We start from the raw sequence: 144,179 nt of genomic DNA, 5'->3' as shown, positions 1-144,179 counted from the left end.
GGCCCCGGGGAAGACCCAAAACACACGCTGGCGGGACTATGCCTCCTAGCTGGCATGGAAACTCCTCGGGATTCCCCTGGAAGAGCTAGAAGAAGTGGCCGAGGAGAGGGAAGTCTGGGCATCTCTGCTCAAGCTGCTACCCCGCGACCCGACCAGGGATAAACGGAAGAGGATGGATGGGTGGATTTGTATTCCTTTATATTCCCATATAAAATTAAATGTATTTTTAAAAACAGTAATGTGTTTAAAGATACAATTTAAAACCAGTATAGCAAGATATGGAACGCTTGTTCAAAATGAATTTGCCTTGCTATAGCACACTACAGCCATATACCATGCTAACTTCAACCCTCACATACAAACACATGCACCCACACATAGGGAAATAAAAAAGTAAAATAAAATAAATATTCTAGGTTTTTGAAACAATAGTATACAAACATATGTAGTTTAAAAGGCAAAAATAAAACATAAATGGTGTAAAGTGTAAACATGTTGGTTTCCACCAGAGAGTGCTATTTAAATAATCACAACTAGCTCTTGATGAAATTCAACATAATTCAGACAGAATAAATTCTTGAACAGGTTTATGGCAGATGATATTTAATGTACAGTAAGCAGTACCTGAAGTGGAACAAGTGCTAGTATCCTATGCTTCATGATAGTGCAAAGTTCATTTTGAAAAAGAAGTTTCAAGCAGCACAGTAGACTACAAGTCTTTGATCAACCTCAGAGTATCAAGCTGACATTCAAAGATTTGGGGTGGGTGGATTTGTATACATAGGGTACAAGCTGGTATGCTCAAAAACACTGCCGGTACACAACTGCTAATAATTGAGAAGTGTTGGTAATCAGTACTGTTTCATACCAGCCCACTTCAGGCCCTGAAAGAAAGTATGTTAAATGTAAAGAAATTCAGAAAGGAAATAAATATGCTAAATCTGAAAACACAGTGGTGGCTTGGATCTTGAACGTACATTATATGAGAAAACTATCTACATCAGACATAGTACAGAAAAAAATTAAAAGGCTAATAAGACGTTAGGTTATGTTGCAAGATCTGTTAAGCACAAGTTAAGTTAGGTTTCACTTAAAGTATATAATGCACTATAGAAGTTTTTTTTCTGGAGTGCTGTGAAGAGTTTTAATCTCCTTAAAGTGAGTGAGTGAGATATGAGCAACGAGGAGAACATTGAACCTTTCCAGCTTAAGCAAACACAGACTACAGAACTAGCAAATAGAACTTTAAATTATAACATAGAATTAGTATGGTGGATACTGGCTATATATTTGAAAAGAACTTCAACAACATAATGTGGACACAGATGAAAATTCATTAAGGGTAAATTTTGTAAAAATGTCAAGATTTAATTTTTTTTCAAGCATAGAATTACATATGCATAAATATCAGACAGAGTACTAAAGAGTAGTACTTCAGGAACCTTCAAAACAGGATAGGTAAGCTGAGTAAATGAAATGTACTAATCAAAATTGTTCTAATGTACTAAACTGTTACATTCTTCTTCATTTACTGATTTCATTATCAATTTCAGTATTGTTAAGAGACTCAAAGTGCAGTGGCTTTCAGGCTTGTGTAACTGTTCTTTTTATTGTCTTTCTGTTTTTGATTTGCCATCTTGCAAAGTTACCTTTTTCTGGAAAGTCTGAGCTGTGTTTTTCAAACCTATCTGTTAGCTAAAGCAAACAATATGTAAGTTAATAAATGAGAAGAAGTACTTGCACAGTTTCCTAGGTTTCTTTATTTTATATATTTCGGCCTATCTGTTTATCTTTTGACACTTTCCAGAGCAGAAGCACTCACCAGTTTTTGCTGCACTCCAGATTGTGCTGTGAAGATCTCTATACTGATGATCAAATAGATTATTTTTAGATTGTGCCAGAAAAAGAACTGAATATATGAAAATGTTTATGAAGAAAAATGCCCCTGTTTTGTGCCTCAATAATGTAGAGGACACAGACTAAAATAAATTAGAAATGCTTAAAACCCTTCAAAGTGCAATCAACCAAAGGTAGAATTAAATCAATGGAAATTCACAAAAAGTACATTTTGAATCTTGCACAATTTCTAGGTTTAAAGACAGAAGAAATAAAAACATGGCTCAAGTACCCTTTAAACAGAAGCCACACATGGCCAATTCCAAACTTGAAACCATAATCAAGATTATACCTATAACAAGATCAAACCTAGAACCTAGACAAATTTAAAATACAGTGGTACCTCGGTATACGTCCTTAATCCGTTCCAGACCCTTTGACTTATACCAAACAGGACGTATACCAAACAACTTTTTCCCATAAGAAATTAAGGGACAATTATTAATTCGTTCCCATGAAAAAAAATTCTAGCAGTATTGTTATTGGCATATTATACATTGATGGGGTTGTATACTGTAAAATAATTTAAACACTGCTTAATTCTAAAATACATCAATACAAAAGCAATTAGATGAAATAAATGAAAATTTAACCTTAATTTACTTTTTAATAACGTCTTTGTTTTTCACAATCATAGATACCATCATTGTCAGCATACGGTATGCAGCAGCCATGTCCCAGATACCCATGCCACCTTAATACTTTTCAACAATCAATTCAAATTTATGTGAAAAAATGCAAAATCATGTGAAAATTCACATACAGTTATAGCGCGGGGTTGTTCACTGAATGTTAGCAACTGGCGTACTGACGCTTGTGGGCAGTTGTGGCTTTGTCTCGAGAGAGGTAAACAAGGGTGGCACGTGAGTCGTAATCCAAACAAAGGTCGTATAACAAGCAAAATGTTTCGTGTCCAAACAGGATGTATACCAAGTTGGACTTATTCCAAAGTGGATGTATACCAAGGTACCACTGTAATACCCTTGAACAATATTTCGGAGAAGAAATCATCATTAATACATTTTTGGAGTATGCTTTGACACATTGTTAATTAATATTCCTATATGGTATATTTGTTACCATTTTCCCAGTGAAATTATTGTGTTGCCATTTTGTATATTTATGTTGTGTGTGTAATGCCATATTGTGTGTTTGTTTTGCTCAAGAGATGCCATTTGTGTTTTTGTATTTCATGGTTGCCACTATTCCATGTTTGGTCACTCTACTGTTGTATAGTCTATAAGCCTGTGATGCACATGCCACATGATCCATCACATCATGGAAGCCATGAAATATAATATGCTGCTCATATAAATTTGAATGTTTTTGATTTACTTAAGGGAAAGAGACCCTCATGCAAACTAGTACTAAAGCAAATAATCAAAATAGTAAGATATAATTTAAAGTTATCAACTTATACTTGCATCATCATTTTTTTTTATATTTTCCTGTGTTTTAATACTAGCTTACAATTCTCCAGTTTTATCCTCAAAGAAATACTGATTTAAATGTTTCAAAGCTAAATGTGTCTGGTAAGACACTCAGTTTTTGTTATTCAACACCATTGCCAAATAAAAGTTACTTTGATGACAAGCTAAAAAGACTAAGAATATCTGAGACATAAAGAAGGAAAAGCTGTGCAATAGCAAATTTAATGCTAGACCACTACAGGGTCCAGTTTTTAACTAATAACTTCCAGATGATTATGGACTAGTTAATTATTTTACCTGACAGGCACAGCAAATCTCTAGCTCTCCCACTAAGTCCAGCTCATACAGAAATTACAAAACTTCTGCATGGTGTCTAATGCATTTGCTTGCTGTAAAGCCCACTAAGTCCTCTTGTCCAAGAATCATTTACATTTACACTTATTTGCTTGGCAGACACTTTTATCCAAAGCTGCTTACAAGAAATATCAACTTATTTGAGTAAATTTTCATTCTGGGTGACTATTTTTGAAAAAACATACATTATATGGACAAAATCATCGAGGCACACCTCTTAATTACTGAATTCAGGAGTTTCAATCAGACCCGTTGCCACAGGTGTTTAAAATCAAGTGGCTAGCCATGCAGTCTCCACTTATAAACATTTGTGAAACAAAATGGTTTATTCTGAAGAGCTTGGTGACTTCAAGCTCTTAACTTAATAGGATGCCACCTTTGCAATAAGACGGTTTGTGAAACTTCATCCATGCTGTATATTCCTCAGTCAACTGTAAGCGATATTATTGTAAAATGAAAGCATTTAGGAACAACAGCAATTCAGCAACAAAACAGAAGACCATGTAAAGTCACAGAGCGGGGTCAATGACTGATTTATAAAAGTCGCCAACGCTCTGCTGATTCCATAACTGAAGAGTTCCAAATTTCCACTGGCATTAATATAAGTACAAAAACTATATGGTGGGAACTTCATGCAATTTGTTTCCTTTGCTGAGCAGCTGCATGCAAGGCTCATGTCATCAAGTCCAGTGCCAAGTGTCAGATGAAGGGGTGGAAACATGTACTATGGAGTAACGAATCACGCTTCTCTGTCTGGCAGATAGATAGGTGAGTCTGGGTTTGGTGGAGGTTTCCTGCTTGACTGCTTTGTGCCAACTGTGAAGTAAGGTGGAGGAGGAATAATGGTGTAGGGCTGTTTTCAGGGTTTAGACTAGGCCCTTTACTTCCAATGAAGGAGAATCTTAATACTTCAGCATACCAAGACATTTTGGACAAGGTTATACTTTCAACTTCGTGGAAACAGATTGGGGAAGGTTCTTTTTCTATTCCAGAATAACTGTGCCCTAGGGCACAAAGCAAGGTCCATAAAGACATGGTTGGATCAGTTTGGTGTGGAAGAACTTGACTGCTCCACAGAGAACCCTGACCTCAACCTTCAGGATGAACTGGAATAAAGACTGCAAACAGGCCTTCTTGTCCAATATTAGTGTTTGACCTCATAAATGCTCTTCAGAATGAATGGGTACAACTTTCGACACAAATACTCCAAAATCTTGAGGAAAGCCTTCCAAGAAGAGTGGAAGCTGTTATAGCTGCAAAGGGGAGGCCAAATCCATATTAAAGTCTATGTATTTGAATGCAATGTCATTAAAGTCCCTGTAGATGTAATAGTCAGGCGTTCCAATAAATTTATCCATATAATGAATCTGGACACATCCGTGACTACTTCCCTACAGGGTCAGAAAGGTATATTACATGTAGTATTACCTCGAAGTGAGGGACCCCCTTCGAACCCCTGGATGCCATATAGTTCTGAGTCTCAGTTTTCATGTTTATATTTAAACGGGCAGTCAAACCTCAGTAAGCTTGCCTACTATAGCAGGTATAGCAGGGTCCGTATGCAACATAATATCCTTTCTGTCATGTGTCAAACTGTGAGAATAGCCCCATTCTCATTCTGCTTTTAGAAATACTCAACTCCAGCATTTCCATGACATCCCCATATTGGTGATGGCCCTTGTGCCACTGAATTTTAATTTTAATTCTTATTTATTTTGTCTTTTTTCTCTTTCTTCATCATGTAAAGCACTTTGAGCTACATTATTTGTATTAAAATGTGCTATATAAGTAAATGTTGTTGTTGTTGTTGAAGGCTCTCTCAGTGAATCTTACGGTCCAGTGTGTCCAGCACTGCCTGTAATCCAGTTCCCAAATGTATCCTGTTCTGTAATATTTTCAGAAGAGACATCAGACTGGTAAGACAGGTGAAAACCCAGTATTAGAAATGAAGAAATAGAACTACACTGACAGTAAAACAGTTCTTGCACGTGCCAGTATAAGAATGTAGGGGTCTTTAAAAGGAGGTGGCCTTATATGCACAGTGAATTCATTGGAAAGGCTAATTGGGGTGGGGTGGGGGACAGTGGGTGATATTCAACACTGAAGACAGATACTACATCAGTAGAAAATTGATGCTACTGGGAAGATAAACCTCTTCTTAATCATCAATTTTTAAAATTAGGAAAAAGAAAGCTGGCAAAGCAAAACAAACCAACAAAATCTCCTTACCAACCGGTGATACAGATTCATACATTTGAGAGTCTGAAGCCATGTTATTCATTAAAATTAAACTGTGAACATAGGCAAGGAACTCTACTCTTTAATCATTAAGAAGTAGCACACAGTCTACTACAAGGAGTTTTTGCTTTGTGTCCTATTTAAAAAAGAGAGATAGTCCTGAAATGTTCTTGATAGGAGGGATTCAATGTCTACTCATTATAGATCCCTGATTCAGGTAAAGAGCTGGAAGCAAAGGTGCAGCTGTGTGAGGATAGGATTATGATACTGAGAGTAAAGAGGTAAGAATGAGAAATAAGTTATTTGTTTAGAAAATGTTAAGTAAAGTTTATTATCCCAAAAGGATATTTGATTGAACCAAGGAAATTACAACATGCAACTTTAAAATAACCAGGAAACATCTGACAGTTACCAATACATACAGTCATTAAAAGTGAGAATCAAGGCCCACATATACATTTGCTTTGGGATTAAATATGTTGTTCTTCAGTTTTGATGATTTATTTATTGATTGATTGATTGATTTATTACCCAGCATAAAAAATAATAACCAAAAGGGTAAGTGAAACAGAAACATATAAGAGCTGAAGAAATTCATAACAAAAAGGCACACAGATAGTCAACTAAGTTCCCAGTCAACATCTCACACTGGGTTAAAGGCCAGGGAGTAAAATTATGTTTTTAAATAAGATTTAAAGACAGCAAGTGAAGGAGCCTGCCTAATGTGCAATGGGAAATCATTCCAGAGATTTGGAGCTGCAACTGAAAAAGTCCAATCCCCTCTAAGTTTGCATCGGGTCTTAGAAACAAGTAAAAGTATCTGGTCTGCTGACCTGAGAGAGTGAGACGGTACATGTGGGTGCAGTAGTTCTGACAGATAAAATGGGGATCGATCATTAAAGGATTCAGAAACAAATACAAGAATCTTAAAGTGGATTTGAAAATGAAAAGTGAAGGGAAGCCAAAATTGGGGTAATGTTCTCTTGCTTACTTGTATCAGTTAAAAATTGAGCAGCAGCATTTTGCACCAGCTGTAAGTGAGCAATGGATGCCTGGCTAATTCCAAAAAGAAGCGCATTGCAGTAATCCAGATAAGAAGGTATAAAAGCACGCATCACTGTTTCAAGGCTGGGTTTAGACAAAACAGGCTTGATTTTTGACAGCCGCCTCAACTGGAAAAAACAAGATTTTATCACTGCATTCACATGGCTATCAAGTTTTAAATCAGAATCCATTTTCACACCTAAATTTGTGATCATGGATTTCTCATATTGAGCCACAGTGGAAAGGTCGATGCAAAGGGTCCCGCTGATGCCATTCAGACTAAACAACATGACGTCTGTCTTGTTCTCATCAAATCAAAATTTAGAAAATTTAATGCCATCCAACTCCTGATGTCAATAAAGCAATCAAGGAGGGGCTGGACAGGGCATGGACCAAGGCGCGTCAAAGAGAAAGAAACCTGACAGTCGTCTGCATAAAGATGAAAGGAAATACCATGTTTCCAGAAAATAGTGCTGAGGAGAACAGAAGAGGTCCCAGGTTGGAACCCTTGGGTACCCCCAGGGGAGGGCAGCAGAGATGGAGGTAACATACTGACACAAAAACTTCTATCCAAGTGATAGGAACTAAACCATTGGAGAGCTGAACCTCTGTTGCCCATCCACTGCTCCAGCCAGGAGATGAGGATCTCATGATCTATAGTGTCAAAGGCAGCTGTTAAATCCAGAAGCTTGACTAGTACACAGTCACCAGAGTCCACTGTTAAAAGAATATCATTAAAAACTCTTAACAGTGTGGACTCATTGTGTGTGCATGTCCATCCTGAACTTTCCAGAATAGACATAGGGGTTGAATATCATCACACTTATAAAAATATTAAAATGAGGATGTCCTGTTGTTGGTGCTTTTTTTTAATCATACATGTACATTTCTGATTCTTTGTGCTAAGTTAATAAACAGCTGAAGGGATAGGCTTCAGAGCTCAGACTTTGTTATGCGCAAACTCATCCAGTGTCCTTGAGGATAGCCTGACAGAAGCCGAGAGCTTGAAAAGTGGCCATTTCTGTAATGATGGGCATCAAAAATATATTTGTGAGTATCAATCAATTTAAGAAAAAGTGACTGAGGAATCTGCATGTTGTGAATGTCATCATGTTTTGCAAGATGTAACATGTGATGCAAGAATACAATAGGGATCTCTTGGTGTGAGACTTAGTGACATCAGGAGGGAATGGCTTCAAAAGTTTAAACCTCTGATATATTACGCCAACCCCCTAATTATTTAATCTATTGTCATGGACACTAAGCATGGGCTGGTGTCCTGACAGGGGTGGTCCAAGGTTTATAACCCTAATGGGAGGCCAGTATAATGGAGGGACAGTGGGAGGTAACATGTATGAACTATTTGTTTGCCCAACAAAAGAAGTGGCAGCCTCCATGGGCTATGATACCTAAATGAATACCCACCTAGCATGCTGGTTATTTGCAGTCTTGTGGGACAGCACTGTTGGAGTCTGTGGATGCCACCAAAGAGAGCAGCAGGGAATGCTACCCCTATTTCAAGGGATTTCCATTTGACCCAGAAGTGCTGCTGTCAAATAATGTTCTACAATTATAAGGACACCAACATAAAAGAAGATGTCTCACGTGTCTTGGTGAGTCAGCATTTGGGAGGCATATGATGAAGCTCAAAGGAGGAGTGGAAGAAAGGAGAAGGAACTGTAAATTAGGTGTGGCTGTGGTACGTTAGCTGTGCTTGACTGTTCTTTAAGGAACTGTGCTAAATAAAAAGGAATGTATCTGAAACCCATGACTGTGATGGGTGTGATTGTGCCTAGGATTTGGAGTTTGGTGGTGCTCCATACTGGCTACATTGTTTTGTATATTTATTTTTTGCACTATACCTATACTCCACACACACATATATACTGTATATATATATATATATATATATATATATATGTGAACTTTGCCCGGACACAGACAGGCGGACGTGTTGTTCTCAAACCACCACACATTTATTTACAATATTTACAAGAATAATTATGGTCACAAAGACCCCAGTTCATAGGTCACACAGACCCAGTCACGTGCACAAACCCCCCAAACACAGTCCTGGCCTCACAATGCCTTGTCTTCGGGCCGCCTCCACAGCTCCTCTTGCCTCGTCCTCCTTCCACCCGACTCTAGCCTCGAATGAATGGAGACGGGCCCCTTTATAGAGGACCCGGATGAGCCCCAGGTGTTCCCGGCAATCTTCTTCTGGCCACGCCCCAGTGTGGCGGAAGTGCCGGCTGTCCTCCCGGCTGCTCTCCGGGCGCCGTCATAAATCTTCCCCAGCACTTCCTGGTGTGGCGGAAGTGCTGGGGTAACTGGTCCCCAAGGCAATGGGGTGCCTCCTGGCGGTGACCACGGGCCCCTACAGGGAAAGGCTTCCATGCCCTTGACCCATGGCCCCAAAGCAACCCAGAAGGCAAACCCCACGTGATCCAGGCAGGGCTCTGACCCTCTTCCGGTCCCTCCTGGCGTCCCGGCCGGGTCATGGCCCCTGGCATCCCTGACAGTGCCCCACAGCCAGCGAAGACCACTCGTGGGTAAGAGCGACCCGTCCCGTGAGGGCAGCAGAGCCCCGAAACGGGTCCCACTCGAGGATAGCCGGGGTCCGCCCCCGCACTCCTTGCAGGGACAGTGGCGGAGACACAATCTGAGCACCAACCCATGGTGCATCCCTGCGCCTCGCACAGGTTGTGCTCCCCCCTTTTACCGGCACCCCGGGGCCTCCTCGGTCGGCACCCCCTCCGGGACCTCCACGCCCCTTTGTTCCGAGCCACTGGGTGCCCGTAGGCTCCTCCAGCTGTGGCGCACCTGCGCACCGGCAGAGATCATTCTGCAGACGGCCCGACATCAGAGGGCTGTTCTGCCGCGAAGGTTCCTTCAGCTCGCGGGGTCCGTCCCTACAAAAGAGAATACAGGGGCAGAACCGCTGCCAAAGCACCCAGCTCGTGCCACGCACGGGCAGCATTCCCCCCTCCAACTGGCACCCCGGCACTTGCCTGATCGGCACCCTCTCCGCGGCTTCCGTGTCCCTCTCGATAGTGGAACCGTCGGCACCGCCTGCTCTCTCACCGCCGGCCTCAGGGATTCCCTCTGCTCCCTCAGAGGGCGGCCAGCCGTACGCGTGCACCCAGCAACGCGTCTCACCGTATTGGAGGAGGCGGCACCCAGCCGCTTAATCCTCCCTTCACTTTCGGACGCCTTGACGATATGCGACTCCGTATTAACCAACACGAGCCCCTTTCCCGTCTGCGTCCGCAACATATCGGAGGAATCGGCACCCAGCCTCTTATTCCTCCGTTCACTCTGGGACGCCATGACGGTTTGAGACTCCTTATGGAAAAGAAGGCGCCTCTTTCCCGTCTGCGTCCCTATAGTGTGGCGCAAGACCGCAGCCGACTCGGGGCAGAGGGCGCTAGGACCCGGGGCACTTAGCAGCCCGTTTCCAGTCAGCGTCCTCTCGGACTCCCCCCTCGCCGCGCATACAGCCCGTGGCGCCGCACCTCCTGTCGGAGGGCTGCTTACTCAGAACTGATCGTTATCATCACAGCCTTTTTCAACAGACCCTCCCGCATGCTGTACGGAGTCGGCTGTACTCACCGTCTCTGCCGTACCTCTCCGGCTGGAGATTCCAGCATTGTGCCGTCCCGTTGTTGATCGAAACGTTTTCAGCGCCGCTTCCTCTCCAGTTCCAGCACCTCAGCCCGGAGGGCACGTAGCATCTGTAATACACGCTGCTCCATGGGCTGAAGGGACGCCTCCAGCTCCGCCAGAGCAGCCGGCAAAGACAGGAAGTTAACCGACGCGGAGCCTACCTGTCTGTCAGCCTCCAACGCCGGCCACTTCCTGTGGGCCTCCTCCTCCGGCCCAATCGGGTCTTCCCCCTGCCCGTGATGGACATTCCTTGGTCCCGCCTCTCTGCAGTCATCGGCGGGCACACAAGACACACCGTCCAATCGCGTGCCTGTCAGGGAGAGGGACTTCTGGTCCGCGGCCATCTTGACTCCCCTTCTGCGGTGTCGACGTGCCTGCCGGCAGCCTTGCTGTTGCCAGCACCTCTCGAGCTGCAGCGTCTCCTCCTCCGCAGTCCTCGCGGCTGCCGCTGTGCTGCTGGAGCCCGCAGACCAGCATGCGCCTGCCACTGACGTGGATCCGGGAAGTCCCTGTCTGCAATAAAGAAAACACGCCCGGCCCCCATGGGCCGGCTGCCGCTAGGCAGGGAACTCACCTCCCCGGACTCGTCAAACCGAGGACACCTCCTCGGCGTGGCCTTTCTTGACGCCATGCCTTCCCGGCGCCTCCAGCAACGGCGCGCTCGTTGTTAGACCGCTGCACTCGTTGTAGGCACGCCGCCCTCCCGCATCAGGGAATAACGGCCCTCCTGCGGACCCCTGGCGGTCCGTGGGGTTCCTTTACCCAGCGGGGTTGTGTGCACGCAGCACCCGTGGTACGTGGGTGGGGTCCCCTGCTGCACCGGCTGTCCACAACAAATTTGTGATATACAGGTCCCCGCCTTGAAACAGGCGGAGCATCCTGCCGACTACGCCAGATGTGAACTTTGCCCGGACACAGACAGGCGGACATGTTGTTCTCAAACCACCACACGTTTATTTACAATATTTACAAGAATAATTATGGTCACAAAGACCCCAGTTCATAGGTCACACAGACCCAGTCACGTGCACAAACCCCCCAAACACAGTCCTGGCCTCACAATGCCTTGTCTTCGGGCCGCCTCCACAGCTCCTCTTGCCTCGTCCTCCTTCCACCCGACTCTAGCCTCGAATGAATGGAGACGGCCCCTTTTATAGAGGACCCGGATGAGCCCCAGGTGTTCCCGGCAATCTTCTTCTGGCCACGCCCCAGTGTGGCGGAAGTGCCGGCTGTCCTCCCGGCTGCTCTCCGGGCGCCGTCATAAATCTTCCCCCCAGCACTTCCTGGTGTGGCGGAAGTGCTGGGGTAACAGGTCCCCAAGGCACTGGGGTGCCTCCTGGCGGTGACCACGGGCCCCTACAGGGAAAGGCTTCCATGCCCTTGACCCGTGGCCCCCAAAGCAACCCGGAAGGCAAACCCCACGTGATCCAGGCAGGGCTCTGACCCTCTTCCGGTCCCTCCTGGCGTCCCGGCCGGGTCATGGCCCCTGGCATCCCTGACAATATATATATATATATACACTGCTCAAAAGAATTAAAGGAACACTTTTTAATCAGAGTATAGCATAAAGTCAATGAAACTTATGGGATATTAATCTGGTCAGTTAAGTAGCAGAGGGAGTTGTTAATCAGTTTCAGCTGCTGTGGTGTTAATGAAATTAACAACAGATGCACTAGAGGGGCAACAATGAGATGACCCCCAAAACAGGAATGGTTTAACAGGTGGAGGCCACTGACATTTTTCCCTCCTCATCTTTTCTGACTGTTTCTTCACTAGTTTTGCATTTGGCTACAGTCAGTGTCACTACTGGTAGCATGAGGCGATACCTGGACCCTACAGAGGTTGCACAGGTAGTCCAACTTCTCCAGGATGGCACATCAATACGTGTCATTGCCAGAAGATTTGCTGTGTCTCCCTGCACAGTCTCAAGGGCATGGAGGAGATTCTAGAAGACAAGCAGTTACTCTAGGAGAGCTGGAGAGGGCCATAGAAGGTCCATAACCCATCAGCAAGACCAGTATCTGCTCCTTTGGGCAAGGAGGAACAGGATGAGCACTGCCAGAGCCCTACAAAATGACCTCCAGCAGGCCACTGGTGTGAATGTCTCTGACCAAACAATCAGAAACAGACTTCATGAGGGTTGCCTGAGGGCCCAAATGTCTACTGCGCCCTGTGCTCACTGCATAGCACCGGGGAGCTCAATTGGCATTTGCCATAGAATACCAGAATTGGCAGGCCCACCACTGGCGTCCTGTGCTTTTCACAGATAAGAGCAGGTTCACCCTGAGTATATGTGAAAGACGTGAAAGGGTCAGGAGAAGCCGTGGAGAATATTATGCTGCCTGTAACATCGTTTAGCATGACTGGTTTGGTGGTGGGTCAGTGATGATCTTGGAGGCATATCCATGGAGCGACTCACAGACCTCTACCGGCTAGACAACGGCCTCTTGACTGCCATTAGGTATCAGGATGAAATCCTTGGACCCATTGTCAGACCCTACGCTGGTGCAGTAGGTCCTGATTTCCTCCTAATGCACGACAATGCCCGGCCTCATGTGGCAAGAGTATGCAGGCAGTACCTGGAGGATGAAGGAATTGAAACAATTGAATGGCCTTCACGATCCCCTGACTTAAACCCAATAGAACATCTGTGGGACATTATGTTTCGGTCCATTAGGCGCCGCCAGGTTGCTCCTCAGACTGTACAACAGCTCAGGGATGCCCTCATACAGATCTGGGAGGAAATGCCACAAGACACCATCCGTCATCTCATTAGGAGCATGCCCGACGTTGTCAAGCATGCATACAAGCTCGTGGGGCCACACAAGATACTGAAAAGCATTTTGAGTAGCAGAAATTAAGTTTTTGAAAAATGGACTAGCCTGCCACATCTTCATTTCACTCTGATTTTAGGGTGTCTACACTATTGAGCCCTCTGTAGGCAGAAAACTTTTATTTCCATTAAAAGACTTGGCATCCTTTTGTTCCTAAGACATTGCCCTGTCGTTATTTGTATAGATATCCAACTTCATATTGAGATCTGATGTATCTAATGTGTTTCTTTAAAGTGTTCCTTTAATTTTTGTGAGCAGTGTATATATATATATATATATATATATATATATATATATATATATATATATATTTTTTTTACTGTATATATGTTTATATATATATACTATATATATTTTTCCCCTCATAAATATGTATGTATATATATATATATATATATATATATATATATATATATATATATATATCAGTATCTATCTATCTATCTATCTATCTATCTATCTATCTATCTATCTATCTGTCTATCTGTCTAATAGGTAACAGTGCTTGGACCACCAAAAAAATCCAAAAGGTTGTAATTTAAATTGCCCACACTTTGAATATTGGAGAACTTAACCTGTCAGTAATTCTGTTTAGATAAATATCTGGAAAGAAGTGAAAAATGTCATATAATATATTTGCTTGAGTAATTTTCCTTTGGCTGATCTATTTTTATTGAGAGCAGCACTTTTTAAAATAATAACAGTGGTTATGAAAAATACAGGTATACAAATCTTTTATTTATAGTGATAAAGTGAAGGGGGGGTTTTTGAATGGAGCCTACATATGCTTATGTCACTGTGTCTTACTCCATGCACAATAGTACACTGCTGTATGATTGGCAAGTACACTCTTGATTTTCAGTTTAAATTTCAGATCCTCTGGCCTCTCTGCTGTGAAATTCTTATATCCGTTGTTTTCTACTGAGCCTGTACTAATTGAGTAGAGAAGCAGCTCCAGCATTCCTGAAGCATCCTGTCTGTACCAGTAAAGATTGGGGTTGCTAGTGCCTTCCAATGCACAGTCAAACTCAACTGGTTGTCCTGGAAACTTCGCTATGAAAAGTGGATTTTGAAAGATTTTTGGAGATGCTGAACCTGAAACTGAAGACACAGAAACAATATAAATTAGGTTTGTGAGGCGGATGGCTTTCGTGATATGTTCTAATAATATGAACATCAATTAAAATGAAAATAAAAAAGAAACACTCAGATGCAGTAAAACTCCCTCAAGCAATTAATATACAGATACATTTAATAATTTCGGAGTTCAAAATGAAAACTCGTATATATCAAAGTGGCATGCTTCTGAACCTGTTAAACATTTGCAATACTATGTTATACCGTAACATTTTCTAAGCTCGCTTAAACCTGAGCAATGTCGTGGGGAGCTGGAGCCCATCACAAAAAGCATAAGCCACAAGACAGGAACAATCCCCTCGACAGGACTCCAGACCCTTGCATGGGAACATATGCAATATGATTAACAATTAATCAGATTTTGCAAATGTTATGTTTTTCATGGAACAAAATAATAGACCGGACTTTTGACTCGGGGCTGAACGCAGACAGCGCAGTATCGGTAGTGCTCAGGTTTTTGACAGGCTGTCGCGCGTGTCTCAATCGCAGTGAAGACTGGCGGCACAAAAGTAAACTCCGCTCGCGTTCTGCGGTAGGCTTTCTGTTTTAAGGACGAAAGTCTGGGCGTCATCCCTCGTATAACTGAAACGAATGTCTGAAACGTCTGCGACGGAACCAGGCGCAGCCGAATAAACCATCAAGTGCAGGTTTCTACTGGTACGCTGCTCATACCAGTATATGGTAGGGCTAGCTGAACCCTGCGCCTTGCAGCTCACCCGAACTGGTGTGCCCCTATGCTGGATAACGAAGAGTGGCGACTGATTTACTGTTAAAAGTGCCCCATCTGTAAAATAAATAAAAAGGCTAATTAATATAACATTGTAAAATATTAAAATCAAATACTGAAATTCTATTGCTATCCTATTGGGAGCAAAGCAAGAAAAATCCGCAGACGGGACGCCAATCAAATTATATGGGTACTTGAAAAAAGCAATACGTACATCCAAATGTGACCAAACATTTGAGACAGCTGAAATAATCCCCGAGAGGATATAATGGAGAATTAAGAATTTAATACATATTAAAAAAAAAAACAAATAATGAATACGAACATAAGCAAATTGCTCCCAAAAACGATCAGATCGTTGAGCAAGGTGGAAAATATATATTACATAATTTAAAAAGACGATACCGGTTCAAATTCATAACAGTAATTAATAAACATATTTTTAAAAAAGTAAGAGGTTTATTAGCCTCTGTTTTGATGAAGTATAACTTACATCTAATGACCGTCCAAACACAGAGCAATAAAAGTAACATCTTTGCAACACTAATGAAGGCTTAGCGCAAAAAAATTCATAAAACTTTCATCGGGAAACACGTCATCAAAGACAAGCTAAGGCAGAGACCGTTGAACGCTTCCTGTTGTACAAGGAAATTTGTACAAAGAAATCATAACACTGGAAAGGACTACAACCTTAAAATAAATGAGAAATTTAATTTGAAATATCAAATTTTAAATGACTAGTAATTATTTTCTTTAATACCAAAGAATAAGTCCATCAGATTTTTACACTGAAAAAAGTATAACCTCAACTTAAAATAATTAAGGTAACGATTCAGACTTAATATTTTCAATCTGAACCAATATAATTCTTTTTATCTTATTGAACCCAAAATTTTAAGTTATTGAGAGTGATTAGGTGCAATTCGCTTATTTTATACTAAAGTAAATCTATTTTAAGTTATTATAATTTAAAATGTTTTATTGGTCTAACCTGTTTTTATGCTATTAGAAATATTATGAACATAATACATTCCAATGCTGTATTTTTTACATTTATTTAAAAAGCTAGTGCAAATACACAAGCATTTTGCAGTGTAAATCTTAAATATACAACAAAAAATGATTAAAGGTTTCTACAGCTTTCTTGAAAGTATGTTTTATTACGAGTTCTTATACTTAAAATTTACAGCTGAGAAACAGGGTTGCTTACCAGAAATCATGTGTTATAAAAGTCTGTTGCTGAAAATGAACAGACCTGTCCAATCCACTCGGGAAAGTGTTCTTCTTTTCTGGCAATTGGAAAGCCAGCACACTGGAAAGTTCAACCAGAAGAATATACAAACGGCCCCTCCCACACAGCACATGAACAACCTAAAATAGTAGGTTAACTGAAATAGGATTTTTATGTTTATTCCCTCCACCATAACTTACTTTGGTACAAACACAATTTTTTTACTTTGATTGAGATCTGAAACCAAATATTTCAAGCCACAACACTAAATGTGTAATCCTAATTTGCTTGAAAGAGAAAATTTACATTAAATAAACAACATCAATTTTATACTTTTTTTCAGTGTAGATCCACTGACAACTTGCAACACCAAGGAACATTACAGGGAAAGCAACACTACACTAACAAACAATGAAGTGCAGAGAACTTTTGGTGGGCAGTGGCTTACAAAGCAGAGAAAGGACAAATTTAAATTTTGGGTACTCATTACTTGCTATCTTTACTTCAGTGCTTTAATTGAGCTGAGCAACCATCTTCTCCCAACCATCCAAGAACATTTTGGTGGTGAACAATGCCATTCCCAGCATGATGGAGCACAGTGCGATAAGGCAAAAGTGATAACTAAGTGCCTAGGAGAACAAAGCATTGAAATTTTGGGTCTGTGGCTAGGAAACTCCCCAGACCATAATCCCATTGAGAACTTGTGGTAAATCTTCAAGAAGTGGGTGGACAAACAAAAACCAATAAATTCTGACAAACTCCAAGAATTGATAATGCAACAGTGAGCTGCTATCAGTAAGGATTTGGCAAAGAATTTGATTGACAGCATGCCAGGGTGAATTGCAGAGGTCTTGAAAAAGAAGAACCAACACTGCAGATATTGACTCTTTGCATAAACTTACTGTAATTATCAATAAATGACTTTGAAACTTATGAAATGCTTGTGATTATACTTCAGTATGCCATAGAAACATGTGACAAATATATCTAAAAACATTGAAGAAGCAAACTTAGTGAAAACCAATATGTGTGTCATTCTCAAAACTTTTGTCCACGACTGCGGAAGAAATAAAACTTGATTCAGTAATCTCAAGGGCCCAGGCAGAAGCACTCTACTTGTTAGGTGAGTGGAATGAACATCACTAGACACATGGATGTCCAGACAGTGTCATGGGTCACTAAACCCATCCATTAATTTTCTAAGCCAGTTTTATCCAAAATTATTTTTTCAGGATGTTGAGCCTATCCCAGCAAAAACAAGTGCAAGTCAGGAACAGATCTTTTGTACTTGATGACACTTATATGTCATTATGAAAGAACTCTCACATCTATCATATCATATGTCAGCCATAACACCATGTCTTGGAACAGTAAAAGGAAACAAGAATCCTGGACAAAATATAATTTAGATTCAGAAGGTATTCAGACCCCTTGACTTTTTTCAAAATTTTGTTATAACTTATCAAAATTAATTTTTCACACTTCAAGCAACATTTAATACTCCAGAATGCAGAAGCAAAAACAGACTTTTAGAAATGTTTGGACATTTATTCAAAATTACAAAAATGAGAGCAGATTGTACTTCTAAAGACACTCTGGAAATGTTCTATCAGCCCATAGTAGCCAGTGTGTTATTCTAAGCTGCAGTCTCCTGGGGAAGTAACTTGAGCTCAAATGAATCACAATGCCTGAACAAACTTATCAGGAAAGCCTGCTCTATCACAGGGCGAACCCAGGACACACTGAAACCTATTATGGAAAAGAGGATGGTGGAAAAATAGATGCCATCATTAAAAATCCCCTCCATCCCCTCTAGGAAGCGACTGTCTCAGACCAGTTTTAGCTAAAGGCTCATTACACCATGCTGTGCTAAGAAGCACTTCTAGGGGTCTTTTCTGCCCAGTGCTATCAAGTAATTCAATTCTTCCTCTCAAATTACTTGTTAAGTTCATTTTGAAATTTCTGCACAATATACATTAATTGATTGATTGATTCATTCATTCATTTATAGCCTTTATTATTTGTCCTGTGAGGTGGTATCATTGTTTTGATGATTCTGTTGCTATATGCACCTGAATTCCCCCATGGGATTAATAAAGTTTATCTAATCTAATCAAATCTAATCTAAAAATAAAACACTGAGATATTCTTTTGACATAACTATTCAGACTCTTTAAATGACACTTGCAATTTGATCATTTGCATCCCATTCTATTGATCCTCATTGAAATATCTATATGCTTTGTTTTTGTCTCACCTGTGGTCAATTCAATTGATTGCACATGATTAAGAATCGCACACACCTGTCAGTAGAAGGTGCTATAGTTGACAATAAACTGGAATGAACTGTATTTACTTAACCAGTCTTGAAGACAGTATAGTGGACAAACCAAGTCAATGGAGGAGTATTCCAAACAGGATGGGTGCAGTTCCCTGCCTGTGATCAGAGACTGGGATAATGGATGGACAAACAGAGATTGTTTCCCATGATGAAATATTCCACCACTGTATTAGATGGCAGTACCTCTCTGATATGGCTCTAGTTTGGATACCCACAAGGTTGTATGGGGGTCATAGTTGAGGGGGGCATTCCTGTTGTTACCACAGGGTTCTGTTAGGTGAACATTTCCCTGCTTAAAGGAGGTTTGACCTGCTACAGAAGTGCTCATGGGTAAAATGTTGTGACACTGGAGGCAGTCATTGGTTCAGGTTAAAAGGAACCCTGTTGGAATCATGAGAGAAAAAGTACAATGCTCACCTTGGGGAGAGTGGAGTAGAAAGATTAACACATAATAGAGGAATGGAATTGCTTGGTGCTGGCTTAAAGGATGAAGCCTGTAAGAATTTATTTTGGTCAATCATTTGAACCCATGACTGTGACTTGTGTTGCTGTGTGTGGGGTTTGATGGGAGGGTCTGCTATGCTCTGTAGTTGCTACTATATAAAAAATAATAATAATAATAATTTATTGAGATAAGGTAGCATAAAGCTAACAAAAAGTGAACTAGATAAATGTCAATAAAAGTTAAGTAGACATAATAAAATATGCATCTACATTTCAAAAAATGTTTGGGGGCCGCGATTAAAACTGTTATAAAAGCTCAGGTAGCAAATACTTAAAGGTTGAGAAACACTGCCCTAGGAGTCATGTACATTTGACTGGCAAGTGGTTCTGGTTCATCTCTGACTCCATAAGAGGGATGCAACTGTCTCCTTCAAGGGAAAAGTGTGCAGACTTGTGGCCATAGTGCATTTGCAGCCTTGAAGCTGCCAAGTATGTATGTAAGCTCTTAACTACTTTATGTGGAATGTAGCCTCCTTAAACTCTTGACAGCACTATTGAGTCCCATCTGCAGAGTGATCCATGCCAATTCCAGGACCTAAGGAAACCCTTGAAGTGCCTTCCCTAAAACAGGCATCCCAGACAATACTATGTATGCATATTTGACACTGTTTGTAAAAATAGGTTTTATTTAAGACACAGAAGTAGAAGTACAGAGTTTCCAAAAAAAAAAAAAAAAATCAAAGTATAAAACACACCTTAAATATTTATGATTTGGTCACTTCATTTAAAAAGGGTCACATTAATGAAGCTGACATCGGAACTACTCTTTTTCAGCCACTTGAGTTAGTGTAATCTTATTTCTGCAATCATTTGAAACATGACCGGTTCCAAGGGGTCAGTTAGCTGCCTACTCCCAAATAAAAAATATATCATGACACGTCCTACAATTGCCCAACCTGCTGGGTACTGATACTTGTTGAGTTTTTGGGACTTTATTACACCACGGCCGCTTTAGACACACACTCAGGAGTTTTGCAGCTGAGTGTAAAGAAGCGAGGATGGGGATCCACACATCCAAATCCGTCATTTTTCCTTATGCAAAAAAAAAAAGGTGTAGTGCCCTCACTTGTCGATCTACTTTCTTATCTTATGACCACGAGCTGTGTGTATAGTGATCGAAAAAAAAAAAGATCGCGCATAAAAGCAGCGGAACTGATTTTCCTTTGCAAGCTGTTGAAACATGTTGAGAGCCGCCGGTCATCCGCATCGAAAGGAGCCAGTTAAGCTGGTTCGGACATTTTATACGAAGTAGTGTGCCGAGAAGATCTAGGTCAAGCAGGAGAGATCGTTTCTTTGGTCTGGCTTGGAAACGGCTCGGTATCCCACTGAAAGAGTTGGAAGTGGTGAGAGTAAATGTTTGGGTGTCATTGCTTAGTTATCCTTACTAGCCGAGTCACGGATAGTTGCAAAGCGGCACCGCAATTGATCGGTAATGGCGGCTCTGATTCGAATTTTTAGACACTTCCTGCCTTTATTTGTTGTAGCCTCATTCTCAGGAGGAGGATGGCTTTCAAGTGGACGGAACAGCGCAGTGACTCTCCTCCTGAGAATAAGGCTACAACAAATAGAGGCAGAAAGCGTCTAAACATCCGAATCAGAGCCTCCAGTACCCTCCAGTATCTTCTGGAGGATCGGGCTATAAAAACTGCAGGGAGATTGACTGTTCGTTCGAACTACTCAGTTACCCAAAACTGAAGGAACAAAATGAGTTTAATTTAAGTTTTTTTTTTTAATAATTTTAACGTTTTAAATACATTTTTATAAAAGATGAAGATTTGATTGCCATTGAAGCGTTGCTATTTGTGCCTGTCTTTGAATTTCAGATTTTGAGCTGAAAAAGGTGATAATAGGGTGGCGAAAATGTTTATTACAGGGGTCGTAGTGCCCCTAATCTCACTAGGTGGCGTAGTCGGTATTTCCTTATTGGTGACTAAGTAAACCGCATCCCGAACAGTCGCGTTACTTGTGTATGTCGTGTCATTTTTATTTTGCCTTTCAGAAGGTCTTGCGACCATGCCACGATGAACAGATAGAGGGCATGGTAAGGAGAATGACTGGTTTGTGAAAATATTGCAGTTTAGCACTAGGCATAAGTGAAGGGACACTTTATTTAATTTATATGATTTATTTAATTTATATGGCGTACCAACGTTTTCGATGGTTGTTACCTGCTTCCAAAACTGTTATACCCAGGCTGAAAGTTTTCTTTTTTTTATCCTTCAGATGTACCCTTAATCAGCCCATTTCTTTGACATGCAATACCTCCTTCCTGTAGGAGCATACCTGAGGGGGAAACATATCTAAAAAAAAAAAAAAATCTTTAACCATTTCATGTTTCCCAATATCGAGATAAAATGCTGCTTTTTTCCTTTTGCAGATTATGGCACAGTATTTCATTAACTTGATCTATGAATGTTGGCCGTTGAATTAGTTTTGAGGAGAAATTGCCACCTCTTGTTCAAAGTGTGAATTGTATTATTTGAATGGGTTTTTGTGCTAACGCTTTGGCTTTTTAAAGCACCGTGATAACTGGAAGCGCAGAAATGTGAAAGAGTCGTTCTTTTGTACATTTATGATGCCTAAGAGGAAACTCTTTCGCTCCGTCCTGTTTCCAGAAAATCTGTCATCGCCAAGCTCTTTTTCAGTTTTAATATTCTCCATCATTGAAAAGAGTATCAGTTGCATCCCTTGCCCGCCACGTTGTCTGTACCAGTACATTTGCTGATCAGCACCGTCTTGTTCACACATCATTTCTGCATTTTCTCCAGGAGTTAGTATAAGGTGCTCTTTTTGCTTCAGTTTCGTGCTGAAGGCTGCATCTAAAGTTAACATATATACAAATATGAGGTTTAGGTACTTTTTCGAAAAAGGCAAATACACAAAGTGACTACGCCTGCTAAAGATATTTTATAAGTAAAAGCAGTCGTTTTTTTCAGAAATGACTGTAAGCGTGTTTTCGTTTACTATATATAAATTAATCTCATGTTTGTGCCCATGGAGAACATAAAAGGACGAACTATAAATGACTCACGAGTGAGGCAATAAAGTGTAACCAGGATTCTAATCATGATGTCGTTTCAGAGGGACTCTGACAGACTGACTGGAGGTTGCACCCCGTCTTATAAAAAATAAATGCTGAGTTGTGACGTCACCACAACGTCTCGCGGTTCGGTATAATGAAGCCTTTAGAAGTCTACAGTTTTGTCCTAAGCGTATAAGTAGCGTTTGTACAAAACGACACATTCTTCCTACAGTCATTTTTTTCCCCTTTAAAATGTAAAATTTTATACTTAGAGCAATTTCGTATTGTTAATAGGGAGTTCAAAATATCATGAAATGTACTGCATTTTTAGCACTTGGCTACCACTCTGGTAAGCCATGCTTTTTATAACCAACCTTAACATGTAAAATACATTATTCTGTTAGTCTGTACAGTTTAAAACTTTCTTTCTTGAAGAAATTATAAACCTAATGCACATTTCATATCTGTTTTTATTTTTCATGACTTCAACTCCATGCAGCCGTTGCACTAGACAAAGGGCAGGATCCGCACCTGAATGAGGGGCCAGTACATCACAAGACAACCAAACCATGCTTATGCACATGATGCCCATTTAAGTTCAATCTTTAAGCTGCCAAGTATGTCCTTGTAGTGAAAGCTCATTTACTGCAACTTCATATGGCATTGAGATAGGAATTTGCCAAAATTAAGTTTACCAGGGTTGTGGGATCAGATCCTTGGCAAGTCAGTGTTTATGTGGAGTGTATATTGGTTTTGATGAAAATAAATTCCAGTTGCATTTATTACTGTAAGCTTAAAAGTTTAAAAATGCAAGATTGTGCAGCAAGATTTCATTTCACCAGAATTTAGGCATGTGCCTTCCTACAATGTTTTGTAGTGCAGAAAGAAGATTTTAATCTTATGGAACAAATATTAATCTTAATCACTTTGCTGTGGATAAATGGAGGAAGAGTATTTACGGACTTAATATTTATTTTAAAAATGTGTGTTTTCTAAGTACTTTGGTTGCATAGTTTTACTTTTTTGAAAAGAAGCTCAGCTACATTTTCTCTGACATCTGCTCATACATGCATTATTTAATGTTTTAAATTCAGTTTATGGTCTTAAAGTGGAGTCTGCCCCTTTCACAGCAGGCCCAAGGCATGTAAACGACATATTATTCTGAGATGTATTCACTAAAGACACTAATTATTGAAACAAACATCTACTGGAAGTTGTTTACAATAGAACATCTCAACATGAATTTGTTTGAGTATCCTTTGGACAAAGAATTTTATACCTTTGTTAACTGTATGGTGCAATGGGTGATGATTAGATCAGGTAAAGGATTAATATGTAACAAATAAGGCAATAAGTATAAAATATTTTTCATTTGTTCATTGAAGACAGTTGGGTGAATGTGTTTCACCAAAAAATGAAATAGCACCCAAGAGTCAGAGAAGAAAATAAAAATGTATTTAGACTTATTGGTGGCGATCCCCAGAGTCATAACGATAAACTTTATGTGGAAATAGAACTTTATATTCCTCAGTTTCAAGTTTACTTCAATGTACACATGGTACATTCAGTACCAAGACCTGCAGTCTTCCATGGATTAGGGACAATAGTACACAGTGACCACAACGCCATACATTGATTGCAGTATCAGATAATGATAAATAATTATGCATTTTATGCACTTACTATACTTTAATTTATCTAAGTTGTACTTCTAAAATTTGCAATGGTTTTCTTTAAATGGGAAAAAAAATGTCTGTGAGAGTATGCCTGTTATTTTTTCCGATTTCTATCTCTCTTGACATCTACCTAAAACTGATGTCTACTCATGCAGGACAAAGTGGGCATTGCCCATTCTGCTATGTTTTAGAGGAACATGAGACCTATTTAAAAAGCACATTTAACAAGTATGCAGGCATCTAGCTGTACCTTTCTCCCAACTTCCATTCCAAACTAAGGGACTAAACTTAAGCTTGTACCAGGATCTTCCTTACTTTATCTGATAACAAAGGTTTAAATCAAAATGAAAATCAACATGAGAATGGAAAATCTGTTTCTTTTTTGCACAATTTTTCTGCTAAGCAAAGTTGTGGGCCAGTTGGCTGAAAAAGCTGAGAAATTTCTGTCACTCCAAGAAGGGAACTTTAGAATCTAAACTCTGTGCCAGAAAGGAGAATACTCTCTCCTATGTAATTGCAGAAAATACAGGAGAGGGCCTACCAGAAGAAAGCAAGCTGAGAAAGCAGCAGCACAGAACACCACAGACAAAGGATCATGAAGCAAAGAAAAACATTGCTATCCATTGCAAGATGAATCCTCCACTTGAACTTGGAGGAGCAACAAAGCAACAACTCTACACAACATCAGACATCACCTTTAAAGAACTGGTATCAGAAAACTATTCATCTGTGTCAAAAAAAGTAGAACTCCAAATAGCGAATAAAGAGCCAGCATCCATATGTTACTCTACACAGTATATTTGTCTGACTAGAGTGTCTTAAGATATATACACACTTACTATATTTCTATAATCCTTGTGCTTGTCAATAAATTATTTATTCTGTTTCTTAAATTGAGTGTGCTTCAGTTACCATGATATAAGTCTAAAGGCAGGGCACCTGCCTCCTCCAACAAAGAAAGGTGTGGTAAATAAAGTAGAAGCCTTCCCAAATTATTTGATTAATTACTGGTATTGCTGTGGTCAATGCTGATAATTAAACAAGTTAAAGAGCACATACTGATACAGTGCATTGCCGCACCCACCATATGACAAACCAACTCAGGATCCAGATTAGGACCCGAGTGCAGCCATGCAACGAGTGACATCTCAGCACCACACTAGTTCAGATGGAGTGGAACATATAGAAATAAAATTATTAGAATATAACCGGTTTTATTTGGAAATTAATACCTTTCCAGCATGGAAATATTAATGAACCAACCAATTTCTAACCCGCTGAATCCAAACACAGGGTCACGGGGGTCTGCTGGAGCCAATCCCAGCCAATACAGGGCACAAGACAGGAACCAATCCTGGGCAGGGTGCCAACCCACCTCAGATATTAATGAACACTGTTTTAAAATAAAAGCTTAATATCAGACTAAAAACTGTCTATGAACTATATAACTGAAATATATATTACAATAACTAATAAATCTTCAAATTCACATTTATTCCAATTCAAGATTCAAGATTCTTTATTTGTCACATGCATAGTTATACAGGACAACACGCAGTGAAATGCATCCTGATCAAAAACTATCATAAACTGTACAAATTTAGAAAAATATCAGTTAGATTAACAAAAAGTCATAGATTGAAAGATAACAATATACTAGAACACAATAAATAAGTAAAATTATGTGAATAAAGTAGAATTAAGTGTTAAGGTGCAATAGTGCTGTGATTATTGTGCCATTACCAAAGTTAGACAGGAGCCTAGTTAAATGACAGACCAATTCCAAAACAAGGTACGGGTAGATGGCATAGTACAACTTACAGTCCAGTCTAAGTATGTGGAGGGTCATGGATGAAATGGCGTGTTCTGATTTAACAGTCTTATGGCTTGAGGATAGAAACTCTTTCTGAATCTCTCTGTCCTGGCCAGGATGCTACAGAACCTTTTGCCTGATTTTAACAGATGAAACAGGCTATTGCTGGGATGAGAGGAGTCATTGATAATCCTGAGAGCTCTGGTCCTGCATCTTCTGGTGTAAATGTCCTGCATAGATGATAGAGCTGACCTGTAGCAGCGTTCTACTACACAGATCACTCTCTGTAGGGCTTGACAGTCCTGAACTCAGCAGTTTACAAACCAGGATGTAATGTTCTGTGTCAGGATACTTTCCACAGCGCCAGAGTAAAAAGACTTTAGAATCCCTGAAAAGACCCCAAACTTCTTAAGCCGTCTGAGATGGTAGAGTCTCCGCTTTGCCCTTTTGGTCTGATCTTGGATGTGTTCAGACCATGTCAGGTCCTCAGAGATGTGAACCACCAGGTATTTAAAACTGTTCACCCTTTCCACTTGAGTCCCGTTAATGATGAGGGGCTTATAGTCCTGCTGCTATCTCCTGCTGAAGTCCAGCAGCTCCTTGGTTTTGCTGATGTTGAGCTGGAGGCAGTTTTCCTGACACAGGTTTGCAACTTCATCCATGTAGGCCATCTCATCATTGTTCATGCAGCCCAGTACCACCGTGTCATCTGCAAACTTCATGATAGCATTGGAGGAATTCATGGCCGTGCAGTCATGGGTGTTAAGGGAGTACAGCACGGGGCTAAGAACACACCGTTGAGGAGCTCCTGTGTTGATGGTGATGGTGTTGGAAACACAGTTAGCAACCCTCATTGCCTGTATTCTGCCAGTGAGGAAGTCCAGCACCCACGTACACAAGCGGTTGTTGAGTCCAAAGTCCTTCAGTTTCACAAACAGCCTACAGAGTATTATTGTATTGAATGCTGAACTACAGTCAATGAACAACAATCTTCATAGTTTCCCTGTTTCTTGTTTGTTGTTCATTGACTATATAGTTTAGCATTCAATACAATATTACCAAAAAAATAAATGCAAACATGTACCTGTCTGTATGAGTATAGCTATTGATCGATATGAGTGGCTATTAAGTATCCTCAATACAGCTGTCCCTGAATTGAATGGTGTGAGTGCTAATGGTGTTTTAATGCTAATTTCCACCCAAAAAGTGAGTTTACCTAATTTGCATATCTTACATTGAGAGTCATATAGAAAGAATGTCAGTCCAGCATGGAGTACACTGACACTTGACCAGTATAAATATGCTAATCAGCATAACTTGGGATGTAGAGAAACGAGAGGAAAAAAAGAAAGAAACCAGACGCAGGGGTCATATAAACTATACACAGACAGTTACCAGGTCTGGTTCTGAGTCTGGCCGAACAGGCTGGTGGTGAAACAGTGGGCAACAATTCTTTTTACCTATACCATTATTAAATGGTTAATGTGTTGAGGAGACACAAAAGGATGTTTAGTTAAAATTATGAATGCACAATACAAACTTGTCACATATACAAAATTTAGAAAGCTAACGAGTAATTTTCTGGAATGCCATCTTGTATTATGAGACGTATCCAGAAGAGGTCAGTAGAACTCTGAAAAAGCAAAATAAGATATAAATTAAAATGGCAAATGTGTCTGCAGTATTTACAAGCAAAAGGACTTTTTTTTCTAATGTCTAGATGATTCAGTTGTTTTAATTACCAAAACGAATACAGTTTTAAGGGGCACCAAATAGCAACCGTTTGTCTTCATTTTTTCGGTTGCTGGACTCGATTATTTTTCTTACTCTTCTTTGAATTTATTTATCTTTTCAATCCAACAAAATCTTACAAGAAGGCCTCGTGTGTATATGGAATATCAATAAATATTACAAGAGACATTTTAAAAATGAACATTGACAATCACATAAATAAAAATGTTTTTTTTTATGTTTGTGATTGGCCTTTTTTCTATAAATACCTTGAATATATTCTCAAATTTACATATTTAAGCAATACATTGTAATTAAACTAAAGGCAACTTTTGTTTCCTTAACACGTTGTTCCAAAGAACCAGCAATCATTGCGACAGCAACCTGCACAAGCCCAGGGTCAGACCTGGACTGGATGCTTACTTATCATATGGAACATTTAACAATGCCAGGCCACTGTTGTCTTTAAAATATGAGAAAAGGGTGAATCTCGGTATAAAATACAGGTATATCTACGGATCTTAACAAAACGACTATATCGAAAACATGTCAATTACCAGAAACCGAATTCAAATTTGAGCAGCTTACAATAACTTGGTGGTGAGCTGTATACTTTTCGCGTTTCATTTCCGTTGGATTACGTCATCTTGAATTTACACTTTTTAAACGCCTGAAAAAAAAAACAAAAAAAAAAACAGTATCTACATTTTTATATTGTCACGGAAATACTAACAGTGTTCTTCACGCTTTTCAACCAGTGCTTGAGATGTATTCCCTGAATTCTCTTTATCTCTTGAGTTCTACTTTGTGGATTTTGCTTTGTGAGAAATGTTAAAATTAAATTATTATTTTGTATTTAGAACTGTGAATATTTTGAAAGTGACCAAATTTTATTTCTTTATATTTTATAGATCACGCAAAATGTGTTATTGTTAAACAAAACCCCTCTTTTATAACTACGAAAGTCGGCGACACTGTAGCGCTGTATTGTGAGCATGATGGTGGAGCAAGCTACCCATATATGTACTGGTATCAACAACAAGATGGACTAACAACTTTAAAGCTAAATGGATATCTTGTAGTTACTAAAGAAGTTTATGAATACAATCCTGACGGAAGATTCAAGTTGACTGGAGATGGGAGCAAACAAGGACGTCTGACGATTTCAAAGCTGACAGCCGAAGACAGCGCGATGTATTATTGTGCAGCAAGTACACACAGCGGCGAAGTGCGTCAATCGCATGCCTAGAACCTTAAGAATAAATAAATACTAAATAAATAAACAAATAAATAAATAAAGGTCACGCTGTACAATGTGTGTGTATACATGTATGTTCTACTTCGTAGAAGTAAGCACCTACCCAGGGACCTGTATTTCAACGGTTTAAAATTAAGATAGCAAGTAGAAAATTAATATTAGGGACTCTAATTATACACGTACTTCTTTAACATTAAGGTGAACTTCGTATTACGTATTTGCTACACCCTTTAAAATAAACAAATAAATAAATAAACCCAGAACCATATGTAACATTTTAGGATTCCTATATTTCTCACTTTGAAACTTTTTGGAAAGAAATGAAAAACAGTTACAGTTTTAAACATAGACCACTCTTCAGAACAGTGCCTTTTTTGGCTCCCAGAACATACACCCTCATGAACAGTCAAGAAAGAAACTTTATTTATTTAGATCTGTAACAGTTCATTCAGTAAACGGCCTGTAATAGATATGCATTTGTACAATACCGATGGGTCCGGATTTTAATAGACTACTAAAAATACTATTCTTATTAATAATTTAAGGTTTTAGGGGTTGTATGATTCCTCGTGGAAGTTTTACTTGACAAAGCACCATTTCATTCTGGGAAGCGTTCTTTACGGACCGCAAAGTTTTTGTACGGACCGCTGCCAGTCAGCAGGTGAAAGAAGATGAAATATGCGGTGAATCTGACCATTCAGTTCAGAGTTAATGGGGTGGGCGTGATTGGGGTTGGTATTTCAGCAGAGATAACATGCTAAAATCATATTGCAGTTACAGTAGAATAATACTAAATAAATGTGATCGTATAATCTCTAATAGTATGTCAGTATAGCACTTAAATATTTACTTAAAGACAAAAAAAAAAAAATAAAATACTATGGCCTGAGATTAATAAAATTAAGTTTATACTAAGACGTAATTCTCACCCATGGTTTTCCTTTTAAATCAAGAGGAATGCGTAGCTGCAAGTCGTTAAGTGTAAGAGGGAGAGACATTAATTGCCGGCGCGCTGCCCTTAATTTGCAAATAGACGGTTAGCTGAGGGAAAACACAAAACAACAGTAATACTAGCTAGGCCTACGTATTAGTTAAATTTGTTATTTATCTTGTTACGCTGCTGTAGTGTAGTACGCAGTGTCTTGATCTGCAGCTAGCACAGTACTATCTCACACTGCAAGTTAACCAAGGATGTAAGAAAATAATTGCTTTTTAACTAGGAAAAATGAACCGTTCTAAAGTGTATTTTTTTTTTGCATACTACTTGTTTGTTTGTTTGTTTGTTTGTTTAAATATACATAAATGCTTAATATAATAAAAATATCTGTGGATTATAAAATTGAAATATATCTTAGGCTGCAGGTTTTTAAGTTCAAGTTTATTGTCATGTAATGTCAGAAAAAAAGAAATACCAATATGCACTGTATGGCAGTTGAGTAACTTTATAACGATATATATATATATATATATATATATATATATATATATATATATATATATATCCCTGAGAGGCAGCAGTGCTAATGGTAATTTAATGCTAAACTTCAAGAAAAATGAAAGAGCTAAAGTGAGCTTACTCAGTTCAAATATGGTGTAGAGTATGTATGTAGGAAGAATGCCAGTTCATCATGTGGTACTGATATCTTACCATTTTCTAAACTTTAATCAGCAAAAACAAGAGAAGTACAGAAGATATACATTAAAAACCCGAGAAACTGAATGAAACAGACCATGCAGAGAATACTACCAGACACTAAACAGACCAAATGGTAAATGGGAGAAAGAGTTCTCTCTGAAGAAAATCTTTAGCTCGATACTTACAAAACCTCCTATTTTTACATAGACTGTAATCATCAGAGGAGACTGTGTGCAAAGGGTACAGACCTATAAATACCTTGGAGTGCAGCTGGATGATCAATTGGACTGGACTGCCAATACTGATGCTCTGTGTAAGAAAGGTCAGAGCCGACTATACTTTCTTAGAAGGTTGGCGTCCTTCAACATCTGTAATAAGATGCTGCAGATGTTCTACCAGACGGTTGTTGCGAGTGCCCTCTTCTACGCGGTGGTGTGCTGGGGAGGCATCATACAGAAGAAGGACGTCTCACGCCTGTACAAACTTGTTAGGAAGGCAGGCTCTATTATAGGAATAAAGTTGGACAGATTAAAATCTGTGGCAGAGCGACGGGCATTAAGTAAACTCCTGTCAATCATGAAGAATCCACTGCATCCAATGAACAGTGTCATCTCCAGGCAGAGGAGTAGCTTCAGCGACAGACTGCTGTCCCCATCCTGCTCCACTGACAGACTGAGGAGATCGTTCCTATCCCACACTATGCGACACTTCAATTCCACCCAGGGGAGTAAATGCTAACATTACTCAAAGTTATTGTCTGCTTTTACATGCATTTTTATTACTCTTTAATTTAATATTGTTTTTTTGTTTTTTTTTAATCAGTATACTGCTGCTGGATTATGTAAATTTCCCCTTGGGATTAATAAAGTATCTATCTATCTATCTATCTATCTATCTATCTATCTATCTATCTATCTATCTATCTATCTATCTATCTATGATATAGTACCTTTCATATCTATCTATCTATCTATCTATCTATCTATCTATCTATCTATCTATCTATCTATCTATCTATCTATCTATCTATCATATACCTTCATATCTATCTATCTATCTATCTATCTATCTATCTATCTATCTATCTAGCAACCAAAAACTGTATTCAAGTCTGCTTGCAGAGGCTTGATTGGAAGCTGTAGTGCTCATTACATTTCATTTCTGTTCCAGTTCCTTGAGATGTATTCAGTGAATTCTCTTTATCTCCTCATTTCTACCTTATGGAATTTGATTTGTGAGAATTATTATTATTATTAAAGTTGTTGTTGCTGTTATTATTATTATTATTATGAATTGTGAATACTGTGCACATGACAGGATTTTATTTATTCATATTTTATAGATCTCACACATTGTGTCAATGTTAAACAAAATCTCTCTTCTTTAATTATGAAAGTTGGTGACACTGTAACACTGCTTTGTGAACACGATGGTGGAGCTATGTTGGTATCAGCAACCAGCTGGAGTAACAGCTTTAAAGCTAACTGCATATTTCAGGTACACTCGTGAAAATTATGAACACAACCCTGAAGGAAAATTCATCTTGTCTGGTCCTGGAAGCAAACAAGGAATGCTGAGAGTTTCAAGCCTGACAGTCGAAGACAGCACGATGTATTATTGTGTAGCAAGTTACTACACTGAAGCAAAGCTCATCAGTCATCGACTGAAAACCGTCAAACAGGAATAAACCTGTCCATAGTTCCCAAACAGGGACTGAAGACATGCTACTGCACTGTTGTTTTATACAAAGGCTAAGGAGTGCATTCAGAAAGTATCTGAACCATTTAACTTTTTTCACATACTATTATGTTGCAGCCTTATGCTGACATAGTTTAAATTAAGTTTTTCTCTCAGGAAACAACAGTCAATATCACATAATGACACAATGAAAACAGGATATTCGAAAAAATTGCAAATTTATTAATAAAACAGGAATACCATATTGACACAAGTATTCAGAATCCTTGGCTATGATTCTTGAATTGTGGCTTATGTACATCCCATGCTATTGATTATCATTTTGATGCTTCTGCTCCTTCTCTGGAGTCTACCTGTAGTAAATTCCAATTATTAGACATGATGAGAAAAGACACACCTGTCTATATTATAGGTTCCACAGGTGAAAATGTATATCAGAGCAAAAACCAAGCTATGAGTTCAGGGTTTTGTTGAGGCAAGAATCTGAAATAATTTTTTCTGCACTGGAGGATCCCAAGTGCACGGTGAACACCATAATTCTAAAATGGAAGAAGTTTCATACAACCATATCTGTTCACAGAGTTGGCCATCTGGCAAAACTGAGCAATCATGGAATAAGGAAAGGGAGGTTATCAAGAATATGGTAGTCACTCTGTTGAGCTCCAGAGAACCTGAAGATGGAAGAAAAATCTAGAAGGATAACCATCACCATAACATTCCACCGATCTGGACTTTATAGCACATTGGACAGACAGAAGTCTCCGCAGAATATACAATACCTTAATTAAATCACACTTGGAGTTTGCAAAAAGGCAATTGAAGGTGACAAGAAAAGAGTTATCTTTTCTGATGAAACCATTATTGAACTGTTTGGCTTCAGTACGAGGCTTCATGTCTGCAGGAAAACAGGAAGGCACTGTTCATCACCTGTCCAATGCCATTTCAATGGATGCTGTGGACTGGAAGACTATAGGGTTGACGGGAAACTGATGAGAGCAAAATACAGAAATATCCATATTGAAAACCTGCTCTAGAGCACTCTGGACCTCAGACAGGACTTAAGGTTCGCTTTCCAACAGATTAATGACCCTAAGAACAAACACAGGAGTGGTTTAGAGACAGCTGTGTGAACATCCATGAGTGGCTCAGCCTGAGGCTGGACTTGAACTCAATCTAACATCTCTGGAGAAAACTACCGACAGTTGTCTACCAAAAGTCTCCATCTAATCTGACAGAGCTTGAGAGAGTCTGCAGAGAAGAATGACAGAAAATTTCCAAATGTGTGAAGCTTGTCAAGTTAAACCCAAGAAGACTCTTGGCTATATTCTCTGTCAAAGAGGTTCCAACTACTTTGTAAAGAATCTGAATGCTTTTGTCAACTTGATAATTCAGTTCATTTTTAAATAATTTGCAGTAGTAGGGTGTTCTACTGCATGTGTTAGGCATTATGGATGCAATGAGAAGACAAGTAAGATGACACCTTTCATTGGCAAACTGAACAGATTACAATTTGCAAGCTTTGCAGATTACTAACTACTAGAAGCCTGAGTTGCCCCGAAATCTTGCATATTGCAATCTGTTCAGATAGCCAATAAGTGGTGTAATTTTACTTGGCTTTTAATAAATGTGCAAAAGTTTCTAAAATCCTGTTTTCACCTTGTCATTCATGAGTACTGAGTACTGATTGATGAGAGGGAATAATAATGTAAATGATTTTAGCACAAGACTGAAATGTTAAAAAAAAATAAAGGAACACTTTTTAATCAGAGATTAGCATCAAGTCAATGAAACGTCTGGGCTATTGATCTGGTCAGTAAAGTAGCAGAGGGGGTTGTTAATCAGTTTCAGGTGCTTTGGTGTTAATGAAATTAACAACAGGTACACTAGAGGGGCAACAATGAGATGACCCCCAAAACAGGAAAGGTTAAAAAGGTGGAGGCCACTGATATTTTTCCTTATTCATCTTTTCGATCCATTAATTGTTCAACCCGCTATAACCTAACTACTGGGTCACGGGGGTCTGCTGGAGTCAATCCGAGTCAACACAGGACGCAAGGCAGGAAACAAACCCGAGCAGGGCGCTAGCCCACCTCAGGGCACACACACACCCACACACCAAGCACACACTAAGGACAATTTAGAATCGCTAATGCACCTAACCTGCATGTCTTTGGACTGTATGAGGAAACCGGAGTACCAAGAGGAAACCCATGCAGACACGGGGAGAACATGCAAACTCCACGCAGGGAGGATCTGGGAAGCGAACCCGGGTCTCCGAACAGCAAGGCAGCAGCGCTACCCACTGTGCCACACTTCTTCAACTTCTCTGAATGTTTATTTCACTCGTTTTGCATTTGGCTACGGTCAGTGTCACTACTGGTAGCATGAGGCGATACCTGGACCCTACAGAGGTTGCACAGGTAGTCCAACTTCTCCAGGATGGCACATCAATATATGCCATTGCCAGAAGGTTTGCTGTGTCTCCTGGCAGTCTCGAGGGCATGGAGGAGATTCCAAGAGATAGGCAGCTACTCTAGGAGAGCTAGACAGGGCCGTAGAATTTCCTTAACCCATCAGCAGGAGTGGTATATGCTCCTTTGGGCAAGTAGAAATAGGATGAGCACTGCCAGAGCCCTACAAAATGACCTTCAGCAGGCCACTGGTGTGAATGTCTCTGAACAAACAATCAGAAACAGACTTCATGAGGGTGGCATGAGGGCCAGATGTCCTCTAGTGGACCTTGTGCTCACTGCCCAGCACTGTGGAGCTCGATCGGCAATTGCCATAGAATTCCAGAATTATCAGGTCCACCACTGGCACCCTGTGCTTTTCACAGATGAGAGTAGGTTCACCATGAGCACATGTGACAGACGTGAAAGGGTCTGGAGAAGCCATGGAGAACATTATGCTGCCTTTAACATTGCTCAGCATAACTGGTTTGGTGGTGGTTCAGTGATGGACTGGGGAGGCATATCAATGGAGGGATGCACAGACTTCTATAAGCTAGACAACGGCACCTTTACTGCCATTAGGTATCAGGATGAAATCCTTGGACCCATTGTCAGACCCAATGCTGATGCAGTGGGTCCTGGGTTCCTCCTGGTGTACGATAATGCCCAGCCTCATGTGGCAAAGGTATGTAAGCAGTTCCTGGAGGATGAAGGAATTGATACCATTGACTGGCCCTCATACTTGCCTGACCTAAATCCAATAGAACACCTCTGGGACATTATGTTTTAGACCATCTGATGCCACCAGGTTGTACCTAAGACTGTCCAGGAGCTGGACTGGTCCAGATCTGGAAGGAGATCCCCCAGGACACCATCTGTCATCTCATTAGGAGCATGCCCAACATGCAAACTATTGTGTACGATTTTGAGTTGCTGCAATGAAACTTCGGTAAAATGGATGAGCCTGCCAGCCACATCATTTTTTCACTTTGATTTTCAGGGTGTCTTTGAATTCAGCCCTCTACAGGTTGATAATTTTCATATCCATCAAACAATGTGGCATCCTTACATTTCTAATACCTTATCCAGTCCACATCAGTATAGATTCCAGCATGGTTTTTTTCCCATTGAGATCTGATGTGTTTTCAAACTGTTCCTTTAATTTTTTTGAGCAGTTTATATATAATATACAGTATATTTTATTCCTTTTCAATTGATAGCAATTCATAGCAATTAGTTTCTCTTTTGAGACCTGGTTATTATTATTATTATTATTATTATTATTATTATTATTATTATTCTTCCTCTGTAAATCACCATTTTATTGTTTTGAAGAGGTGTGAGTGCCCCTGTGACCACTTGAAGCTATGTTTCAGAAGCTTCTGGTAGGGTCTTCCAAGGTAAATTGGTCCAAAGTGAGGCGTGTGAATGATTCAAAGCTCCTAATAATGCAAACTCATACATTTAAAAAGAGTACCATGCCTAGTATGGGGTTACCAGGACCTCCTTCTGAAGCCAGACCTGGGAGACATGCCTGCAGGCAAGCGCAAGGTGACCAAGCGTATCATGGGGCTCAGTAGGGTGCAGCCCAAAAATGTACCATGGAACTGCTCTCCTGTGGACCCACCACTTGCAGAAGGAATTGGGGCAAAGTGCAATGTGATCTTAGCATGGGTCAAAGGCAAAAGCCTTGGCAGACTAGAACTCTCTTGGGTCACATCTCTTTGAGGAAGGAGCCTGAGTTGGTGGGTGAGGTGGAGAAATACCACATAGATATAGATAGGCTCATGTCCACCCACTCACTTTGTTCTGGAACCTTCCCATCTGAAGATGGCTTGACTCTCTTTTTACTCTGGAGTTGCCTGGGGGAAAGGCGTTGGGCAGGAGTGAGTGAGGAGTACCTGCCTAGTTAATGTAGTGCTGGTGATTATACCAGAGAATGAGAGGGCTGCCTCTGTGTGGCTGAGGGTCACGGAGGGGTGGACTTTGACTTCCATAGTGTGCCTATACACCAAAAGTCAGTAAAAAAATGAAGGAGAGGGATACAAAAAATACAATTAGCAAAAAATGAATGAACTATGCAGTTATGGTATAAATAGTGATCGGCGTAAAAAGGTCATTCATTGCAGGCAGGTAGTGTAGTGGAGACGTTAAGGTTTGGACTCCAAACCCCAAGGGTGTAAAATCAAAGTATGAATATGAAAAGTTGAAGTATAAAAATATAAAGTTATTTCTAAATAATGTTAGGGTCTTAATACACATCGCTTAAAACTTCAAATCTTGGAGATCAGATCTCTCTACTGATGCTGTGTGACTATAAGCAAGCCACTTTCATTTTTTTGCTAATTGTATTTCTCTATCCCTCTCCCTCACTTTTTTTTACTGGCCGTTAGGTTTCATTTACTAAATCCCTGCGTTTGGTCCACGGTGTTTTCTTTTTGAGGTTGTGGTACACAGGTACGAGACACCAATTTATTCTTCCGACAATAGCCACAGCATATAGAAAAATAAATAAATAAATTCAGATAAAAAGGAATTATTTAGTTTGATTTAAATGTGGCATTTAGTCACATTCACACTCAACTGAATGGATGAAACCCACTGGACAGCATAACTGTCATGAGCGTTTACTGAAGTGACCACCTAAATATGTGATATTTTGTTATACTGTACTTTATTCTCGTGGAATGGAAACTCTAATTATAAGACAATTTGTCAGGTATTATGATGTATTATTGCCTGTCAGCTCCAAAGAATTTGTTTCAAAGCATAGCTTTTGAATAGAAATTAATTAAATAGTTTACGAAAGCTTTTCCTTCAGTTCATCCACCCGTCAATCCATGTATCTTTTCCTCTGAATCCCAATTAGCAAAAGCAACTGAAGGAAAAAAACGCAGCAACCTAGTTTTAGTGAGGCACAATTTACTCAGGGAGCTGATTCAATTCACCCACACTAATCATCACCACAAGCGCCGATTTCATCTTCATATTAAGTTAACATGTAACAACAATCCGAGCTTTTTTTCACACAGTTTCGGTGACGTGCACGTGAGAGGAAGTGCGATGTGTCTACGTTTTTTGTCCTCATATACACTGAAACAGAAACAATAAAAAGGACAATATTGAGCACCAGCTTCTGTGTGCTTGAAGTTCAGAGTGACCTGAAATGCGTTTACTTATTCTCCTCCTTGTGTCCTTGTGGAATATGTGTTGTGAGGATTATTATTATTATTATTACTGCTGTTAATTATATTTGCGATATTTATTTCACTTGCAATGTTCAATATTTATTTATTTACTTATTTATTTATTATAGATCCTGCAGAATGTATCGAAGTTAAGCAAAACCCACTACATTTAATTACGACAACTGGGGATACAGTTTCACTTTCCTGTGCACACGATGGTGGCGCTAGCTATCCTTATATGTTTTGGTATCAACAACAAGTTGGAGTGCCAGGTTTAAAACTAATCGCATATCTCAGCTACGCTAATCCTTACTATGAAGAAGTCCCAAAAGATAAATTTAACTTAACTGGAGACGGAACGAAGGAGGGACACCTCGCGATTGCAAGCATGGCAGCTTCAGACAGCGCAACTTATTACTGTGCAGTTAGATACCACACTGCGGCGAAAAGTGCTTGTCGTCTGTAAAAAACCTTCATGCAGACGAAAACAAACAGTGGAAATGCGTCTTCAAAACTATTAACGTATATCAGCGATGGTAGCTTTAATTATATAAGTGCATTATAAAAATTCGAATTTCTTAAGATTTCACACCGGACAAAGAGCGGGAGGTAATAACTGTAACAAGTTTCCATACTAAAGCGAAATTTGTCAGTCATCAGACAATTCAGAAACGTAATTGTTTGCTAAAATATAAACCTATAATTTATTGTGTTTGTGTGAAACGTGAGGCCATGAAGGGAAATAGTGCATGCTACTGCAAATAAACAAAGGCAGTTGTTTGCCAGTAATACAGTATAATAAGAGAAGCTGGTATTTATGTATTTATTTATGTTTTTATTTATAATGCTAATCGCGATTACAAGTCATTGAAACATTCCAATATATGGTATCGATCCACTGTACTAATTCCCTTCTTAATTTTTAAAACTTCAGTCACCTCTTAATCTTCTTTTGCTTAAACTGAAGAGGCTAAGTTCTTTAAATCTATCCTCATAATTCATCCCCTGGAGCCCTGGAATCAGCCTAGTTGCTCTTCTGTGGACCTTTTCTAGCGCTGCTATGTCCTTTTGTTGCCTAGGGACCAAAACTTCACCTAGTACTCCAGAAGAGGCCTCACCAATGTTTTGTAAAGCTTGACCTCCTGTGACTTGTACTCCACACAACTTGCTATAACCTAACATTCTGTTTGCCTTCTTAATGGCTTCTGAACACTGTCAGGAAGTCAATAACTTAGAGTCCACTACAACTCCTAAATCCTTCTTAAGGTGTACTCTCGATTTTCAGACCGCCCATTATGTATTGAGACCTAAAATGTTTTCTTCCTATGTGTAATACTTTACATTTACTGACATTAAATTTCATCTGCCACAAATCTGCCCAAGTATGTATGCTATCCTTCTGTAATGATATAATAGATTTCAAATTATCTCCTAATCCACCTATATTGGTATCATCAGCAAACTTAACCAGCTTGTTACTTATATTCCTATCTAAATCATTTATATATATTGAAAATAGCAACGGCCCTAGCACTGACTCCTGTGGAACACCACTCTTAACATCGGCCAGTTCTGATGAGGTTCCTCACACCATCACCCTCTGCTTCCTGTGTCTGAGCCAATTCTGCACCCATCTAAAAACATCACCCTGAACTCCCACTTCTTTTAGTTTGATGCCCAGCCTCTCATGTGGTACCTTATGAAATGCTTTCTGAAAGTCCAGATAAATAATATCATATGATCCACTTTGATAATATCCATTTGTTGCCTCCTTATAGAATTCCAGCCTGTTAGTAACACACAACCTCCCTCTTCTGAACCAATGCTGACTGTTCCTAATAATTCCTGTTCTTGCCAGATATTGCTCAATCTTATCCTTAATAATTCCTTCTATTAATTTTCCTGTAATGCATATTAAGCTTAATGGCCTATAGTTGCTTGGATCTGCTCAGTCACCCTTTTTATAAAATGAGATGATATTTGCCATTTTCCAGTTTTTCAAAATCTCTCCAATGCACAGTGACTTTCTAAAAATATGTGTCAAGGGTTTACTCACTAGCCTCCTTAAGAACTTGAGGCTAAATATTATCTAGTCCTGGTGATTTATTTGATATCATCTTATTTAATCTGAGCAGCACTTCTCCCTCTACAATTTCCAAATCCCTCAGTATCTCCCTAGTAAACTCATTTACCTCTGGGAGGTAATCCACTTCCTCACTTGTGAAGACATCAGAAAAATGCAAGTTTAGGGCATCCGCTATTTCACTATATCTTTTAATTCCCCTTTACTATTTCTGATGCACTTCATCCTCACTTTCACTGTTCTTTTATTACTAAAATATTGAAAGAATCTCTGAGGGTCTTCTTTAGCCTTACCTACTATATTCTTCGCCAGCTGTCTTTCAGTCTCCCCGATATCCTGCTTACTTTGCAGTCATTAGTCTTACATGTATGCCTTTAAAAGCTGTTTTTTTCCTTTGCAGCTTCTTTTTAAAATCTTTATTAATTCACTGTGGAATTGCTTAAAACTTTCTATTAGTTCCAAATTTAGGTATGTATCTGTCCTGCATTACATGTAAAACATTTTTAAACCTGTTCCATGCTCCTTGACTGTCTCCACATTTAAAAGCTTTTCCCAGTCTATCCTACTTAGACTTTGTCGCATCTGCTCAAAATTTGCCCTAGCAAAGTTCAACTTAATAATTTTAGTCTTTGCATCTGTACTCTTACAAAATATGAGAAATGTGTTACATTATGGTCACTTGAGTAAGAAAGAACACCATACTGCATGGATTTTTAAGATGTAGTGTTGAAAATGACAAAGAAATCAGAAATAATAAAGATGAATGGCATGTTAATGAATGGCTTTATTGGCAACAGAATAAAACTTTAAATACACCAAAGAAAGAAAGAAAGAAAGAAAGAAAGAAAGAAAGAAAGAAAGAAAGAAAGAAAGAAAGAAAGAAAGAAAGAAAGAAAATTCATAATACAAATAAGAAAAGAGTTAACGAATAAATTAGAATTGGATAACCAAGGTGTCATCTGCTTGGAATACTCTCTCTCTCTCTCTCTCTCTCTCTCTCTCTCTATATATATATATATATATATATATATATATATATATGGAACCATATATATCATAAATTATAATTTAGATTAAAAAGGGACAAGACCACAAAGACATTCAAATATAACGAAGACATCTGTATTTTGTTCTAAAATACACGTATATACAGACTCTGAAGCCTTTCTGATCAAGCGGAACTGCATCGTATTCTTATCTATATACAGCAAAAGTATAAATACACAAATAAAAAAAAGATTATAGATTTACTTGGACATTTTCTGTAGTGCGGCAATGTAGCATGGGAACGGGACTTACAAACCAAGATTAATATTTAGCCTTATTGATTTACCTTTTAATACTGACAAGTCGAAAATATATTGTTAATGTATGTTTGTGTGAGTGTTTGTTGTCTCTTTAAAATCGTAATGTCTGTTGAAAAAAAAAAGTGGAGGTGGAGCATAGGGGGTAGGGGTAGGAGGTGTCAGCAAACATCTTCAAAGTTTAAAATGCAATACGTGCTTGATATCTTATCTGGATAGAATACAGGACATAATTCAAACATTAATTGATGTTACTTTCACTGATTGTTTTGTGTCTTCATGGGAAAAAATGATTATTTCTTTGATTTTACTCTTCTTTTCATTCTTACTCAGTAAGTGTCATATTTAAATAAAAAGAAATCCAAAATTCAAATAGTATAAGTTTTAATTCTTCTAATGCTTATTGCTAATTTTATATTTATAGTAGGTAGAAAGATAAATGCTGAGATACACTTTGACTGAAAACGCTCACTTTTTCAGTTCCAGGAGACGGCATTACAGTTTTACAGACACCACCATTAATCTTTGCTAAAATGGGAGGCACTGCAGTGATAAGATGTGAACACAATGATAATACCTACTTACACATGTACTTCTACCGACAACTCCCAAATGAAGGAATCCGATTAATCGTATACTCTTTTCAGAGTAAAGAACCAGAATATGAAGATGGATTTAGCAAAGAGAAATATGAAGTCATACGGCAAGTAGCAACTAACGGAACTCTGAAGATTAACAGCCTGGAACCATCAGACAGCGCAATGTACTTTTGTGCAGCTAGCGAACACAGTGACACAATCAGACCACGCCTCAGACAAAAAACACCCAGCACACATGATTTAAGTGGGAGGGGAGTGCCAGTTTACACTGGTTGTGTCTGTTGTATTACTGGCACTGGTAGGCAGAGATTAAGGAGAGAAGGCGTTAAAGGAAGGAGCTGGTTTTAAACAATGGCTGCAACAATGGTGATCGCAGGGCCAGAATTAAACGCCACAGTTGCAGTAATTCATATTAACATTTAATACCTTTGCCAGTTATACCAGGGGGCCCAGTAGGGTGCAGCCCAAAAATGTACCATGGAACTGCTCTCCTGTGGACCCACCACTTGCAGAAGGAATAGGGGCAAAGTGCAATGTGATCTTAGCAGAGGTCAAAGGCAAAAGCCTTGGCAGACTAGAACTCTCTTGGGTCACATCTCTTTGAGGAAGGAGCCTGAGTTGGTGGGTGAGGTGGAGAAATACCCCATAGATATAGATAGGCTCATGTGCACCCACTCACTTTGTTCTGGAACCTTCCCATTTGAAGATGGCTTGACTATCTTTTTACTCTGGAGTTGCCTGGGGGAAAGGCGTTGGGTAGGATAGAGTGAGGAGTACCTGCCTGGTTAATGTAATGCTAGTGATTATACCAGAGAATGAGAGGGCTGCCTCTGTGTGGCTGAGGATCACAGAGGGGTGGACTTTGACTTCCATAGTGTGCCTATACACCAAAAGTCAGTAAAAAAATGAAGGAGAAGGATACAGAAATACAAGTAGCAAAAAATGAATGAACTATGCAGTTATGGTATAAATAGTGATCGGCGTAAAAGGGTCATTCATTGCAGGCAGGTAGTGTAGTGGAGACGTTAAGGTTTGGACTCCAAACCCCAAGGGTGTAAAATCAAAGTATGAATATGAAAAGTTGTGGTCTAAAAATATAAAGTTATTTCTAAATAATGTTAGGGTCTTAATACACATCGTTTTAAACTTCAAACCTTGGAGATCAGATCTCTCTACTGATGCTGTGTGACTATAAGCAAGCCACTTTCATTTTTTTGCTAATTGTATTTCTGTATCCCTCTCCCTCACTTTTTTTTATTGGCCGTTAGGTTTCATTTCCTAAATCCCTGCGTTTGGTCCACGGTGTTTTCTTTTTGAAGGTGTGGTACACAGGTACGAGACACCAATTTATTCTTCCGACAATAGCCACAGCATATAGAAAAATAAATAAACACATTCAGATAAAAAGGAATTATTTAGTTTGATTTAAATGTGGCATTTAGTCACATTCACACTCAACTGAATGGATAAAACCCACTGGACAGCATAACTGTCATGAGCGTTTACTGAAGTGACCACCTAAATATGTGATATTTTGTTATACTGTACTTTATTCTCGTGGAATGGAAACTCTAATTATAAGACAATTTGTCAGGTATTATGATGTATTATTGCCTGTCAGCTCCAAAGAACTTGTTTCAAAGCATAGCATTTGAATAGAAATTAATTAAATAGTTTACGAAAGCTTTTCCTTCAGTTCATCCACCCGTCAATCCATGTATCTTTTCCTCTGAATCCCAATAAGCAAAAGCAACTGAAGGAAAAAAACGCAGCAACCTAGTTTTAGTGAGGCACAATTTACTCAGGGAGCTGATTCAATTCACCCACACTAATCATCACCACAAGCGCCGATTTCATCTTCATATTAAGTTAACATGTAACAACAATCCGAGCTTTTTTTCACACAGTTTCGGTGACGTGCACGTGAGAGGAAGTGCGATGTGTCTACGTTTTTTGTCCTCATATACACTGAAACAGAAACAATAAAAAGGACAATATTGAGCACCAGCTTCTGTGTGCTTGAAGTTCAGAGTGACCTGAAATGCGTTTACTTATTCTCCTCCTTGTGCCCTTGTGGAATATGTGTTGTGAGGATTATTATTATTACTGCTGTTAATTATATTTGCGATATTTATTTCACTTGCAATGTTCAATATTTATTTATTTATTTATTTATTTACTTATTTATTTATTATAGATCCTGCAGAATGTATCGAAGTTAAGCAAAACCCACTACATTTAATTACGACAACTGGGGATACAGTTTCACTTTCCTGTGCACACGATGGTGGCGCTAGCTATCCTTATATGTTTTGGTATCAACAACAAGTTGGAGTGCCAGGTTTAAAACTAATCGCATATCTCAGCTACGCTAATCCTGACTATGAAGAAGTCCCAAAAGATAAATTTAACTTAACTGGAGACGGAACGAAGGAGGGACACCTCGCGATTGCAAGCATGGCAGCTTCAGACAGCGCAACTTATTACTGTGCAGTTAGATACCACACTGCGGCGAAAAGTGCTTGTCGTCTGTAAAAAACCTTCATGCAGACGAAAACAAACAGTGGAAATGTCGGCTTCAAAACTATTAACGTATATCAGCGATAGTAGCTTTAATTATATAAGTGCATTATAAAAATTCGAATTTCTTAAGATTTCACACCGGACAAAGAGCGGGAGGTAATAACTGTAACAAGTTTCCATACTAAAGCGAAATTTGTCAGTCATCAGACAATTCAGAAACGTAATTGTTTGCTAAAATATAAACCTATGATTTATTGTGTTTGTGTGAAACGTGAGGTGAAGGGAAATAGTGCATGCTACTGCAAATAAACAAAGGCAGTTGTTTTGCCAGTAATACAGTATAATAAGAGAAGCTGGTATTTATGTATTTATTTTTATGTTTTTATTTATAATGCTAATCGCGATTACAAGTCATTGAAACATTCCAATATATGGTATCGATCCACAGTACTAATTCCCTTCTTAATTTTTAAAACTTCAGTCACCTCTTAATCTTCTTTTGCTTAAACTGAAGAGGCTAAGTTTTTTAAACATATCCTCATAATTCATCCCCTGGAGCCCTGGAATCAGCCTAGTTGCTCTTCTGTGGACCTTTTCTAGCGCTGCTATGTCCTTTTGTTGCCTAGGGACCAAAACTGCACCCAGTACTCCAGAAGAGGCCTCACCAATGTTTTGTAAAGCTTGACCTCCTGTGACTTGTACTCCACACAACTTGCTATAACCTAGCATTCTGTTTGCCTTCTTAATGGCTTCTGAACACTGTCAGGAAGTCAATAACTTAGAGTCCACTACAACTCCTAAATCCTTCTTAAGGTGTACTCTCGATTTTCAGACCGCCCATTGTGTATTGAGACCTAAAATGTTTTCTTCCTATGTGTAATACTTTACATTTACTGACATTAAATTTCATCTGCCACAAATCTGCCCAAGTATGTATGCTATCTAACTCCTTCTGTAATGATATAATAGATTTCAAATTATCTCCTAATCCACCTATATTGGTATCATCAGCAAACTTAACCAGCTTGTTACTTATATTCCTATCTAAATCATTTATATATATTGAAAATAGCAACGGCCCTAGCACTGACTCCTGTGGAACACCACTCTTAACATCGGCCAGTTCTGATGAGGTTCCTCGCACCATCACCCTCTACTTCCTGTGTCTGAGCCAATTCTGCACCCATCTAAAAACATCACCCTGAACTCCCACTTCTTTTAGTTTGATGCCCAGCCTCTCATGTGGTACCTTATGAAATGCTTTCTGAAAGTCCAGATAAATAACATCATATGATCCACTTTGATAATATCCATTTGTTGCCTCCTTATAGAATTCCAGCCTGTTAGTAACACACAACCTCCCTCTTCTGAACCCATGCTGACTGTTCCTAATAATTCCTGTTCTTGCCAGATATTGCTCAATCTTATCCTTAATAATTCCTTCTATTAATTTTCCTGTAATGCATATTAAGCTTAATGGCCTATAGTTGCTTGGATCTGCTCAGTCACCCTTTTTATAAAATGAGATGATATTTGCCATTTTCCAGTTTTTCAAAATCTCTCCAATGCACAGTGACTTTCTAAAAATATGTGTCAAGGGTTTACTCACTAGCCTCCTTAAGAACTTGAGGCTAAATATTATCTAGTCCTGGTGATTTATTTGATATCATCTTATTTAATCTGAGCAGCACTTCTCCCTCTACAATTTCCAAATCCCTCAGTATCTCCCTAGTAAACTCATTTACCTCTGGGAGGTAATCCACTTCCTCACTTGTGAAGACATCAGAAAAATGCAAGTTTAGGGCATCCGCTATTTCACTATATCTTTTAATTCCCCTTTACTATTTCTGATGCACTTCATCCTCACTTTCACTGTTCTTTTATTACTAAAATATTGAAAGAATCTCTGAGGGTCTTCTTTAGCCTTACCTACTATATTCTTCGCCAGCTGTCTTTCAGTCTCCCCGATATCCTCCTTAATGGTTGCTCTTATGTTCTCATATGCTCTACGATCCACTTTGCAGTCATTAGTCTTACATGTATGCCTTTATAAGCTGTTTTTTTCCTTTGCAGCTTCTTTTTTAAATCTTTATTAATTCACTGTGGAATTGCTTAAAACTTTCTATTAGTTCCAAATTTAGGTATGTATCTGTCCTGCATTACATGTAAAACATTTTTAAACCTGTTCCATGCTCCTTGACTGTCTCCACATTTAAAAGCTTATCCCAGTCTATCCTACTTAGACTTTGTCGCATCTGCTCAAAATTTGCCCTAGCAAAGTTCAACTTAATAATTTTAGTCTTTGCATCTGTACTCTTACAAAATACTGAGAATTGTGTTACATTATGGTCACCTGAGTAAGAAAGAACACCATACTGCATGGATTTTTAAGATGTAGTGTTGAAAATGACAAAGAAATCAGAAATAATAAAGATGAATGGCATGTTAATGAATGGCTTTATTGGCAACAGAATAAAACTTTAAATACTCCAAAGAAAGACAGAAAGAAAGAAAGAAAGAAAGAAAGAAAGAAAGAAAGAAAATTCATAATACAAATAAGAAAAGAGTTAACGAATAAATTAGAATTGAATGACCAAAGTGTCATCTGCTTGGAATACAATATATATATATATATATATATATATATATATATATATTATATATATATATATATATATATATATATATATATATATATATATATATATATATATATATATATATGGAAGCATATATATCATAAACTATGATTTAGATTAAAAAGGGACAAGACCACAAAGACATTCAAATATAACGAAGACATCTGTATTTTGTTCTAAAATACACGTATATACAGACTCTGAAGCCTTTCTGATCAAGCGGAACTGCTTCGTATTCTTATCTATATACAGCAAAAGTATAAATACACAAATAAAAAAAAAGATTATAGATTTACTTGGACATTTTCTGTAGTGCGGCAACGTAGCATGGGAACGGGACTTACAAACCAAGATTAATATTTAGCCTTATTGATTTACCTTTTAATACTGACAAGTCGAAAATATATTGTTGATGTATGTTTGTGTGAGTGTTTGATGTCTTTTTAAAATCGGAATATCTGTTGAAAAAAAAAAAAAGTGGAGGTGGAGCATAGGGGATAGGGGTTGGAGGTGTCAGCAAACATCTTCAAAGTTTAAAATGCAATACGTGCTTGATATCTTATCTGGATAGAATACAGGACATAATTCAAAATTTAATTGATGTTACTTTCACTGATTGTTTTGTGTCTATATGGGAAAAAATGATTATTTCTTTGATTTTACTCTTCTTTTCATTCTTACTCAGTAAGTATCATATTTAAATAAAAAGAAATCCAAAATTCAAATAGTATAAGTTTTAATTCTTCTAATGCTTATTGCTAATTTTATATTTATAGTAGGTAGAAAGATAAATGCTGAGATACACTTTGACTGAAAACGCTCACTTTTTCAGTTCCAGGAGACGGCATTACAGTTTTACAGACACCACCATTAATCTTTGCTAAAATGGGAGGCACTGCAGTGATAAGATGTGAACACAATGATAATACCTACTTACACATGTACTTCTACCGACAACTCCCAAATGAAGGAATCCGATTAATCGTATACTCTTTTCAGAGTAAAGAACCAGAATATGAAGATGGATTTAGCAAAGAGAAATATGAAGTCATACGGCAAGTAGCAACTAATGGAACTCTGAAGATTAACAGCCTGGAACCATCAGACAGCGCAATGTACTTTTGTGCAGCTAGCGAACACAGTGACACAATCAGACCACGCCTCAGACAAAAAACACCCAGCACACATGATTTAAGTGGGAGGGGAGTGCCAGTTTACACTGGTTGTGTCTGTTGTATTACTGGCACTGGTAGGCAGAGATTAAGGAGAGAAGGCGTTAAAGGAAGGAGCTGGTTTTAAACAATGGCTGCAACAGTGGTGATCGCGGGGCCAGAATTAAACGGCACAGTTGCAGTAATTCATATTAACATTTAATACCTTTGCTGTTTACATTCTTCAAGTTTAAGAAAATGTTTCAAATAAAGGCAGACGAATGAATCTCACTCTATACAGTATACAAAATATGTACAGTACTCTTTGTATAATTTGTCAGTTACTGTATCACACATCTATAACCTATGTTTGTCGACTGGCCGACCAACCACAGGTGTTACCTGGTAATCAGATTCCTTTTGTATTTGGCAGATATTGTATCATGGAAGCGAAGGTCTGTGATACGGATTGCATATTTGTAGCTGGAAATCCACATGGAGAACACGAATCACGTACCTTAAAATAGTTTTTATTCCTAAGCTTTCGACACTTACTAGGAATCATCATCAAAGGAAAATGATTAGACTTACAGAAATCCAAGGCAAAATATAGCAACTAAGAAAGGAAGGGTATGCCAATGGTAATGGATGGGGTTGAGATTTGTGGAAGTAAAACAACTCCCCCGAGGAAGACAGGACAAGTTCAATCAATTAGATTTTTATTCAGTTACAGATGAGTACGTGGATTCTACGTTGCAAGGCAGAAGAGCAGTTACATTTTGGTCTATTGGCTTTTTATAATTTCTTCTGCTTCCCCCTTCTCCTTATTTCTTAAAAATAAACAAAATATCGTTTACTTAAGCATTTTGTTTTAGTACGCTAATGGGACATCTGTTCTTATTTTTTCACTGAGCAGGTAGACGCTAAAGAAGGAAAGGTCGTTATTATTCCTGTGTCTAATAGATGCGTTCCTAAGAAATTGGAAATTGTCTTTGGTCAGCTTACTGCACCCTGTCTTATGACAGACGCCTGTGTGAATAAACTGCCGTTATAGCAAAACGGCTTTGTCAGCTATTAACCCTTAGTAGCTTGCAAACATTTAATTTTTCTTTCACAGATTAACAAGGTGTGGTTTGGAGGTTGTCCAAATTTCTGTTAATGGCGTTTAGTATTAGCATTGAATTTTAGTCCCATTTAAAAATGTGTCCTGTCAAACTTGTACTGTATATGTGTAAATCAGAGAAAGTGAGTTCTTTCCTCTAACTGCATTGCAATGTTCCTGATATATGTGTGGTGAGAGTTTTTGATGTTTGTCCCATGTATACAGCTGGGCATCAAGGCTGTCTTAATGCATGGACACACTGGGCAGTTGCTCAGGCCCCATGCTGTATGGTTTACCAATTGAGTATCATTTAGATGTTGAAATTTTGGGGTTTTTCAAGGCTCATGTTATATTGTTCAAATATTTGTGTTGATTAATCTTTGCTGTACAGCAGGATTTTTTAAAAGTTTAAACACTGATTTTGTTGGAAGTACCAATACAATAAATATATGCTTAATTTGATTGACCATTTACACTTTAATTCCTGTGAGTAGTTGTGTAGGTGGTAGCCCCAGTGCACTGCTTTGCCCAGATGCCTATAATGCTTTTAAGATATATACACAGAGGAGGGCAAATGTATACACACTTCAAAAAAAAGACAAACCTGTATTAAAGTCATGATATTAAATTTATACAAATATCAAGGGATGAATTTATGTCACTTTTGACTTCTACATTTACAGCAGGTGCTTAAAATGGTTGCCATGAGTGTCCAGACACTTCTGATTATGGCAAACAACTATTTGAACAATGCTGGCCGACGTGTCCAGTGAAACTGATATGCATGCCATTTTGATTTCTTCAAGAACTGCAGCCAGTGTAGCTGGTTTCATTCATGCAAGTAATGACATCGTCTGAGATAACATCTCAATAAACATTATTCCCTTAATTCAATTCAACTTCAGAAAAGCCTAGAGATAACAACTGTTAAATTGTGTATTCAATTTTTTGGTCTGCTCTGCCTTATTCCAAAATGGATTAAATTAATTTTTTTACTCAGAATTCTACACACAACACCCCATAATGACAACATGAAAAAAGTTTACTTGAGATTTTTGCAAATTTGTTAAAAATAAAAAAATTGAGAAAGCACATGTAAGTATTCACAGTCTCTGCCATGAAGCTCAAAATTGAGCTCAGGTGCATCCTGTTTCCCCTGATCATCCTTGAGATGTTTCTGCAGCTTCATTGCAGTCCACCTGTGGTAAATTCAGTTGATTGGACATGATTTGGAAAGGCACACACCTGTCTATAGAAGGTCCCACAGTTGACAGTTCATGTCAGAGCACAAACCAAGCATGAAGTCAAAGGAATTGTCTGTAGACCTCCGAGAAAGGATTGTCTCGAGGCACAAATCTGGGAAAGGTTACAGAAAAATTTCTGCTGCTTTGAAGGACCCAATGAGTACAGTGGCCTCCATCATCCGTAAATGGAAGAAGTTCGAAACCACCAGGACTCTTCCTACAGCTGGCCAGCCATCTAAACTGAGCGATCGGGGGAGAAGGGCCTTAGTCAGAGAGATAAGCAAGAACCCGAAGGTCACTCTGTCAGAGCTCCAGAGGTCCTCTGTGGAGAGAGGAGAACTTTCCAGAAGGACAACCATCTCTGCAGCAATCCACCAATCAGGCCTGTATGGTAGAGTGGCCAGACGGAAGCCACTCCTTAGTAAAAGGCACATGGCAGCCGCCTGGAGTTTGCCAAAAGGCACCTGAAGGACTCTCAGACCATGAGAAACAAAATTCTCTGGTCTGATGAGACAAAGATTGAACTCTTTGGTGTGAACGCCAGGTGTCACGTTTGGAGGAAACCAGGCACTGCTCATCACCAGGCCAATACCATCCCTACAGTGAAGCATGGTGGTGGCAGCATCATGCTGTGGGGATGTTTTTCAGGATAAAAGGAAAGATGACTGCAGCAATGTACAGAGACATCCTGGATGAAAACCTGCTCCAAAGCACTCATGACCGCAGACTGGGGCGACGGTTCACATTTCATCAGGACAATGACCCTAAGCACACAGCCAAGATATTGTGACGTGTCTTGCCATTGCATGGGCTATAGGGAAGGGAAGGGAAGCAGTGTTGGGGTGGAGTCTTGGGGGAACCCTGTTTGTAAGGGCTTGGGGCACCTCCCTAGAGAGAGATGAGTGACAGGGATCCGGGTTAATTAATGGGGCGTGATAAAAAGGGGTGGTGTGGCCGGAAGGGGGAGTTGCAGAGACTGGAGAAAGTGAGGAGAACAGCATAAGGTGTAAAGAAGGGAAGTAACTGTTTTTAAGGACAAAGGTGATTAGTCTTTGTTATTTTGGAGGTGTCCCCGTGACCCAGACAACGGCGGTTGTAGGGCACCGTTTATATCGCGCATATTGAATAAAAAGCCAGTCGGCATTTGGAAGACTTCCCCGGACAAGCGGCTCCTGAGTGTGTTTATTCGACGGGACGTCACATTGGTGATCAGAAGTGGGATTTGGTTATTAGACAAACGGAGTCGCGACAGTGTGGAAATGAAACGAAGCAGCAGTCAAAGTCCGGGTGAGAGTGTATTTAAAGAAGCGTTCACGCCGCATATAAGTTCGCCTAGGCAGTTAGCACTCATGGAGGAGGGCAGGTTTTCAGCCCGCATGAAGCAAGAGGGCGACTTAGAGCCTCCTTCGGAACAGTTTGCATTTATGAGGCTGAATGCTGTTGAGCCTGCAGAGCGACCCCATTTTATGGAAGACGCTCAATTTAATGCGAGGCCGGACGGAGCGATAGAAACGAAAGAATTGCAGCGCTTCCCGAGTGTGTTGGCGTGGACCGAATTCAAACAGCGCTTCCTTTATTTAGCAAATACGTACGGATGGACGGAGGATTATGGAGCAGGGCAGTTATTGGCACACGTAGATGGAGAGGCAATAAACGTGTTGGCTGAAGGATTGCGCGAAGGGCGCCGTGGCTACACAGAACTGTTACGCTGCATGGACAACACGTGGCTGAGGGCGGCTAGGGAGGCGGTGCATGTGAGTGATGAAATAAAGACACAACGGATGGGTGGGACTGTATTAAAGATTGGCAGATTTGATGGAACTGGGTCTTGGGAAGCATACAACACCCGTTTTCGCATGATTGCCAGGGCAAATGGCTGGAGTTTGGAGGACCAAGCTGTGCAGCTGGCTGCAGCATTGGATGGTGATGCATTGGTGGTTCTGACGGATGTGCCAGAAGATGAGCTGTTAAATGCCCATGCTTTGGAAATTGCATTGGAGCGACGGTTTGGCCATATAGAAGCTGTGACTACAATAAGACAACAGCTGGAGCAGAGGGTTCGCAGGACAACTGAGGCCCTGGGGGCATTTGCAGCAGATGTACAGTCTCTGGTGCGGCGGGTTATCCCCATTTTGACAGATCCGTGCAGGCAGAGTTGGCTAAGGAGGCATTTCTGCGGGTTTGGAGCCCACCATATCTCCGACAGCAGGTCCGTTTTGCTAAGCCTGAGACCTTGGAACAAGCTTTGTCCGCAGCCCAGGAGGCAGAACAAATACTTAAAGAGGGTTACAGCCAAGTACCTCTTCCATCAGCAGAGTCGACCAAGGTGAGGAGACCAGAAGCTATCCACCAAACTAAGGCCATAGATGTAGAACAAAGTATGAGGCAGTGGCTCCAGTGACTACCGTGCAGAAGTTCAGGAATCCTTCACGCCTAATCGCCCACCCGCTGCTGGTACTGTGGACAACATGGACACTTGCAACGTGACTGCCCCAGTAGGGCTAAACAAGAGGACTCCCAAGTAAGCATTGTACCGGGAAACGAAATGGGACCAGTGTAGGAGGGACAACGCTGGCCCCAAGAACAGTCCCTGTTGGTCAGCTGGGTGAGGGAGATTACTGTCACCTTTCAGTTTTGATTGGCCATGTATGCAAGGCACTGGTGGATACAGGGTCAACTGCATCTATTATCCATCCTGACATGTTGGATGTGGCGGTCCTATGTGCAGCCAATTCTACTAAGTTGATGACAGCTACAGGTGAGATGACCCCCATGTTAGGCAGAGCACAAGTAGACATTTGTATTGCTGAGAAGCAGTGGGTGCAGGATGTCTGGGTGGCTAATATCAACAACTCCTGTATCTTGGGACTTGATTTCTTACAAGCAGTTGGAGCGAATAGATCTTCAGATGGGGACTCTGTATCTTCAAGGCATTGGGACACTCCCCTTGTTAGGGCACCAGCAAGGCAGAAGGGAACCACCAGTGGTGGCTCCCAAGAAGAACATGTGCCTATTTTTACTAACATCACTCAACCCGTACCAGTAATGAAGGTTGTCAGCACTGTTTGGAATGCCAACAGGAAAGGGTTAACACACAAGCAACAGCGCCAGCTCTGGCAGTTATTACATGACTTTAGGGACCGTTTTGCTACCTCTGCAGATGATGTTGGCCAGACTTCTCTTGTGCAGCATGACATCAATACTGGGAGTGCTTTCCTATCAAACAGCGCCCGCCGTATGCCACTAGCTAAACAGACAGCAGCTGAGAACATTCTGCAGGAAATGAGACAGGCCGGGATTATCGAACCCTCTGAGTCTCCCTGGGTCTCTCCTGTGGTCCTTGTTCCCAAGAAGGATGGCAAGTGGCGATTTTGTGTTGATTATCGGCGGGTAAATGCTGTAACCATCAAGGACTCCTATCCGTTGCCTCGCATTGATGAGTCCCTGGATTTGGTGGCAGGATCAGCCTGGTTTTCATCACTAGACCTGCGCAGTGGCTACTGGCAGGTGCCGCTAACACCTGAAGCTCGACCTAAGACTGCATTCTCTACAGGAAAGGGACTCTGGCAGTTCCGAGTTATGCCTTTTGGTCTTTGCAATGCTCCAGCTACCTTTGAACGGTTAATGGATAAAGTATTGGCAGGTATGTCTGGTACTCAATGCCTTGTCTACTTGGATGATTTACTGGTTCATGGCAAGACATTCCAGGAGGCTCTGGAGTCCTTGAGGGAGGTTCTGCAGAAGCTTCGTGTGGCCAACCTTAAACTTCATCCTGATAAGTGCCACCTTCTCCGGAGAGAAGTGTCATTTCTGGGTCACCGTGTGAGTCAAAGAGGTGTCACCACAGAGAAAGATAAGGTGTCTGTTGTGCAAGAGTGGCCAGAGCCACAGGATCGAAGGCAGATTCGTGAATTTCTTGGACTGGCCTCTTACTATAGGCGATTTGTACCTGAATTTGCCACTATTGCTGCACCCTTGCATCGTTTATTGAGCCCAGATGAAGCATTCCAGTGGGGAGGACCAACAAGCCGCCTTTTGTAAATTGAAAGAAGCCCTTTGCGGTGCACCGATCTTGGCTCCACCCAATATTGACCTGCCATTTCTCCTTGACACCGATGCCAGTGATGTGGGCTTAGGGGCTGTGCTGTCACAGCGGCACCCAGAGGGAGCGAGTGTGGTGGCTTACTATAGCCGTGCTCTCAGAAAAGCTGAGAGGAATTATTGTGTAACTCGGAGGGAGCTCCTCGCCCTGGTAGAATCTGTTCGTCACTTCAAGCACTACCTGTGTGGTCTCTCTTTTGTGGTCCGCACTGATCATGCTGCTCTCCAGTGGTTACTGTCTTTTCGAGAACCTGAGGGTCAGATTGCTCGTTGGTTGGAGGAGCTTCAGACTTACCACTTTCAAGTAGAGCATCGACCTGGTGAGAAACACAAAAATGCAGATGCTCTGTCTCGACGACCCTGCGCAGATCAGGGATGTGCCTATTGTGAGAAAAGGGAGCGTCAAGATCAAAGCTGTGAGGATCCTGATAAGGTTCAGTGCCAAGCTCTTTCAGTGCCAGGTTGTACCCAAGAATGGCGAGTTAGTCAGGAATGTGACCCTGAGGTCAAGAAGGTTCTCCACTGGAAAGAGGAACAGCATCGTCCCTGCTGGGAGGAAGTGGCACTGGAATCACCTGCAGTTAAGGGTCTTTGGTCCCAGTGGGACAGCTTGGTTGTGGACGAGGGGGTATTGAAGCGACAATGGAAGGACCCTGCAACTGGAGAAGGGAGGTGGCAGATCGTTGTACCACAACAGCTGCGTGAAGAGATCCTGAAGAACATGCATGGAACGCTTGGAGTTGGTCATTTTGGAGTCACCAAGACCTTAAGGCGGGTGAGGCAGGCGTTTATTGGGGACAGTGCAGGCGCGATGTAGAGGACTACTGCCGCAAGTGTGATTTATGCACAGCCAGGAAAGGACCCCAAGGAAGGTCTACTGCCCCACTACAACAGTATCAGGTAGGGGCTCCAATGGAACGGGTGGCAATTGACATTCTTGGGCCATTTCCCTGCTCAGCTATGGGGAATCGGTTTGTTTTAGTCGCAGTGGACTATTTTACCAAGTGGCCCGAGGCCTATGCACTACCTAATCAAGAAGCTGAGACTGTTGCTGAAGCTCTCATTACAGGATTCTTTAGTCGGTTTGGGATGCCTGTCGAACTGCATTCAGACCAAGGGAGAAACTTTGAAAGCCAGGTCTTTCAAAAAGTATGTGAGAGACTTGGCATCCAGAAAACCCGAACCACCCCCCTACACCCCCAGAGTGATGGGCTAGCCGAGCGGTTTATCCAGACTCTGACCACACAGCTGGCTCTTACCACCTCTAAAGATCAAAAGGACTGGGACCAACAGCTGGCTCTGGTTCTGATGGCCTGCCGATCTGCTGTGCAGGAATCCTCTGGATGCACCCCTGCTTTATTAATGCTAGGACGAGAGCTGCGAACACCGTCTGCACTTGTATATGGTGTTCCCCCTGACACCCCAGCTGAACCTCCAGGCCCTGACTATGCTCGCAGGTTGCAGGATCGATTGGAGGTGGCACATAACTTTGCAAGGTGCCGGATAAGAGTAGCAGCAGAAAAACAGAAGCGCCACTATGACATTCGGGTTCGGGGGCAGCCTTTTCAAGCAGGTGATCAAGTTTGGGTGTATGGCCCAAAAAGACAGAAGGGACGCTCTCCAAAGCTGGATAGTCCTTGGGTGGGACCCTGTCAAGTATTGGAACGGGTGGGGGAGGTTGTTTACTGGGTCCAGTTACCACCTCCGGGCAGGAGAGTGTTTTGCATCAGGACCGTCTGGCCAGTTACAGAGGTTGTGCTCCTTCACAACCTGCACCCATGACTGCCACAACACCTTCTACAAATCCTGGCTCGGATGTTACACCACTTGCCCGGCCTGACTCCACTAACAGACGCCCACGCCGGCGAAGACAGCTGCCAAGACATCTGCATGATTATGTGCTTCCTCGGGGACGAGGAGCTGAGGAGGGGGCAGTGTGACGTGTCTTGCCATTGCATGGGCTATAGGGAAGGGAAGGGAAGCAGTGTTGGGGTGGAGTCTTGGGGGAACCCTGTTTGTAAGGGCTTGGGGCACCTCCCTAGAGAGAGATGAGTGACAGGATCCGGGTCAATTAATGGGGCGTGATAAAAAGGGGTGGTGTGGCCGGAAGGGGGAGTTGCAGAGACTGGAGAAAGTGAGGAGAACAGCATAAGGTGTAAAGAAGGGAAGTAACTGTTTTTAAGGACAAAGGTGATTAGTCTTTGTTATTTTGGAGGTGTCCCCGTGACCCAGACAACGGGCGGTTGTAGGGCACCGTTTATATCGGCATATTGAATAAAAAGCCAGTCGGCATTTGGAAGACTTCCCCGGACAAGCGGCTCCTGAGTGTGTTTATTCGACGGGACGTCACAATATCAAAGGAGTGGCTTCAGGACAACTCTGTGAATGTCTTTGAGTGGCCCAGCCAGAGCCCAGACTTGAATCTGATTGAACATCTCTGGAGAGATCTTAAAATGGCTGTACACTGACGCTTCCCATCCAACCTGATGGAGCTTGAGAGGTGCTGTAAAGAGGAATGGGTGAAACTGGCCAAGGAGGTGTGCCAAGCTTGTGGCATCATATTCAAAAAGACTTAAGGCTGTAATTGCTGCCAAAGGTGCATCGACAAAGTATTGAGCAAAGGCTGTGAATACTTATGTACATGTGATTTCTCAGTTTTTTTATTTTTAATAAATTTGCAAAAACCTCAAGTAAACTTTTTTCATGTTGTCATTATGGGGCGTTGTGTGTAGAATTCTGAGGAAAAAATGAATTTAATCCATTTTGGAATAATGCTGTAACATAAAATGTGGAAAAAGTGATGCGCTGTGAATACTTTCTGGATACACTGTATATGTATTATATATATATATACTGTATATATATATATATATATATATATATATATATATATATATATATATATATATAGTGACAGACAGGGGGCACTATTGCTCCCTTGAACCCTTGTCCACGACTCCAAACACCAGGTAAAAGTCCAAGATTTGACTTTATTATAATGCCACAGTGCACAAAGCACCCTCTACTCCACTATACTCATAAAACAACAATAATCAATCACAAATACAATCCTCCAGCTCCCAGATGCATTGCCACCCTTCCACCCAGCTCAGCTCCCCGTCTGGGAGCTCCCACAGTTATTTTAAATACCCTGACCCGGAAGTGTTCCAATCCCCAGTCCATGTGACTCTCAATCACTTCCGGGTCAGGTACAAGTCTTTTCTTTTCTCCCCAGAAGCAAGTCACTCTTCCTCTGACTCACTTCCGGGTTATAGGGCACAAAGAAGTCTTCGATTCTACCTCTCAACTCCCTCTTGTGGCGCCTTTGTTTTCCAGCAGGGTCTTGTATAAAAACTACATGTCCCATGACTCCCTGCTGGTCTTCGGGGCACCTCCATACTGCAGGGAGGGCTCCATCTAGCGGGATGACAAGCCGGCCACATCTCACAATATATATATATATATATATATATATATATATATATATATATATATATATATATATATATATATATATATTGTCATGCACGCTCGAGTAGAAGACCGCGGATGGATTTGAACGCACCTGGGAACACATTTGCCGGCAGGGAATGACGGGGTACTAACTTTCTCCCTCTGCTTCCTCATAGGAAAAAGGACCCTCCGCCACCATAAGCCGGGTTTTGACCGCAGTACAGTACTTCCGCCCTTCCTCCGCCATCTTGTCCTGACGTCATCAATCCCATCCTCCCTCATGGTCCTTCCCAGCATCCCTCCACTTCCGGCTCCTCCCTAATAAAATGGCCGACGCCATGATACGGCGTCGCGCATATGAACAGTTTGTTTATGTTTTGACCTTTCTTTTGAATATATATTGTGGATTGTAGACAATATACGGGGCCAGAAAATCCCAAACCTTTTTGTTGTCTTCTCCTCGGTCTTTTACAATATATATATATATAGAGCTGTTTATTACAAAAGGTACATTCCTCTATATAAAAGGTTTCACTGGCACTCATTATAACACCAATTACAAACTACCATGTCCAAACTTATTTCTGCATTTACAGTAATTGAAAGTAGTAAAAGGAATAGTGGAATACAGTAAATCAGCACACATAAAAATCACAGTCAGCATTACCCAATTCAAGGGGAACTTTTTATTAATTAACCACCTAAAAGTTACTTTAAACTTTATAATTTAGAAACCAGATAATTGAAATTTAATAAAATAGGTCAAACTAGAGTGACCTTTGTACCTGCTGGGTTTTTGTTAGCACTAGTTTCATAATCACTGAGTCAAATAACTGCTAGCTGTTTAATTAGCTTGTCTTTTATTTAATTTATTATGCATTTTGAAAAGTTGTAAGATTTATATGCATAGCAAACATCAGGCCATATAGCACTTAGACTTTTAGTCATTTTCCTATTGGTTAACATTTTCTTTTTTCTTAATTGTATCTTAATAATGACAAATAAAATAAGTCACTCTTAAAAGTGATGGTTCTTTAATGGCACTATTTATATTTATTTATTTTTAATGTTTCTTTATAATGTTGTGTGGTTCTCCATAGTTCCATTGCTTGATGAAGCAGATTTAATCTGGGACAGTTGGTTCATTGTGCTTTGAAGAAATTCCTAATATGTAGAAAAAAGAAATGAAACATTTAATGCATGGTAGACTAGCTAGAAAGCTTGAACTTAACCTGTGTTATTGTCGGCAGTAAGAGTCATTTTAAAATCAGGCACCATTGGTATTTCACAAATCTACTACCATTTATTTATTTGTATTTATTGCATAGAGCCTGTTACAGACCTAAATAATAAATGTTCTTTGTGGAATCTTCATGCGGTTGGGTCTTTTGGGGATCCAAAACTGGTTAACCTGTGGCATCACTCTAAAGAACTGCTATGGCACTTTAACATACAACATTGTTATTATTATAAGAACATCAACACAAGGTCATATATTTATAATAGATATAGTATACATTTGCAGTTTAAGCACATACAGGTAAAATTACATTCTCAGCATTACATTGGCCAAAGATGGGAACTGAACATGAATTGAACCCGCTGCTAAAATGTGAACAATTTCCCTGTTTTCGTTTCATTTTTACGTCTCACTCAAAGAAAGAAAAGGGTAAATTCAGGATCAGTGAAAGTCAGAATCTTTCCAGTTAGCAAAGGACGCAAGGTGAGAAATAGCCCCAGAGAGGGTGTCATAACACTCAGGGCTAACCCATGTACACGCCCCACCTCAAATGAGACCTGAATAAAATTACCAATTAAAGCCAGGATGTTTCTGGGTATACCAGAAAAAAATCAGAATACCTTATAGGGGAACCATTTGATACATACAGAAAGTACATGAGGTCGCTGGAAAGGGGTGTATGGTGCTTCCGATATCTATGTTAAAGGACGAAGGTCCAAGTCTTTAGAGTCCTGGCGCTTCCTGCCCTGCTAGATGGTTGTGAGACATGGACGCTATCCAGTGACCTGAGAAGAAGACTGGACTCTTTGGTACTGTGTCTCTCCGGAAAATCCTTGGGTACCGCTGGTTTGATGTTGTGTCAAATGAGAGGATGCTCATGGAGTCCTGAATGAGGCACATTACCTGCATTGTGAGGGAACATCAATTACGGCACTATGGCCGTGTAGCACGTTTCCCCGAGGATGATACAGCTCATAGGATCCTCATTGTTGATGACCCGAGTGGCTGGACCAGGCCAAGGGGTCGCCAATATAACACCCGGCTGCGGCAGATAGAGGGTCATTTCCGGAGGATGGGACTGGATCGCGTGTCTGCCTGGGGGGTTGCCAACCGGGATCCCAAGCTGTTTCGTCGATTGGTGGGTGCGGCAACGCACTGTACCAGTGCATGCTTCCCAACTTGACTTGACTTAAAAGTACATAAATACCCCACAGGCAACAACTTGGCACATAATTTGCACAGAAATCATTCATGGGGAAGAGAGACAGAAGTGTTGCCCACTATAGCATCCACAGTGCTAGTTTGCATCTGTGTATTTGAGTGAGCTATACAGTGCTGCTAACAAAACTCTGAAACTGTAAGAGGTCTTCAAAAACAGCTATGATTTCTTTTCCTTCTTCCTTCCAGGCACAACGTCTCACACAATGTCCATATTTTATCTTTGTGTATTCTTTTTTTTCTAGTTCCCAAAGGTCTCCCTTGTTTACTGGTAACATGTATTTATTTGTTTGATTGTTTGTTCTTCTAATTTTTATTAACTACTTTTAAAAGATACAGTAGTTCACCCCTTATGTTACACAATTCCAAAATGACACTCCAAAAATAAAGAGATAGTAGAAAGAATCATATGTAAACGCCCTGCAAAGAGGTTCAGTAAATTAATAGATCCATGAAGAGAGGGAGAGGAAGTATCAAGTGAGGGTAGTTTTTACATTTTAGATTTATTACATTAAGTATTTTCAAAATAAAATTACAGTATTACCTTTTGGTTGAACTCATGAAATTTATTTCCTATTTTAAACCTCCATCAAATGTACTGTGTAGCTCACCATGTTTCAGTATGTTTGAGAAACACAGACATTTTCTTAAATGATAAATTGCATGAATATTTCCTATTGCTTAGTTGTTGTGTTTTTTCATTATTCATTTCATAATTTTTGGCTGTGTGACATCATGAGGAGCTGTTTCCTGAGCGTGTGCACCAGAGTGATCACATTGACACAGCATTAAACATTTCATAAAGCAGTCACTGTCAGCCAGATGATTTTGCAGGAGAGATGTTAACTTTACTCTTCTTCTGTTTGTTTTTAATCAGTAAGTTGTTTTATTTAAATAAATGTGAACATAGTAGATATTTCCCTGGTTGGTTCTGCAAAGTCTGAATGATTTTGGGCAAAATTCAAGTGTAAAATGAATATCAAAATGACAATCTTTTTTTTTTTTGCAGCTGGGGGAGATGGAATTACAGTGAAACAGACCCCACAACGTACCTTCAGCAGAATAGGGAACTCTGAAGTGATAAAATGTGTGCACGATGATGCAGCATACTATCAAATGTACTTCTACCGACAGCTCCCAGATGAAGGAATCCGGTTAATCGTGTACTCAGCTCAGGGCAGCGAACCACAGCATGAACCTGGATTCAGCAAGGAGAAATATGAAATCATTCATAATGTAGCAACTAATGGAACTCTGACAATCAAGAGCCTGGAAGCATCAGACAGTGCAATGTATTTTTGCGCAGCAAGTAAACACAATGACACAATTAAACTTTGCTGTCAGCCAAAAAGCTTGCAATCTTAAACAATATCTGCTTAAAGGATACATATCTTCAGAAGTCAAAAGGGGGCACCATAATCCAACAAATATCTCGCTGGTTTATTTCTACAATAGTTAAATTTGATGAGCTAGTATGCATAAACCTATATACATTTCCAATTATATCTATTTAAATAAATTCTGCATAAAATCCTCACACTCATATTAAAAATTAAATTCTGTTTATGTTCAGAAAATAAAATGAAGACATTTAATATCAGGCTTTTTTCATCATTAAGAAGATCTTGTGGCCGTAGAAAATAAATGTATTTTTTGTAATAAAAATAATTTATAATAAAAAATATATTGGTATATTTATAAGTTTTTAAATGGTGTTGTGTCTGTACTCAGTCCACATCATTGTAAAAGGTAATTTGACATCACTTCAATATCAGCTGATTCTGATGCTAGATCATTAAAATGAGGTGCTTCTATCAGATTTCTGTGAAGTTTTCTTGGTTGTATGTTTTCTGTATATTTGGAAGGCATAGTGACATACTAGATTGCATTGCTTCCCCGTACAGTAGATACACCTTCTTGTAATCTGACCTTGTGCCGTGTCAAAGGCAGCATGAAGTTTTTTTTGTTCTTCCCGTGTGTGATTTATTTCCACTCTTCTCCTTTCACATCCTTAAATCAGTGCATACTAACATGAAATGGCAAAGTGCAATTTTGTGCAATAATGGACACTGTGATGGACTGGTGGTTGGTCAAGCTTTGTTTTCTGCCTCGGACCTAGTTCTCCCAGGGTAGGTTTTATGCCCCCCTCTTGGCACTGAATTAAATTAAATGAGTTTTAGATTTTGTATAAGAATTTGCTCTGTGTTTTTATAAATAGCCTGATGAATCTAGAAGTGAAAGGTGTCACATAACTGGCTAAGTTGTCACCAAGACTTAAAAGAACCTAGAAAAGTAAGCAATGGGCTGAGTGTCTAAAAAGTGTAAGACATTTGAGTAGAAATGTTCAATGTTCATCTAAAACATTCAAAAAACTGCTGAAAAACATTATTTTAACATGGCCTTCTCATAACCTCACTGTGATTTAATCCTGATACTCTGTATATCCAATCATTATACTGTAATAACTATTCATGGTGGCTCTAAAATCTGTACTAACCCCTACTCTCTCTTCTGTTTCTTTTTCCGGTGTCTTTTTAAAGCACCGTGATGTTCCAACAGTGGTGGATTAAAAGCCAGAAGTCTGCATGACCATCATCATCAAGTGCGTCCGTGAGAACCCTAAACACAAAGAGGACAATTTCATTTTCATTTATATTAGGTAGAATGCACAGAGGGGACTGGGTGGTCTCATGGCCTGAAACCCCTGCAGATTTTTTTTTTTTTTTTTTTTGTCCTCCCTGGCCATTAGACCTTACTCTTTTTCTATGTTAACTAATGTTGTCTTATTTTAATTTCTTATTTTGTCTTTCATTTTTCTTCATTATGTAAAGCACTTTGAGCTACTTTTTTGTATGAAAATGTGCTATATAAATAAATGTTGTTGTTGGAGGGGAAACAGCAAGACAACCCCCAAAAAGGGAATGGTGACATTAGAAGAGAGATGATCTAGCATATGCCTGGGGCACCTGATATCACATCCCGATAAAGACATAAAGAAAGAGAATCAGTGAAAGTGGCAAAATATCTGTAGGGTACACAGCTCTGGATGCAACATAAGGCATGATGCTGTCTCTTTGACTTGGGCTGTTACCTTGCAAAAGTGCTACTAAAATATAATGCATGATATATATTACATACTGTATATAGGGGCACCATGTTAGTTGCAGTTCTAATAGGAAATCGAACTTGGAATAAATTTAAGAGTGTGCCCATAAGTAAATCTTGAAAGGTGTTTAATGCCAATTCATGGCCAAAGTCAGTTTTCAAATGAGCTGGTGGTTAATATTCAGCTGGTGATCTGAAGAGAGGTCAGGATCAGAAATAAAAAGAAAGAACAAGTAGAAAGAGAATGGCAGGAGGTGGTAAAGGGAGTACTTGAACAGTAAAATTCCCAGTATTTAATTACCATTTATTGTGTTAACATAACCTCTAAAAATGCATTAATGGATAGAGATGACCCAAATATAAACTTTTTCTGTGAGGGTGTTATTCTTAAAAGGAAAATGTTTGATTCAATGTAGGCAGGACCAAAGAGCAGCAGGGATTCCTTTAACTTGATTCTTTGTCTTTGATATTTTCTCATTCCGTAATTTTAAATTAATTTATGAATAAATTCATTATGTTTCCGTAGTATGTGCAACTTGGAATCATTATGACTTACAAAAACACACTGTTGCTATCATTCTCTGATGACTAAATACCAGAGGAGACTAGTCTTCGTCTCAGGTCACTGGATAGCGTCCATGTCTCACAACCATACAGCAAGAAAGCACCAGGACTCTAAAGATTTGGACCTTCATACTTTTCAATAAATATCAGGAGCACCACACACCTCTTTAAAGCGACCACATAACTTTCCCAATCCATCTAATGACTTCATAGGAAAGTCACCAGAGACATGAATGTCACTACCAAGGTAAGTAAACCTTTCAACAAGGTCAACACTATCTCTGCTCAGCCCAAGAGGTCATTAAAGGCCTGGATCTTGTTTTTAATTAGGACACTCGCAAGCCCAGACACTTCAGAGCCTCGATCAGAACCTCCATTGACTCAATGAAGATCACAGCATCGTCAGCAAAGTCAAGATCAATGAATCTTTTGTCACCAACAGAAGCCTCACAGCCACTGGACCCCACGACCCTGACCAACACCCAGTCCATGCAAGCATTAAGCAGAGCAGGAGCAAAAACAGACTCCTGACGAACCATTGAATCAACTTGGAAAAAACACAGATGTGCCTCCACTCTGCACAACACTCACAGTACCAGTATACAGGCCGGCCATTATATACAGCTACCTTGAGGGTATCCTGCAAAGTTTCAGTATGTCCCACAGGGCAGCTTGTTTATTTAAGTCGAGCGGTTTATGAAAATCAACAAAGCCTTCAAAGAAACTCTGCCAATATTCATGTTTGCTCTCCAAGAGAACCCTTAGTGCCAAGATGCCATCGATGGTGTGGTCTTAGGAGTAAAACCAGACTACTCGCAGGATCCTCATTTTTGGGGACCCGAGTGGCTGGGCCAGGCCACAGGGACACCCATGTAACACTCGGCTGCAACAGATAGAGGGGCATTTCTGGAGAGTGGGACTGGACTGTGTGTCTGTCTTGGGGTGGCTGCCAAACCAGGATCCCGAGCTGTTTCATCATGTGGTGGGTGCAGCAACAGGCTGTACCAGTGCATGCTCCCCAGCCTGACCTGACCTGTTATTATGTATATGGCTTGCACCATATAGATACTGATAGAGTGTGAGTGACCTTGTCATAATGTGTTTTGTGCATCTAAATCCTTCAAAGGCAGCGCAGCAAGACAATGTGTGGTGTGCCTAGCAAGCGAAGAGAAGTATGTTAAGTAGAACATATATTCCAATTAAAAGGTATCTGACACTTAACATAGAAATGTAATCGGGGAAGACATACAAGTTAACAGGAGCAAGAATCATAGAAACATTTGGAATGACAGGCCTTTTTCAATGCAGATCTCAGATCAGACATACAGAAGTAATGGGAACTGCTAAAAAATGGTCTTATTGGTCTATAGAGGTGATTTACTGCCACTGTGCTTTAAATTGCTTTTGGCCTCTAGGTGGAATTTAAAGTTTGTTTTGTGCAATAGGTTTTTTTTTTAACTTTGTAGGTTATTTGGACAAATGTGTATTGATAGAGAAATAAATATGTCAGAGATGTGCTAGTTAAAAGAAGGTGTGAAGGAATCCTTCTTGTTTGGCTTTGACGAAAAGAAAGTAAGGATGCTACTCAGTTTGGAAGACACAGGTGTAACTAGCTTTCTTGGGGCTGTAGGGTTGTTTTCTGTTTGCTTACTTTGGTGCTTTGACTTTTTCTTTTTTTCATTCCTCCTATTTGTATTTGGCTTACATAAATGAATCCTTAGTATTATTCTAGTTTGGAAAAATTCATAGGAAGTGTTCTACGTTTATCTATTGTTGTTTGTTTTCTCATAAAAATATAAATTTTAAACTTTTTTCTCATAAAAATTTAGAAACCTTTGGATATATTACATCAAATCATATTGAAATCTGTTTCTAAATTTAATGTTTCCGTTTAAAAAGACTTTTTTTTATTTCATGCTTCCTTTCCCAGGAATTTTATTTTAAAGAAAATCTCTGAACCATAACATGGAAAATTTCCAGTTTAAGTGGTTCAACAGCTTTATTTCTTACCTTACAATCTGACCTCAGATCTTTATTGCAATTTATGCCACAGAATTTTTTAACATTTATTTTGTGATTGTCACTCCAGTTTTTGATTTTTGGTCATCTATTTTTAACTTTCTGTGTAGAGAAAAGCCAAGCAAAATTACACCTTTTATTGGCTAACTAAAAGATTAGAATATGCAAGCTATCGAGGCAACTCAGGCCCCTTCTTCAGGCAAGATGTAACACAGAAACTGGAGTTCTCTGTGTTTAAAACTTTCTGTGTGTTATTTTACTGCTACTCATTGTCACACATGTGTACATGGGAGGCATGTTAAAGGCTCAAAACAACAACAACAACAACAACATTTATTTATATAGCACATTTTCATACAAACAGTAGCTCAAAGTGCTTTACATATTAAAGAATAGAAAAATGAAAGACACAATTATAAGACAAAATAAATCAACATTAATTAACATCGAATAGGAGTAAGGTTCAATGGCCAGGGGGGACAGAAAAAACAAAAAAACTCCAGACGGCTGGAGAAAAAATAAAAAATAATATTTAATATGATGGTAAAAGATGGTAATTCCTCTACAAGCCAGGAGATGACAGAGTGCACTAATCTTTGTTCTATTCCATTGATAGATCGATTAGGGGAAATTCCGCTTGGGTCAGTCACTTCCAGTTCTGGCCCCAAGATGTCACTTCTGATTTTGGCCCCGAGGAGGTAACTTCCAGGTCCGGTTCCTGTCTGATGACATCATTTCCCATTTTTCCACTGTATAACCACCATGTTTGCCTGTGTGCTTTGTTCTTGTTCTGGACTGAAATCTGTAACATTGAACCACAACTTTCACTTTTCTTGGCAGCAAAATTCATGTATATAGGCAGCTGCGTGGAACTTATTGCAACCAAATCTCAAAAATCTTCCTTCTGCTGGACCTTTCTTCTATTTTTTCTTATTTAATACAGAAAAGGCTGTGTTGATAGGTCACAATTACTGTGATTAGAGGCCCTACCCCTTGCTCTACTTATCTACTGATTATCTTTTATTTCCTTTATTTGGAAAATTTCTTTTTTTGATCATTTTCTTCTTGAATTTGATTAATTGATCATGAGATAATCATCATTAACCTTCCCTGTAACTTTTCAGTGTCTTCCACAAATAATACATTTCTCTCCTTGGACCAGTCATTTCTCAGTTTTTGTCATTTAATTTCATGCAAAATGGTTTAGCTGAGGTTGGGAGAGCAGGGGTAGTTGTTGGAGAGTCTACTTTATATTTAATCTGCGTAACATTTGCCTGTATCCTATGCTATCAGTGTTTAAAAGTTACCTTTGCCTTTCTGCATTATTGAAGTCTTAAATACTTTTTGACAATATAAAAAGCATTTCACTAAATTTAATCAAAAACCTGTTAATCCTTGTGGACTTTTAAAATGCTTAATTAAAAATTAGAAACAATAAGTATTTTTAAAAAGAGGAGGTGAAAATACAAATAAAGATGATTCTGCTTCTTAAAGGATGTTGTACTTCTTATGAGTGTCTTAAATACAAAACAAAGTTCATTTAAAAGCAGAATATACTGAAAATCTCACCATTTAATGTCACATCTTATAGAAGTTTGTCTTATAGCCTCTCTGACCATTATCTTTCAAATGTGCACCATCCATTAGTGTATTAGAGGAATCTCATCTCTTCTTACCAGGTCACCTACTCTTTTGTGCTAGAGATACTGGAGATCCCAGAACCAGAAATGGACCCTACCACTTCTTAGTGGGCCCTGACATAAATATAAATTCATTCATTTTTCCAGCCATCTTATTTTATCATCATGGAAGGTCTAAGACATTCTTAGCAGCATCAGATTCAAGGTAAGATGGAACTTTGAAACAAACAGCAGTGTATTAAGTAAGCATTCTCATGTACACTCATATTCATTTACTCATACGTGACGTATTTAGAGTCTTTCATTAACCTATCCTTCACAGTCTTGGGAAATATTCATATGCGGACCCTGATAAAACATTTAAATTCCCCACAGACAGTTAGATGCCAGTGAATCAACCCATATTCCCTAGGACTGCTAGTCAGCAGCATTGACCACTGTCCTATATGGTTTATATTAAGATGTGGAGTTTCTAAGCTACAACTATTTCAGCCTGTCGGTCTCTCCCCAATCTAACATGTTGGCATTCTTTCTGATGAGCAGGTGTCACTACTGGCCAAGAACTTAACATTGTGAAGGTTTCTTTAACATAATTTAATTGGCCTAGTGACATAGTTCTCATGATTATCAGGGCATAACTAATTATATTATTTCTCAGATAAGCAGAAAACTGATAGCATGTTGTGGTCCCAGGATGGATAATCCCAATGTATTGCTGAGATGACAAAGAGAAAATGTTTGAAACTACAGTATGTTGTGAATATTGCACAGAAGTATGAGATGAGTGAAACAGTTCAAACTGACATTTTGTCAAAAGGCAATGCAAAATGAGTTCCAGCAGTTAGTTTTAAGGCACAGTGATGGATGAAGTCAAGTCCTGGTCAAAATTCTTTTCGTCAGTCAGCAATCTAGTGACTGTGGAAAAAACAAACATATTAACATTCCTGGTATGAGCCAGATCCTCTTCTTATTCCCCATTATTTTAATCCCTGTTAAAATACCAAAATGATCACCCATCTGACTTTGCTGAAAAGTATTTAGACCCTTGACCAATTTGTTAAAAAATCCATAATGAAATTTTGTTCTGTGTGATATTTTTACTTCAACAAATGTATACTCCAAATTTGTTTTTAATGTGACCCCAGTGGTGTTTTTGGCATGGAGAACTTGGTGAGGCCATACCAGAATCTTTCTTTATTTTGTGAACATGTTTGAATGTTGATATCATGTTACCTAATTAATCATATCTGTCTCTCATTTTTCATGACTGTAGAGACTCACTATTTGTGTTTCAAAAAATCTCTCTATTATATAAAAAAATCACCTCATAGGGGCGCACCTTGTGAGTGAAGCAAGCAGGGGGTGAAGCCCCCTAGTGTATCATATAATAGGATGCTGGTGCTTGGTAATTCCTAATTGGCATCAAATCGTTGTGATACCTTCTGGCATCATCATTATCTGAGAAAACAATACAACATAGATTTAACTATTAAGACAACTGAGAGAATTGCAACCACTGACTGTCCAGGAAAATATATTGGTTATGAACAGCCTAAATTGAAAGTGTAAGCATAGAATCAAATGACTTTGAGATGATAAAGGACAAGCCATAAAAACAAGAAAAGAATGCAGATACTACACACACTTTTGCAACTTATGTACAAGACACTGAGGCTGTCTGGTAGCACTGTTAACCACTGTGCAGTGAGGTGTTTAATGGAGAGTGCAAAAAGTCAAGTCAAGTCAAGTTGGGGAGCATGCATTGGTACAGTGCATTGCCGCACCCATTACATGACAAAACAACTCGGGATCGAAGTTTGCAACCCCCCAGGCAGGCACGCGGTCCAGTCCCACCCTCCAGAAATGACCCTCTATCTGCCGCAGCCAGGTGTTACGTGGGTGACCCATTGGCCTGGTCCAGCCACTCTGGTCCCCAACAATGAGGATCTTACGAGCTGGATCACCCTCGGGGAAACACATGACCATAGTGCCGTAATTGACGCTCCCTCACAATGCAGGTAATGTGCCTCATTCAGGACTCCATGAGCAACCTCTCATTCAACAGAAAGTCAAACCAACAGTACCCAAGGATTTTCCAACTAAACAACCAGCTAAAAAAATTGTTTTCTATAAATTTGTTCTTTATACACCAGGGGTAAAATTTATATAACTTGCCTTTGCACAAAACGAGGCTTGAAATGTGTGTATGCAATTTTCAATGCAAAAGCTGGGATTTATAAAGGAAAACTTTGATGTGAGAACTTGTGTGTATTTAGGGCAGCTCTGACTCATCCATATGCAACATATATTTTAGAGAAAATGGGAAATGGCCAAACCAGCTAAGTGACAACTTGCGCCTATAATAATTCACTGAGTGATTATATAATATGCATTGATGTGATAAACATATTAAATCTGACTAACATGATGTATAGACTGTGTGCACAACACATGTTTCACTTTAATTGGGGGTCATCTGGTGTATGCCCCTTTGCTTCCCCTATCGGGGATCGAACCTCAGACATCAGCGCCTGAGGCAAAGCTTCTGACATTTCACCACGGTTCATTTTCTTGACAGGGTGAAAATCAAAGTATTACATTCATAGGTCTGAATCACAATTGCATTATTTGGATATTTATCTACCAGTTAACGCTTGTAATTGCTCAGCCAGTTGGCAAACATCTGCCAAGTCCTCCGAGGTATGAGAAGCAGATTATAGATATGTGATACAGTACCTGCCAAATCATATATATATATATATATATATATATATATATATATATATATATATATATATATATATATATATATATATAAAAATCACATTCTTTGTTAGTGTAGGCAGCCCATTGTTACTTGTAAGGATTAGAAATCATAATGCACTTAAAACAGAGCATGATTCACTCTCTGCATAAAAAAAGCTCTAAATCTCATGGCCTAGTGCCTATTTATAGCCAGATGGTTTCACACAATATGGCTTGTTTGTCACTGCTTAACAACTATGCCAATGGCCATATACGAAAAGAATGAGCATCGGGCCTCTAAGATAAATTGCATAGAAATGTAAGGTTTTATAAATCTGTTTTTTTTTTTTTTGAGTATGGATTTTCCTGTTTTTTGCTATATACATATTTTTACTATTAAATCCATGCCAAGAGTTAACAATGAGACCATAGGACTCTGTGGCTGTTTGAAACAAATGCATCATACTTTCTGGCATCTTTTTCACAAAGTGGAAGGATCACACATTAGCCTTTTCAATGGCTTTTTAAAGTTTAGTGCTATGACCCAGTTGTCCCTAGTGGTGGTTGGAGATCAAGATACTGATTAATGTAATAATTTTTTTTTTTACAAATTACTGTGTCCGCTTTTAAGGGGGCAGCTGATACTGCACGTTTAGTAACTCATCGTTGGTGTACACTGTATAGTCCTGATGGGAAAAGCTTGAACAAGAACCACAATCCTTATATATAATTTGATACTATTTGTATGTATGGTGTTCACGTCACTACCCCGTATGTATGTTGTCTGCGTCAATACCGCGACTCAATACAAGTTAGAACCATGCAATGGGACTCTGCCTCTGTAGTTAGAACATAACGTGGCAAACTCAGACGCAGTATTGCATGATTGGCTAAGAATGTTCGAATGCTTCAGTGACGCCGCTGGACGGCCGAGTATAGTAAGTCGGTGTTGGTTCGAGCAGATAACAGTAAGTTCGGTTGGTTTTTGGAACATTGGTTTGGTGGGGCGTACTTTCCAGGACTAACATCGTCGACTGACTTAAACCCTTCAACAGCCCCGGAAACGTAAGTAATTTAGAGCGTATTGCCATTTTCTTGGTACGTCGAAAGCTATCTTTGAGGAGTTCGGTTTTGGCATCCGTCCTTCTGATATCTATTGGCAAACCACGTAATGACGGCTAGGTATTAACAACGGTCATTGTTTAAATTTTAGCCAATCTCAGATTTAAAATGACCACCCCAACATAATTATTACTCCGACTCTGATTAGAGTCGTAAAATACGATTTGTTTTGAAAATTTGTTTGCCTGACAAAATCAAATGAGGTGCGCCAAGGAGCTGAGTTCACGTCTCGCAGCCCCGTTTAAACAGGAAACACTTCATTACATCGGCCGAAAAAGTCTGTTTTAAGTACAAATCAGTGCCATGGTAACAAAAGCATTTCAAGGACTTAAAAAAACAAATATTTCTTTGCAGAGAAAGTATGGATTTCACAAACGTAGAATTTGTAGCCTGATTCGATCGAGCTCCCAGTCGCTAGCAAATTAATAAAATGGTAAGCTTAATTTACAGAATTTAATTTTGGTAAATTAAAAGAATTATATGGAACCTTTACCATTTTAAACTACTTATTATTGTATTACTGACATTGCTGTACTAAATACACACAGGACACAAACGCACACACAAAATGTAGATGTAACTGATTAAAGAAATATGCCACTTGTGGAAAATTTACAATGAAACGGTGATAATTGTACCCTTTGTTGTCTCCACATACACTACACAAAAGCATACAAACATTATGTAAAAGCCAATACACATACATAAAACTACAGAAAACAACTATTTTAAATACAAGTTACGTATTGTAGTGAGAAAATTCGTAACACAAACACCATCCTCTAAAACACACAGACCGCATAAAACTGTCTTATGCCTTAGCCTATATAGGCAGTAGAAACAGGACAATTCCAATAACACAATAAATAAATAAATTAATAAATAAATAAATAATGCAATACATTTTGTTAATGAATAAAGCTGAGAAAATTCTACAAAAGTATAAAGGTGGGAATATTACAATTAGTACAGTAAGAAAAATAGACTAATTAGTTAATATAAATAGAAATTAGTAAAAATTAAACTCATGTACGGGTGACATGTAGGGTTGGTAGAGGGTAGGACTGCTGCCTCGTAATTAGGTCACCCAGATTCGCTTCTTGGGTCCTCTTTGCGTGGAGTTTGCATGTTCTCCCAGTGTCTGCATGGGTTTCCTCCGGGTGCTCCAGTTTCCTTCCACGGTTCAAAGACATGCAGGTTAGGGGCATTGGTGATTCTAAATTGTCCCTAGTGTGTGCTTGGTGTGTGGATATGTGTGTGTGTGTGTGTGTGTGTGCCCTGCGGTGGGCTGACACCCTGCCTGGGGTTTGTTTCCTGTCTTGCACCCTGTGTTGGCTGGGATTGGCTCCAGCAGACCCCCGTGACCCTGTAGTAAGGATATAGTGGGTTGGATAATGGATGAATAAACTCATGTACAATATCTGTGGACAAGAACGGCTCCCTTCTGTTCATAGAGATAGAATACTATAAGCAAGGATGAAGTCATAATGATCTATCAAATATGGGATCCGAAAGAAGATTTTCCTGACTATACCTAGGAAGAAAAATGGTATTATTTTTGATTGTTTGTCTTACTGAGAGATCTTACATATAAAGTCATTTTATATTGTGCTGCAGGGATCTAGAAAAAATCTTGTGCCATAAACTGCCCGTTCTTCCCCTTTGAGCCACTAGCAAACAAGAAGACTCCGCACATTCTTGTCAATAAAGAACACTATACTCAATGTAATGTTCCTCTAATATACTCATGTAGTTAAACAACAAATCTTCCTTATTTTACAGTGAGAGTATCTTGTTGTACTTTACAAAATTTCAACCCAATGCATAACATGTTAAATTTGAATTATTTGATCAAATTTATTAAATACATCACTTGGACACAGACAACAATGAGTTACCCTACTACTGATAAGAATTTCTAGTTTGAAGTCAGTTATTACTATCACCCAAGAGGGTATAATTTCAGAATACACTTTTAGAGCATGACTCATAGAGTAAGGAATATGAACTCAACTTCTACAGTGACTCCCAATGGAAACTTCACACCTTCTATCCTTTTTGGACCACATGTTATAATACATTGTTTTATAGGAACTCTTCTAAGTGTAAGTGTGTCCTAAAGTACTCTGAGGTGTTCTGAGGTACTGTCAAGTGCCGTTGCCTGCCTTTGACTCTCACTATGACCACTGAAAAAGAATGCAGAATTGGGAAGACAGGTGAGATTGCATAAATTGTGAAAACCTTTCAGTTTGACTTTTGTATGTTATTGAAAAGCTTTAAACTTTGGACTTCAAAATCTGAGGCCGTGGGTACAAATGTTACTCACTGTATTACCATGAGTAAGTCACTTCCCCTGCCTGTGGTCCAATTGCAACAACCAAAATAAATGTAATCAATTGTATTTCAAATGCTGTAAGTTGCCTTAAAGAAAGGCATCAACCAAATAATGATTTTTTATTTTTCCATATGACTGATCCGATTGCATAAAGTGGTATCAACATTGGGAAGATTCTATATGAATGAAATGTATTATTATTGCTTTTATTAAGTGTAATAATATTATATGGAAATCCTTATTTTAAACTTTAGATAAAAAGAGGAATGAATACCCTTCTAAGGAATGCATCCAAAAGAGGGCAGTATGTCAACACAAATTAGTTTCTTGTAAGAAGCTCAGCGCATGACTTGTTTCCTTTCCTCAGTGATACTTCACAAATGTAAAAAAAAAAACACACTTGAAAAATACTCTCTCTCTCTCTGTTTATATATATATAGCTGTGTAAGACCATGCTGTAAAAGGCTGAGGTCCAAAAAACTATTGCAATCGTCAGAAAAAAATATGAAATGTATAGATATCAGGTAGTTGAAAGGAACAACTCTGGGCATCTCTCACCTTAGAGGATTCGTTTTGCCGACGTGCTTGCCTTACCTGTGTATTAGCGGCGGGAGGAAAAGTAAAAGGGATACTGTTTTACCTTGGTGCTGGCCTCGCTTGTGTAATTAGTGGCTAAACGACTTTCTGTTTTCTCGGAGGTGAAGCTCTTACCCCGACTCCACCTGTCACTTCTGGGCCGGAGAGACAGACAGACACACTTCCACCTGTAGACGTTTATATACATTACTAGCCATGTGCGCCCAACTACGTTGTGCGTGTTAAAGTTGTCTGTGAAAGGCTACCTGTTTAAACGCGGCTGCAAGTCGTGAACTGGGCCCTTCATCGCACAGCATTATGATTTTTTATAAGGGAAACAAAATTAAAAAGAAAACCCTTGGATATTGATTCGATAGGAACGGCCCACTCGGAATCACTGTCCGAATCGTAATTATGTGGTGGTGTAGGAGCATTTCTGTTTCTGTCCGTTCACAGTCCGTTTAGTTTTCAGGACGCTGTCATTTCCTCTCACGATGTCTTCTCATCCTTTCTCCAATCTCGCAGGTTGCTTTGTGGCAATCCAAAGAGTAAGGCAATATACACGGAGCAATGGTTATAAAAGGGGGACACATAGGTATCCAGGCTCTTCAAAGCATAAATAGAGATCACTTCACTGACATGTGAGCAAGCCACGGTACAACTGTGAGACACGCAGCACTCGCTGGCTACAACGTAACAATAATTTCTGGAACGTGCTGTTACGTTGTCATTCATTTTACCCACTGTCTTTCTTTCATTCATATGTTACGTAGACACGTACCTTTTATCTTTGGCAATCTCATTCTTTAACCAGGCCTCAGGAGCTAATCGGCGTAACACTGTCCACCACCCCTTTTGTTATTGCGGCACATTGTTGACATCTGTGAGTAATAACAATGTACTAAACTGGAAGTTGGTCTACGCATGCGTGGAATTCGCGGGCAAACAAAGATCAAGATCTAAATGAAGATCTATTTAGTTAATTTAAAGCACAATAATTTGTTTAGTTTGAATGTCTGTGTTTTGAGGTGTGACTGGAGTACTACAGTCTTCAGTAGTTTAAGCCTGGAGGAGATTCTTAATGCAATGCCTATGTTTTACCTGTCTCTCTACTGCCATCTAGTGCTTCTTCTAATTCAGTCGTGGACAAACAAAGATCAAAACCCAAATGAAGATTATATATAGAGATAAAATGTGGCTAGTTTATTACATTAAAAAATATTGCTGGCAACAAGACAATCGCCTCATATTTATGTTCATTTTCTTTACTTATACATACTGACTTAGGGAGAGTGTGTGTGTGTGTGAAGGGGTAGGGGTTGTTGGATCATGGCAGTCCTGGTGCAATGTTAGAGAAAAGTTGCAAAAATAAACATTGAGCTCTCTTTTTTTAATTTCATGTTTCTGTAAGAAGATGGAATCAATGTCATATCACATAAGTGCTAAATTAGTTCTCTTTGCATGGCAGTAAAACCAAAATACCTCTGTATTTAACTCGCCAGTCGGTCCGGTAGCTTACAGTGCTGACTGCCCTAATATAATGATAAACTTCTACAAAATAAAAGTGTAATGATTAGCCCCTTTATTCCAGTTTGCAGTATATTCGCTGATTTATTTAAAGAATGCAACACATCCATCGAAGTCAGTCTTTAAACGAGATAGCAGCTACAGAGATCTTTGTTAGTGTGCCAGGAGCAGCGGAGGGTAGAGCAGTGTTTTCCAGGCATTTGCCTGCACACTTTTTGTAACCCAAAAAATCCCAAGGCACACCACGATTCAACCAACTACAAAACCAATAAATGTTATATATGTGCTGAACTGTCCGAAGGGTATTGACTATACCAGTGACGCTGTCAGAAACATCAGTTTAGAGATTGGTGCTTGCAAAAAAAGCACTGCAATCATATGCCCACTGTCCCTCGGCTCTGCGAGACTCGATGGTGAAGACCCGCCAGGCACATGGTCCCTCCAACAGGCCTCCTGCTGCTCAGTGCACACTTACTGCTGTTTCTGAAAAACGGAGATCGCAGAAATACTTTTATGTCGGCTTATCCAGGTAGTCCCGTCCTTCTCAGACAGGTGTCGACCACCTGAGGAGTGTGTTTCTCTAAGGTCAGGACCCAGGGGCACTACACAACAGTATTATTTCCACAGTGCACCAGATGAAAAACACCTATGTAATGTATAATTATCAAGTCGATGATGATGTTGACCAATTGAGGACAGTATTTACGGAGATTTAACACAATTTTAATGTATGTCCATTTTGGAGATGTATTTACTTTCAATTAAGTCGGTCTGCAGTGCATTCAAAATCTGCAATCGTCTTGATTATTTAGTTTTACTTTGACACTTTTTCAGAATTAGCAGATTTATTTTTGTATAGGTGTTTATAGTACATTGTCATAAGTTTCCTATTGTCTTCTTTTCAACTTACCTTTTAGGAAGGCATCCAAATTCATTGTACTTGCTTAAGAAGTATTTTGTTAAAAATTCGGGTTTAAGGCCATTGTTTAAGTTTAAGCTATGCTATTATTTATTTATTTTGATATTCCTTTGTGTTGAATCTGCATTATGTTTGTGATTTATTGTGTATTTACTTCAATTTTTTTTATTTTATCATTACTAATGTTAATGTTAGATGGGATTAAACGCGGTTAATTACATACAATTGCATACGAGATAGAGAGAGAGATCATTTGGTAAAAAGTAAAAATCATACACAGTAGGTGTGGGTAGAATAGGAGAATTAGAATGCACATTTTGTCAAACAACAAACACTGTAAAGACGACAAAGAAAAAAAAATATTGACGTAATTTCCTTGAGCTCTGCTTCAAAGATTCTCAAAAGCTGTTCAAAAAGGCAATCATTTCAATAACAACCTGCAATGATGTCTGCACGAGTTTTTGTACTTCTTTTGTCAATTCACTGGCTAATAAGTAAGAATTTCCACCGTCAATATTTAAACTACCTCAGTCTTACTGATTAGTTTGTATATTCATATAATATTTTAATTTTCTGCATGCAGATTCTTCTTTCTGTGTCGACATTAAACAAACACCTCCGTCTTTACTGGTAAGAGCTGGAAACTCATACACGCTGGAATGCCACAATAGTGACAGCTCCTACTACGTGATTAACTGGTATCACCAACCAAAAGAACAGAAGGATTTAAACTATATTGGTCACTTACAGTACAGAGAGCCAAGCGACGACAGAGAAAATAAGAAACGATTTACTTTAAATGGCAGCGCAACAGAGACGAGCTATTTAACGATCAACAATGTCATCAGCACCGACAGTGGCACATTCTTCTGCGCAGCCAGTAAACACAGCAAAACAACTGCAGTCACGCCTTGTACAATAAATAAATAAATAAATAAATCTAATTTAGCTGCAATACATTGAACACCGGAAAGCCTGCCACTTCTCTTTACAATATACTCTACGTAACATGTACCTTTTCATTGAATGCAGCAATTTTGTCTTTCCTGATCTATTCATTTATTCATCATTTTCTTAAATTGCCTTTCAAATACAAACTCTCAGCTGGTTAGAGATTGTTGGCGTTGGTTTCAAGAGATTAAGCCCTTGATCTCTGCCCAACCCCTGATTTTCCTGTCCCAGAAATATACTATCAATAGTTGCAAACCGCAAATCTTGTTGCGCATGATACACAGTATCGCCGTGTACAGTGGTAAACGGTTTATTTAACAAATACTTACGACTCGCACGAAACTCCAAGTTGGACCACATGTCCCCCCAGGCTCTACAATAAGAATCGGGCAAGACCTCAAGGGGCATCAAATCGCTCATCGATTTCATCATAAAGTACAACTCGTGCGATACCCCAAGGAGCTCGCCAGACCCCAAACCCCTTGTTCTTTGATTTCATATTATAACGAGCACCGAAATGGAAAGGCAGACAGACACACCGGATGGAAGTTAAGCCCAATAAAGGACACGTTTTTCCCAAAGTAAATAATTTAATAATTTAAGGCAGTCTTCCAGCGGACTCAAACTCGCAAACACCTTGTAAAAATACCAGTCACTTCATTTGGCAGGCAGTTCCACTCTCGCAGTGTTCCAAATCATTGTCCAGCGTCTCGTGTCTTGTCTCTTTCCCCAGTTTCTCACGTTATCTTCTGCTAGGCTGTATTTACAATGCCATGGAAGTGTCCACCTATCTTCTCGAGGGTTCTCGGTCTTGAAAGGTATAACGAGAAAGATCTAGTGAAGGCAGAGCTCATAACACCTGTGAATAGCCTACTGTCAATCACCTTTCCACAACCTCTCTCTCATCTCTTGAGTGCAAATTCTGGCTATTACAATATCCAGTACTCCTAAACCGGCCCTCCGATTCGAAAGAAACCGCGCACTCTTCAGATCTTTATCTATGTGTAACAACGTGCGACACTCGCAGATGGTGCTAAGATCCTGATCCCTGAAAATCCTACAAACGCCCCTGACAGCTCCGGACTCAAGTTCAGTACTCGGACATTGTTTGTTGTTCTAGTTTGCTTCTTTAGATGTTCAAACAAGAGAAAACAAATATGACAGGTACATTGGATTTTGCGTTTTGTTGCTTTTTAAGACTGCAAAAGAAAAATATGCTGGACAGGACAAAAGAAAGATTGAAAGAATATGGTCTTGTGATGAAAGACAATTTTTTACATTTTTCTCCGTAGATATTGGTATGTGTTATTTACACAAAGCTCAGCATATTTTCTACCTGGTTGTCATGGGAGTATTTGATATAATAAATTTGTTAACTGCCTTTGAGAATTTAAAATACCTAGATTAGGTCACCATGCGCAGCCTCCACTGTTAGAGACTACATATAGTAGATTTATTTGTCAGACACTATCAGAGCATGACATATCCTTAATTACTGGAAAGCATTTGGTTGCATTCCTTTGCATGGCTTCAAGTGCTGCTCTGTCTTTCTTGTTGTGTTGTGATCAGAACGGCAGAAAATACCCCAGATCTTGTCTCACTAGTACATTATATAGCCTGAGCATAATGTCCCTCAATTTATTTTAAGTTTTTAGTGTATGACCTAATGTTTTATTTGCCTTTTTAACTGATTTTGCACATTGCATAGAAGATGACAATGTTGTGTTAGTGTAAACCCTAAATCCTTTCCAAAGGTTACTATAGGACTGTGCCTCCCATTTTGTGTTTGTAAATGATATTCCTAATGCCCAAATGTAGTACTTTGCAATTGCCATGTCAATTTGCATTTTCTAGGTGTTTGCCCAATTCCCAAGATTACCCAAGATTGTCCAAGTCTTGAGCTGCTTTCTTCAGTTAGTTGGTAATTGTTTGAGGTCCAAAGCCCTCACTGCCGTGCCATCCTACCATATGTAACTATTTTAGATAGCTGTCATTGTGTTTATGTTTTATTTCTTGTTTATTTGACTGAAAAGACAAATTTAATGTTTTCCTATGTAAAAATCATCAAAAAAAATAAACCTTGATATGAGGGCAGACATCTGGTAAACGTTGTACCTTCCATAGCATACAGTACATGAAATGACATTCTCATACCTACAGGGTACAGTTTAGAGTCATCTGCCAGCACTGAGCATCAGGAAGGAGACAGCTCTGCACTGGACAGATTTTCATTATATATCCACACACATCCCCACATTCCCATTGGGCCAATCAAGAATTTCTGATTTACTTTAAATACATGTGTTGTGGGATGTTTTAGGAAATCTAGAGCACCTAGAAAAAATCCACTCACACACAGAGAGAATTTGAACCCAAGATCCATTCAGCAGCAATGCTAACCCCTGTGCTATGCATTTTTTTATGCTTTAACAACATCCATTTGGACAAAATAAAGAAACAAATAAACATATACACACAAGTAAATAAAACCACATAAATGACTCAGTAGAATAATTAAATACATTTAAAACTTTGATATTACAGTCAAACACAGGTTTTTATGTGACAGTTTATCAGAATAGTGCAAATATAACTTCTTAAAATGTTACATTTTTCCACAATGAAATTTTACTATTACACATTAAGTAATAATATTAAATAACTGTATTAAAACTGAAGAGTTGAAATTCTATTTTAACTTTATCACAATAAGTAAGTTATTTAGTTTATAGATGCACCTCCTGAAATGATCTTAAACCAAGCTTAAACCAAATACAGGAAGTATATAACAAAACTGTTGACTTATAAGCTAATTTTTTAAATAATTTCTGTACGCTGCTAGAGAACAAAATTCTGAGAACCAACTGTTGTCTCAGTTATATCAAAGTGTAAATGTGGTTAAGGAAACAAAAAATTTCCGGTCCGATCTTTTAAAAGACTACCACCATGCACTTCAGTTATGAATACTCAGATTTCCACATGAAGAGATGATTGCCATATGCTGGCTTACTTTAGTTATTTGTTTTTGTAAGCAATTATTTTAATACAGACAATACATAATTTCCTGTTTTTTCATACATTCGTTTACACTGTTCCTTTATTTATTTTTTATTTGTTTGTTTTTCCAGATTATTGTGCTGCTGTTCTAATTACTCAGTGGCCTAAACATGTACTTGTTAAACCTGGAGCAACACAGGAATTTGGCTGTTATCAAAATGAAACAGATTACGACTACTGGTACTGGTACAGACAAAGACAAGAAAATGAATTGGAGCTGATGGTTTATCACTATGCTGAAGCTAAGTATGAAAAAGATTTCAAAGACAAGCTTTTTCTGAGAAAAGAGACCAAAAAGAGCACACTTGAATTCAAGAATTTGGATACCAGCGACAGTGGAATCTACTTCTGTGCAGCAAGTTTACACAGTGAAACAGTATCATCTGACTGTCTTCCAAAAAACGTTTTAACAGACTCACCCAGACTAACTGATCCTGAGCTAAGTCAATGCATACTACAGTTTTAATACATAGTAATAACTATATTTCATGGAATATGGGTGAGGGAGTGTTTCAGTTGTGGACTGATGGCAACTCTTCCAAAAGAGCTGCTAGTGTATTTTCTTAATGCGGCAGCCAACATTTTTGTATCAAGTCAAAATGCAGATAGTCTTGAGTACTTAGACCTAAACAGTAAGCACTATGAAATGTGATGAACATATAAGTCTTCTTGGTGTGTTAATTTGTCTGAAATCCCTTCAATACAGCAGAAAAGTGCAAGTCATTTTGTACTTTAAATACAATTCATGCAGTGTTTACTACAGATGCTTCATGCACAACAGTTGCACACTGACTAGAGCAAGATAGATAGATAGATAGATAGATAGATAGATAGATAGATAGATAGATAGATAGATAGATAGATAGATAGATAGATAGATACTTTATTAATCCCAAGGGGAAATTCACATAATCCAGCCGCAGCATACTGATACAAAAACAATATTAAATTAAAGAGTAATAAAAATGCAGGTATAACAGACAATAACTTTGTATAATGTTAACGTTTACTCCCCCGGGTGGAATTAGAGTCGCAAAGTGTGGGGGAGGAATGATCTCCTCAGTCTGTCAGTGGAGCAGGACGGTGACAGAAGTCTGATGCTGAAGCTGCTCCTCTGTTTGGAGATGATCCTGTTCAGTGGATGCAGTGGATTCTCCATGATTGACAGGAGCCTACTCAGCGCCTGTCACTCTGCCACGGAGGTCAAACTTTCCAGCTTCATTCCTACAATAGAGCCTGCCTTCTTAACAAGTTTGTCCAGGCGTGAGGCGTCTTCATCTTTATGCTACCTCCCCAGCACACCACCGCGTAGAAGAGGGCGCTCATCACAACCGTCTGGTAGAACATCTGCAGCATCTTATTGCAGATGTTGAAGGACGCCATCCTTCTAAGGAAGTATAGTCGGCTCTGTTCCTTTCTTACACAGAGCATCAGTATTGGCAGTCCAGTCCAATTTATCATCCAGCTGCACTCCCAGGTATTTATAGGTCTGCACCCTTTGCACACAGTCTCCTCTGATGATCACAGGGTCCATGAGGGGCCTGGGCCTCCTACAATCCACCACCAGTTCCTTGGTTTTGCTGGTGTGCAGGTGTAAGTGGTTGGAGTCGAACCATTTAACAAAGTCCTTGATTAGCTTCCTATACTCCTCCTCCTGCCCACTCCTGATGTAGCCCATGATAGCAGTGTCGTTAGCGAACTTTTGTATGGTTGCTCTTAAATATCTGAGAAAAAAAAATATTAAAAATGTGTGTGATTCTGATCATAAACAGAGCACTTGGAACTGCTCAGATAAATTTCTAAAAATTCACCAATTAACTCCTCAATAAGAGTGCCACAAAGGTACAAAAATCAAGTTCCTTGGGTCTGCACACATGCAGTCCTTTGTAAAGTCCTGACAATTGGACAATAAAACCTAAGGAACATAGTGGGTTCTCATTATAAAACAAACCAGAACACATTGTAAACAACAACAATAAGAATAAAAATAATATAGCCGTTTCAAACCAACTTCCATTTTTGAGTATATCATAGCAGGAATGGGCAAAAAGCAGACAACATCCTTTAATAAAGCCCCTTACCAGTTTATTGTTGGGCACTTACATACCCACACTCACATTGGGCCAATTTGTAGTTTCCAGTAAGTTAAGCAACATGTCTTTAGTAGTGATGAGCGAGCATGCTCGGCCGAACATGTTCGATTCGAGCATCGCTATACTTGGAGCATGGCGCTACTCGAACAAGCACCACATGTGCTCGTGCGCCATGCTCGAGTCTCCGCCCCGCACGTTTCGTGGGTTGGAGACAGCCAAACAAGGGGCAGGTAAATACTGCCCTCACTGTAATGCCAGTAGCCATGTCAGGTGCTGGCATTACAGTGATTGGCTGGCCGGAACACATCATCGGGTGCTTAACAGCATGCACTCGCATATAATGTTTTAGAGCGTCAGCTCACCTGAAGGCACTCCCATATCATGTCATTTTTCCTGTAAAATTTATTTTTTGGGGGGGTTTTGGGTGTGTTTTTGTCAGTCTGTAAAAGTGGCGTACAACTCGGACAAACTGGTTCCCAGCAGCGACTTGGGAGTCCAAGATGCATCCAGACATCATCCCCATGCTGTTCCCGGTCCATTTGGGCAGTTTTTCTGTCACTTTCTGACCTTTTCCAATGGACCAGGCACCCTCCCCTCTTCAGAGCAGGGGGTGCCTGGTTGTCTCCCATTGACTTACTTTATATTCGGGTGCTCGGTAGAGCACATGAATATCGCGATGTGTTCGGACCGAACACCCGAACACTTTGGTGCTCGCTCATCACTAGTCTTTAGTGATACTGGAATGTAAAATCAGAATACTGTCAAGTAATGTGTGAACTTAACCACCAATAACGAATGATATTCAAACCGATTTTTTCTTTTATGTTCAAAACTGTCTTTTGGTGTTGAGGTAACATATTCTGATACATGGTCACTTTCTTTGATTTATTTATTTGTTGGTTTATTTATTTTTTAATATTTAGATTTATTAGAATTAAGATGTCTTCCACTGAATTCTGTGTTTTAGCAACAAAGAATGATTTTAAATATATGTTTATCTAAAAACACTCCTACATCAAAGGTCAAACAGCTTGGCATCATTTCTTGGCCAAGATACTCTATTTTGAATTTTCAGGTTTTCTCATTTTCTCTGGATACTTTCTTTCCTTTTACACCTGAAGCAATAAGTGTAATAGATTGTTTTTTTTTTTTGTTTTGTTTCAAAATTGACCTGGTATTAGTGGGTATATGTGATTGGGTAAGGGTGGCTTTAAATTAGCTGAGATCATATCCAAGACCAGTTTATATCCTGTGTGGTTACAAACAACTTCCATTCTCAGCAATCATTTATTGTCCCTAGGAAAAAAAAAAAAGTGTAAATCGGGAAAACTGCCAGAGTTTGAAAGTTTAAATTGCTAGAAAGAGTGTTTACAGAATAATGAATAGAAAAGGTAGAGGAAATTACTGTAGAGATCAGATGCATAGTGGTGGGATGTAAGATAGCTTTGGGATGATTTTGGTTAAAAAAAGAGTGGTACCAAAGAAAAAAGGTTTGGAAACAGTGATCTAGAAAATAACACGAGGTTACATTTTTTGGTAGGCTTAGTGGCATGACTCAATTTAATCAGAAAGTAACTATGAAATTTTGAGGCCTGAAGGAAAGGAGGGCAAAAATTATGTTCAAGGAAATATAGGTATCCTGATTGTAAAGGAAGAAAGAGATTTAGGTTGGACTTGTCCTGTGGGTGTAATATAAGACAGGTTGGGGTGGGGGGTAGTTATGTTCTAAGATGTGGAGGTCTGTGGTCCATACCATATGAATTTGTGCATGCTCAGATGGTAAGCCTGTCAAATTTGCACAGTACTGGGAAGACTGGCAGGAGGTGTAGAATAAAATTAGGATGGGAATGACTCTGTGGGTGGGTGTGGTAAATGATAAACTAGGAAGCAAAATTTCAGAAAAATCAGAAGACTAGTGATTGTATGATGTGGATTTGGCCAAGAACTGGGCACTCTTAGCAAAAGCAGAATATGATTTGGATTACACTTATGCAATGAATGTGTTATAGGACATGTATGTTATTGGAAGATTACAGAGGTGGGGGTACAGACATTTCGATGTGAGTTTTGGCAGAATGGGGAACTTTGCAAGTTGCCAGAGGACTGGGCAATTTACAATCAGGTGTAGTATAAAATTTGGGTGGCAGGTGCACCTGTTCTTTCCACATCTATAGGGCAAATTATGGGAAGAAAAAGGGGACTGCAGACATCACCGAATCAAATTGTGGAGCACAGCAGAAGTGGGAAAGCTGGCATCAGATTTGGGCAGCATGGTGTAAAGAGTATAATACATTTTAGCTTGGATTTATCCTATGGGTCTAGTTCTGGACAGGCCAAGATGTGCATTGATGTTATTATGAGGACCATGAGAGCATGTGGAATGATCAGATAGACAGATGTGAAAAGCACTATATAAATGATAAATGCTGGTTCAGTTTGTCCCCCTAAAAACTGTGCCCTCTCTCAATTTTCTTTCTCCAGCCATAGCTGCAAATAAACTCATACATACATAACAAACAAGCAAACAAATAAATAAAATCATTAAATAGCTTTCTTGTTCAAATACAAAAAAATATTGTTAGGGAAATTGTGTTGAAAAGTTTCTAAAACATAATGCATAACACATTAAGAAACTATTTAATGTGTAATTTCAGGCTTCTTATGGATATGCTCAATGACTTACCTGGCTTTCTTCTGGCATTCAACAAGGAGTCTCTCCATTCCTTGCACCTGACTCTGCCATAGATAGATAGATAGATAGATAGATAGATAGATAGATAGATAGATAGATAGATAGATAGATAGATAGATACTTTATTAATCCCAAGGGGAAATTCACATAATCCAGCAGCAGTATACTGATACAAAAATAAATAAATAAATAAATAAAGTGTAATAAAAATGCATGTAAAAACAGACAGTGATGATCTTCATCCCATCCCACACTTCCTTCATGCTGTTGTTCTGCAACTTCTGCTCCAGCTTTCTCCTGTACTGCTCTTTTGCCGCCCTGAGCTGGACTCAGAGTTCCTTCTGCACGCGCTTGAGCTCATCCTGATCACCGCCTTTAAAAGACCTTTTCTTCTGGTTCAAAAGGCCCTTGATTTCACTTTTAATCCATGGCTTGTTGTTAGCAGAGCAACGTACTGTTCTTACTGGAACTACAATGTCCATACAGAAGTTGATGTAATCAGTAATCAGTTGTACAGTCAACAGCCTCTTCAATGTTCTCACTATGTGACCCCTGCAGTATATTCCAGTCTGTAGTTCCAAAGCAGTCTCTCAGAGCCTGCTCTGCCTCAAGGATATCGCGCATTAGTCGAGGTACGGCTGCAATTCTTGAGAGACGACCTACCACAAATTACTGCAGGGACGCGAGTTCGAATCCCGCTCAAGGCACATTGCCGAATGGAAAAAAAAAACTTTCTCTTAAACGAACGGTGCTTTGAATCCTACGTTGTAGTTTGTTTATTTTTCTTTTTTGATTAAACGAAAACTGTTTATTGTATGATTTGTCAAGGAACACACAGACAACAAGCAAAGTTAAAAATCACACTTAAACTGCCTGCCCATTCTATTGAATCATAATTATAACAAATAATAATGCATTTCACTTCCTTATAAAGTGCCTTTACTATGGTCTGAGACGGCTGCACAGATAATCAAGAAGGATAAAATAAAAATGAAAGCACAATAAGATTTAATAAATAATAGTGCACAGCTTTGTGTTTGTATATATTTATAACATTTGGGAAGTAATATATTCTAGTTGATGCTGACAATGAATTTGAAGTAGGTAAAATTAAATATTTGGAAATATTGCAAAGGGAAATGTTTATATACTTAGTGCAAAATAACTATGTGTTCTAGTAAACAGCATACACACCACTTATATATATAGCATTGTCTGAGTATTAAAGGTGTAGGTCTACTTTATAAGCATAATTTATAACATCAATGTTAATATAGAGTATTATTATTATTCTATATTGGCCTTGATATGAACGATTTGTGAAATTAGTGTTAAGTATTAAAAAAAAGCATACTGGTCTCTTGTTTTTACAGGTACATATATACACAGTACAGTATATATATCATTTTTACTGCAGTAATTCATTGGTCTTTATACACCAGAAAGACTTTCCAAGAGTCTTTTGTAGGAAATATGTACACATAGTTGATTTATCATTTTCAGATAAAAATGAACTCGCCCAAACAATTCAGTTTAAAGTTTTTAAATTGGCAAAAATAAAGTCAAGAAAAAAAACTTTGCACTTTCTATGATTTGTATTTTTATAATTATAGAGCACTTCATATTATTTTTAAAGCTCACTATGTAAAATTGAACTGATTATATAATTCAATGTTTATTATATTTATAGATTATTGTACCTGTCTTTACACTTGTTGCATAAATATTTAATAAATGTAATAAACTTAACCAAGAATGTTTAAAAATCATTGAAAAAATGTGCAGGTAAATGTAATTATATCTGCACAAACTGACATTCTTGAAGTAGGTAAAAATGAATATTTGGAAATATTGCAATATTGCAAAGGGAAATGTTTATATACTTAGTGCAAAATAGCTATATGTGTTCTAGTAAACAAGCATAATTAACTATATATATATATATATATATATATATATATATATATATATCTATCTATCTATCTATCTATCTATATATATATTGTGAACGGCACCCGGCACAGACAGGCGGACATGTTGTTATCACACCACCACACGTTTATTTACAAAATATTTACAATTATTATGGTCACCAAGACCCCAGTCCATTGGTCACAAAGACCCCAGTTCACTGGTCACAAAGACCTAGTCACGTGCACAAAACCCCAAATACTCAATGTCCTGGCCACAATGCCTTTCTTCGGGCCGCCTCCACTCTCCACTGCTTCGTCCTCCTTCCACCCGACTCCAGCTCTGAATGACGGGAGACGGCCCCTTTTATGGAGGACCCGGATGAGCCCCAGGTGTTCCCGGCAATCTTCTGGCCACGCCCAAGCGTGGCGGAAATGCCGGCTGTCCTCCCGGCTGCTCTCCGGCGCCGTCCTAGTCTTCCCCAGCACTTCCTGGTGTGGCAGGAGTGCTGGGGAAACAAGTCCCCAAGGCATTGGGGCGCCTCCTGGCGGTGGCCACGGGCCCCTACAGGGAAGAGCTTCCAAGCCCTTGACCCGTGGCTCCCAAAGCAACCCGGAAGGCGAACCCCACGTGGTCCAGGCAGGGCTCTGACCCTCTTCCGGTCCCTCCTGGCGTCCCGGCCGGGTCATGGCCCCTGGCATCCCTGACAGTGCCCCACAGCCAGCGAAGACCACTCGTGGGCAAGAGCGACCCGTCCCGCGAGGGCAGCAGAGCCCCGAAACGGGCCCCACTCGAGGATAGCCGGGGTCCGGCCCCGCACTCCTAGCAGGGACAGGGGCGGAGACACAATCCAAGCACCAACCCATTGTGCATCCCTGCGCCTCGCACAGGTTGTGCTCCCCCCTTTTACCGGCACCCCGGGGCCTCCTCGGTAGGCACCCCCTCCGGGACCTCCACGCCCCTTTGTTCTGAGCCACTCGTTCCCCCGTTGGCTCCTCCAGCTGTGAGCGCACCTGCGCACCGACAGAGAGATCATTCTGCAGACGGCCCGACATCAGAGGGCTGTTCCGCCACGAAGGGGTTCCTTCAACTCGCCCGGGGTCCGTCCCTACAAAAGAGAACACAGGGGCAGAACCGCTGCCAAAGCACCCAGCTCGTGCCACGCACGGGCAGCGTTCCCCCAACCGGCACCCCGGCACTTGCCTGATCGGCACCCTCTCCGCGGCTTCCGTGTCCCTCTCGATGATGGAATCGTCGGCACCGCCCGCTCTCTCTCCGCCGGCCTCAGGGATTCCCTCTGCTCTCCCAGAGGGCAGCCAGCCGCACGCGTGCACCCAGCAACGCGTCTCACCTTATTGGAGGAATCGGCACCCAGCCTCTTAATCCTCCCTTTACTTTCGGACGCCTTGACGATATGCGGCTCCGTATTAATCAACACGAGCCCCTTTCCGTCTGCGTCCGTAACATATCGGAGGATTCGCACCCAGCCTCTTATTCCTCCCTTCACTCTGGGACGCCATGACGGTTTGAGACTCCTTATGGAATAAAAGGCGCCTCTGTCCCGTCTGCGTCCCTATAGTGCGGCGCAAGACCGCAGCCGACTCGGGGCGGAGGGCGCTAGGACCCGGGGCACTTAGCAGCCCGTGTCCATTCCGCGTCCTCTCGGACTCCCCCCTCGCCGCGCATACAGTCCGCGGCGCCGCACCTCCTGTCGGAGGGCTGCTTACTCGGAACTGATCATTGTCATCACAGCCTTTTTCAGCAGCCCCTCCCATATGCTTTACGGAGTCGGCTGTACTCACCGTCTCCGCCGTACCTCTCCGGCTGGAGATTCCAGCGTCGCGCCGTCCCGTTGTCGATTGAAACGTTCTCAGCGCCGCGGCGCCTCCTCTCCAGTACCAGCACCTCAGCCCGGAGGGCACATAGCACCTGCAACACACGCTGCCCGGCGGGCTGAAGGGACGCCTCCAGCTCCGCCAAAGCAGCCGGCAAAGACAGGAAGTTAACCGACGCGGAGCCTACCTGACTGTCGGCCTCCGACGCCGCCACTTCCTGTGGGCCTTCTCCTCCGCCCAATCGGGTCTCCCCTGCCCGTGATGGACATTCCTTGGTCCCGCCTCTCTGCAGTCATCGGCGGGCACACAAGACACACCGTCCAATCGCGTGCCTGTCAGGGGGAGGGACTTCTGGTCCGCGGCCATCTTGGCTCTCCTTCTGCGGCGGCGACGCTTGCCGGCAGCCTTGCTGTTGCCAGCACCTTTCGAGCTGCAGCGTCTCTTCCTCCGCAGCCCTCGCGGCTGCCGCCACGCTGCCGGAGCCCCGCAGACCAGCATGCGCCCGCCACTGACGCGGATCCGGGAGGTCCCTGCCTGGAAAACAAAACACACGCCCGGCCCCAAGGGCCGCTGCCGATAGGCAGGAACTCACCTCCCAGGTCCCGTCAAACCGAGGAAACGTCCTCGGCGTGGCCTCTCTGGACGCCATGCCGTCCCGGGCGCCTCCAGCAACGGCGCGATCGTGGGAGCCCGCTGCACTCCTCCAATGCACGCCGCCCGCCCGCTTCAGGGAATAACGGCCCTCCTGCGGACCCCTGGCGGTCCGTGGGGTTCCTTACCCAGCGGGACTGTGTGCACGCAGCACCAGCGTGCGTGGGTGGGGTCCCCTGCTGCACCGGGTCGTCCACAACAAATTGTTTAATAACAGGTCTCCGCCTTGAAACAGGCGGAGCATCCTGCCGACTACGCCAGATGTGAACGGCACGGGCACAGACAGGCGGACATGTTGTTATCACACCACCACACGTTTATTTACAAAATATTTACAATTATTATGGTCACCAAGACCCCAGTCCATTGGTCACAAAGACCCCAGTTCACTGGTCACAAAGACCTAGTCACGTGCACAAAACCCCAAATACTCAATGTCCTGGCCACAATGCCTTTCTTCGGGCCGCCTCCACTCTCCACTGCTTCGTCCTCCTTCCACCCGACTCCAGCTCTGAATGACGGGAGACGGCCCCTTTTATGGAGGACCCGGATGAGCCCCAGGTGTTCCCGGCAATCTTCTGGCCACGCCCAAGCGTGGCGGAAATGCCGGCTGTCCTCCCGGCTGCTCTCCGGGCGCCGTCCTAAGTCTTCCCCCCAGCACTTCCTGGTGTGGCAGGAGTGCTGGGGAAACAAGTCCCCAAGGCATTGGGGCGCCTCCTGGCGGTGGCCACGGGCCCCTACAGGGAAGAGCTTCCAAGCCCTTGACCCGTGGCTCCCAAAGCAACCCGAAGGCGAACCCCACGTGGTCCAGGCAGGGCTCTGACCCTCTTCCGTCCCTCCTGGCGTCCGCCGGGTCATGGCCCCTGGCATCCCTGACAATATATATATATATATATATATATATATATATATATATATATATATATATATACTCAGCAAAAAAAGAAATGTCCTCTGACTTTCAACTGTTTTTACTTTCAGTAAACTTAATGTGTAAATATTTGTATGAACACTAGAAGAGTCAACACCATAAGACAAACTAAAAATGTTTCACAATGTGTCCCTGAATGAAGGGAGGCTCAAAATCAAAAGTACCAGTCAGTATTTGGTGTGGCCACCAGCTGCTTGAAGTACTGCAGTGCATCTCCTCCTCATGGACTGGACCAGATTTGTCAGTTCTTGCTGTGAGATGTTACCCCAGATGTTGCCACCAAGGCACCTGCAAGTTCCTGGACATTTCTGGGGGGAATGGCCCTAGCCCTCACCCTGCGATCCAACAGGTCGCAGACGTGCTCAATGGGATTGAGATCCGGGCTCTTCCACTGCGAGGATTATCAGCTGTCCTTCCTGTCTCCCTGTAGCGCTGTCTTAGGCATCTCACAGTGTGGACATGGCAATTTATCGCCCTAGCCACATCAGCAGTCCTCATGCCTCCCTGCAGCATGCCTAATGCACGATCACGCAGATGAGCAGGGACCCTGGGCATCTTTCTTTGGGTGTTTTTCACAGTCGGTAGACAAGTCTCTTTAGTGTCCTGCGTTTTAAGAACTGTGACCTTAAATGCCTACTTTCTGTAAGCTGTTAAGGTCTTAACGACCATTCCACAGGTGCATGTTAATTAATTGATTATGGTTAATTGAACATGCATGGAAAACATTGTTTAAACCCTTTACAATGAAGATCTGTGAAGTTATTTGGATTTTTAAAACATTATTGTTGAAATACACAGTCCTGAAAAAGGGACGTTTCTTTTTTTGCTGAGTATATATATATATATATATATATATATATATATATATATATATATATATATATATATATATATATATATATATATATAACTATATATCTATAATATGTATGCTATTTTACAGCATGTATATCTATAATATATATGCAATTCTACAGCATGAGTAGAATCATCAGAGTATTAAAGGTGTAGGTGTGCTTTATAAGAATAATTTATTGTTAAGTATTAAAAAAAAAAGCATACCAGTCTATTGTTTTTACAGGTATATATAATATTTACTGCAGTAATTCATGAACAATTATTGGTCTTTATATACCAGAAAGACTTCCCAAGGGTCTTTTGTAGGAAATATGTACACATAGTTGATTTTCTCTATGATTTGTATTTTTATAATTAATGAGCACTTCATATTATTATTTTTAAAGCTCACTCTGTAAAATTAAACTATGATTATACAATTCAATGTTTATTATACTGTATTTATACATTATTATATCTGTCTTTACACGTGTTGCACAAATATTTAGTAAATGTAATAAACTTAACCAAGAATGTTTAAAAAAATAAAAATCATTCACCTACATGTGTAGGTGAACGTAAATATATCTGCACAAACCGACACCAGTGAGTAACATTTTTAGACAGTTCAAAAAGCAACGCAATCTTGGTAGCGGAGAGCGATCCGATTGGTTCTCTCTACCAAGAATTACCTCGACTCACGGCTGGCGCCACAGGGGACCACTTCCTGAATGAGTGTGGCATGACATGACAGCCTTTATTCCCCATTATAACTGAACAAAACGTTGGGCAAACATTTTATCAGGCTATGGTTCAGCAGTTTAAATATCTGCATAATAAAGTACTGTTTCCCACGAGACGCGTGTGGCTAACAAAAATCATAGGGTTGCAGAACGGGATGAAAAAAATAAAACAAGAATTGATACTGAAGTGGTAGCTATTAGTGTCGGGTTTTGCAGTTCTGAGTCTCTTTTTTGCTCATTATCTAAGGACAGACTATTAAGTCTTTCAAATGTTATGGACCCTCCTTTGGTCTTTCTGTTAAGAGTAAATTTAACACCTTTCCCAATATTCAATTATATTGTTATACTAAATTATTAAGCTTTCATTTTAACAGATACTCGGTATAGAAAGGTGTTGGTGACCACACCTACAAAGGGTGATGCTGTTTGTGGTTTTATGAACACGTAATCATTTGACAGGTTTGTTTTCCTTTACAATTTCACTTTAACATCTGTATGTTGACACGTGATAGTAAACTATTTGTTTTGACTTCGTTAAAAAGAATTTGGTGGGGGCCGAGGTAGTTATTTAGTTTTATCTCTTTGAGGTACGTGTAATATATTTTATTACACCTTGATAAATACGGTGCATTTTAATATATGAGCATAAGAGACAACCGTCTAATTCAACAAAGCAATAATACATTTAAGTCACGAGTGTAGAGTGAAAATAATTCTTAATAATCAGTTGCAGGTTCAGTCACTTCATCAACACTTTCCATTAAAAACAAAGAATGAAAGTACATTTTGTATAAAGTAGGACAGTTGTTTAAAAGTGAGCACACGTGCGTTTTATGGAAGAACAATAAATGCTTGTTCTGTTCGTGCAACGCAGAGGTGAATTGGACATGCGCGCGCGTGTGTGTGTACGTTTGTGTTTTCACCCTGCGATGGATTGGGACACTATAGCTTCTGTTTCTGCTTTGCACCCGATTCCTGGTTCCCGCTGCCCCGTAGCACTGCTCTGATAAGCCGCGGATGGAAGTATACCTTTACGTGCATGCATGCTTATTATCTCACACAGTGTGCTTGCTGTCTGTTTCTTCGACGTCATTTCCTACATTGGTTTTCTTATATGCCTGCCTAGAACTGCATGCTTTCAGTTAACTATGGAAAATGGCAGGACTTTATCTTGTAATAAGCGCTGTACTTTATATGCAATTAAGTAAGAACTAAATGCAGATAGTGCTACAAAAAAGTCAAAAGATAATAATGCTATTAACATAATACAGTGTGTTCTGTTACTGATACATTATTAGTATCGGTTTTAGGATAATGTCGCTGATGTGGCAATTAATAAGAGCTTTTTAAAGATTTTCTCGCTCTATTTTTTAAAAACCTGTTCGTGTTAACAAATGTTAAGAGTGTTAAATATTTACTTTTTTCTCCAACAGATCAGATGAACTGTATCAAAATCCATCAGGATCCTTTAGTCTTCGTGTTCAGCGGACAGCCAACCAAACTTCACTGCAGCCACGACGACAGTAGCTACGATCAAATTTACTGGTACCAACAGACTAAGAGAGACATATCATTAAACCTAATTGGGTATGTTTATTATGACGACGTGCAACCTGAAGACAGATTTAAGAAACGCTTCAATTTAACGGGAAAGGGAACGAGTCAACTCACTATACACATTTCCGAGGCAAAATCAGAAGACAGTGGAATGTATCTTTGCGCCGCAAGGAAACACACTTGTTGAAATCTCTCCCTCTGTTAAACAAAAACCTATTTAATATAGAATATTAAATGAAGGATATAACTTTCAAGTTAAACTGTAATTTGGGTATCTATGTGCAGTACTCAATGAAGGCAACACATTCATATGTGCAATCATAATTTTTTGTAATGCCTTTTTGTCCTTTAACTTCAGTAATTTAGCAATTCGTGACGATGCAACTGCTATCATTTTTCTGTAAACGGGCACCAGGGCAATTATGAGGGGCGTTAAAAAGGTTTCCGCACTTTTTAAAACTCTGTTTAATATCCATCCATTTTCCAACCCGCTGAATCCGAACACAGGAGTCTGCTGGAGCCAATCCCAGCCAACACAGGGCAGGAACCAATCCCGGGCAGGGTACCAACCCACCGCAGGACACACACAAACGGGCCAATTTAGAATCGCCAATCCTTTTGCATATCTTTTGGACTGTGGGAGGAAACCGGAAAAAACCAATGCAGACACGGGGAGAACATGCAAACTCCACGCAAGGTGGACCTGGGAAGCGAACCCGGGTCTCCTAACGGCGAAACAGCAGCGCTACCACTGCGCCACCGTGCTCTGTTTACTAAGAATGAATAATAAGAATAATAATAATAAGAAGATGTGCTCTGTTTAATAAGAATTTCAAAAACATATTACATCACTTTTAGTCACCTTCGCTTGCGATGCATTTTTCCCAAGGTACCAACTTTGTTATGCCAAATTACTACTCCTACCGCCTTCACCTTTTCCAACGAAAATATAAAGTGCCGAAACTTTTTGAACGACCCTCGTATGTCCCAAAAATGCACCTTTTTAACATGTAGTAGGTAACCGCAATAATTGGGCTAATTTCCATGTAACTCTACGCTACGATTTACTTGCATCACTCGAGCTGATGGGTCATTGCCTTCTGCGCCTCTTTTATATTTATTTTTATTTTAATACTTAATACGACAATAATCGGGGCGGCTGATCGATCCAATAAATGGCATCATCAAACAACGTACTGTAGTAATCTGGGATGTAAAAAGTATGATGTGGCTTTGAGGTGAAAAGGGGCATAACAACACGCAGACATTTTTTTTTAATATATTATTTATATATATGTTGTTAACCATTTTTGAATAATATTCAGCTCCTCATGAGGTGCACACTGTAAAAAAAATCACAATAATTTTATGGTTAAATGACAGGCAGCTGAGCTGTTATTTAACCGTCAAAAAACGGTCACAAATATAGACCACTTTACTGTTTGTTTCCGTAAAATTAATGTAGTCCAAAATTTAAATTTTATCATGATTTACGTTACATTGAACAGTATCATACATTAAATGTATTTTAACCATTGCTTTTGAATATGAAACTTTAAAATAACTGCCCGTGTATTTTTTTTTTTTTTTAGTTTTTAAACATTTTTCGAAGTGTTAACAGTTAAGCTACATTGAACATCACCATAAAAAAATCTTAAATTTGTAGTATTAGAAATTGATTTTAGGTGTTTATCGTTAAACTCTAATACATTTTAAATTGCATGACTCAATCAAATTCATCAGTATGTCAATCATGGTAAGAAAATTAACAAAACTTGTACTAAAAAAGAGAGAGAAAATTAGTTTCAACCCCAGCTGTAGTAATAAAGTACACAATGAAAGCTGAACAATTTTAATTTTATTTTGAAATTGAAACATTTTCTAACAAAAATATGCAATTTCTTCACATTTTGTATTAGATTGATTATAAGTTTTGTTTTAATAAAACAAACATTGTCTTCCCATTACATTTATGGAAGTATGAAATATATAATTTTAAAAAACAATATAACTGTGTCAAAGTATTGTAAAATATTATAAAATGAATACAAAACTGAACTTTTTTTGGGTTACAATTCACTGTGAATGTAATTTGCTGAATACCTCCTATTCTCAATCTCCCACTATTACATTTTTACAGTTTAACTTACAGTATCTGAAAAAAACCCAACACCTTTCCAAAACACACCATGAATATTTTAAAACTTTTTTGATCTCTATTTCTCTCTCTCATACACACATTACTAAGTCATTTGGGTAGTTTTTCATTGTCTTGTTTTTCCCTGGGCAGTTAACACTGGTGATAATCACGATAGTACCACAGATCTGAAAAAACAGAATGCTTCAAATGATGCATACATTGATTTTTGTCAGAGGATTTTAATGGTTATAATTTAACCACACTTATAATTACACTTGTAGTATAAGTGTACATACATACATACATACATACATACACACACACACACATATATATATATATATATATATATATATATATATATATATATATATATATATACACACAGAAAGGCAAAAACTTCATAAAATACTTCACTTTACTTGTACAGTGACTCCTTTTGTCACAAAAATCACAATTATGTTTCACTTTTGCAAATTTGAATGTGATACTTCATGCTGACCCTTAATACCCATTACTTACAGTTTGTTTCAGAGTGGTTTTTGTATCCCTACAAACATTTGTGAGATTTTCATATTTGAAAGTTTGATTGTGTCACATGTAACATGGTGGTTAGTGAAAATAGACCATACTTAGTATAGAGCTTAGTCTTGTCTGCCCCTAAGTTCCTGTCTCTGGCCCAGTCTTTGATCATTGGCTGGCTTAAAAAAAACACAGATGTTAATATGTTCCAACTCAAAACTGGACACCAAGTATCCATAAAATATTTGACCTCATTGGTTGGCAGACTTTCAGATGTTGCAAAGTCAGCCTAATGAAAAAAATCAGTGTTGACAGTTAGGTGCAGACCAGATTAAGCAATAGACCAAGTATGCCCTGTTTTCACTAACCACCATGTTAACTGTGACACAACAAATTTTTAACTTTGAATACCTTGATGATGTATGTACAGATACAGAAGGCATGATGTTGGACTGTTAATACTCAAAAAGGCACATAATTTGCCCTTACTGTCTCTTTAAAAGTCAAAAACCTTGAACCTGTAGTAAACTCTCTCAGGCTTGACTTCAACCATTCAAATAGTGTAATTTCAAGGCTGAAGTCACCAATACCTGCATATACAGTACCTTAATGGTTAACTCTCTTTGTAAAAGTTTATCCTTATATATAATTTGATACTATTCGTATGTATGGTGTTCGCGTCAATACCTCGACTCAATACAAGTTAGAACCATGCAATGGGACTGTGCCTCTGTAGTTAGAACATAACATGGCAAACGCAGACGCAGTATTGCATGATTGGCTAAGAATGTTTGAATGCTTCAGTGACGCCGCTGGACAGCCAAGTATAGTAAGTCGGTGCTGGTTCGAGCAGATAACAGTAAGTTCGGTTGGTTTTTGGAAGGTTGGTTTGGTGGGGCGTACTTTCCAGGACTAACATCGTCGACTGACTTAAACCCTTCGACAGCTCCGGAACCGTAAGTAATTTAGAACATATCGCCATTTGCTTGGTACGTTGAAATCTATCTTTGGGCGGTTTGGTTTTGGTATCCGTCCTTCTGGCATCTATTGGCAAACCAAGTAATGACGGCTGGGTATTAACAACGGTCATTGTTTAAATTTTAGCAAATCTCAGATCTAAAATAACCACGGCAACACAATTGTTACTTCCGACTCTGATTAGAGTCATAAAATACGGTTTGTTTTGATAATTTGTGTGCCGGAAAAAATCAAATGAGGTGCGCCAAAGAGCTGAGTTCACGTCTCGCAGCCCCGTTTAAACAGGAAGCTCTTCATTACATCGGCCGAAAAGGTCTATTTTAAGCACAAATCAGTGCTATAACAAAATCATTTCAAGGACTTAAAAAAATAAATAATTCTTTGTAGGGAAAGTATGGATTTCATAAACATAGAATTTGCAGCCCGATTAGATCAATATAGCAACATGTAAATAGTGCATAAAGCCACAGATATCTTCTCAAAATATCTGTTTTAATCATAATACTCTGATCATTTAAAATATTGTGAAAACTTGCCTTTTTCAGTTAATACTTTTGTTTTAATTGCCTCCATTCAGAATGTGCAATTGCAGAAATTAAGGTTAGCACTCTTGGGTTTACAGCATACTGTTTCTTTGACTTGCTCCGCTGAACTTTTGTGCCTCTTTCTGGGTTGATGTTGGCAAAACACCTGAGGTAAATAAATAAAGTTATAGTTTAAGTAAACATAAAAATTTGTAATCTAGAAGTAATGGCAGATACAGTCAAAGTGAAAATATAATAAGACGCATGATACCAGCACAGTTGTTAATTCTTGGACATTGCTGCTGAATAGGTCACACCACAAGGTGCACTTGTAACTTTCCAGTACAGCCAATGTCTGAAAACTGACCATCCACATAGAGTAATATCAATTATATCATACCACCTTTTACAAACCTACAAACATACATACAAACACATATATGTAATCAATAATGCCATTAAACAACTGAAATGCATAAGCTACCTAGAGAGTTTTACTAAAACTTGCCTTTATATGAATTCTAATGTTGATCCTACATCAGATGGATACTGAATATTGAAAATGTAGTAAGCAGCAAACATCATCTATCTTGAAGGCCTCTAAAAATACTGGAATATTCTCTTTGACATTTTTATCAACACTTAACATGAAGCAACTTGCAGTCAGCAGAGAGTCTCCTGAAAAATATGAACATTGAACAAAATAATTTAATATTTAACATTTTGTGTTGGAAAATATGTATAAAAGAGAAGTTCAACACCTTATATACTCACCACAAAAAAACGATATACGGTGATGCTGGAAGACCAGACACAGATACCTCATTTGCTAAGCATGTGTCACTGACTTGATAGAACCTCTGATTTTCATTTTAATTGAAATATGCAAAAAGGAGCAAGACTGTGCCCAGAACCTCATGTAGATTGCTGCATGTCGTTTTTTAAGCAGTCTTCAACAAGGCATTTACTTCAACAACTTTTCTGTGTCTATCACTTCCAATGCTTCTCATGTAAGCCAGTACTCTCTTTCCTTTAGTTGAAAAGGATTGTTTCTTCTAAATAAATTCAAGTTAATTGCTTAAAGTGAACTATATTGCCAATTTTCTCAAAAATGAAAGGTCATTCTGTTTTAAGCGTTTCCACTGCCACATTGTTAATTATATCCTTTCTCTGCGAATAATAGTTTACCACCATTTTCTGGAATATGATTGATGAATCTTGAATTCCCTCAACACACATTTTCTTCAATTCTTTCTCATGACAATTTTGGGTTTCTACTGTTTCTCCCAGTGGCATCTGATCAGGACACCAATTCACACAACCATATGTGTCTTGTATGCAGGCACGCTGATGTGGTGAAACTTCATCGGTATCACTTCCACTTGCTTTCTTCCTTTTACTTTTTGTGTGGTCATCCCGTTTAACATTTTCTGCTCTTGCATGAAGCTGATTTTAGTAAGGAGTCGTATCCACTATCAATAATTTCTCCTTCAATCACATCCTTTAATGACCTAGTGTATTTATTAACAATCTTTGCTGCTATGTGTAATAGGTGTTTTTTCAACAGCACCTTGCACACTGACATTACTTCACTTATCACAATTCTAATCAGTTCTCTTCGCCTTTTTGGGGGCAGTCTCTCTCCTCTTTCTAAATAGCCCATTAAATCAGATGGTAGTTTTGTATACGGTATGCAAAAGTCATCTATCTAGCTGTCACTAGTGGTACCAGAGTCTACTCCACCTCCACTAATGTTTGAACAACACGAACTAGACAGAGACATTTCAGTGACAGGGGTTGAATAACCACAGGAATTGGGATTAAAATATTCACCTTAAACAAAATGAAAGAAAAAAGTTAACTGGCTTGGCCATTAAAGGCTGTGGTACATGGCCAGCTGTTCATTCCGGCCAATACCCCCAGGCCGCCAGATGGAGCCCTCCTTGCAGCATGGAGATGCCCCGAATGCCAGCAGGGAATTATGGACAGTGGACTTTTAATGCACAGCCCTGCTGGATACCATGGGGGGCCACCAGGAGTCGCTGTAGGGAGGCCCAGGGACTATTTTCCCTACACCCCGGAAGTACGTCCCAGTCACATGGACAGAAGAAATGACGTGCTTCCGGGATAAAGAAAAGGAGTTTTTACCTGACCCGGAAGTGAAAGAAAGTCACATGGACCATGGGACAAACACTTCTGGGTCAAGGACTAATAAAGGACTCTGGGAAATCCCAGACAGACGAGCTGAGTTGGGAGGCAGGGTGTCTAAGCGTCTGGGAGTGGAGGATTGTGATTTGGATTGGTTTATTGAGAATTGTGGAGAGGAGCGTGCTTTGTGCACATTATTATTATAATGAATCAATTATTTGGATTTTTATCTGGTGTCTGATGAGTGGTCAGAGGGTTCAAGGGGTCAAGAGCTCCCAATCTGTCACAAGGCATTTACAAATATTAAAAAAGAGTAACTTTTTTTTTCTAATTTTGGTAAAATATATTAGATATTGGCTCAGGTTAATGCAATACATTGATGAAGAATTACACAAACAAAGATGAACAAGAACAGAATCTACCACAAACAATGAATAATACTCACTTGTGACTAAATTGCTAGAAATCAATTTCCGTGCTTGAACTGGTTTCAGAACACCAAGCAGTTCTTCCTCCTTTTTGTACCTGACATCTTTTGAGTGGTATACTCTCAATTCCTGAATTTTCTCTACAATAACTTTCAAATCTTCATTGGTCAAATTTGGGAAAACTGATTTGTTGAAAGTATACAACTGAGTGCAATGTCTGTCCTGTTCCATATTTGTAACTGTAAAGAAAGGTATGTTTTCTAATCGGTCAAAAAAGTCTATTTACAAACAGTATAAACAATATATTGTACATCCTCTGTGTGATTTAACAAGAAAATACAAATTTTTACTATCCTTGATTACCATTATCTCAATTTCACCAAATTCCAAATGTGAACCTTTATTTAGAATCAATAAAAATCACTTTTTGTATAAGGTACCTTTAAATTGCACCTCCTCTGACAGAACTGTATCTGTTTCATCAAAACCAGGGCCCTCCAATGCTCTAAGCATAGTTTCATTGCACAAATTGGCACGAAATTGAATACTTTTCCTTATTTCCAAGTCAGCAGAAAAGAAAGTTCCAGAAAAAAGATGGCTTGAAGCAGTTGATGATGTTCAGCAAGGCGGAAAATGTCTGGCACACCTCTTAAAATAGGAATGTTTACTTTCAGATCTCATTGTACATAAGTGTATAAGTGGACCAAATTTCAGAATGAAAGCAGCATAATGCCTTAAGTAATGGTGTTGTGGTTTCAGAGGCTTTTCAGGAAATAACTCTTTTCTCATTTCAAGATATTCCATTATAATCACTTCCAAGTATGCAACCTGTGTAGTAGATATCTGTGGTGCACATACTAAGGCTACAATTTCTCTAAGCTGCAGTACAAGCTGCTCAACAGATTCGCTGTAGTTTAATATTCTGTCACCTACTACCACAGGTAAAAGTCTCAGCAAATTCCAGTTTTGTACTGCCTGTCCACCAAGTTTATCATTTTTCCCTCCAAACTCACAAGGCTTGGAACTGGCATCTGACCCAGCATACTTAAACTGCACAATGCGTCTATTTAACTGAGAAACAGAAAACCATTTTTTAACCTGTACAAAGTACTTCAGACACAGAGCCAAATCACTGGACACTACACCTTCGAATAGATCATGACCTAAGCATGGAAGTAGACCAGGTTGTGAAACATGAAAAAAATGTAGCACATTAAACAATGAGTTAAACTTAATTCCTTCAACTTCTGAAACCTCAGAAGCTCTCATCACGTTAACTGCTGCATTGTGCTGCTCCACTGAATGCAAAGGACACATAGCACAATCATCTCTTACAAAGACATTTCTTTTTACAAGGCAGTACCTACAAAAATACTCACTGCTACTGAAATTTTCAATAATCCTCCAATGCTGTGAGATCCCAAATTATCACCAACAATGCAAAACAGACTGCCCTTTAACAAGCAATCAGAAATTTCCACACCATACTCCTCCAAGTTCTTAATGTCAGCTACTAATTTTGAGAACATCTTCTCCTGGCCAAATCGTTTTAAATCTTTCTCATGACTCAGCATCACCAGCTGCATATTGCCAGTATTACAACGGTGATGGGGTTGAAAATTTCCAAGAGTCAAATAAACTGCCAAAATTTAGTACTTTTTCTTAGCTGAGCCAAGAGGATTGACAACCTCAAATGCTTCTTGAAAATGAATTAGCTATATTGCAGAGGCTAATTCAACAGTTACAACTAATACAACAGTTACCTAAAAAATATTCTTACACATTCAAACAACTAATTGACAATGGCCACTAAAGTACTGCTTAAATGTAAATATACATACATTTTTCTGTTTAAATACATTTTATACCATTAATTGTACTACAGTTTATTACTGTGAAAAATATACGGTAATTTAACAACAACAACAACAACAACATTTATTTATATAGCACATTTTCATACAAACAGTAGCTCAAAGTGCTTTACATAATAAAGAATAGAAAAATAAAAGACACAATAAGAAAACAAAATAAATCAACATTAATTAACATCGAATAAGAGTAAGGTTCAATGGCCAAGGGGGACAGAAAAAACAAAAAAAAAACTCCAGACGGCTGGAGAAAAAATAAAATCTGTAGGGATTCCAGACCATGAGACCGCTGGGTCCCCTCTGGGCATTCTACCTAACATAAATGAAACAGTCCTCTTTGGATTTAGGATTCTCACGGAAGGACTTGATGATGATGGTCATGTAGACTTCTGCCTTTTAATCCATCCATCATTGTTGGAGCATCATGAAGCTTTGAGTAGGTGGAGGTGGCGCAGGCCACCACCACAAAGAAACCGGAAAAAGAAACAGAAGAGAGAATTGGGGTCAGTACGGATTTTAGAGCCACCATGAATAGTTATTATGATGAATTGAACATACAGAGTATCAGGATTAAGTTAAATTAAGTTAAATCGAATTTATAAAAAGGCCATATTAAAGTAATATGTTTTCAGCAGTGTTTTAAAGTGCTCTACTGTATTAGCCTGGCAAATTCCTATTGGCAGGCTATTCCAGATTTTAGGTGCAAATGTATTTTACTGTAATTTTACTTTTTATTAATGTATTTTACTGTAATTTTTACAGTGTATAGACGTTACTAAAATACGACCGCATGCACCATTCATTTCAATCACTGGTGTAAAAAGGCTTTCCAGAAACCGGTCCTTATCTGTTCAAGTCTCATTACTTCCTTCCAAACTGAATCTTCACATTATGTATTCAACAGGTGTAAAGATGGCTTAACAGTAACTCTGCACTAACCACATAACTCAGCGTTTCTCAACCTTTAAGTATTTGCGACCCGAGTTTTCATAACAGTTTTAATCGTGCCCCTCCAAACATTTTTTTGAAATGTAGATGCATATTTTATTATACCTACTTAACTTTTATCAACATTTATCTATCTGTATATTTATTATTCTAGTATCAGAATGTAGTTTAAGTTAATTTGTTTTGGTTTCAACAGATGTTTTTTTCATATTTTTGATTCTTGTTTTCTTTTTTTCACATCTTCGCGCCCTTCTAGGGGGGCCCGCCACTGACATAACTCATCTTGGAGTATGGCTGCCAACCACACACCCCAGACAGAGAGGAAAAATCTTCTCTAATTATTGTGTTTACACATTCCAGTTCCTTTCCCCATCCAAACTTTAGCCATCCATGCACGTATGGAAGCTGTGTTATAGCTGGCTCACCGGAAATACCTCTCACGGTCTTCATGGACCCAAGGGAGCTAAGGACTTAGGTAGTAACATATAAGGGGAGTATTTGCACTGATCATACACATTATATATATATATATGTAGTGACAGATAGGGGGCGCTGTCGTTCCCTTGAACCCTCAGATCAGACGCCAGACACCAGGTAAAAGTCCAGTTATTATTTATTCTGACAATACTACAGTGCACAAGCACCCTCCACTCCACAATACTCATATAAATCCACAATACACAATAATCAATAAACCTCCACTATCCCAGATGCGTTGCCACCCTTCCTCCCAGCTCAGCTCAACTTTGGGATCTCCCACAGTTCTTTATATAGTTCATGACCCAGAAGTGCTACCGATCCCTCAGTCCACGTGACTTCCTAGCACTTCTGGGTCAGATCAAAATTCCTTTTCTTCAACCCGGAAGCACATCATTTCCTCTTTCCATGTGACTAGGACGCACTTCCGGGCTGTAGACCAAACTCTCGCTGCTCCTCCCGGCAGAGCCTTCTAGGAGCCCCTGTGGTATCCAGCAGGACTTTGGATGAAAACTCCAATGTCCATAATTCTCTGCTGGAATTCGGGGCACCTCCATTCTGCAGGGAGGGCTCCCCCTAGCGGCCTAGGGGTATTGACCGAGTTGACTGGCCGGCCATAGTCCACAATATATATATATATATATATATATATATATATAATTATATTACTATTATTACTAATAGCTAAACTGGTCGCATAAATGATTTATTCATAAATATTGTTTATACCCATTTCGGTAAGCAATGAGAAATTCAAACATAGAGGTAAAACCATCAAACAAACAAATACATAAATAAATAGTATTACAGTAATTTGTTTTAACGTGTGGTATTTATAGAATGAACAGCCCTTGTACCATCGGCGGCGTGTGATAGGCAGTGAGAAGGCTATCATATCAGGCACTGCACTTTGGTGAGGGAGGCGTTTTCATGAAACACTATGTGTATTTTTTACATAGCGAAATAATAATACAAAAATTAGTGTCAAGTATGATTGTTAAGAATTACACACAATTTGTCTAATGCACCATATGTAATGCTTTTAGGAAACTGTGAGATATAGTTTCATTTAAAACTTATCAAATTTCTCCTAATACAGTTTGCACAGGGAGCACCCGAGAATCAAAATGGTGCATGGATATTTCTAAACCAATTATACATGTTCGTGCATGAAATTTGTGTTCATTTTCCTCATTTTTACATTTACATATTGTGCATATTAATTTCTGAAATGTCTTTAAGGTGTTATTCATAGGTACAATGTCTGTCAAATATTTTGAGTTTGCACTGCTTGAAGAGAACAAGCATATTTTAGTTTGCAAGACTGTGTAAAATGTTTAAGCGAAAAACACTCTGAAGATTCTCACTTTAAATGAAGGCTAAAGGAGTCGAAGGATAGGCAAACAGAGTAGATTAATTGCAATAAACAATAACACAGACTCAACCCAATTAGGCCAAACTCAGCTGAGCCCCGAACAAACCAAAAATCACAGTTTATATAATCATTTCTTATCTGACCTCGCTCAAGATAGCTCATTCGTTGTTCCTTCTGACTCGCTTCTGCAGCTGGCTTCCCAAGTTTACATGGGATCCATCATTATCTCCTGAGTCCCTTCTGCAGCTGGCTTACGTTTTCATGGGAACCTTCATTATCTTCCATATTTTGCTATTCACCTTCACTTTTTTGCTTCGCTTATTTTTAGGTCGGCCTTGAGCTTGCAGGTGCTCCCCCTCTTCCATTCTTGGGCTGCTCCACCTATCCTTCTCCCCCTTCCTTGTCTGTCAAGCTGATAAGACATTGGTGACTACAGCTAAGCTTTAATTAAAAAAGAAATATGGCATGTGCCTTTATTTAACCATTTGCTTAGTATGCCTGACTTGCACTAATACTTGCACTAAGGTTAATGCTTATAAATTTTCATATCTATTTATGTTAATACATGAATATAATTATTTCTTATTTTCCATAAAATCTGTCAAGGTAATTTAGTGAAGCATGCAGAATGAGAAAAACATACAGACTTAAATTTTCAATTCATTTTTGCTCTCGCAAAACTAAATGCTTTCTTTTTTATTAAAGAAAATGGTAAAAAAATGTAAAATTTTTATTCATTGTTTTTAATGCCTAATCCAGATGAATCAATGAATATTTTATTTATTTGATTGTTTATTTAGTCAGTTGTCCTAAGGATGTACTGTGGGAACATTTTATTGTGAAATCTTTATGGCATGCAGATTAAATATGTTGATTTCTGTCTAGTAGGCATATATATGGGGGCTGGGAGGTAGCAAAAATGTGCTTTGCCCGAGGAGTCATGCAAGCCAAGTTCTTAAACCAAGTAATCAGAAGTCCCTTTAAAGTGAAATTCAACAGTCTAAAATTGAAAGACAAGGAGCCGAACAAATATGGATATATGTTAATGCATCAGCAATAACACAGACAGAGAGATTTGATGGTTTATAAAGGTATGGGTATGGTACCACAGCAACTGTGTTGGGGCACTGCCCACCAGGTTCGTGAAAAGGAAACCTTAAAAATGACAAGACACATAATAAAACACATAATCAATATAATATGAAATAATTAAATAACAAAACAATATTCACTAACAAATAACACAATATAACTGGAAAGATATAAAAACAGAATTAAATAACATAATATTTTAAAGGTAAAGAAAAGACAGAAAAAATACTTGAGACAGGAATGAAATCACTATTACATAACAAGCCCATTATAATGGACTGAATACACATTTACTCAGCATTTAAAATAAAGCAGTAGCGACCACAACAACAAGAACATAATCCACATTTATTTATCTGCTTATTTATTTTCCTTTTTTAATTTAAAGCAGGAGTTCCCACGTACAGTTCTGGGGTACCACAGTGACTGCAGGTTTTAACTCCAACCAGTTTCACAAATAAATTGTCCTGTCTCACTTATAAATTAGGTAATTGTTTAATTAGCCTTGTTCTTCTGTTATTTTGCATTCAGAATTATGTGTTAGCATATTTAAATATAAACAAAATGCAGAAATTTGTATTTTTACCGTGTCTTTAAACGTTAACTTTCTTTTACAAATTCTTTTTAATTCACCTTGTCATGTAGTTTACGCCCTTAATTGTATCCAAATACTAATGATTAGGGAGGAGCAGTACAGACACGGGTGCAAACAACACTAAATGTTAGAGCAGAGCAGAAAAAGGCCAATTAAAAATATGGTAAAAGGACGTTAACATTTAAAGATGGGAAAACAATGCATTTTTTTTTTGTTTACATGTATACACTAGCACATATTTCTGAATGCAAAATAACAGAGGAAAAAGACAAAACAATGACATCAGTTTTAAGACTGAACCGTTTATTTGAATAAAATGAATGGGATGAAAGCCACAGCAGTACCCTAGGACTAAACTTGGAAACCCTTACTTACATTAATAAGCAAGTAAAATTGTTTCGGGATGTTAAACTTTCCGCTTCAGTATTTCCACATTTAAAAACTGTGGTGCCATCTAGTGATCACAGAATACCAAAATAAAGTGAAAGCACAGACATTTTCTAACTATTGTACTTTAGTTTTAGACTCCGTCTTCATTACCTGAAAAATGTCAGAACACATCATGTTCTATGTTTATCTGTTATGCAGGTACCAAAAAGATTCCTTTACAATTTTCTAGAATGTAGCATGGTTTATGCTGAGATATTTGTCATTCTCATACAGTATTTTAATATCAGAATTCACATAATGACAAACAAGCATACACCAGTTCCTTCCTGAAGTTCCATTGTCAAAGAAGCATATTTATCCATTGTCTCGTGAAGAGTCACATTCTATAGAGGAATATATTAAAGAAAACTTAGCCAATGAATTTATTCACCCATCTTCAAGTCCTTCAGGGGTGGGATCTAATTTTGTCTCTAGAAAGGATGGGTAGCTCTGTTCTTGCATTGACTTTTGTGACCTTAATAAAATCACCATAAAGAATAGTTATTGCTTCCCTCTGATGTCATCTCTTATTGAACAGATGGCGGGATCCACAGTGTTTACTAAATTGGAGCACTGTAGTGCATATAACCTAGTTCCTATTAAGAAGGACAAGTGGAAGACATTACCATAACCTCGTCATGTCATATGGATGGCCTACGCACCAGTTGTTTTTTAATTGTTTATTAATGACATCTTCATGAACATGCAGGGACATTCACTGCTCACACATATATATCGATGATATCTTGACTATTTACAGAGCATTCTCATATTACTCATGTAAGGGAAGTGTTACCACGTCTCGGTACTAACAACTTGTTTGTTAAGCTTGAGAAGTGTGAATTTCATAAACGGTTAGTTTTATTCTTGGGCTATTTTATGAGCCGTGAAGGCATTTGGATGGAGTCAAGGTGTAATTTGAAATGGCAGTAGCCTCCAGAGAGTGCCAAAACAAGTACAAAGTTTTGCTGGCCTTGTTATTTTTTATCAAAGTTTCATTAGGAACTTAATTTCTCCTATCCAATCTCACTATAGTGGGTGCTAAATTTTTTGTTTGGACTCCTGAGGTGAAAAGGGCATTAGCTAACTTAAAATGTAGGTTTCACTTCACCCCTATGCTTGGGACACCCTGAGAACACTTTGCCATTTCAAATCAAGGATGACGCTTGTTGTTGTGGACGCTGCATTATTGAAACATTGTGGAGCCTCTGTATTTATAGTGGAACTTCACCATACAAGATTAATGCGCAGCTTGCAATCTCACGATGCATATTTTCCCATGGACATTTTCCTTCAAATAAAACCTTTCCAGCATAGTTAGTTTATCTCCAAGTAGGTCTAGGAATAGATTTTGTTTCAGTTTTCACTTATTTAATTCTCTGACTTCTTTTTCAATTTGCCCTATGTTTGTTAACTAGTTATGACTTTCCTTTCGGTTCTGATCATTGCATGCTCTCCTGACATGACATCTCCACTGTCTCAATACAATTGTCAGAACATGATTAGAAAACAATATTACTGGGGGTGGGGGGGATAAGGGGGGAGAGAGAAAGCTATATCTAATCTATAATTTTAATCCTTATAATTATAACCTCCAAAGTAACAATAGGATGCATGGCAATAACTTGTGGGAAAACTGGAAATTAAGGTTAAAGCTGTCCAGTTTAGACTACAAAATGACATCAAAAATTCAGAATCAATACCTCTATGATGGGACAGTTAACTTTGTGAGCTGGAATGTTAAAGGCCTGAATCATGAATTAAAGAGAAAGAACGTATTCTCTCACCTAACAGGTATAAATGCTAAAATAGTATTTTTACAGGAGACCCACTTACTAAGCAAGGATCTGTTCCGGCTGCAAAAAGACTGGACTGGCCAAATGTTCCATTCCAGCTTTACAAAGAAAACTAGAGATGTGGGAATCCTCATACATAGAACAGTCTCATTTGTAGCATCAGATGCAGTATCTGATCCTGAAGGGAGATATGTGATTGTCATGGGCAATTTATTTAACTGTAAAGTGATTTTGATAAATGTTTATGGAGAAAGTGCTGCCTTCTGTAATATCACAAGATCAAACTGGATTTATTAAAGTCCGACACTTAGCTTCCAATCTTCGACGCCTGTTTAATGTAATATATTCACTGGCAAAGTCAAACACCCCAGAGATATTATTATCGTTGGATGCAGAAAAAGCATTTGACATGATTGAATGGAACTACCTTTTCACTACGTTAGAGAAATTTGGGTTTGGCCCGAACATTTGTGCATGGATCAAACTACTATATACCAATCCAGAAACTTCAGCTTGTATCAGTGACATTTGTTCAGACTACTTTAAACTAGAACATGGTGCCAGAAAAGGATGCCCCTTGTCGCCACTGCCATTTGCAATCGCCATTGAACCACTGGCAGTTCACTGTCAAAATGCTTATGAGATAAAGGGGATAATTAGAGAAGGACTGGAACAGAAAATTTCTCTATATGCAGATGGCATGGTCCTGTATATATCAGACCTACAAAATACTGTGCCTGCAGTCTTAACAGCACTTACAGAATTTCAAAAGATCTCTGGTCTCAAAATTAATTTTAATAAAAGTGTGCTCTTTCCATTGAATTCTCAAGTATACAATATCAGATTGGACACCTTCCCTTTTGTCATTGCAGATCAGTTTAAATATCTAGGGGTAAATATAACAAGTAAATATAAAGCTCTTTATCAACAAAATTTCACCCTCTGTATGGAAAAAATTAAGCAAGACTTACACAGATGGTCAACCCTTCATCTCACTCTAGCTGGAAGAATTAATGTTGTTAAGATGAATATCCTTCCTAAGTTTCTCTTTTTATTTCAGAACATTCAAATATACATCAATAAATCATTTTTTAAGCAATTAGATTCAACCATAACCTTATTTATTTGGAACTCAAAACATCCACGTATCCAAAGAGTGACCCTACAAAGACCTAAGGCAGAAGGTGGCATGGCTCTACCTAACTTTCAGTTTTATTACTGGGCAGCAAACATACAAACTATAAAAACCTGGACACATATAGATGAACATACACAGGCTTGGTCCGCAAGAGAATTAAAATCCTGCAGTACTTCTTTATTTTCCCTGCTTTGTGCCCCAATAAATGCAAGTTATCGCCAATATACTAATGATCCAATTGTGCTTCACTCACTCAGAATATGGAACCAATGTAGAAATGATTTTAAGATGGAGAATCTTTTATCTGTTGCACCTCTGCATGAGAACCACCTTTGTCAGCCCTCGCAAACATATGCAGTTTTTAATATCTGGAAAAGATTTGAGATTAAATTACTTAGATATCTTTATATAGACAACATCCTATGAACAATTACATTCCAAATTTAACATTCCAGCTACACATTTCTTTCACTATCTTCAAATCAGAAACTTTGTTAAACAGAACCTGCCTGATTTTCCTCATCTTGCACCTTCATCTATGCTGGAAACAATATTGCTCAGTTTCGAGGACTCAGACAGCATTTCTGCAATAAGGAAGGTAGCAATGCAGAGAATTCACTCGAGCTCCATATACACAAAGCATACAATTATTCAACTCAAAATTATATATCAAGCACATCTGTCTCGCTTAAAACTGTCCTAAATGTTTCCAGGGCAAGATCCAACCTACGTATGCTGCATTCAAGTATCAGCCTCTCTGGGTCACATGTTTTGGGCCTGCACCAAATTAACATCATTCTGGACAAAAGTTTTTCAGTGCCTTTCAGACAGCCTTGGTGTCCCAATCCCTCCTAACCCATTAACAGCTGTGTTTGGTGTTATTCCAGATGGGCTTAAAGCGGAGAAGGACAAACAAACTGTGATTGCCTTCACTACACTATTGGCACGCAGACCTATATTGCTAAACTGGAAGAATCCTAACTCTCCTCTTTTAAATCAGTGGGTATCTGATGTTTTATACTATTTGAAACTGGAAAAAAATCTAATTCTCAGTTAGAGGATCTGTGCAGAATTTTTTCAAAACATGGCAGGATCTAATCAATAACATTTTAGAATAAGCTGTTAAAGCACTGAGGAAGTCATTCTCTTCGCATTTCTTTTACTTCTCCATTCATCTTTATCCGCATATTAAACTCATCAATTTATGCATGTTTACAAGCTTTAAGTTTTACCCCATTGGCCATGCTCTCTTTCTCAGGGGTAGGGGTTGATTTGTTATCAATCCTATTTTTTTGTAAAAATGTATCTATTTGTATGGAATGATTACAATTAAATAAAAAAAATAAATAAAAAAAACAGAAAAAGAAAACAAGATTACTTAACAACTATTGGTATGTGTTAAACCGCAAACCAAACCATACATACACACTTTTTTTTTCTGTAAATTCCTGAAAGAGTAACATGTCAAAGCTAAAGTCTTCCTTTACTTAACAGCAATATAAAGTACTTGAAAAGTTCTTATCTGGTGTTCAGATTCTTTATAACACAGAAACAGAATAAACTGTGCTAATAAAGATAATCTAGCAACCAGAATTCTAGTGATCAGAATTTAACACTATTGGCAACTCTGTACTGTTACGTTGAGTTGATAATCATGCTGATCTCTTGATCATTGTTTTTGTGTTATTTACTTCTTATTTACTAAATTGATATCACTATGTGCACTAATGTGTTAGCCCATCATTACGTTGTAAAGTTAAATATGGAAACCCTTAGAAATAACTGTCTCACTTTATACACATCCATGCGGAAAAAAAGTTATTAAACATAATATTTGAAGCATTGCAATAAATGAAAAAAAATGATTTAATCTTTTATACAACATATATATGCAACAGTATTAAATACCAAAGAGGTGGTAATTAGTATCAGGTTCATTTTTCTTGTTTTATCATTTATTTATAAATTTACTCTTGCAACAGTCAAATCGTGAGTTTCATTTAATAATTAGTTGTCCTTTGTGCCTCTGTTTTATCTAAGAGCTGGTGAGGATACCACCAATTTGTAGGTCTGAATGCTATATAATAGTATAGATACTGAACACTTAATACATGCACCATGTAACGCATGATATCATGATAGCAATGTTATTTAAGATTGTTGTGTAGCCTAAATAGTGTCATATTAGTAGTGTATAATTGGAGATGCCAAGTTGAAGAGATGTTCCTATTTCATTAGGTGTTATGTGATCTTTCTCCATGCCTCCACTTTATAGCAGGTTTAATTTATTTTAGGGTAGCCAGTGCATAAGCAAGTTATCAGACCATAAAAGGACCCACTTATATGAACACACACACACAAACACAATCTCTCAAAGGGGTCAATGCAGGAGCTCAATTTGAACATCTAGGGTCACTGTCACTTATTCACTTATCTCCTCCTTTCTGAGTGGCCTTTGGTCACAACATGATGCAACTTTAAGATGAGTTAATGATATATTGGGAATATTCAGGCAGATAAGTGCTCTTCAAATCATTCATGCTCATAAATGTATTCTCAGTAGTTTAAGATCATTTGAGCACCATGGCCTCAAAGAAAGTTATCTTGAAGCATGTCTTCTGGAATTTCCAGTCTTGGGCATTCAGTATTGATACCTTTGTGATTTCTTCATGATGACCTTTCACTTCAGTTCAGGTACATATGATAAATTTAACAAATTATTAATTACATAATGAATACATAATGAATTCATAATGAATGCAAATAAAGACACAGATATGTTTAAACAGACAGGAAAACAACATGGTTCAAAACTTATTAACATGAATGGAATCCAGTAGAATCTGCCAATTAATTAATTTATTAACTATGGAGAGTTTATAACAGAAGAAAATAAAACAAAAGCTCCAGTTAGCAGCTAAATAAAAACAAATCTCTGGGGAGTAATGGTCACTTATGCTATAACAAAGTCAGACACAATCACAGTCTTAGAGATCTCAGCCAACTGGAATCAAGTGCAACAGCAGAATGCTGAGAAGAGAAACAGAACAGAGGTGGGTTAGTAGCATTTTTTAAAAATGACTAACAAATTTAGTTGTTAAGTGTACAGCTAATCAGAAGTTATAGCCGATAGACTAAATTAGTGTGTTTTCAGTCTGTATTTAAAAGCTTTGATTAAAGGGGCATCTCTTATATAGGCAACAAAATCCTTCCATAGCTCTGGGGCCACGTAACTATAAGTTCAATCTCCCACTCTTATTTTGTTAATGCTCAGAATCATGAGTAGTTTGTCATCTTGAGATTTTAATGCACAGTCTGGTTTGCATATAATGAGAACTTCAGATAAGCTGGGCCATTTACAGCTTTATATGTAATAAGTAGTATTTTGAAATCAGCCCCAAGCTTAAATGGAAGTCAGTGTAATGAATTAAGAACTGGAGTTATGTAGTTGTACTTTTTAGTTCTTGTAATGTTTCTAAGAACATTTTGAATTAACTAAACACTGCACAAAGAATGACTTGAATAACCTGTGATTAATGCATTACTGTAGTCAATCCTACTAGAAATAGAAGCATAACATAATTTGTCAGTATTCTCTGAATTCAGAAATTATCTTAATTTTCTAGTATTTTAAGATGGAAAAAAATAGATAGTTTTGTGATGTTTGTTTTAAAATCCATACTGGTGTCAAAAATAATATCTTAGTTGTGTGATTATTTGGTAAAATTAACAGTCCAACTTGGTTAAAAAGTGACAGATTATTTTTGTGGTCTTCATCATTTCTCCCAAGGAGTGCCGGCACATCTCTGTGTTGTTGTATTCAGAGACATGTAGCCTTCATTCAGTAACTTTTTAAATTCACCAATACAATTAATTAAGGACACCATCAGAGGAACATCATTTACTCTAAAATAATGGCATATGCATCACATGCATATGAGAGAAAAGGAATGTTATGTTTTGTAATGATAGTTCGCAAAGGAACTGTGTGAAGGAGAAGCAGCAAACAACTTCAATATCACTTGTCTGCCCCGAGTTGTTCCACTGTACCATCAATTTGTCACAAAACATTGTCATTTGTTAAATGTTTTATTTATATTTAATATGCCAAACCAACTGTCCCAGCTCTTATCTGCACTCATGTCTTTGCCAGTTGGAATGAAAGTAACACTGAAGATTTTTGGTAGCCTACAATCAGAGATAAGTAATTGTAACCAAAGGATTAACCAATAGGAATATGGTCAGCCTCTGGGTCATTGTCTTGAGTGACAAAACAATTATGAAAAGATCCATTTTAAAAAATAGTGCTAGCATTAAAAAAAGAATTTATAAATGTGCCATTTGGAAAAGTCCCATTATAAAATAAAACCAATCTTTAAAACCAAGAACATTTTAAAATAAATCTTACAATAGTTAAATCTTAAGTAAATCGGTTTTCAAACTAAAATAAAATGACAACATTGTCTTTCATAATAATTAGATTAGATTAAATTAGGTAAACATTATTAATGCTTTTTATTAAAGTCATTAAGTTATTAATGACTTTTATTTAACTGAACATTTCTTCTCCACTAGTTTTTTTTTTTTTTTTACTATGTACGAGGGAGGGCAGCACTGTAGCGCAGTGGGTAGCGCTGCTGCCTCACAGTTAGGAGACCTGGATTCGCTTCCTGGGTCCACCCTGCGTGGAGTTTGCACGTTCTCCCTGTGTCTGCGTGGATTTCCTCGGGTACTCTAGAGTTCAAAGACAAGCAGGTTAGGTACATTGGCAATTTTAAATTGTCCCTAGTATGTGCTTGGTGTGTGTGTGCCCGGTGGTGGGATGGCGCCGTGCCCAGGGTTTGTTTCTTGCCTTGCGTCCTGTGTTGGCTGGGATTGGCTCCAGCAGACCCCCGTGACCCTGTAGTTGGGATATAGCGGGTTGGATAATGGATGGATGGATGGATATACAAGGGACGTTCAAAAGGTTTCCTCCCTTTCATATTTCTGTTGGAAATGGTGAAGGCAGGAGGAGTAGTAATTGGGCATTAAAAAGCTGGTACAATGCTGGGAAAATTACATCGCAAACAAAGCTGACTATGTGGAACGAGATGTATTTTGTTTTTTAAATTCTTAATAAATACAGTTAAAAAAAAGTGAAGAAACTTTTTGAATGTCTCTCGTATATCACTATATTTGTTCAAATTGTTATTTTGTTCATACTTACCATTTTATTTATTTTTTTATTTGCTTACATGGTAATCCATGCTACCATCTGATGGAAAAGTTATAATCTTTCATAAAATATTTTAATCCGTCTATGATGGTCAAATGAAGAAACCTTTATTTCATTGACAAGGCAGTTACTGTGAATGAGTGCTTAATAAAGTACACAGAATATAAAATTCTTTGTAATAAAAAAACTCAAAAAGTCTCATTTAGACAAAGTATTACAATATAATTTAACTGATCTAAGAGTGCCTCCTGCTGCCAGCTATCCACATTTCTCTGAACTGTTTTTTTAAGTTGATCTTCTAAATAAATGTGGTTTTCTAACAGTTTCACACTTTCAAAGAAAATGTTATCTTCTGTTACCACAAATATACAAATGAATGAAAACCAGAACACACCAGATATGCAAGGTTATAAAAAAAATAAACCAAAGAGGAAAAGTATTGAAGTACTATTACTAGCTGTGTTCAAGAGAAAACCTTTCAAGGCAAACTCAAAGTTTGAGAACAAGTGAATCCTGTATTTTCAAGGTCATAAAGGTTGTACTGGTGTTCAGCACATGAAATTGATAGCCCATCTGTGGGTTTCTCTAGTTGATGCTGGCACACTTTTGGACTTCATGCCAGTGCCCTTCCCTTTTTTTCTTCTTTGGAAATGTCTGGAGACCACTACATTATGTTACTGAGAGTGAGCAGGAGATACTTCAATGAAGATTGGTGTTCATAGATTTCAAATGGGTCAACAAACTTTAAAAGCAGTCAGACTAATGTGTACTCTGGAAGTACCTGAGAGTACTGAATTAAGGAGCCATGTCCTACCTTTAAAGATTTAGACTGCGTAATCTCTTTAGTTTTTTTTTGGCAGTAGTGTCTCATTTCATTCTGGTCATATTTTAAATGGTTTCTAGTTGCAATGAAGATTCAGACTCATTTCAGTCACTGATAATGCATAATTAGTCATGCTATCATCAAGACTGTCTTCATAATTGGCAAAGCAGACATTATATTACCAGAGCAAACAAATAACACATGTTGCTCCTCTACTAAATGATTGACATGACTGGAAACAAATCTGATGGGTTTTTTTTTCTTTATAACTAAACTATTTTTAAAGTGCTAAATGACAGGTAGACACATATGAATCTAATGCAGGAAAATACTTAAAGACAGAGACTAAACACTTTCATTCCTGTCTCAAATGACCAAATTATGCTGGTCGCAATACAACATTTATTTCGGGAATTTATTTGCAAAAGAAACAGAGTTTTGCTGCTAATTCAGTTGAAATCATTTGAACAAATACAGTGATATACAAGGGACATTCAAAACGTTCCTGCACTTTTTTTTAATGCTATCATTTCTCTCATCATTAATCACTAACTGCTCTCGGTACACAGTTGAATACACCGTCTCTTGCATCTTAATATTCTGGTGTGCACCTGCTCAGCCCTGTGCCACAGGTCACTATAAAGTGGCTCAATAATACTAGATGATAGCACCCAACTGTGTTTGAATATACAACACAGGCTCACATAGAATGAGAATTATTAAAGATGTTAGCTATACTGCACAGACATGTTTTCTCCATCTTCCGTGGAGAGTATGACCATTAGTACTCGAGCCATTAGACAATTATTATTTTGTGGTTAAATAACTACTCAAGAGTTGCTCGGATTGACAAACTTGGTTACTTGGTAATTGTTTCTTATATCAGTCTTCTAGATTATATTTAATATAGTGTTGTATTCAACTCTCAGGATTAAGAGGTTTAAGAAGGTTATGTAACATTTGTCGTATTCATTATCTGTTGCTTGTATTACACAAATCTGCAGAAGACATATATAACAATAACATCATTGTGCTACATACACTCTGCAATAAGACTGAACTTGATGAGTGCCTTGATTGTTTTGCCTTGCATTGGCTTTGGATGGAAAGTCCAGTATTGGGAGGTAGTCTGTGTTTCAATGGCAGCATCTGTAGTTATTAGTCTTAGTGTACTCTGTACTCTTTATTGGCTTTGTAGTGAGCTCTCTTTTCTTTTACCAGGTGCAGAGTTTCTGTTGTCCTTTTTTGAAGATGTTGCACTGATCATGATCACATCTGGTGTGGGTGTCAATATCTTCCACTCAGTGCGTGGCATTCATGAGAGTTGCATTCAGGTCACATTGTAAACATCTGTAAAGTGCAGTTTGTGGTACCCAATGACAAGCTCTACATAAGCAGAGTCTTTTGGGGTTTTGATTGTTTCTTGTATGCCAAAAAGTTCAAGCCGTCCATACCTGTGATACCAGTATGTAAGAAGATCTTGAAAGTTGTTATTTGTAATTCTGTTAAATTAAGCAAAGGAGAAAAACTGCTGTTTTTCTTTTTCTTTTTGCCATATTAAGAGCATAATTTACTGCAATGCAGGAGTGCCATCATGTTTTGTGTTATAAGCCTACTGTTTTTCAGCAAATGCATGGAGTGTTTAAATAAGGTGCAGGTTGCATTTCCAAAATGACTGTTGTCACAAAACGAGTCAAAGACAGAAAAAGGTTTGGGGCAGCCACCCATGTAATTTGGTATCCTGGCTGCAACTTCGTTTTCTTTTCAAATACCAGCACTGAAGTGCTTACAACAGAGTCCAAAACAAGACTGACACAGAAGGGAAAAGGGAAGGCTTTTAAAGGGGGAGACAGGAAGTGAGGTCATAAGGGTCGGGCACGTGTTCATTGTTCATTGGTTTAGTCCCGGATGTGACATCAGGGGGGCCGGAGCTGGCAAGGTCTGTCTCCATTGGCTCGGTCCCAGAAGTGACGTCCAGAGAGACAGGTGGAACCTCCCGGGTTAGGTCTACAGGGAAGTGAGAAAGAGAGTTAGTGCGCTCTGCCACATCCCGGCATGGCTCAGAACTGCCTTCACTCGAGCCCTTTAGCTGCCTCCCATGCGCGTGTGTGACAAGGCCCCCCCCTCAGCCCAGACCCGTCGGGTCGGGCGACCTTAACCGAGAGGTCGTAAACCCGAGAGAGAGCATCGGCGTTGGCATGGAGAGCACCCCGACGATGAACGAGCGAAAACTTGTACGGCTGCAGGTCAAGAAACCACCGGGTGCCCCGCTGGATTCGACTCCTTGTGCAGGGCCATCCACTGTAGAGGTGCATGGTCCGTGACAAGGGTGAACTCACGGCCCAACAGGTAGTACCTCAGCTGAGTGATCGCCCATTTAATCGCCAGAGCCTCCCTCTCCACCGCCGCATACCTGGTCTCCCGGTCCAACAGTTTCCGGCTCAGGAACATGACGGGTGTTCACACCATCGACACTTTGGCTCAGCACGGCTCCCAGGCCTGTGTCCGGCGTCCGCCTGGAGGATGAAAGGCAAAGAAAAGTTAGGTGCCATCAAAATAGGTGCGGACGTAAGGGCCTTCTTCAAGTCACCAAATGCAGCGTCTGTTTTTGCAGTCCATACCACAATGTTCGGGCCCTCTTCTTTGTTAAATCAGTCAAGGCGCCGCTTTCTCCAAAACCGGGTACAAACCGGCGGTAGTACCCGCTAACCCGAAAGGCTTGGACCTGCCGCTTGGTTCATGGACGGGCCATTTCAGAATGGCATCAATTTTGGAGCACTGTGGCCTTACGGTACCCCGACCCACCAGGTAGCCTAAATATTTGGCCTCGCTTAATCCAAAGAAACATTTCTTGGGATTAATCCGGAGCCCGGCCTCACCAAGTGTCCGTAATACCGCTTGGACATGCTGTAGGTGTTCCTTCCATGTGCTGGAATAGATGACCACGCCATCTAGTTAGGCATCACTGTATGAGTTATGAGGCCGAAGCACTTTGTCCACCAGACGCTGAAAGGTTGCTGGAGCCCCGTGTAACCCAAATGGAAGGACACGATACTGCCAGTGTCCGCTAGGGGTACTAAACGCGGTTTTTTCCTTCGCGGAGTCCGTTAAAGGACCCTGCCAGTACCCTTTTGTCATGTCAAGTGTGGTCAGGTATTGAGCCTGTCCAAGCCTCTCGAGGAGGTCGTCCACGCGTGGCATTGGATAGGCATCAAATTGGGAGACTTGGTTAAGCCGACGGAAGTCATTGCAGAACCTCCAACTCCGTCAGGCTTACCGACGAGCACAATGGGGCTGGACCAGGGACTATAACTCTCCTCAATTACACCTAGTTCCAGCATGCGCTTGATCTCAGTTCCACTTCAGCCTTTTTGCCTCGGGAAGACGGTGCAGGCGTTCTCGGACAACAACCCGGGCTCTGTCACAATGTTGTGCTCAATCAGAGAGGTCCTTCCGGGTGTTCACTGACTACCTCTCGAACGGTCCGGATAACTGTTTCCAGCTCCTGCCGCTGCCTGGGTCTCAAGTCTGCGCCAAAGTTAAGGTCGTGTGTGTGAGCGAAGAGTGAGCGGGCTGGCGGAGGAGGGATCAGGGTCCCTGTCCTTCCACGGTTTCAGCAGGTTCACATGATATACCGCTCCTTTGGCCGGCGATTGGGTTGACTCACCAAATAGTCGACCAGTCCCTTCCTCTCCTTAACTTCGTAGGGGCCCTGCCAGTGGGCAAGCAACTTAGAGTGGGAGGTAGGCACTAGGACCATGACCCGATCTCCGGGTGGAACTCCCGAAGAGGCGTGCGCGGTTGTAGTAGCGAACCTGTGCTGCTTGAGCCTCCTCCATGTGACTTTTAAGGACAGGCGAATCTTTCCAAATCTATCGCGTAACTGCGATATACTCCAGTATGTTAGTGGTGGGAAGAGCCTCTTCTTCCCAGCCTTCTTTCAAAATATCCAATATGCCCCGAGGTTGTCGCCCATACAGTAGTTCAAAGGGGAGAACCCGTGGAGGCTTGTGGGACTTCCGATAGGCAAAAGGACGAGGGGAGGAGCTGATCCCAGTTCCTTCCATCCTCGCTGACCACCTTACGTAGCATTTGCTTGAGAGTTTGATTAAACCTCTCTACTAATCCGTCGGTTTGAGGATGATACACGAGGTTTTAAATGCTTTATTTTCAGTAATCTGGCAGTCTCCTTGAACGTCTCCGAGGTGAAGGGGTCCCCTGGTCTGTCAAGACTTCTTTGGGGATCCCCACGCCAATACCCCTAGTAATTCCCGTCGCGATGGCTTTAGAGGTAGCTGAGCGCAACGGAACAGCTTCGGGTATCGTAGCATAATCCACGAGGACTAAAATGTACTTGTGTCCTCGGGCTGAGGGCTCTAGAGGTCCCACCAGGTCGACCCGATTCTGTGGAAGGGAACGCCAATCAAGGGAATAGGAACAAGAGGAGCACGGTCCCTCCTAGGAATCTGTCGCAGTTGACACTCCGGGCAGGAAGCGCAAAAGCGGCGAACCTCCTCATTAATTCCTGGCCAGTAAAACCGGGCTTGATCCGCTCCAGAGTTTTTTCGGTGCCCAGGTGGCCACCTAGGAGGTGGGCGTGTGCTAGCTCGCAGACCTGCCGCCGGAAGGTACGCGGCACTAGCAGCAGCCTCGTCTCCTGCCCGTCATGCATTGCTACACGGTAAAGGAGGTCATTATCTAACACAAAGTAGGGGCCCTGTGGCATCGACTGACTAGTGCGCTGGCCATTGACAAGGACCACTGCATTTTTTACAAACTTCAGGGAGTCGTCATTCCATTGCTCCCTTTTGAAAGAAGCCGGCGTCTTTTAAATTGAAATCGCAACACGGAGAGAGGGTCAGCGGCGACCTCAATGGGCGTGGTTTCCTCCCGCTCCGCCGCGCCGTTGGTGGATGACGTGTCAGCCTGCGGCGGCCGGGAGTTGCCACGCCAGCCAGGGCGGCTGCTTCACCTCTCTGCCGGCTGATTACACGGCGTGGAGGCAGCTTGAGACGGTTCATCTCCGTCCATAACGAGGCCCAACTTAACCCGGGAGTGGTATGTGTCTCACCGCTTTTAATGTCAGACCAGTCCCGCCCTAGTATCACCGGGTGGGAGGATCAGGAAGGATTGCCACGGTTACTTTCTGGACTGATCCTCCGTAGCTAATGACACAGCGGCGGTGCTGTACCAGCGGGTTTCCCGTGGACACAGGTTATACTGGTCTTGAATTTTAGCCATTGTCGCGGTAGCACAAACGGCGGGCAACAATGGAAATGTTGCTGCGGAATCGAGCAGAGCGGAAGTTTTAAACCCGTTAACGATCACCACGGCTGTATGCGGGACCGTCAACGGGTTTGTCAGAGCACACCAAGCCCTCCTCCCCCTCCACCTGCATTCCTCCTCGCCTCCAAGCGGTTTGCGTGCCCGCGGCGCCGGACGCCGATGCAAGCTCCGGGTTATACAGGGAGGGGCTAGGTCTTGGGACATACCCGGCTGAGTTTGGCAGAAGGGCGGTTCTGCTCTCCCAGAGTGTGAGGCCGCCCTCTGTGTTTCCAGAAGCTCTATGAGCTCAGACATGTTCTTAAACTGCACGCCCCAGACCGGCTGGGTGAAGCCCTGGGGAAGTGCTTTCAGGAGCAGATAGCACGCTACCTGCTCAATGACCTGGTGGGGCTTGTTTTCCAAGGGCCGTAGCCACTGCCATACTTTTGCCCATAAGGACCAGGCTTGTTTACTGGTCGGCCTCTCAGGGTCCAACCTCCACTTGTTATTTTACTCACCTGCCAGTCTGGGGCACCCCAAGGTGGTAAAAGGGGCTGTGGTTTCACTGGGGGGCAGGCACTCTCCCCCAAGAGAGCATACTGAGTCCCTCTTGTCTCCCCCTCCAGGGCAGCCCAATTCGGTGAGCCCCACCCGCACACTCCCTGGCCTCTCTAGGCGGCCTAGTTCTGCGTGCTGGGAGCGGAGCCCGCACCGGGTCTCGCCGAACCACGGGGCACCCTCCCCGCCTGAATACTCGGCCCCGGTACGCTCCCACCTGGGTGTTTTGCAGGTCCTGTCCCCTTCTCTTCTGGGACTTCTCCATCCTGCCGACTACGCCACTGTCACAAAACGAGTCAAAGACAGAAAAAGGTTTGGGGCAGCCACCCATGTAATTTGGTATCCTGGCTGCAACTTCGTTTTCTTTTCAAATACCAGCACTGTAGTGCTTACAACAGAGTCCAAAACAAGACTGACACAGAAGGGAAAAGGGAAGGCTTTTAAAGGGGGAGACAGGAAGTGAGGTCATAAGGGTCGGGCACGTGTTCATTGTTCATTGGTTTAGTCCCGGATGTGACATCAGGGGGGCCGGAGCTGGCAAGGTCTGTCTCCATTGGCTCGGTCCCAGAAGTGACGTCCAGAGAGACAGGTGGAACCTCCCGGGTTAGGTCTACAGGGAAGTGAGAAAGAGAGTTAGTGCGCTCTGCCACATCCCGGCATGGCTCAGAACTGCCTTCACTCGAGCCCTTTAGCTGCCTCCCATGCGCGCGTGTGTGATACTGTTTAATATCAGGTTGTCAATGATAGTGGATCCAATATAGTAGAATTGATAAATTATGTCTAGAATGTAGTTATAAATGGGAATATTTAGAGGAATGTTAATATCGTGTCTCAACACATTGTTGTTTTACAAGTAGACAGCCAGTCCAAAGTCTTTTCAGGTCGGAGAGAAGCAGTCCATTAGTATTTGGAAGTGCTGTGTAGTGTAATGTTTCAGCTTCAATGTGAAATAGCAACTTCTTAATTAGATTTACATAGAATCTTACATTGTACTTACATAAATAATGACTGAACAGTCATCCATCAGACCTTGTGTGGAAGTAGATGTCTTCCATTGATGATTAAACTGAATATTTTGTCATACTGAGCCATTCTCTGATAGCGAGATGGAGGCTAAGATGGTATAATGCAGCTCTGAAAGACAACTTATGTTTGCATGAAGCTTGAAAATGCCATCTGTGCTGACCAGGATAAATACTTTAGTGAGTTCCATAAATGCAAGGTAGAGTGGACATTATTATTAATTATAGTTTTCTTTCAGTTGAAGATCTCCTGGTTCTAAAGTCAAACTGACTCTGAATAGACAAGTTCTGCTATTTTATAATGTGACCCATAACACATACAAAGGACGAGAAAGTGATACTGAGAAGTGAGAATAGGCAATCTGTCTGTCACACTTTTTGTGAAGCATAATGCTTCTTGCTTCTTTGTGATTCAACCATATATTTCTAAACCTTGATAGAAAGGTTCCTGCAGGAGAAGAGTACTTTAGAAGCACTTGATTAATTCTAGGGTATTTCTGCCACTTGCAGTTGCTTTTTTATGCTAAGACGACCTATAATATTCTTGAGTTTCCCAAGAGTCGGCTCTATGTCTAATTCTTCAAGTGAAAAGTGCTCTACTTAGCTCTCCAACCTTTTGCTTCTACTATCTGTGATCATCTCCTCTCTGTGAGTCCTAACTGGTAAGAACAATCTCCAGTAGTCTTGAGTACAACAGTAATAATTTAACCTAGAGGTTTAGCAAGGTGTCATACATTTGGTGTGACAGCCATCAACTTGACCAAAATCCTTCTGTCTGTGTCTGCACTCTTAGAAACACTGGGTTATGTGGTTCCTCATACCTCCATTACTTGACAAAGAGGCAGTTCACTCTGGAATGGGACCTTTGCATATGAAATTGGTTCTCTGGGCTTTAAAAAAATTCCTAATGTGTGGACAAAACAAAAACCTTTTCTCAATAATAGGATACCTAGCAGGATACTAAGAGATTAAGAAAACCTGAACTTAGATTGTGTGGTTGTGCAGCAAGACTCCTTTGCATGAGCGCCTTGGTATTTCACAAAACTGTTTTCACATATGTGTGGTTATTTATGGAGGCTTTTACAAATCTAAAAAAATGAAAGTTCTTTTGGGAACCTTTGTGAGTTTGGTTCTTTTGGAATCCAAAAAATGGTTCCTCCTTGACATTGCTCTGAAGAAACAATTTGACACTTTTATTTCTAAAAGTTGCCCTCCAGAGACTCCCGGTTATTAACCAAGCCAGATAAATTCTGGCCTGTTTGTATATTTGTATATTTTTTTTTTTGCTGTTGCTGCTGCTGCTCACACATATGGAATGATAGAAGATAATAGAATATTTGCAGAAATGTTCCACTAAAATGAAAAGACTTGAGCCTGAAAAAAAATGCAATTGACTCTAGACATTTGTGCAGATGTTTTCCTCATTTATAATAGTATGTTTCATAAAATATACCTTTACAAAGTTTTATCAAGTCCAATGCAACACAGTTCTAAGAAGTTATAAAATCATTTCCTGAATGATGAATACTTCATATTATTTAAAAATACATGAAAAATGACAATCAACTAAAACAGAACTTTACTATATCAGATAGATAGATAGATAGATAGATAGATAGATAGATAGATAGATAGATAGATAGATAGATAGATAGATAGATAGATAGATAGATGCCTCATTGAAGCAGCTCTTATTTTCACATGAACTTGCTACCTCATAAAACTGACAAATCTTTACTTTTTACAGGAGGGAATCCAGCTGCGTACTGTTAATAGTAGAGAAGTGAGGTGACATTTCCTTCCTGTGGGCCAGGATTATGTGCTATTGTATGAGCTTCCTGTTGTATGTCACCTCCAGTATAAATATACATTTTCAGAGTTGATTGTTCTATGTGCAGTGTAGTGATGCAAGACGCCTCTGAGATGTCTGGTTTTTGTATTATACTCTAACGCCGTGGGGACAGGGAGCCACAGTGATACATTTACATTGACAGGCTGTACAAAAACGTCTAGAGAATAGAAATGGAAGTTTCATGTTTTGACAAATACAAAGAAATTTTAAAGTGAATTATTAACTCTAATGTACTGTTAATTTACCTTGTATAATTTTTACATTAGCTTATTTTTTAACAATTCTTGGAAATTATAATTAATTTTTCAGTGTATATTTTAATTAATACATCAGTCACTAATTGTAGCATTTTTATGCTAACAAACATAATTTTACTCTAAGTAGGAACCATGGTTTAAGGAGTAGGTTAAAACAAAAAATCTGGTTTTGTAAGTAAGATTAAAACCTACAGCATGATGCGCACCAATATTTTATTGCCAGTGGATTTATCAATGTGATTCTGCTAGTGTTGCTTACTTTGGAAATGGGACAAAACTTACTGTTTTAGGTAAGTTCAAAGATTTATATCTTTTTGTAATTTGCAGAAATTTGTAATTTATAGTGAGAGTTTGTTATAGCATGTGAAATGACTTTATTCGAGTGAGTAAGTTATTCAATTGACTGGCAGTGCATCACAGATTGGTTATTTGTCTTGTACCTGGGGCTGCTATGATGGTCCTCGGCCTGAGATAACCCTTATGTGTTAAGAGGGATCATAAATGTTATGTTATATTATGTTAAACTATTTTACATAATGACAGAAGACATTGCTCACAGATCATTGAATGTTGTCTGTTGATTAGGGATCATGTATTTATCATTGTGCTGGTTATGATTATACATTTGGTGATGGAACTAAATTAACTGTTCTGGGTAAGTGCAATTATTTATTTAAGTGTAAATTAAAGCACTAACCAAAAATGCTTTTAAATCAGCAGTTTTAACTTTGTGTCTGGCAAACTCACACATCCTTAACAAATAAACATTGACAGAAAAAATTTAATGCAATAAAAAAATTCAGTTTGAATAAAGCAGTTGCTTAAAATATACTGTATTTTGATTTAAAAATACACCTCATTATTTTTTATTTAGTTTATTGGTATTTTGCAACTTATGAACAATACATAGATTATTAAGTTTGTTGTATGTTTTTATTGCCATTGAGTGCAATTACTGTGCAGCATATGAAGCTTACTTTGGTGATGGCACCAAGCTAACTGTTTTAGGTAAGAAAGTGGTCTTTGACAAAGAAAGTTGATTATTTTATTTCTTATCTCAAAGAAATCTTTCATTTGATTTTTTGATATTAACTCAGCACTGTGCAAACGCTGTCTATTACTTTGGTGCAGGCACCAAAGTAACTGTTCTTGGTAAGTTTTTATTTTTTCTTATTTTCCCTTTTATATAATATACTTAATTATTAGTGTCCATCGTCACTTGTATTGTTTTACTTAAAATGTACTGGGAATGCATTTACCTTTGATAAAATGGGATATTTTAACATGTGTAGGCAAATTATTACAATTTGCAGTAAAGAGTTATATTTTTACATTTTAAAATGTATTAATATATCTGACAGTCTCAGACAAATTCTTTTCATATTGCATCATTCATTTAAATTGTTTTATTAAGTTTCTTGAACTATCCGTTTTAATAACAAAAATATTTATAAAAGAAGCCAAACAATATAAATCGTGCAATTGAAAGTGTTGTATTATACATAATTTTAAGTTTCCCGGAGATTTCTGAAATGTGTAAAACGTGTTTTTAAAATAGACGAACAGGTGGAAAGATGGGCAATATTAGAAATACACTGAATATACGGGGGTTTACTGTATAAATTCGCTTTATAAAATGGGCAGAATTACCAAAAAATCTTTGGAAGGATGGAAATTGTCCTTCCTCCTTTTAAAACTACTCTTTATCTCTGTGAACAACTACACCTGCTGTTTTTGGAAGCGGCACCAAACTTACCGTTTTAGGTAAATCAGTCTATATATTTCAGTCTGTAGTGTTAAGTAAATAATTTTAAATTTTTTTTTTGTACCTCATATTTAAAGATTATGAAACATACATAAAAATGGCATTGTAATACCTTCTTACTTAAGATCACTGAGACTGTTGCTATAATGTTTTACGTGTGATATGGTGACTGAACGTATTTACATTAGAAAAAAAGAAAGAAAACGTTTTACTTGTTAGTGACAATACTAACGTATTCTGAAGTTTTATATAAGTGGTTTGCTGTTGTGTTCTGGTTATTCTGAATTATATTTTGGAGCAGGAACAAGGCTGACTGTTATTGGTAAGATATGCATGTTGCCTCTATTTTTTCCAAATATAAATTTTTAACATATAAAATGAAATCTGTAATTCCATAAACTTGGAAATTCAATAAAAAAATATTTAATGTAAGGTGCACAATAAAAGTACGTGTATGAGTTCGCACTTCGTGCGTAACTTCTACAGTGCTTTTGCGGTTGCTAAATATTGATGTGAACACCTACCCTGCTGTCTTTGGAACTGGGACAAAACTTACAGTTTTAGGTATGGTCTGCTTTTCCCTTTAAATATATTGTATGTTTGTGTGTTTATTTACTTTACTGAACGATTGATTATTTGTAATTTTGTATAAATGCTGCCGGTAATATTGAAATTATTTCCGACATTTAACATATCCTGATGTCTACTTGAATCCGGCAATGCCAGTCTGTTACTTATTTGAAATGTATCGAGACGAATACATGAAAAACTACAATAATTCATCTGCCAAGTCCCTGAGATATTACATTCAGGAAGGATATTTGGACTGTTATGTAAATATTCAAATTGTGTAGAAAAGCAGAAATAAGTAATTAATTTAGGTATTTCTGTCGCTCGTATTAAAGGCTTTTCGTATGAGAAGAAAGGATGTTTTTCTCTTACTCTTGAACAGTGTGAACTACAACAACCCAGCTTACTTTGGGACTGGTACGAAACTCACTGTTCTTGGTAAGACAAAACTTTTTTGCGTGTATCCTGCATAAAAGTATAACCATGTATGCCATACATAGATACCTTAATGTCTTTATATACTTAATATATCTTTTTTATTTATGTATTTATTTTCTTAAGGTTAATAAGTATAGTATAGTATTTGACTGCAGTGGAGTAAGAATTAAGCCAACGGCTTTAAGTCATTCAGTGAAATCTTCAGTTGGTCAATTTGCATAAACATACATGACAGATAGATAGATAGATAGATAGATAGATAGATAGATAGATAGATAGATAGATAGATAGATAGATAGATAGATAGATAGATTGCAATCACATCGCTGTAGTATTTTCTACTCTAAAGCCCGATTGTCGCTGGAATACAAACTCAGTTTTCCTCCAACTGCAAAATGACGTGAATGCTCAACCTGCTTATTTTGGAGATGGAACGAAACTAACTGTTTTAGGTAAGAAAGTAATTTCCCATGTAAACTTGCTTTAAAAGACATCGATTTCAAACGTCTTTAAATTAATTGTTTCTTGTATGCCTTCTGAGTTACTTACATATTAACTTTGTTTAAAGCTGGTTTGTAGAAGGTACACGGTTTAAGTGACTGTTATATTTCTTTGTCAGACCCTTTTATTTTTTAATCACATCATCCATTTAGTTCTATTGACTATAGTAGTCATTGGAAAGCATTACAAACTAAATTTTGCACCGCGCAAATGCAGCGTGTAGTAACAGAGAAGCGTACTTCGGTGATGGGACAAGATTAACAGTTTTAGGTAAGTAATCTTTAACAAATGAAATAGAAAGAGCAGATCGAGACAAATTGGTAAGCCTCTTATTCTTTCTCTCTTTCGGTCACTGATAGGCAGAGATCTGAAAATAGACAGTAAAATTATACCAAAATTCAAAGTAAAAATGTTCTACAGACAGACATAATTATTTTAAAAAATTTTGATCAAAATCATTGTGTCCATTGTACTCACAGAGAGATATCAAAAAAGAAATGTATAACGTTCGTTTATAAATTGACTTTGTTTTGTTTTGGATTTTTGGGGGTTCTGTGTGTACGTTAGTTTCTTAAGAGTAAACATTTCTAGGTATATACCCGAGAAGCTCATATATACTGAACTATACTGAAGCTCATAAATACTGTAAATTCTTACATGGATAATTATACTTAAAATCGTATTTCACAGTTTAAACTTCAGTATATTCTATGTTCAGTATATGTAACTATTTTATATGTTGGCTGTTATAAAAAAAAGTAATTACCCCATTTATTTCTATAATAAAATATCCTATCTATCTATCTATCTATCTATCAAATTTAGCAAAATATGTTATTGTGCTTACAGGCAAAAAAATAATAATATAAATATAATAAAATAATACCGATCTTAATACATAACAAAATAATAGGTAATACGGAACATGGTATGAAACCATACGATCCAGTAATTAACTTTATATATATATATATATATATATATATATATATATATATATATATATATATATATATATATATATATATATATGACAGCAGTCTTTTTAAAAAAGCATAATATTCTAAATAGTTGCAAATATCCATTAAGTGTTATATTAATATATTATTTTTTGTAAATAATGCTAACTGAGTGGGGTGGAGGAGTAAACAATTGATAAGATTAATAATAATAATTATTATTAGATCACTTACACAGCTTTTCTTTTTCATATATATATATATATATATATATATATATATATATATATATATATATATATATTCATGGCATTCCTAGTCTGAATTACTGTCTGATTGCATGGGTGGTTACCTACCAGGTAACGCTTGTGGTTGGTCAGCAAGTCGGCTAACATCCACCACGGTCTTTCAGCTGCGAGAAGCAGATCATAGAATGGTTGAAATAGTTTACTATAAAAATATTGCATATATATATATATAATATGTATTGTTTTAAACATGATGCAGATAACAGTTAATTACATAAGCTAAATAAATTTTCAATAGCCTGAGGTGAACAGGTTCCTTGCCTAAGGATTGTTTTTATAATATGCCTATGCTTAAGTGGTTTTGGAAGTATAGGGTGGATGGATATAAGAAATAAATAAATAAAAAAAAATTAGCTTAAATGTTGACCTTCAGTTTTTTTTTTTAATGAATAGGCTTTGTCCTCCTGTAATCCTCAATTACATTAAACATTTTTGAGAATGTTTTCTTAAGTAAAGGAGAACACAAACACCTGAATAAACTAGTTAGATTCATCCTGAATTTGTGGTATATACTTACACTTCAGTTTGTACCAATCAGACAGAATGAGTTTGTGACTATTACATTATAATACTTTAAATAAGTTACCTACATTTAAATAAGAACAGAGCAGTGTTTAGAACTGTGAATTTTACGATGTGAATTGAAAAAATATAATCGGTGTTATCATTAAAGAGAGATCAACGTTCGTACTAGACCTTAAGAAAAAATCAAACGAATGGGAATGAAAAACGTACCGGAAAAGAGAATAAGTGTAATATTTCTTTTGGTGAAATTAAATAGTGAGTGCCTGTTTTTAGTACAGTGTTACTTGAATGACAAGCAATAAAATGCGTAACATCTTAAATATTCTGTTTATGTTGCATTTAATTTTCAAATGATTTATCCATTAATTACATAGTGCACTGGGCTAAAAACCGAGCCTTTAATAAAAATATATTCAAGTGGACATTGAATTTGAAGCAAATAGCTAGGACAGTTAACCTGGAGAAAAAATAGACTCTGTAAAGTTCCCCTAAACTTCCTGAATAAGTCTGTATTGAAAAAAGAATTCAAAAACTATATATATATATCCTGGGTCTGTTTTGTGTGTCACAAAGTAGTAGTGGCAGTAGTAGTTGTAGTAGCAATAATAATAATAATAATAATAATAATAATAATATTTTCCTTCCACAGAACGAAGTATTGCTGAGCCTCATGTTAAAATACTTGAGCCAGTGCCATACAAATCTAATGAGTTTGTGACTCTGGTGTGCCTGGCCTCTGACTTCTACCCTGACCATATTGAACTGACATGGGAAATCAATAAGAAGAAAACAACTGATAATGCAAAGTCTGATTATAAAGCAGTCCAATCAAAGGATCAAACATACAGAATAAGCAGCAGACTGAGGGTGTCAAAAAAGGTTTGGTGCAATGCAGATAATGTGTTCACCTGTGTGGCCAAGTTTTACAATGAGACTGATAACGCCATATACATAACAGATCATGTCAGTGGAAAAGGTAAGGACTCAACATCAATCCAACACAGTTTACTGTGATTATGTCTGTTAAAGTTCACATTAAGGCCCAATTCTAAAAGCGTATGAATTTAAGAAGAAATCAAATTATTTAACAAAAGTTTTGTTTTGAAAGGTGTACATTACTTTTAAAATACCATACGTTTACAAAAGGAACCAAACCCTTTCAAGTTAATTTATAATAATTAGAAGACATATGCTGCAACATAAAAAAAAATATATATATATATATTTATATATATATGTTTGCATGTATGTATATATACAGTATGAGCATTTATTCATTCATCATTTCATATTTTTCACAAAGATGCCCTGCTAGATTAAAAGATTTTGATTATGCAAATAAACAAAAGGTTTTCCCATCAACACAACAATATACATCACATTACAAATTCCATGTGTTGTTAATAAAAAATCAATTTCTTTTTTAATTAGCTGCTTTTATATGTGAATAGACACACTGCACAGGAGTAATTGTTGTGAACAAATAAATGAATAATACAGAAATGTAAACTAATAAACTCCAATAATAATAATACTGAGTATTCACGCACCTTGACATAGCCCATTTAACTGAGATATTATGCAGTTAATGAGATTTAGAAGTCATGCAATTAAAGTGTTGAATATTATTTTTCCCTATTCTTAGGTTCTTGTTGGTTTTCTTTTTGTTTTCAATAGTTCAAAATACCCATTACATTAATTGTATACTTTATATATAAGTATATTATGCATTTGTGTGCAAACATACATGTTTATGATAGATAGATAGATAGATAGATAGATAGATAGATAGATAGATAGATAGATAGATAGATAGATAGATAGATATGTAAGAGTGATTACTTGAACAACTAAAAAAAATATCCAATTTTTTACACCATCAATTAATAAAAATTCTATGATACACCTTTGGTGACAATGACACTTACAAATATTTGTTTCTTTTTTATTATTGTTTTAGGCCAATTAAACAAAAATTTGAAGAGCACGAAGTTTGCATATATTCTACTTTTGTGTAAAAGTTGTTTCTATGCGCTGATAATCCTTTTCCTCATTTGGAAATTAAAGGTAAGTGTGTTTATTCTTTGCCACAATTGTAACATTAGAAATTCCTTCTTCTAAGTGTATGTAAATCCTCATATGCCCTACTTCTTAATATCAATTGACTAACCATATTACTTTTCAGTACATTACCTTTTTGTTTCAAATATTTATTACTATTACATTTATACATGTATTAGCTGTGGTGCCTATCTAAGATGGGTTGAAATCTAAATTATCAACATAGACCGCAAAGTTAATGTTTGCAGTGTACCATCTATATGAATGTATTTTGTAATGCCTGTAGGAATAAAATGCATTGCATTTGTCATTCCAACAGATGGTGTATCACTAATATTTGTAGTATTAAAATGTGTTACTATGAATGTTTGAGATGCACCATCTTTTGAAATGACAAATGCAATGCATATGCCTCGGTTACATTTTGTGATGTGTCATCTGTTGGAATGACAAATGCAATGCATTTCTTTCTTCAAATGTGTGTGAGGTACCATCTGTTGGAATGATAGAGACACTGCATGCAGATGGACACACTGATAAACAGACGCTTATATTAATAAGCTGGGTAGCTTACTTTAAGCTATGATATTGATACAGTTTTACACATCTTCATTCAGTCAAACTACTATGCTATTAGCAGATTTAGAATGCTCCTCAATTAATCACAACACTAGGGTTGCCTTTAAACAGGAATGTGCCATAATTCTGTGTTTTTGATTTTTAAAAGTATAACTATATTTTAAACTTTCTTTCAGCATTCTTCAAGAAAACAATCATAAAAAGGAACAATCTACTGAAAAAGTGAAGAATATTATGATAATTTCTTAATGTTACCTATGATAAAGCCTTTTTTTGAAAAAACAAACAAATGAGCTTAATGGACGGATTGGTCACCTCTTGTTTGTCAAATTTATTATTTTCTTATGTTCTAATGATAAAACTTCAATGTAATCAACAGAAAACTCAGCTTGTTTGATATATATTACAAAATAAAATATATACGTGTTTCTACTTGTGTTTTATGTATACTGCTTTATTATTATTAATTATTATTATTATTATTATTATTATTATTATTATTATTATTATTATTATTATTATTAATGTTAAAATGAAAGTATATTATTTATAATTCAGTGCATCCAGTCTTAAAGGACTTACAAGAATATTCATTCCAGTGTTTTTTTAGTTCAATGTATTATTAAGGTGACTTTCACAGGGCTGCAGATTAAGTCATGTTGCATCAGATTCATCTTTCATCCTTGTAATTTTTGAATCAACAGCTTAGTTGCTTTGGTACACTTCAGGCTAAATTCACAGCAAATGGGCCTATCAGCATCAATACTTTAAAATAGAAAGCCATTCTGGTGAATGGAAAGCCCATATTAGTCGAAGGGTTTGTAAATTAGAGATATGAGGGGTAGATCTGTCTAATCAGTGCAGATGAAGTAATTATATTCAGGAAACCAGAATTATAGAGGAAGATAAAGTTTAGTGGGCTGGTTGGAGAATTAGCACTCTTTTCAAGTCGATTTGTGTCAAGAAATGTTTGCTGACTCTAACTGTTGGCATTCCTGCTTCAGGCAGCAGGGAGTGATCCATGGCTATATTTTGAATTGGTAGTGAGCTGCAGAGAGGTAAATACTCTTTTAGATTTTAACAGAACAATAGTCAGATATTTCTTGGACCAAAGCACTGAGAAAAAATTAGTCTAAAGAACAACGCCAAAACATTAATCCAAAATTAAAAAAAAAAAAAAAGATCAACGCTAAGGTTAAAGTGCTAAAACAGTCCTTACTCTAGCAATTAATTTGTTCTTTTAATTTTCCAAGTCCTAAAGTTGAGACCTGCTTAATCCAAGAAACCATCTTCTATATCAGCACCAAAATGTTGTTACAATTCCCATAGCGAATTTATCACATGCCTAGCAAGCTAACAGCATCATACCAACAAGACAGACAAATAGTGGCTTCCCAAAAATCTAGAGACTGAAAATAATACATCCCATTGTTATACATCTCATCTCTTCTCATCATTTGAAACTTCTTCTCCAGGTGAGGGTCGTGGTGGAAATAGTCTAAGCAGGTGAGACCAGACTTCCTTGTCCACGGCTATAGATTGAAATTCTTTCTGAGGAATTCCCAGGTATTTCTAAACTAGAAAGAGATATAATTCCTCCAGCATGCTTGGGGTCTGCAACAGGGTCTCTGCCTAGTGGGACATGCCCCGAACAGCTTCAAGTGAGGGTACCCTTATAACATGCTCAAACCACTTCAGCTGGCTCCTCTCAACCTGTAGGAACATTCATTCTCTCCCAAATCGCTGAGTTTCTCATCTGATACGTGAAAACTGATACATAAAAGAGTGGCAAAAACATGGCACCAAAATAATGATAATAATGCTAATCACAAAAATAAGAGAAGTATTTAAAACAAAATAATAGTGTGTACAATTCCTTGTCTCTTGGACAGAAACTGAGTCAATCACATAGAGCTACATTTGGGACTTCCAAAGCAGCCTTAAATGAGATGACCACAGAACTTTCAGAGTGTTCCTAACCCAGAAGAAATCTCTGGATATTTTTAAAAAGCCATGTCTTTCTGGTGGACCACTGAGTTTAGAACTGATAGGTGAGTTGTTATAAGAACTTAATTAGCAGATAGGTAGTACAGGCACAACAAAGTAGGAAAGAATACCAAAGAGAGATTTGAAAATGGCCGAAGCACACCACCTGACAGGTTCCTTTTTATTTATTTATTTTTTTCATGTATTGTGTTCACCTTTCCCTTGTCTACCTTATATGTTTTTGATTAATAAACTCTCATCATTTTATTTTGACATTATTCAAAATTATTATAGAATAGCACTCAAATTGCCAATTTCACTATGCATATCCCTATATTTTTATGTAAATCCATCCATCCAATTTTTCCTTCACCAATTCAGGGGAGTGAATAGTGCTGGTCTTTCCAGCACCTTACCATCCCTGGATGGGGCACTGGTCAGTCCTAGAGATAAGTCATTCACTCTCCCCATTCATGGAGCAGTTTAAAGTTACTGATTACTGTACCCGTAATTTCTGAGTCATTGGAATATCTGAATTAAAACCAATGCAGAAATGGGGAAACTTGCAGGCTCACCATCAACAGTACCAAGACCAGCATTTGAACCCTGTGAGGCACCTGTGAGGCATCAACAGCAACAACATCAACACAATACCGCCCTGTTTGTATGCTATTGAAACATGATGAACATATATTGAAAAGTTATGTAAAATAGTTACGCACATCCATTTACTGCTTCAGAAAAAGAATGAACGAATAGAAAATAAAATTATACCCTTAAAATTATGTGTGATTGTTATTAGAACAATTAGAACAATTAGAACAATCTAGACGAGAACAGGCCATTCAGCCCAACAAAGCTCGCCAGTCCTATCCACTTGCTTCCTCCAAGAAAACATCAAGTCGAGTTTTGAAAGTCCCTAACGTCTTACTGTCTACCACACTACTTGGTAACTTATTCCAAGTGTCTATCGTTCTTTGTGTAAAGAAAAACTTCCTAATGTTTGTGCGAAATTTACCCTTAACAAGTTTCCAACTGTGTCCCCGTGTTCTTGATGAGCTCATTTTAAAATACAAGTCTCGATCCACTGTACTAATTCCCTTCATAATTTTAAACACTTCAATCATGTCACCTCTTAATCTTCTTTTGCTTAAACTGTAAAGGCCCAGCTCTTTTAATCTTTCCTCATAATTCAACCCCTGTAGACCTGGAATCAGCCTAGTCGCTCTTCTCTGGACCTTTTCTAGTGCTGCTATGTCCTTTTTGTAGCCTGGAGACCAAAACTGCACACAGTACTCAAGATGAGGCCTCACCAGTGCATTATAAAGGTTGAGCATAACCTCCTTGGACTTGTACTCCACAGATCGTGCTATATAACCTAACATTCTGTTAGCCTTCTTAATGGCTTCTGAACACTGTTTGGAAGTTGATAGCTTGGAGTCCACTATGACTCCTAAATCCTTCTCATAAGGTGTACTCTCGATTTTTCGACCGCCCATTGTGTATTCAAACCTAATATTTTTACTTCCTATGTGTAATACTTTACATTTACTGACATTAAATTTCATCTGCCACAGATCTGCCCAAGCCTGTATGCTATCCAAGTCCTTCTGTAATGATATAACGGATTCCAAATTATCTGCTAATCCACCTATCTTGGTATCATCTGCAAACTTAACCAGCTTGTTACTTATATTCCTATCTAAATCATTTATATATATTAAAAATAGCAGCGGCCCTAGCACTGACCCCTGTGGAACACCACTCTTAACATCAGCCAGTTCTGATGAGGTTCCTCGCACCATCACCCTCTGCTTCCTGTGTCTGAGCCAATTCTGCACCCATCTAAAAACATCACCCTGAATTCCCACTTCTTTTAACTTGATGCCCAACCTCTCATGTGGCACCTTATCAAATGCTTTCTGAAAGTCCAGATAAATAATATCATAAGCTCCACTTTGATCGTATCCTTTTGTTGCCTCCTCATAGAATTCCAACATGTTAGTAAAACACGACCTCCCCCTTCTGAACCCATGCTGACTGTTCAGAATAACTCCTGTCCTTGTCATGTGTTGCTCAATCTTATCCTTAATAATTCCTTCCATTAATTTTCCTGTGATGCTTGTTAAGCTTACTGGCCTATAGTTGCTTGGATCTGCCCTGTCACCCTTTTTATATAATGGGATGATATTTGCCATTTTCCAGTCCTTTGGAATCTCTCCAGTGCACAGTGACTTCCTAAAAATACGTGTCAAGGGTTTATATATGTACTCACTAGCCTCCTTAAGAACACGAGGATAAATATTATCTGGGCCTGGTGATTTGTTTGATTTCATCTTATTTAATCTGAGCAGCACTTCTCCCTCTACAATTTCCAAATCCCTCAGTACCTCCTTAGTAGTTGTGTTTACCTCTGGCAGGTTATCCACTTGCTCACTTGTAAACACCTCAGAAAAATGTAAGTTTACATTAAGATTGTGGATAACGCATGAAAGTTTGTCTTATACAAAAGGTGCAAATTGAAAGTGAAAATTATGACAAAATAATGGAAGTTGAACTTTTAAATGATGTGTATCCAAATTTATCTTCAGCAACTGAAGTTTCTTTTGAAAAAAAGCAAGTGGTTGGGGAAGTGGGGCCTGTCTGTAACATGGTATAGACAATTTACAAATGGCTTTACACTCAGCGTTTTTGTGATATGGCATAACACTGGGAAAGCCGTAGAAAACCAACACAAACCTAACAAGAAGGTCCTTAATCCTTAGCAATCATGAAAAAACAACATGTCTTTTATTATTACCTCCAAAATGATACATTCTACCTCAAACTTGTTAAGAAACATTTTTAATTATTGAGCATGAAATACATAAATTGGAAGGTGCAAACTCAAAAACACAAAAACTAGGGCAAAATGAACTTCGGTAAATACAAACAAAGAACAATGTCTTTAAAAAATAAAATTTAAAACAAAACAAAAAATAGCACTGTGCAGTGTTGTACTGGTAAGTACTTTTGTCTCATATCTTAAATGTGGACTTAGTATTCTAACCTAATCACTATTTCTCTGGAGTTTGCACATACTAACCATATCTGTTTGGACCTTCCCCGCAAAGGTGTGTTAAGATAATTGCCGACTCTAAAATAGCCATGTAGCATCTGATGGACATTTGATCCATCTGGTGCCCCTTTCCATTATTTGTTTCAGTATTTGACCCTGGTCCTACATGCCACTGAAATGGGTAAGAAGGTTATAAAATGAATGGACAAATAAAAATGAGGATAGTCTAATTGATGTAAAAGGTTTACACAATAAGGTGGCAATTCAGCATTTACATATTCTAAAGTGTCTGCCAAATCAATATTCAAAAAAGAACATTAAATCTTAACTACATCTTAAATCTCTTGTGTAGAGAGGACCCATCTACCTTTAAGTTGAAAAGGCATTTCTTACGCAGATTCTGTTGACCTTAAGAAAATAAGGCTTTATATAATGCAGATGTGTACAATGAATGCAGGACATTACATTTAGATAAGTAAAATTACTGGGCTCAACTTAACACTTTGTTTGGTTCATCATGCTTCAAATAAACAAGTTTAGAAAATGTGTCTATGGATAAAAGGTTTAACTTCATGGGAAATGATGAATGCTGTCAGAAGACACATAGAAGACAAAATAGTTTTCTCTCTCGAAAGAGATATCCTACTCTGTTTTAAAAAGAGATCGGACAAAAAGCATTGGTGTTAACTGAAAACATAACAACATTCTCAAATATAATTCACTCAGTTAAAGGCTTCAGGTTGCCACTATACCAAAAAAGTCAAATGAACTGAATGAGACAGACAGACAGACAGACAGACAGATATTCTAGTTTCAAGAAGAAATATATATTCCAGACATATATATATATATATATATTGTAACAGAATAAGATGCTTCTCACACCCTTGTACCCTCAGACTATACGTCAGACACCAGGTAAAAGTCCAAAGATGATATTTATTATAATAATAAGTGCACAAAGCACGCTCCTCTCCACAATTCACAATAACAATAAACCACAATAATAAACAATCCTCCACTCCCAGACGCTTAGCCACCCTGCCTCCCAACTCAGCTCATCGTCTGGGAGCTCCCACAGTCCTTTTATATTCCCTGACCCGGAGGTGTTCCTTCCCAACAGTCCACAAGTCCTTATTCCTTCCGGGTCAGGGTAAATAATGTTTTTCTCACCCCGGAAGCCCGTCGCTCTTCCTATGACGAACTTCCGGGTCATAGGGCATGAAGAACTCTTCGGTCCTCCCTGCAGCTCCCTCTCGTGGCCCCCATGGCATCCAGCAGGGCGGTGCATAAAAACTACATGGTCCATAATGCCCTGCTGGTCTTCTGGGGACCTCCATGCTGCAAGGAGGGCTCCACCTGGCGGCTTGGGGTATTGGCGGGTACATGGCCGGCCATATCTTACAGTATTCCCCCAGCGGCAATTATAAAGATTCGGAGCGGCCTGCCCCGAGAGGGAAGTCTTCCTCCAAGAGGACGCGTCATCCGGGCTCTGACTGCGTTGCCCCTGTCCTCGAGCAAACCTTGGGGGGACGGTGTACCTCCTGTCTCCCCGGGGACATTGGCGCCACTCGTGACCCGGTCGCTGGCAATTGTAGCACCGACAAGTCCTCCTGGTTGGCTCTTTTCCCGAGACCTGAAACATCTCGAACTCGGTCAGCTCCACCCTTTCCCCGCCAAGGAGGGTTTTCTGGCCGCCTCGCTGCTCTCCGCCCTTTTCCCACCTTGTCAGGAGACCCACGGTGTATTTCGGGATCTCCTGCTTACTTGTCGGCGACAGCTTGAGTCTCTATTAGAGAAAGAGAGCCTCTTTGCTGTTTGCATGCCCGCTGACTTTAAAGAAACCAGAGGCGGCGTCTTCAGCACCGCGATCGCCCGAGAGACAGCACTTTTCAGCTGCTCTGGTACGATCAGTGCTTCCACCGCCCTTCTGTCATCACACCACACTCGTTTGTAGGGCTCGTAGTGACTTGGCACCCGCTACTAATTAACCGCGGGCCCGCGTCACTCTGTGTCCCCTTATTCTGTACGGTACCGTAAAACTCACCTGTACCGCCAAATCAATCATAATGGGAGACTCCTGACCAAATCGCCGTAGGAATTCATCCACCCTCCTTAAAGGCGCTTCGGCCGCTGCTCCCAGATCCCCAGTGATCTTCTTTATTGTCTCCACCACCTGTAAAATTTGTGCACGGGCTGAAGCAACTTTTCCAGCTCGTGCACGCCCAAAAGTTACTTAATTCACCCGGAGGCATGCTCGAGCCATCATTAGCCTTACCCTCCGGTGGGGAGCCAATAAACACGCGCCGCTCCTGGCATCGTGCTCAGACAGGTCCCGCAAGGGAGCCTGGGATTTGGAGTTCTTTTCGAGGACCGCGTGCCGCTTTTGGCTGACTGTGATCCGTCTGTATCAATTTATCGACGGACCGATCAATCATTTCCGGACCTCCTTACCTTTTTGTAGGGATAGCGGTACTGATCGCCTCCCCTTTCCCCTTCAAAAACTCAAGTCCGTCTTTTCTTGGGCGGCCACAAACAGCTGGATACGGAACGCCACCTTCCTGGAATCCCTTGTGGTAGGTCACGGTCCTCGCCGCACCCGTAATGCGGAAGTGCTTCGGGTTACTCGCTTGCCTGAATGAGAGCGCCATCGCCTTCGGTCTGTCTTCTGCCTCCGCAGAGCCTTCGGATGGACATCTGGGAGGTATGTACATGGGACATCATGTGTTAATTTAAAAGATTATTCAGTACATTCCCTGTACATACCTCGTCGGTGACGTCCTCCTCCGGAAATCTCTCCCGAAATGTGTAGCCGCTCCATAGCTCCTCTTGAGCGCAGGCAATGCCGAGCGCTAGACCTCCGCTGTTGCTGGCGCTCTGCTTTGTCTTCTTCTTCCCCATGACGGACTTGATAAAGATGAGGTTTCTGGCGATTTTTCTGTGTGTGTCGTGACGCTGTCTTCCCGGATATTCTGTCCACAATAAATTTTTAAATTCAGGTCCTCTGCCAAACTGACGGCCAGAGAATCCTGCCGACTACGCCAATTGTAACAGAATAAGATGCTTCTCACACCCTTGTACCCTCAGACTATACGTCAGACACCAGGTAAAAGTCCAAAGATGATATTTATTATAATAATAAGTGCACAAAGCCCGCCCCTCTCCACAATTCACAATAACAATAAACCACAATAATAAACAATCCTCCACTCCCAGACGCTTAGCCACCCTGCCTCCCAACTCAGCTCATCGTCCGGGAGCTCCCACAGTCCTTTTATATTCCCTGACCCGGAGGTGTTCCTTCCCAACAGTCCACAAGTCCTTATTCCTTCCGGTCAGGGTAAATAATGTTTTTCTCACCCCGAAGCCGCCGCTCTTCCTATGACGAACTTCCGGGTCATAGGGCATGAAGAACTCTTCGGTCCTCCCTGCAGCTCCCTCTCGTGGCCCCATGGCATCCAGCAGGGCGGTGCATAAAAACTACATGGTCCATAATGCCCTGCTGGTCTTCTGGGGACCTCCATGCTGCAAGGAGGGCTCCACCTGGCGGCTTGGGGTATTGGCGGGTACATGGCGCCATATCTTACAATATATATATATATATATATATATATATATATATATATATATATATATATATATATATAATGTTGTGACACAGAAGAAATCTAAAAGAGTGTATTCTTCAACAGTACATTTACATCATAATAAGAATACATTCAATATAATTCAGCATTCTCTTTTCAAGAACTAATTCTGCACCATCTTTAGCAAAGAAAGTCTCATTTATGTAGAGCAAAGAAAATTGGTTAAGAGCAGTTAGAACATCTTTTTCTTTTCAACAACTTCTGTATTTCACAAGGGCACAGCGGCTAAGATACATTAGCTCAATTTCTGCGGCTTGCAGAAGAGCATGGGCTACATAGATTAGCTTTTCCAAGTAAACAAGACAAAGTGATAAATATTTGTCAAGAAAGATATAACATGGCAATAACCTTTAACTTACTGTTTCCAAATGGAAAGCGTACAAGTAGATAAATAATATTTCAATAATGAAAAAATAAAGTTACAGACACGATTGTTTGGATGTTTAGCCTTTTGCAATGTTCTGTTGCATAATTTTTAAATTTGTGACTTCATATTTCATTTTGACATGCAGCACACAAAATCATATTTTCAATAATTTTGAGAAAAACATAGTTGTTGTTCTTTTCTTTAGAAAATACAGGGTGAAGCACTTCAATAAAACCGTCACTTCCGCCACAGACAAAATGAAAACGTTCTTTGTGGGTAGGTGGAAAAAAAACGTTAAGCAGATCATTTTATCTGAAGGTGTCTGTGTTTCTCAGGTGTTATGAGTGTGTTAGATCAAAAGACATTCTCAAAGGCAGGAAGTTAGAGAATTTTTTTAGTTATTTATATATATATATATATATGTTTTTGCAGTTTTAAGCATAAAAAATGCTCTTCAACAGGTGCAACATTCAAACATCAGTTTTAAGCATCTGTTTTTTCCAGGTTTGGGGAGCCAGAGCACACCAGCATGAGAGAGGAAGAGAGAGAAAAAAGAAGATTGGACAGCATCATGTTCTATTTTTCCAGGGTGCCAGAGAATCCATGATCCAACCATTACCAGGGTTGCCTGCTTCTTTTTTAGAAAGGACAAATAAGGAAATACCACATTCTAGATGTCACATGGTCATAGACGTAGGGACTGTGTTATGACTTAGATACTACAGGAGGCTGATTTGCTACCATGAAGACATGATCTTTTAGGTGTAACTGAAGGCTCAGCAGTGCATACACACCAAAGCCAGCAGAAGGAGCTCTAGCCTGGTTTACCTGAGCAAATGGAATAATACTTCAGATGCATAAAATGATTTAATGGCTTCAATATAATGACTGTGGGATGAGATTTATAATTACCTTATGGCCAGCAGATAATTTCACCCCACCTATTTAATAGAGGTTCAACAGCAATTTAGGAAAGCCCAGACAGACTAAGGTTGTATGGTTTGAACTTGTTTTTTATACTTTGGATTCTGCCTGTGTTAATAACATAAACATAAGCGGACATAACAAATGTCCACATCAGGTCCTGAATTTAGATAAACCTAATCTGAAAGGCAATTCATAAAGTCTACATTGCTAATGTGTATATGTTAAAATCCCCCATCAACACTGCCTGATCATAATGTATGGCTAAATCAGATAAAAGGCTGCCAAATTTAGTCATGAACATTGAATATGGCCTAGGTGGCCTGTAGACTAGTACTATAATTGTGCTGGAATCTCTTTTAATATGTAATGCTGTATGAGATTCTGAAGGGGTGTAAATTAACTTAAAAATATAGAGGCAATTTGCACTTTGTCACAGAATTATTTGAAGGCCAGCTACTTCATCAGTATCTCTTCATTTATAAAGGAATGTATAACCGTTTGGTGATGCCTCAACTAAGGAAATATAGTGTCAGATTTATTAAACCAGGTTTTATTAAGAAAACACAAATTATAATTTGTATTTAATCTAACGTCATTTAACAAGGCAGCTTTATTTCCAATCGAATGAATATTTAATAAGCAGTATTTAAATCTATAAAGTTTTTCTATACTGGTGTTAATTTGAATTAAATTA

The 144,179-nt window shown here is 39.1% G+C and overlaps 1 protein-coding gene and 2 gene segments (V, D, J or C); 2 read left to right on the top strand and 1 right to left on the bottom strand.

Moving 5' to 3' along the window:
- Positions 1 to 14,230: 14,230 nt before the first annotated feature.
- On the bottom strand, positions 14,231 to 15,869 carry LOC120526753. The segment is given in 2 exon segments: positions 14,231 to 14,563; positions 15,820 to 15,869. Coding segments are annotated over 2 exon segments (348 nt in total).
- A 45,451-nt stretch (positions 15,870 to 61,320) lies between these two features.
- On the top strand, positions 61,321 to 61,896 carry LOC120526447. The segment is given in 2 exon segments: positions 61,321 to 61,407; positions 61,541 to 61,896. Coding segments are annotated over 2 exon segments (393 nt in total).
- Positions 61,897 to 81,010: 19,114 nt separating this feature from the next.
- LOC120526446 (M1-specific T cell receptor beta chain) lies at positions 81,011 to 133,932 on the top strand. Its single transcript, XM_039749613.1, has 6 exons — positions 81,011 to 81,061; positions 81,163 to 81,459; positions 128,882 to 129,019; positions 131,510 to 131,836; positions 132,821 to 132,927; positions 133,677 to 133,932. The coding sequence occupies exons 1-6, from the start codon at positions 81,022 to 81,024 to the stop codon at positions 133,698 to 133,700; spliced, it is 933 nt and encodes a 310-aa protein (XP_039605547.1). The 5' UTR covers positions 81,011 to 81,021; the 3' UTR covers positions 133,701 to 133,932.
- Positions 133,933 to 144,179: the final 10,247 nt, after the last annotated feature.

This window comes from Polypterus senegalus, chromosome 3 (assembly GCF_016835505.1).
Source record: "Polypterus senegalus isolate Bchr_013 chromosome 3, ASM1683550v1, whole genome shotgun sequence".
Taxonomy (NCBI): domain Eukaryota; kingdom Metazoa; phylum Chordata; class Cladistia; order Polypteriformes; family Polypteridae; genus Polypterus; species Polypterus senegalus.
This window is presented reverse-complemented; position numbering and strand designations above follow the sequence as displayed.

Bases quoted from the DNA above. Each gene is read 5' to 3' on its own strand.
- LOC120526446 (XM_039749613.1), top strand. From the start codon at position 81,022: ATGATTGCCATATGCTGGCTTACTTTAGTTATTTGTTTTT. The intron at 81,062-81,162 runs GTAAGCAATTAT...TTGTTTTTCCAG, and splicing joins TACTTTAGTTATTTGTTTTT to ATTATTGTGCTGCTGTTCTA. The intron at 131,837-132,820 runs GTAAGGACTCAA...TTATTGTTTTAG, and splicing joins AGATCATGTCAGTGGAAAAG to GCCAATTAAACAAAAATTTG.